The 133,710-nt window shown below is 36.6% G+C and overlaps 8 protein-coding genes and 1 long non-coding RNA gene across 16 annotated transcripts in view; 4 read left to right on the forward strand and 5 right to left on the reverse strand.

Annotated features, from left to right (window-relative positions):
• LOC133861473 (ankyrin repeat-containing protein BDA1-like) overlaps positions 1–533 on the reverse strand; it is a 6,562-nt gene extending 6,029 nt beyond the window's left edge. Inside the window, exon 1 of the mRNA XM_062297266.1 lies at positions 1–533. This exon is cut by the window's left edge and continues 99 nt beyond it. Coding sequence (XP_062153250.1) covers positions 1–531 — 531 coding nt within the window. The 5' untranslated portion in view covers positions 532–533.
• A 12,765-nt stretch (positions 534–13,298) lies between these two features.
• On the forward strand, positions 13,299–14,263 carry LOC133861562 (glycine-rich protein DC7.1-like). Its single transcript, XM_062297347.1, has 2 exons — positions 13,299–13,480; positions 13,813–14,263. Exons 1-2 carry the CDS (start codon positions 13,369–13,371, stop codon positions 14,037–14,039), a joined length of 339 nt encoding a protein of 112 aa, XP_062153331.1. The 5' UTR covers positions 13,299–13,368; the 3' UTR covers positions 14,040–14,263.
• An 8,112-nt stretch (positions 14,264–22,375) lies between these two features.
• LOC133859259 (glycine-rich protein DC7.1-like) lies at positions 22,376–23,176 on the forward strand. The gene is made up of 2 exons (XM_062294593.1): positions 22,376–22,535; positions 22,927–23,176. The coding sequence occupies exons 1-2, from the start codon at positions 22,424–22,426 to the stop codon at positions 23,151–23,153; spliced, it is 339 nt and encodes a 112-aa protein (XP_062150577.1). The 5' UTR covers positions 22,376–22,423; the 3' UTR covers positions 23,154–23,176.
• Positions 23,177–31,693: 8,517 nt separating this feature from the next.
• Positions 31,694–34,906, reverse strand: LOC133861600 (midasin-like). Of its 5 annotated transcripts, none has more exons than XR_009899038.1 (5): positions 34,541–34,898; positions 33,761–33,887; positions 33,333–33,487; positions 32,673–32,786; positions 31,694–31,898 (listed from the first exon to the last, which is right to left on the reverse strand). XR_009899038.1 is itself a non-coding variant. In XM_062297387.1 (4 exons), the coding sequence occupies exons 1-4, from the start codon at positions 34,631–34,633 to the stop codon at positions 31,884–31,886; spliced, it is 390 nt and encodes a 129-aa protein (XP_062153371.1). In that variant the 5' UTR covers positions 34,634–34,906; the 3' UTR covers positions 31,694–31,883. The 5 variants fall into 5 exon arrangements, 1 of the variants encoding a protein (XP_062153371.1); XR_009899039.1 differs by having other exon boundaries at positions 33,764–33,887; positions 34,541–34,895; XR_009899040.1 differs by having other exon boundaries at positions 33,764–33,893; positions 34,541–34,890.
• Positions 34,907–44,946: 10,040 nt separating this feature from the next.
• Positions 44,947–110,026, reverse strand: LOC133860758 (uncharacterized). 2 transcript variants are annotated; one of them, XM_062296367.1, is made up of 2 exons: positions 109,686–110,025; positions 44,947–45,447 (listed from the first exon to the last, which is right to left on the reverse strand). In XM_062296367.1, the coding sequence occupies exons 1-2, from the start codon at positions 109,966–109,968 to the stop codon at positions 45,071–45,073; spliced, it is 660 nt and encodes a 219-aa protein (XP_062152351.1). In that variant the 5' UTR covers positions 109,969–110,025; the 3' UTR covers positions 44,947–45,070. The 2 variants fall into 2 exon arrangements, with proteins under 2 accessions (XP_062152351.1, XP_062152350.1); XM_062296366.1 differs by lacking the exon at positions 44,947–45,447 and adding an exon at positions 93,222–93,652 and having other exon boundaries at positions 109,686–110,026.
• On the forward strand, positions 49,698–53,429 carry LOC133861507 (uncharacterized). Its single transcript, XR_009899027.1, has 3 exons — positions 49,698–50,222; positions 51,733–51,830; positions 53,128–53,429. It is a non-coding gene; the product is annotated as an uncharacterized LOC133861507 (long non-coding RNA).
• On the reverse strand, positions 56,842–78,015 carry LOC133861646 (ankyrin repeat-containing protein BDA1-like). The gene is made up of 2 exons (XM_062297434.1): positions 77,437–78,015; positions 56,842–57,603 (listed from the first exon to the last, which is right to left on the reverse strand). Exons 1-2 carry the CDS (start codon positions 78,013–78,015, stop codon positions 56,842–56,844), a joined length of 1,341 nt encoding a protein of 446 aa, XP_062153418.1.
• Positions 110,027–114,191: 4,165 nt separating the features above from the next.
• Positions 114,192–120,188, forward strand: LOC133861047 (dihydrolipoyllysine-residue succinyltransferase component of 2-oxoglutarate dehydrogenase complex 1, mitochondrial-like). 2 transcript variants are annotated; one of them, XM_062296742.1, is made up of 15 exons: positions 114,192–114,383; positions 114,750–114,815; positions 114,981–115,064; positions 115,673–115,733; positions 115,848–115,875; positions 116,347–116,417; positions 116,564–116,638; positions 116,798–116,853; positions 116,987–117,031; positions 117,170–117,457; positions 117,572–117,666; positions 117,987–118,077; positions 118,180–118,290; positions 119,083–119,277; positions 119,591–120,188. In XM_062296742.1, exons 2-15 carry the CDS (start codon positions 114,780–114,782, stop codon positions 119,780–119,782), a joined length of 1,428 nt encoding a protein of 475 aa, XP_062152726.1. In that variant the 5' UTR covers positions 114,192–114,383; positions 114,750–114,779; the 3' UTR covers positions 119,783–120,188. The 2 variants fall into 2 exon arrangements, with proteins under 2 accessions (XP_062152726.1, XP_062152727.1); XM_062296743.1 differs by having other exon boundaries at positions 114,757–114,815.
• Positions 120,189–121,493: 1,305 nt separating this feature from the next.
• On the reverse strand, positions 121,494–130,564 carry LOC133860686 (ATP-dependent helicase rhp16-like). 2 transcript variants are annotated; one of them, XM_062296263.1, is made up of 16 exons: positions 130,290–130,562; positions 129,685–129,783; positions 128,051–129,261; positions 126,757–126,879; positions 126,597–126,670; positions 126,160–126,223; positions 125,903–126,049; positions 125,718–125,803; positions 125,207–125,276; positions 124,668–124,793; positions 124,239–124,469; positions 123,094–123,198; positions 122,855–123,007; positions 122,259–122,347; positions 122,030–122,110; positions 121,494–121,936 (listed from the first exon to the last, which is right to left on the reverse strand). In XM_062296263.1, exons 1-16 carry the CDS (start codon positions 130,333–130,335, stop codon positions 121,864–121,866), a joined length of 2,778 nt encoding a protein of 925 aa, XP_062152247.1. In that variant the 5' UTR covers positions 130,336–130,562; the 3' UTR covers positions 121,494–121,863. The 2 variants fall into 2 exon arrangements, with proteins under 2 accessions (XP_062152247.1, XP_062152248.1); XM_062296264.1 differs by lacking the exons at positions 121,494–121,936; positions 122,030–122,110; positions 122,259–122,347 and having other exon boundaries at positions 122,865–123,003; positions 130,290–130,564.
• Positions 130,565–133,710: the final 3,146 nt, after the last annotated feature.

The following is a 133,710-nucleotide window of genomic DNA, read 5'->3' on the forward strand; positions in this document are numbered from 1 at the left end:
AACCATGGCTTTGAAGGCCTCAAATTGGTTATACTTCACGGCTAGGTGAAGCGCAGTCTCGCCTCTTTGAGTCACGTCTCCGACACAGTCGGGAAAAAAGCCAATCAATTCCTCAACGACTCGAACCCTCCCAGTTACAGCTGCACAATGAAGAGAAGTCTTTCCATCGCTGCTCTTGAGATGGGCAAGCTCACGGCTAAACTTCAATAACTCTCTCACTGTTTCCACAAAACCATTGGCGGAGGCTATGTGTATTGCGCTAAACCCGTCCTTGTTCAGTCTGGTGGCAAAATCTGGTTTATGCTTCAGTAGCTCCCTCACAAACTCTGTCCGCCCACCAATGGTTGCAATGTGAAGGGCAGTTTCAGGGTACAAGGCTAGTGAATCTCTCTCGAGTAAGAGGGAGTCCTCTTGAAGTAATTTCTGCAGTTCAATGGTGTTTCCCTTAAGTGCTGCCTCCACCAACCTGGGATCCATCTCTTTAATGGAATCAACAAGCGTCAAAAGAAGAAACAAAAAAATAAATAACATGAATGAGCTAGGAAGAGAAAAGATCTCCATATATATATATATTGTAGCGAAAACTGCTACAGGACCTTGACTTTGAAGTCAAGGGAACAGAACAATGTAGTATGCCATATTCGGATGGACACCATGTGGTCTATATACACTTGTTCTATATTGCTTGATCATGGCATGGTCTTATTTTTTTAATTTTTTTTTCCTAATTAAAAAGGCGGGAAGAGACGACCAGTATAATTACACCCCTTGAGAGTGATTATCAGGGTTCCCACCTGCTGTAGAATGTTCGGTTTGAGCCATAACTACTGCCTTAGAAGGTAAGTTTGTCACCACAACCCCATCAAAGTCAAGTTGGTAAAGAGCCTTTCTTAGTAGAAACCATCTGTACTTATTATTTTACGGACGGTTTTCACAATGAAATGCCACTTAAACAATACTGCACAAGAAATGTTAAATGCATCACAATATCCATGTAATGCATACAAGAATCCTAAAATTTTCTTTTATTTATATTTAAGCTTTTAGAATCCTAAGACTCTTTTATTAGACTTAGACTCTAACTCAACTTTAGGTTTCCGCTTTCCGCTTTCCGCCTTCCCTAACATACCCTAGAACTAACCGTTCTGATACCATTTGATGTGACGACCATTTTTTATTTTATTTTAATTTATTTTTATACAAAACGTAAAACGAGTCATCGCAGTGGCACGACTATGTGTCGCTCAGCCAATATAGGCATATGCCCCATAACATGCATCTGATATACAGAATTACATATACAGCGGAATAAATCGTGATACCATCAAACATAGCGAAAAAACATAACTATAAATAAACCTGTTATCTATACAAAAGTGAGTCATAACACAAGTCGATCTGTTTAAGGCATAACTACCTATAACTATTATAAAAGAATGGCTTATACAAAATAATAAGTGACACATACGTCACAAGCCATATACAAAAATGCTCAAAATAAGGACACCATAGTCCTATCCCACTACGACTATCACTGCGGGCTTCAATCGTAGTAACCCAAATAGTATGCTACCGGATCATCATCCGCCTCAAGAGTACTTGCAATCATAGGAATATCATCTACACTGTTGTGGTGGTATCCACATCAGCATAGGTAAAAGAATGAGTACACTGCCTCGGTATAAAACATACTAAGATCTCAGTGATATAAAACTAATTGAGTTTTTACAATGAACCAACCTTTATTTTATTTTTAGTCGTGCGAACACTATATCAGCCACAATTTACAATTAGCTAATACAGTAAACACCGACTATTCATGTGACGACCATTTTTTATTTATTTATTTTTTTTTATACAAACACAAACGAGTCCTTACAGTGACACGATGATGTGTCGTAAAGTCAACATATAGTACATACCCCATAATATGTACCTGGTAAATCAGAGCATAACATATATCTCACTATGCAACAGAAACATAAACCTGAATTGCGGAAATCACAACTTATACATCTGTCACAAGTTATTTACAATAAAGAGCCATTTAACATCTATCTGTTTAAGTCTTATCAACATAATATTTACACAACAGGAATGGCTTATACAATAACAAGTGACACGAGCGTCACCAGCTATAAACAAAACTTATAAAACAGTGGACACTCGTAGTCCTGCAATTACGACCGTCATGACGAGCTTCGGTCATAATATCCCAAGTACACATCTACAACACCATCAACTACGACCGGAGTACCTGCAGCCAAAGGAACATCATTTATATGGTTGTGGGGGTTTGCCACATCCGTATAGGTGGAATTATGGTCGGTTCAGTTTCATAAACAATATATATATATATATATATATATTTATCAATCTATTACATATAAAAATATATATTTTCTCAGTGAGTAGAATACTCACCTCAGATCGCTTGTACTCCCAATATCCAAACGACTCTAAGCTCAACCGTAAAGCGCCGCTAAAAATACAATACATTGTATTAATTAGCATTCTAACTAATGATCACACTAGATAGCATTTTGAATCGCTCAAAAAGCTACATTGCTAATTTACCCATAAAACTCTAAAATTCCTAAATATTTATCCATAATTCCTAATTACTTTAATAAACTCAATATTGCTAACCCATAAGCATTACTTAGGGTTAATCACAATAAAATAACATTTTAACAAAATACCCAAAACCAATGTCTATGGGAAACTAACCAAAAATTCGCTAAGTAAAGACAAAATGCTCGGGAAGCTCCTAGCAACTCCAAACCACACCAAACCTAGATAAAACGCCAAGTTAAACTCATTTCTACAAGATTTATTAAAAATCTCCAAAAATGCGAGTTTAGCGATTTACCTCAAAACGTAGATTGGGCTTCGAGGATTAAATTATCGAAGTCGGATCTAAGATTGAACGGTTGGATTTCAAGATATCACAGTTTTCAGGTGAAAAACCGTATAGAAATAGGGAAGAAAATCGAGCTGTTGAGAAGAAAATAGTGTCTTGCCCTCTTTAATTCGGACATCCTCCGGATAGGCATCACAAGCCGTCCGGACACGCACCATTTAAAAAAGGGCCTTCCGAACGGGCATTAACAACTGTCCGGACGCGCACCGTTTAAGAAGGCGTGTGCCACATAGCAGGCCGTCCGGACAAATCAAGGCAGGCGTCCGGACGTGCGACCATCAAATGCCATCTGAATGCACCAAATTCATATCCGGACGTGCCGAATTTAATCTTTCATTTTTCTCATTTATTCGATTTCCAATTCCTTTTCTCCTTTTTTTTTTTTTTTTTTTTATAAAGCTTATTTCTTTGGTCCATAAAATATTCTCTGCGCGTCTTATTATATTTTTCAGTCGTCAATTTAATTTTCGTCATTTATCCCATTAATTTATTCTTAAAATGACAAATAATATTTGAAACATCACAGTGCCAGCGAGAGACCTGGCTAAGACTTCCTCTGAACAGAGAAAAGGGATATTGGGATCACTCGTAACGTAATTTTGATATGGGGGATACCAAGGTGGACGATCTCAAGATCCTAGAATTCTTTCAGGTGAGCCTGGCGGCAAACATCACTGCCCTCTGGTTCATGCATGGCTATTTCGGTTGTGCCCGTCCTCGTGCAGAAACCCAAGCCAAGCCTCAAAATTAAAGCAACATAATTATCTAAATTATATATATGGTATTCAGTTCCGTTGGTCGTTATCAAATTAGTCCTTCGACTTTATGATAGTCGTTTAAAATTAATTCTTCCGTCTACTTAAGTTAGTGGGCTATTTGTCACATGTAAAAAGAAATAAAAATAAAAAGAATAAAAAAAAAATTGTATCATTGATCTCTATAGTTTGCCTAAATTACAATCACTCCCTCTTATTGATCACTTTTTTCCACAAAAAAAAAAAAAAAACTAGTCCATGTTAATATGTACGCATCCTATAAAATGTGTTCTTTTCTTTGACAATTTGAAGATATTTAAAAAACATGAACTAGTTTGAAAGTTCACACGCGTATTCCCAGCTAAAAGTACTCAAGAAACAATATTCCTTCATGTTCACGTTGCTAAGACGTAAATTATTTTTTGACGAAAAATAATTTCAAAAAATAAATGATTTATTTAAAAATTTTGATGTTTCACTCGTACGAAAAAAAATCACCGATAGCGAAAATGATCAGCGAAGAAATTCCAGCGGCACTGACCGGATTCCGGCAACAGTAACAAAAGTTTGGCGAATGCGGCCGCTGAATTCCAATTTGTCACCGAAATATGGCACAGTTTCCAAAATCTGGCCACCATGCTAGATTTCAGCGACACTAACCAAAATCCAACCAATGCCACTAGATTCCGACGACTAGATCTCGTAATTTGGGGATCTTTGACGACAGATTTTGGCTACCAACAAACTTCAATAGCTGGTGGTGATGAATTCCTACAAACGTCCGTGCAAGAATACAAAATTTAATGCTTCGTTTGTTTTGACGTAAAATGTTTCCATCGAAAAATATTTTCTATGAAATCATTTTTTAGAAAAAAAAAATAATAATTACAATTTTCCTGAAAATATTTTTCAGTGTTTGACTCTTACGAAAAAAAAATCATCACTCTTACGAAAAAAAATCATCAACGGCGAAAATCACCATCGATAAGATTCCAACGATGGTAGCCAGAATCTGGCCAGTTCCGTCGGATTACAATTAGTATCGCCGGAATTTGGCACACAGGCCGGATTCTGGCAAGCAAATCCCAAAAAAATTTAGAGAACTTCAACGACAGATTCGAGCTACCAACAAACTCTAATGGCTAGTGGTAGTGGATTCCCACAAACGTACTTTTAAGAATAAGAAGTTTAAATTCAAAAAACGATTTACGGTTTTAAAAACCGCAAACCACCTTCCAAAAATTAAAGAGGCTAAGCTTTTTCAGTTGCACCAACCATCAAAAAATACAAAATGTATTTTTCAAAAAATATTTTACTCAAAAAACAAAGAGAGCCTTAATTCATTCACGCTCATGGCTGTCCCTGATCATGTAATCACTGGGTTCACCCACCAGGGCCACCACCGTTTGCTGCTTAATTGACATCGGACACATCTAAAGCATTTACATTGACTGCTTCTTGTTGCCTATCAAGTACCAGTTCACAGTCCGTAATAGATAAGATAGCATTAAAGTATATAACAAGATCAAATTAAAATTTATGTCATATTAGAACAATTTATATTATTTTATAGAAAAAAATTTATAATACTAACAAAACACTTAAAATTATGAGAAGACATTACTTACCATCCCCATCTTTCATCACTTTTGTAATTATACCATCAAACTTAAAAAGTGTCAACTTATGGTCACCATCTTTCAATCTTTTGCAATATCAACCACGCATTCCATCCAAATTCACGTTTAAATTAAACAGTGGACGAGTAAAATGTAAATTTTACCTTGAAGATGTTTATAAAAGTACAAAAATACCTTGATTTAAAAATAATTAATTTTTTTTAAAAAAAAAAGTCTGATGACCCACGGCTGGTTAATGGGTCACATTGTTGCATAAAAAAATAGAAGGGAAGGGTATTTAGGGAATTTTACCTTTTCTATTAGGATTTAATGTTAAATTTGAACGAGAGGGTTGACATTGTAAAAAATGAAAGATTATAACCTTAAATTGACACTTTTTACGGTTTAAGAGGTAGTAAGTTAATTTTTACCTAAAATTATTTTTACCAATTTATATATGTCAATGTCACCTTACAATACTTTTTTAACTTGAAATTAAAAGGCACAACTCAAAAAACATTTTGAAACAACTTTTAAGATTTTTTTTTCTCTTTTTTTTTTTTTAACGACGTATGTGAAATTAATAATTGTCCTAAAAGTTTAAGTTGATAGGAAGACGTAAATTTAATCATTTAATCATTACCTTAACACTCTCTCTCTCCCTCACGTGTCGTGTGAGCTAAAACTCCAGTTTTAATAGGTGAATCCCAATACATGAAATATTTAATTGAAATTAGAAGTATGACGGAATCAAGGTTCGAACTGATGACCATTTGTTCCAAAAGGTTAAGCTGATAAGTAAAGATAAATTTAATCATTTAATCAATTATTTTAGCAACGTACATAACAATTTGAACCATTCATTTAAAAATAAACGGTCAAAATAGAATTATTGCACAGGCCATTATAAGCATTAGCGTGATCTCAATCCAATAAATTAGACAAATTTGAGGAAGTTAGGGAATGGAATATGGATGATAATGAGACTTTGAATTCTGCATGCATCACGTTTTCAACTTTGAGGGGTTGAAATTTCCGGAGTCATCATTCGTCAATTTTTTCTCTCTTTCTTTCCATCCAAGAGACTTGTGGAGCGGTGAGAGACCTCCAAGGAATGGAAGAAAATAAAAAAGTAGTTCATGATGAAATTTATTAGAGTGGGCTGGAAGACATTTCTACTGGTTTAGAAGAAATTTCTATCCGAAATAAATTAGAGAAAAGCAATTTTTTTTTATTAATTCATTATTTATTTATTTTTATTTAACAATAATGTGTTTGGTTACCGGAAATTATTGTGGCTCTAAATGCTACTAGGAATATCCTCCAAGTATACAAAGTCTATACTATGGGTGGCTGCCTCCTTTGAAAGGGTACAAGCAACTGAATTAGCTTCCCTATCTATGAACATGGACAACACATGAGGATCTAAAATAACCAAACTCTTGTTTGATGCACTCCACAAAATGGCTAATTTGGTTCATGTGTGGTGGTTCCGAGTTAACCTATATATTGAACAATCTTCAATGCATTCCCTTCATATATAACATCACAAAAACCAACATCTTTGCTAAAGAGTAATTATGTAGTATTTTAAGAATAAGTAATATTGGTAGAAACCATCTTCTTATTCTCTTTTTATACTCTCAAAGTTGACATGAGAATATTAAAATTTATGTCATTTTAGAACACTTTTTATTATTTATAGAAAAAAAAATATAATATTAACAAAACACTTAAAATTAGGTGAAAATTAACTTAATTTATCATCCTTGATCTTTCATCACTTTTGCAATCATATCATCAAACTTTAAAAAGTATTAATTTATGATCACCATCGTTCAATGTTTTGCAATAGCAATCATTCTGTCCAAATTCAAGGTTAAATCAAATAGTGGACAAGTAAAATGTCCTTTATACCCCTACGATGTTTATAAAATTACAAAAATCTCTTGATTTAATAATTAAAAGGAAAAACTACTCTTTACTCCCAAATGTTTCACTGCTTTTTCAATCTTGCCTCCAAAGTGAAAAAAATTTGCATTGGACTCCAACAAAGTTCCTAAACTTTGAAATGTAGCCTATCTGTTACATAAGTTCGTCTTTTTTGATTGAAATAGACCCACGTACGACGCACGTGGTTTGTTAATAGCAATTCTTCCCAAAATCTCCCTTGAAAAACTCCTTTTTTTTTACTAAAAAAAAAAAAAAAGCAAAGAAGAAACAAACAAAGAAAATTCCAAGCCCTTAGGGTGTGGCTTCAGCCACCTCCATTTGTCCATGGGGTGGCAAACCACCCTCATGGCCCATGGGGGTCGTTCGGCCACCACCAGGTGCCCAAATGGGGAGGACCGAAGCCACCCCAAATCCTTTGAAGGTGGCCAAAACCACCCCAAATCCTTTGGGAGTGGCTTTGACAACCCCATTTGGCCATGGGGGTAGCTTAGCCACTCCCATTCCGTTAGCGTAGGGGTGGCAAATTAAACCACTCTCATGGCCCGTGGGGATTGTTTGGCTACCCCATGTGCCCAAATTGAGAGGGCCAGAGCCACCCAAAATCCTTTCGGGGTGGCTTTGACCACCTCTATTTGGCCACATGGGGGTGGCTTCCGCAATGCTCCAATTCTTATTTTTGTTTTTTAAGTCGTTTGTTTTAAGGGATATTTGGGGAAGAACTGCTCTAAAAAACCCATGTACGTCGCACGTGGGTTATTTTCGTAAAAAATGACGGACTTAAGTAATGGATAGGCTACATTGCAAATTTTTAAAACTTGGTTAATGTGCATTGCAAATTTTTTTCTCTTTGGAGGCAAGATTGAAAAAGCGGTAAAACATTTGGTGGTTAAAGTGTAGTTTTTCCATATCAAAAATTATTTTAAAAAAACCAAGAAAGGCGGACATGTGACCTATGGCAGGTTCATGGGTCACATTGTTCCTTAAAAAATTAGAAGGGAAGGGTATTTTGGAAATTTTAATTTTTCAATAAGAATTTAATGTTGAATTTGGATGGGAGGGTTGATATTGTAAAAAAAAAAAAAAAATGAATGATTGTGACATTAAATTGACACTTTTAACAGTTTAAGGGGTAGTAAGTTAATTTTTTCCTAAAATTATTTTTACCAATTTATATTTGTCATTTTACAATACTTTTTTAACTTGAAATTAAAAAGCACCACTCAAAAAACATTATGAAACAAGTTTTATATATATATATATTATCCTCCGTTTGTTTCGACGTAAAATAATTTATGTTGTAAAATATTTCCGGCGAAATCATTTTAAAAAAAAGAAGATTTTATCGAAAATATTTTTCGGCGTTTGACTCGAACGAAAAAATTACGAAATGCGAAAATCAAAGTCTGGCGAATGTTGCACAAATCCGGCAACGTCAGGTCGCCATTGCCGGATTCCGGCGAGTAGGTTTGGTCGGATCTGGCCAAAATGGCCAGGATCCGGAAAATGGCCGGATTCTGGCTCGACTCCTCCGGATCCTAGCCATTTTGGCCAGATCCGGCCGGATTCCGTCGAGATTCCGGCTGGAATCTGGTCCGTCGGCTTCAATGACGGTGACAGGATGTCGCCGGATTTCGGCGCTAGGAGGTTTCCGGTGGCTGGATGTTGCCGAATTCAGTCGCAGGCTAGATTCTGACGACCAAGTATTGCCGGATTCCATAAATCGGATATCAAACGTGCGTGCAAAGACAAAGAGTTTAATTCAAAGCCGTAAATCGTTTTTCAAAAATTAAAGAAACTTTTATGGTGAAATTGAAAATAATTTCCGTTGACCATTATTTTCGCCTCTACCAAATACTATAAAATGACGAAATCATTTTCAAGAAATCATTTTACGGCGAAACAAACAGAGCATTAATGACGTATGTTAAATCAATAATTGTCCTAAATGTTTATGGTGATAGAAAGAGGTAAATTTAATCATTTAATCATTACTTTAACACTCCACCTATCCTTCACGTGCCGTGTGCGCTCAAACTCCCCTTTTAATGGATGAAGCCTAATACGCGGAATATTTAATTGAAATTGGGGGTATGACGGAATCAAGGTTCGAACTCATGACCATTTGTCCCAAAAGGTTAAGCTGATAAGTAGAGATAAATTTAATTATTTAATCATTATTTTAACAACGTACATGACATAGTTTGAACCATTCATTTAAAAATAATCAGTCAAAATAGAATTAATGCACATGCCATTATAAGCATTGGCCTGGTCTCAATCCAAAAAATTAGACAAATTTGAGGAAGTTAGGGAATGGAATATGGATGATCATGAGACTTTGAATTGTGCATGCATCACATTTTCCACTTTGAGGGGTTGAATTTCAGAGTCATCATTCGTCAATTTTGTCTCTCTCTCCATCCAAGAGACTTGTGGAACGGTGAGAGACCTACATGGAATGGAAGAAAATAAAAAAGTTCATGATGAAATTTGAAAGAAATGGATAGAATTTTCCTCCAACCCACTCAGAATAAATGCCAAGAAAATCTAAACATGAAGCTTTTAGAAGCAGAAAATCTAAACCAGAAAGGTTTGTTGCTGCCGCGACTCTTGGGCTTCTTCACGTCTGGATACGTTTCTCAAAATTTCTTCAGACATTGGGCGAGAAAACGTTAGAGTTGTTAGTGGGTGAAGGAGTTAAAATAACCCAATTCATGTTTGATGCTCTCTAGCTACAAAATGGCTAATTCGGTTCATGTGTGGTAATTCCTAGTTAACCACTTGAACAATATGCAACGCATCCCCTTCAAATATAAGATCAAAAAAACGAACATCGTTGCTAAAGAGTAATGATGTATAGTATTTTAAGAAGTAATATTGGTAGAGACCAATTTCTGTCATATTAGAACACTTTATATTATATTATAGAAAAAAAAATTATAATACTAACAAAACACTTAAAATTATGAGAGAACTTCACTTAACACCCCTGATCTTTCATCACTTTTGCAATCATATTCTCAAACTTTCAACTTATGGTCACCATTTTTTAATCTTTTGCAATATCAACCATGCATTTCGTCCAAATTCAAGGTTAAATTAAACAGTGGATGAGTAAAATGTCTCTTATACCTTTAAGATGTTTATAAAAGTACAAAAATACCTTGATTTAACAATAACTAATTTTTATTTTTATTTTTTTAAAAAAAAGTCTGACCCTTGACCCACGGCGGGTTAATAGGTCAGATTGTTGCATAAAAAATTAGAAGAGAATGGTATTTTGGAAATTTTAATGTTAAATTTGGATGAGAGGGTTGACATTGTAAAAAGTGAAAGATTGTGACCTTAAATTGAAACTTTTTACAGTTTAAGGGGTGGTAACTTAATTTTTCCTAAAATTATTTTTACCAATTTATGTATGTCACCTTACAATACTTTTTTAACTTGAAATAAAAAGGCACAACTCAAAAAACATTATGAAACAAGTTTTAAGATTTTTTTTTGTTTTTAATAACATATGTTAAATCAATAATTGTCCTAAAAATTTAAGCTGATAGAAAGAGATAAATTTAATCATTACTTTAACGCTCTCCCTCTCCCTCACGTGCTGTGTGGGCTCAAATTCTCCTTTTAATAAGTAAAGCCCAATACGTGAAATATTTAATTGAAATTGGGGGTATGACGGGGTCAAAATTTGAACTTATGACTATTTATTTCAAAAGATTGAACTGATAAATAAAGATAAATTTAATTATTTAATTATTTTTTTAACAACGTACATGGCATAGTCTGAACGATTCATTTAAAAATAAATGGTTAAAATAGAAATATTGCACAGGCCATTATAAGTGTCAATTTATGGAATGTAATGTGGATGATCATGAGACTTTGAATTCTGCATACATCACGTTTTCCACTTTGAGGGGTTGAAATTTCCAGAGTCATCATTCGTCAATTTTGTCTCTCTTTCCATCCAAGAGACTTGTGGAACGATGAGAGACCTGCAAGGAATGGAAGAAAATGAAAAAGTTCATGATGAAATTAGAAAGAAATGGAAAGAATTTTTCTCCGACCCACTCAAAAGAAATGCCAAGAAAATCTAAACATGAAGCTTTTAGCAGCAGAAAATCCAAACCCGAAAGATTTGTTGCTGTCGTGACGTACTCTTGGGCTTCTTCATGTTTGGATACATTTCTCAAAATTTCATCAGACATTGGGTGAGAAAACGTTAGAGTTGTTAATGGATGAAGGAGTTAGCGGTGTTAAAGTATATAACAAGATAAAATTAAAATTTATGTCAGATTAGAACAATTTATATTATTTTATAATACTAACAAAACACTTAAAATTATGAGAAGACTTTATTTATCGCTCCTGATCTTTCATTGCTTTTGCAATTATACCCTCAAACTTAAAAAGTGTCAACTTATGGTCACCATCTTTCAATCTTTTGCAGCATCAACCATGCATTCCATTCAAATACAAGGTTAAATTCAAAACTGGACGAGTAAAATCTATCTTACACCTCTAACATGTATATAAAAGTTCAAAAATACCCTGATTTAATAATAATTAATTTTTTATTTTTTTTAAAAAATGTATGACCGGTGACCCACGGCTAGTTAATAGGTCACATTGTTGCATAAAAAATTAGAAGGGAATTAAGGGAAGAAAATAAAAAAGTTCATGATGAAATTATAAAGAAATGGACAGAATTTTCCTCCGACCCACTCAGAATAAATGCCAAGAAAATCTAAACATGAAGCTTTTAGAAGCAGAAAACCTAAACCAGAAAGGTTTGTTGAGATGGGCAAGCTCACGGCTAAACTTCAATAACTCTCTCACTGTTTCCACAAAACCATGGGCGGAGGCTATGCGTATTGCGCTAAACCCGTCCTTGTTGATTTGTTTTGGTGAGATTCCAGTTTTAACTGGAGAGATTTGTTACTTGCAGTGTTTGGTTTATAAAGCGTTAGTTCAGCCAACAAAAAAAAAAATGGTATTTCCATTGAGCGCTGCCTCCATCAATCTGGGATCCATGCCCGTAATGGAGTCGACATAAAGGACATGAAATTGAATGAGGAAGAGAAAAGATCTTCATGATATATATTAATCGAGAAATACTAGAACTCCTTTTAACGTTCTTTTAGTGTTCTTTTGGAAAACGTGAATTTATTTTTTTTCTTAAGAAATTACATTTCGTATGTCTTCTTTTGAGATAAATTTTTTTATTTTATTAAGTCCATGTCATCCAGAAGGATGCTAGAAAGAGCTCTAACATTTAACATATTAATTATCGCGAAAACTCCTACAAGACTTTGACTTTAAATTCATTAACAACTTTTTGATAATTTGGAGAACGTCTCAATTGAAAGTTTTAAGGAAATATTGTCAATTGTGTGGTAATTTGAAATGAGTATATGGACTTGTCTTTGAATTAAACGATTAAATTCACCTCATTCTTACGAGCCTTTTGGGATAAGTAGTGATTTAACAAGCCTACATGTAAGCTAACACACCCCTATTAGCATTTAATTTACAAAAATAAATAAAATTAATTAATTGGCAACAAATTTTTCCCTATTTTTTCCTTTAATTTCTCTTTAAAAAAAAAAATCAAATTCTTTTACTCCCATTAACAAAATACAATTTTCAATTCTCTCTCACAAATAACTTTAAATTCATTTTCACATTTATATCAAATCAATCCAAAATTCTTACACACGGCCAAAACTAGGCCATTCACGCGCGAGTAATGTACACAAATCGGGCGTGGCAAATAGTTTTCATTTTTTTAAAAAAAAAAAAAAAAAAAACAAAAACAAAAAAGAAAATCTGTTGGACACAGATTTGTGTACAACGTGTGTATATTTTGTGTGCAAAAAATATTACTCCATATAAGATATTTTGTGTGCAGCTACCTAAAAGTGATAAGATAGTGATAAGATGGAAGGACATAACTCAACAACCCACGACAATATTGTAGGGCCTTCCAAATTGACTTTTTTCACTCGCTCTCTTTAATATTGGCCTACAAATAAAGTAAGGAATTGAAAGACTGATCTTATCATCGCTCTCCAATAATTTCTTTGATTAACAGTTCTGTTTGCTAAGAAAAATGGGTTCCAAGGCCTTTCTTTTGCTAGGTCTTTTGTTGGCTATTGTTCTTCTCATCTCTTCGGAGGTGTCAGCGAGAGACCTGGCTAAGACTTCCTCTCACCAGCGAAAAGGTATGTCGGGATAACTCATGCATAACGTAGTTTTGCTGTGTCACAATGATCAGGTGTTGTCATCACCAGCTTAAAATATCTGCGTTTGCTTACAAATATAGAATAAGTAAATTTATTTTTTTCTTTTTTGGTAGGACTTCTGAAAATTGGTTTAAGCATGATCTAAATTTCGAGCAATATTTGGTGTTTGTTTTTCTGTGGCAGCATTTATACATATAAGTTTGATACAATTTGATCACTAATAACTTGTGTTTTTCATTATGTGTATACATGTCTCACAATATATAAGATAATTACATCATACTACGTACGATGTTTCTTTGCACGTGCAGTGGATGCCACCAAAGAGGCCAATGGAGCAGATGATGCCAAATACGGTGAATTTGGAGGAAAACCTGGTGGTGGCGGATATGGGGGATACCAAGGTGGACGATCTCGAGATCCTAGAATTCTTTCAGGTGGGCTCGGCGGCAGACATCCCTGCCCTCCGCAACGTAGTCTGGGGCATTGTTCCCCTGCTGATCAAGATGCAGAAACCGAAGCCAAGCCTCAAAATTAAAGCAACATAATTATGTTTCAAGAGGTAACTCAATCGGCTGAGGATCACACCTCATGAAACGAAGGTCACTAGTTTGAATCCCCCCTCCCCTCTTGTGTGGACAGGTAAAAAAAAAAAAAAAAGCAACATAATTATCTAAATTATATATATGGTGTTCAATTCCCTTGTAATGTTATAATTAAGGGTTAAATATAAAATTGGTAGTGCTTTTGGTCTTTATCAAATTAGTCCTTTGACTTTATGATACTACAAACTTAATCCTTCCATCTAGTTATGTTAATATTGGGCCGTTTATCACGTGTAAAAATAAAAAAAATAAAATAAAATAAAATAAAAAAGAAAAATTGCATCATTGATTCTTGTGGTTGGCCTAAATTATAAATCGTTCTATCTGATATCAAAATTAATTCAAAAATTCCTGTGGTTAACTTAATTTACAAATCGCTCATTGGAGTCAAATTCTGTTAAAAATTTTGATGGATTCCGTTAGGCGCCACGTCAGCATAACTTTTTTTTTTTTTTTTTAAGTTTTATTTATTTATATTTTTAATATGTTTATGTTTTTTTTATTTTGATCGACACGTGTCGCCATCTTATTGGTGCTGACGTGGTGCCTAATGAAATTTGACTTCAATGAGCGATTTGTCAATTAAACCAACCACAAGGATTTCTAAATTAATTTTAATACCAAAGAAAGTGATTTGTAATTTTAGTCAACTACACGTATAAACCAATGATACAATTTTTTTTTAAAAAAAATGAGTTAGTCCAATCATGTGTTATAAGAATAGGAGTCTTAAATTAGTAATAGTATATTATAGTTATTTCTAGACTATTAGAGTTTAGTTTGTATTTCAATAAGGAAAATATATTCCAAACTGTTAGGCAAGTAGGAGATTTTCTTGTATTTTCCTAATTTAGGTAATATCAGTATTAATGGTCTTTTATTTTCCTAGTTAGGTAATATTAGTAATTATGGGTCCTTTGGAGATTTGATCTGATTTGATTTTGTAATCCTATTTAAACCAGTGTTTGGTTGAAGAAAGGATATTCAGAAAATTAATCTGAAGTCTAGTGTTTGAAAAGGCTTAGGTTCCATTTAACAAATTTAAAGGATTTAAATTCTTCAAAACTTGACAAATTATCTCGTTACGTGTTTGCTAAAGCATTCTCCTAACAATTGGTATCAGAGCTCACGCATCCATGGGCTTCGAGGATTAAATTATCGAAGTCGGATATAAGATTGGACGGTTGGATTTCAAGATATCACAGTTTTCAGGTGAAAAACCGTATAGAAATAGGGAAGAAAATCGAGCTGTTGAGAAGAAAATGGTGTTTTGCCCTCTTTAATTCGGACATCTTCCGGACAGGCATCACAAGCCGTCCATCACAAGCTGCCCGGACGCGCACCATTTAAAAAAGGGCCTTCCGAACAGGCATTAACAACTGTCCGGACGCACGCCGTTTAAGAAGGCGTGTGCCACATAGCAGGCCGTCCGGACACATCAAGGCAAGCGTTCGGACGCGCGACCACCAAATGCCGTCCGAATGCACCAAATTCATGTCCGGACGTGCCGAATTTAATCTTTCATTTTTCTCATTTATTCGATTTCCAATTCCTTTTCTCTTATTATTTTTTTTTTTTATAAAGCTTATTTCTTTGGTCCATAAAATATTCTCTGCGCGTCTTATTGTATTTTCCAGTCGTCAATTTAATTTTCGTCATTTATCCCATTAATTTATTCTTAAAATGACAAATAATATTTGAAACATCACATTGCCAGCGAAAGACCTGGCTAAGACTTCCTCTTACCAGAGAAAAGGAATATTGGGATCACTGATAACGTAATTTTGATATGGGGGATACCAAGGTGGACGATCTCAAGATCCTAGAATTCTTTCAGGTGGGCTTGGCGGCAAACATCACTGCCCTCTGGTTCATGCATGGCTATTTCGGTTGTGCCCCTTCTCGTGCAGAAACCCAAGCCAAGCCTCAAAATTAAAGCAACATAATTATCTAAATTATATATATGGTTTTCAGTTCCGTTGTAATGTTATGAATAAGAGTTACATATAAATAAAATTGGTCTTTATCAAATTAGTCCTTCAACTTTATGATAGTGTAAAATTAATCCTTCCGTCTACTTAAGTTAGTGGACCATTTGTCACATGTAGGAAAAAAAAATAAAAATAAAAAAATAAAAAGAAAATTTACATTATTGGTCTCTGTGGTTTGCCTAAATTACAAATCGCTCCCTCTTATTGATCACTTTTTTCCACAAAAAAAAAAAAACTAGTCCATGTTAATATGTACGTGTCCTAAAAAATGTGTTCTTTTCTTCAACAATTTGAAGATATTTAAAAAACATGAACTAGTTTGAAAGCTCACGCGTATTCCCAGCTAAAAGTACTCGATCAAGAAACAATATTTCTTCATGTTCACATTGCTAAGATGTAAAATAGTTTTTTGACGAAAAATAATTTCAAAAAATAAATGATTTCTTTAAAAATTTCGATGTTTCACTCGTATGAAAAAAATTACCGACAGCGAAAATGATTGGCAAAGAGATTCTGGCAACACTGACCTACTTCAGGCAATAGCGACAGAAATTTTGGAGTGCAGCCGCTGAATTCTAGTTTGTACCCGAAATATGGCACAGTTGCCAAAATCCAGCTACTATGCCAGATTTCGGCGACACTAACCGGAATCCGACCAGTGCTACCAGATTTCGATGATCAGATCTCGTAATTTGGGGATTTTCGACGACATATTCTGGTTACCAACAAACTTCAATAGCTGGTGGTGGTGAATTCATACAAACATGCGTGCAAGAATGAAAAATTTAATGCTCCGTTTGTTTCGATGTAAAATATTTTCATCAAAAAATATTTTCCACGAAATCTGTTTTGAGAAAATAATAATAATAATAATAATTTTCCTGAAAATATTTTTCGATGTTTGACTCGTACAAAAAAATAATCAACGGTGAAAATCACGATCGATGAGATTCCGGCGATGGTGGCCAGAATCTGGCTAGGTCTGTCGGATTCCAATTAGTATCATCGGAATCTAGCACATTGGCCAGATTCTGGCAACCGGATCCCAAAAAAATTTAGAGACCTTCAACGACAAATTCGAGCTACCAACAAACTCCAATGGCCAGTGGTAGCGAATTCTCACCAACGTAAGTTTAAGAATAAAAAGTTTAAATTCAAAAAACGATTTACGGTTTAAAAAATCACAAAATTTAAAAAACAATTTACGGTTTTAAAAACATTAAACTACCTTCCAAAAATTAAAGAGGCCAGGCTTTTTCGATTCAAACTGATAACCATTTGTTCCAAAAGGTTAAGTTGATAAGTAAAGATAAATTTAACCATTTAATCATTATTTTAGCAACGTACATGACATAGTTTGAACCACTCACTTAAAAATAAACGGTCAAAATAGAATTATTGTACAGGCCATTATAAGCATTAGCGTGATCTCAATCCAACAAATTAGGCAAATTTGAGGAAGTTAGGGAATGGAATATGGATGATAATGAGACTTTGAATTCTGCATGCATCACGTTTTCAACTTTGAGGGGTTGAAATTTCTGGAGTCATCATTCGTCAATTTTGTCTCTCTTTCTTTCCATCCAAAAGACTTGTGATATGGTGAGAGACCCGCAAGGAATGGAAGAAAATAAAAAAATAGTTCATGGTAAAATTTGAAAGAAATGGACAAATTTTCCTCCGACCCACTCAGAATAAATGCCAAGAAAATCTAAACATGAAGCTTTTAGAAGCAGAAAATCTAAACCAGAAAGGTTAATTTGTTGCTGTCGCTACTCTTGGGCTTCTTCAAATGACAGACTTAAGTAACGGATAAGCTCCGTTACAAATTTTTAAAATTTGGTTGGGCTGCATTGCAATTTTTTTTTTCTTTGGGGGCAAGATTGAAAAAGCAGGGAAGCATTTGGTGGTTAAAGTGTAATTTTTCCATATCAAAAATTATTTTAAAAAATTAAAAAAGGCTGACTTGTGACCTACGGCAGGTTCGTGGGTCACATTGTTCCATAATCAATTAGAAGGAAAGGGTACTTTAGGAATTTTAATTTTTCTTTTAAAATTTAATGTTGAATTTGAACAGGGGGGTTGATATTGTTAAAAAAAAAAAAAAAAAAAAAAAAAAAAAAAAAAAAAAAAAAAAAAAAAAAAGATTATGACCTTAAATTGACACTTCTTACAATTTAAAGGGTGGTAAGTCAGTTTTTTCCTGAAATTATTTTTACCTACTTGTCACCTTACAATACTATTTTAACTTGAAATTGAAAAGCAGAACTCAAAAGACATTACGAAACAAGTTTTAAGATATATATATATATATATATATATATATATATATATATATATATATATATATATATATATATATATATATATATATATATATTATGCTCAGTTTGTTTCGATGTAAAATAATTTTTGCCATAAAATATTTTGGCGAAATCATTTTTTTAAAAAAAATGATTTTCTCGAACAAATTTTTCGGCGTTTGGCTTGCACAAAAAAATGACTGGATTCCGACCATTTTTGCCAAATTCGGCCAGCTTCTGACCTTGGCCGGATTCTGTCCAGATTCCGGCCAGAATCTAGCCCGCCAACTCCGGCGACAATGACCAGATGTCATCAGATTTCTGGGCCGGCAGGTTCCCAATGGCCGGATGTTGGCGGATTCCGGCGCCGGCTAGATTCCGACGACAGACAATTGCCAGATTCTGGCAATCAGATATCAAATGTACGTGCAAGGACGAAGAGTTTAATTTCGGAAAATCATAAATCGTTTTCCAAAAATTAAAGAAGCTTTTATGGCCAAATTGAAAATGATTTTTGTCGACTATTATTTTCGCCTCTACTAAACACCGTAAAATGCCGATATCATTTTACGCCGAAACAAATGGAGCATTAATGACATATGCTAAATCAATAATTGTCTTGAAAGTTTAAGCTGATAGGAAGAGATAAATTTAATCATTTAATCATTACTTTAACACTACACCTATCCCTCACGTACCGTGTGGGCTCAAACTCTCATTTTAATAGGTGAAACCTAATACGTAGAATATTTAATTGAATTAGGAGTATAATGGAGTCAAGGTTCGAACTTATGATCATTTATCCCAACAGGTTAAACTGAGAAGTAAAGATAAATTTAATCTTTTAATCATTATTTTAACAACGTACATGACATAGTCTGAACCATTCATTTAAAAATAAACGGTCAAAATAAAATTATTGCACAGGCCATTATAAGCGTTGGCCTGATCTCAATCCAATAAAATAGACAAATTTGAGAAAGTTAGGGAATGGAATATGGATGATCATGAGACTTTGAATTCTGCATGCATCACGTTTTCCACTTTGAGGGGTTGAAATTTCCCAAGTCATCATTAGTCAATTTTGTCTCTCTTTCCATCCAAGAGACTTGTGGAACGGTGAGAGATCAACCTTCAATGAATGGAAGAAAATAAAAAAGTTCATGATGAAATTTGAAAGAAATGGACAGAATTTTCCTCCGACCCACTCAGAATAAATGCCAAAAAAATCTAAACATGAAGCTTTTAGAAGCAAAAAATCTAAACCAGAAAGGTTTGTTGAGATGGGCAAGCTCACGGCTAAACTTCAATAACTCTCTCACTGTTTCCACAAAACCATTGGCGGAGGCTATGTGTATCGCACTAAACCCGTCCTTGTTGATTTGTTTTGGCGAGATTCCAATTTTAACTGGAGAGATTGGTTACTTGCAGTGTTTGGTTTATAAAGTGTTAGTTCATCAAAAAAAAAAAAAAAAAAAAGGTGTTTCCATTGCGCGCTGCCTCCACCAATCTGGGATCCATGCCTGTAATGGAGTCGACAAGCTTCAAAAGAATGAAACAGAAAGTAATATAAAGGACATGAAATTGAATGAGGAAGAGAAAAGATCTTCATGATATATATTGATCGAGAAATGTTAGAACTCCTTCTAACATCCTTTTAGTGTCCTTTTGGGAGATGTGAACTTATTTTTTTGAGATAAATTTTTTTATTTTATTAAATCCATGTCATCCAGAAGGATACTAGAATGACGCTAGAAAGAGCTCTAACATTTAGCATATTAATTATTGCGAAAACTCCTACAAGACTTTGACTTTAAATTCATTAACAACTTTTTGATAATTTAGAAAACGTCTCAATTGAAAGTTTGAGGAAATATTGTTAATTGTGTAGTAGTTTGAAAGGAGTATGTGAACTTGTCCTTGAATTAAATGATTAAATTCTCTTCATTCTTACGAGCTTAACCTTTTGAGATAAGTAATGATTTAACAAGCCTACATATAAGCTAACACACCCCTTTTTAGCATTTTTACAAAAATAAATAAAATTTATTAATTGGCAACAAATTTTTCCCTATTTTTTTTTTTCCTTTAATTTCTCTTTAAAAAAAAAAAATCAAAGTCTTTTACTCCCATTAACAAAATACTTTTTTCAGTTTTTTCTTACAAAAAAAATTAAAATCATTTTCACCTTTATATCAAATCAATCCAAAATTCTTACTTTTTGGTGTAGCAAATCAATACACTCTTACTTTTTCGGAAATAAGAAAAAAATTTCTACACGGCCAAAACTAGGCCATTCACGCGCGAGTAATGTACACAAAGTGCACACACTTTGTACACAAATCAGACGTGGCAAATAGTTCATTTTTTTAAAAAAAAAAAAAAAGAAATTAAAAAAAAAAAAAAAAAAAGAACTCTGTTGGACACAGATTTGTGTCCAAAGCGTGTATATTTTGTCTGCAAAAAAATATTACTCCATATAAGATATTTTGATCCAATAATAAATTTAAATGTCACGTGATTTTTAAGAGCACAAAGAAAACATGCTTCATTACTCCCTCAATTTAGGGTGTCTTCCTCTGCCGTGCGCAGTGACCTCACCACGGATGACTACCAAGACTGCGCGGCAACCGCAACCAAAGAGATTGTTCAGCAGTACTGCCACTATGAAAAAGCGGCCGTGATATGGTACGATAAATGCTACTCAAAGGGGCCCTCGTTCTTCTTGACCATGGACGAAGCGCATAGATTTTCTCTGACGAACGAGATAAATGCAACAGACCCATACCGCTTCCTGCAGCTAGCTAGTAACCACAACGAATGAGCTGGTGGCTCGGGCCGCAAATGCGTCGTCTGGTGCTAAGAAGTTTGCTACGAACGAAGCCATTCTCAATGAATCCCAAACGATATACACGTGCCCTTGTCCAGTGCATCCCTGACCTGTCCAGGTCCGATTGCCATGGGGTGTCTTCAGGGAGCTGTAGCAAACTTGCTAGCCACCCTGTTCTTCCGGGAACTGTAGCAAATTTTTTCTTTTTTGTTTTCAACTTTTCTAAGAAAAAAGGAGGGGCTTTTTTTGGGAATTGTGTCACCCTTCTATTAAGATTTAACAAAAAAATCTTAACGGATAAATAAAATTGAAAAAAAAAAATTGAAAGACACTAAATTGAGAGTTTTTTAAGTTTATGAGAGCAATTGTAAATGTGATGTAATTGACTAAGGAAAATGCTAGAAAACATCCCTTCATCCCCCTTTATTCCGACATCAGAGACTACTTTTTCATTAAAATCAATTTGTTTAATGAAAATGGAGGATGAGAGGGGGATGAGGGGTGCATAACCTCACGCATATGTTGTTTGCACTTATCCGCTATCCGCATATGCAGATGTTGATGCGAATAGCAAAAATATTATCTGCATATGCGGATAGCGATTTTAGGTTATGCAGATGCGTTTTATAACCGCATCCACATTCCCTTTATATAATATATCTAATCAAATTCACTAAAACGACGTCGTTTTGAATTTGGTAAGTTTATGACCTTTAGGTTATGTTAGGTTTTTTTCGTTATCATTTCAAAGTCATATCTCACTACATTTACTTTTTTATTTTTCTTTGGGTAATTCAAATCCCGATTACTCTATGAGACAATGATCATTTACGGCTAATAATTGTAAATTATGTAATAAGTGAAATATTAATTTATTTAAGCTTGCATATATATAGTAATAACTACATTATTTAATATTGTATATATATTTATATAGAATACAAAATGCACATTATCTCATATACGAATAGTAAATAATAACTACAATAACATCACGGATTGCGGATACTTAAAAATGATAAAATGGAAGGACGTCACAACACAAGAACCTACGACAATATTGTAGGGCCTTCCAAATTGACTTTTTTCAGGCACTCTCTTTAATCTTGGCCTACAAATAAAGAAAGGAAGGACTGATCTTATCATCACTCTCCAATAATTTCTTTGATTAACAGTTCTGTTTGCTAAGAAAAATGGGTTCCAAGGCCTTTCTTTTGCTAGGTCTTTTGTTGGCTATTGTTCTTCTCATCTCTTCGGAGGTGTCAGCGAGAGACCTGGCTAAGACCTCCTCTCACCAGAGAAAAGGTATGTTGGGACAACTCATGCATAACGTAGTTTTGCTATGTTACAATGATCAGGTGTTGTCATCACCAGCTTAAAATATCTTCGTTTGCTTACAAATAGAATAAGTTAATTTTTTATTTTTTTTTGTTAAGACTTCTGAAACATGTAAAATATTGAAGCACAGAATTGTATTAATATTATTGTAAATTGGTTTAAGCATGATCTAATTAAAGATCGAGCAGTATTTGATGTTTGTTTTCTGTGGCAGCATATATACATATAAGTTAGATACAATTTGATCACTAATAACTTGTGTTTTTCAATTCATTATGTGCATATATGTCTTAATTAATGTCCATATTGTCATAATAAGACAATTACATCATACTACCATGTTTCTTCGCAAGTTCAGTGGAGGCCACCAAAGAGGCCAATGGAGTAGATGATGCCAAATACGGAGAATTTGGAGGAAAACCTGGTGGCGGATATGGGGGATACACAGGTGGTGGATCTCGAGATCGTAGAATTCTTTCAGGTGTGTGCGGCGGCCGGAATCCCTGCCAGAACCGTCAGAACGAAGGTGAGGGGGGTTGTCCCCGATCTACTGATGCTGAAACCGAAGCCAAGCCTCAAAACTAAAGCAACATATATATATATATATATGGTGTCCAATTCTGTTGTAATGCTGTAATTCTAAAAGTTCTTTTGTGTCACTTTTGTGTCTCTTTAAAAATGATGTGACTTTTAAAATCACAATTTAATCAAAAAAATGATTTTAAAGAGTGACACAAGAGCCACCTCTAACAATATTATTCATTACAAGTAAGGGTTAAATATAAAATTGTTCCTAGTGCTTTTGGTCTTTATCAAATTAGTCCTTCGACTTTATAATAGTGTAAAATTAATCCTTCCGTCTACGGTCTACTTATGTTAGTGGGCTGTTTGCCATGTGTAAAAAAAAAAAAAAAGGAAAAATTGCACCATTAATTGATTTCTGTGATTAGTCTAAATTACAAATCGCTCCCTAAAATCAAATTCTATTAAAAAATTTGACTGATTTCATTAGGCATCATGTCATCACCAATAAAATGGCGGCACGTGACGATTAGAATAAAAAAATATAAATATATTATAAATATAAATAAATTAAAATTAGAAGTTTACATCACTTGCTCAATTTTTTAAGGTATGTGATGTGGACTTCCGTCAATTTTGGACGAAAGTTAGACAAATCTACTATCTTAATTTGTCTTTAACTATAAACAAGATATTATTTACGATACCAAATGCACCATACGGGACAAAAAAAATAAAATCATTAAACTAAATGAGGTTAGACGAATTTAACCCTTCACTTTTTTCTACCAAAAACAAAACTAGTCCATGTTAATATGAACGCGACCTAACAAATGTGTTTTTTTCTTCGACGATTTGAAGATATTTAAAAAACGTGAACTAGTTTGAAAATTCTGCATTACATTCAAGCATACCATATGCCACAAAAGTCAAGGACCATTAATATTTGTTCAAAGTTCACGTATTCCCAGCTAAAAGTACTCAAGAAATTAACATTTCTTCAAGTTCACGCTGCTATGACGTAAAATATTTTCAAAGAATAAAGAATTCTTTAAAAATTTCCATCTTTTGCTCTTACGGAAAAAATTACCAACAGCAAAAATGACTGACAACAAGATTTCGACGGTATTGGTCGAATTCCGACGACAATAGTAGCCAAAATTTGGTGAGTGCCACCAAATTCTAGTTTGTGTCATTGGAATATAGCACAGTTGCCAAAATCCGGCCACTATTATAGAATTTGACAACACTGACCGGAATCCGACCAGTGCCACCAAATTTCGACGACCAGATTCTGAAATCCGAGAATCTTCAAAGACAGATTTTAACTACCAACAAACTCTAATTGTCGGCAATGGTGAATTCCCACAAATATGCGTGCAAAAATGAGAAATTTCATGCTTCGTTTGTTTCGACACAAAATGTTTCCGTCGAAAAATATTTTTAAAGAAATCAATTTTTAGAAAAAAAAAATAATAATAATTTTCCTGAAAATATTTTTGGTATTTGGCTCGTACCAAAAAATCATAGACGGCGTTTTCACCGTTGATGAAATTTTGGTGATGGAGGTTGGAATTCGGTGGCACTAGCCAGATTTCGTGCAAAAAAATGATTTCTCTGAACATGATTTTTGGTGTTTAGCTCGTACCAAAAAATCATTGACAGTGTTTTCGTTGTCAATGAGATTTCGGTGATGATGGCCAGAATCCAACAGCAATGGCCTAATTTCAGCACGAGTGGCCAGATTCCGGCAACGTTGGCCGAAATCTGGCTAGTTCCATCGGGTCCTAGTTAGTGTCGCCGAAATCTAGCACACTGGCCGGATTATGGCGACTAGATTCCAAAATTTAGGGACCTTCAGCGACAGATTCAGGCTACTAACAAACTCTAATGGCTGGTGGTAATAGATTTCCACAAACGTACTTGCAAAAATAAGAAGTTTAAATTCAAAAAATGATTTATGGTTTTAAAAACTGTAAACCATTTTCAAAAAATTAAAGAGGCTTCTTCTGCTAAACTGAAAATGATTTCTGTTGACTACCATTTTTAATTGCACCAAAAACCAAAAAATACAAAAATACTTTTCAAAAAATATTTTACGCCAAACATACAAGTTGGGCATCCCGCTTTTCTATGTTATATAGACTTGTATGTAACTTCACAAAAGAGTATCAAACTATAGCGCTTTTTCAATTAAGGGTACCGATGTAGCAAAACGTTCAATTGAGTGTATGCATTTATCAAAACCTTTTAATGTCAGGTATTCTGTCAGCCTCCATTGTAAATCGATGACGTACGGAACCCAAAACACATGTGTTGCATGTGATTTACTTAAGCATTTTTTCCCTTTATGCCCCTCAGAGCTCTCAAAAAAACTAAAAGCAAAAACCATGCCACCTTCAAAACGCCTCGTTTGAATAAAAAATCACACTCTACGTTGTCATCGTCTTCTTCTCGAATTTTCTCTCTCCTCTTTTGTTTATGTACCTGACTCACAACAAAACCAGACCACAGCATATATGAAAACTATCTTGTTTCTTGATTGGAAACTCAAAGTGCTCCATCAGACACAACCAACAGCATGATCCATGGTCTTCCCTCTCATAAGCTCTTCCACAAGCCTTCGGTCTTCACATTGAAGCAAAATACGCATGCAAGCCTAACTTTTTGTTCCTCTCTTCAGTCTTCACGTGCCATGGTACTATATACATACATAAGTAAATTTCTAATATTAGCAGTGTTCATCATGGCTTTCCCAATTTGGTTCTAAAACACGGACGTGAAGGAAAAGGCCTTCAAGGAGAAGCTCCTCTGTTCACCTTTGTTTTCATGTTATAAAATAGAGGTGAACAGAGCCATAAGGATTTCTTAACAAAACATGATTTCAACACAAGCTAAAAATCATCATCTTCTACACGTTATTAAATATTAATACAAAGCTGCTGCTCTCTGGACTGTAAGCAACGACATAAAACAATATTTTAGAAAAATCAATGGACCACAACAAATCCGCATCCTCAACTTCTCCACCCCCTGCACCTTCGCCCTCGCCCTCTACTGATCCCCCACCGCCCGATTCTTCTCTCATGATCGCCAAAGAATACGATCACGCCCTCCGCAATGGGGACTACAACAAAGCCGTGGAACTAGTAAAGGCTGCCTTTTCCCAATGCGACGCCGACGACGTTCCATCACGCTACGAGGCAGTAATCCAACAATGCAAGCGCGCATGGGCGTTGCTGATCCGGAATCCTGCGGACCGGGCGACCTCTTCCGTCCAAAAAGAGAAAGCGAGAACGCAATTGTCGGAGATTATAATGGGTTGTAAACAAAGTCAACAGAGGAGTGAGTATGGGGAGCTGCAAAGATTGTTCGAGTTGCGAAAGGAAAAAGGGAATGAGGGTGAGGCTATACGAAAGCATCTTTTTGATTTGGCTGTAGAAAAGTACCGTTTGGTTTTGGCTTTAAAAATGGCGTTTATGATTTGGATATAGAAGATTACCGTTTGGCTGTAGAAGACCTTTTCCGCAATTATTTCCCACCAAAAGCTGATAAGCAAAACGAGAATACTAACATAGCGTAAGTCCTTCATACTTACTATTTGAAACTTTTTCTAGATGTGTGTGTAAACTTTCTGTTCCTTTCTGAGTGAAGTGAAACTGGCGTTCCTCTAAGAGAACTGAGCCAATGAATAGTAATAGCCGAATCTAGGCGGCTTGGCTATGACGAGGTTGAAAGACAGATTGCAGAAACTTTTGAGAATTGGAGGCAAAACAAGGAGAATGTGGCTAGAGAAAAGCACCTGAAGTTGAGTAGCGTAAATGTTGAGCAAAATAAGAATGCCGGCGCCGGCCAAACTGGTGCAGAGAATTTGACTGAGGAAGCTGACTAGCTAGCCTCTTTTATTTGTCATTTATTCTTTTATACTACTTAAAAAGTTTTTGCAGTGATGTAAGACTATCTTCTTATTAGTTTCTTAGTGATTGTTTAACAAGAAAAAGCATTTCAGTAGATATATATATGTCACTGGGAATCAAGGGAATGATTTCCATGCATCAACTTCCACTACTGCTTTTAACTCAAAGTAGTCGACCGTGTAAAGAAGGAGAAACTAGAGTTGGTGTATACAGTGTAGCCCAAAACAAGACATATAAGTTGAAATCATTCGTACCCAGGTGATTTGGTTCTTCACATGGATGGTTGATTAGTGTAGATGATGAGAATGGTGCCATTACCCTATCAAATCCATTTTGCTCCAAGGTCAAACGACGTTGTGATCATGGAATTATTCGCCTGGCCTCCCACCGGTTTCACGTAATTGTAATATTGTTAAGGTTATATTGTCAGTTGACCCTATATATAGTGGCTCCAGATGATTACACGGTCATGGTCATCTCCTTTTAGTCAATTGGGTTTCATTAGGCCAAGTTATAAAGGATGGAGAACTTGCAGAGTGGGGATCTATCATCTATGACATTATTGCCGATGCTATTTATTCTAAAGGTCTATTTTATGTCTTCGATAAACGGGGTCAAAGCATGTGATGGCTTCACCTACCATTGTGACCAATGCAAGTTTGATGCAGATATTCAATGTAGTTTGATCTCAGACGTCGTTTCCCATGAAGGTCACGAGCACCACCAAATTAACACTAGTCTATTTTACAAAACTAAACAGAATTTGTTAAATATTCTAACTATTTAATGGCTCATACAACTGTTTACAGCTCATCATAACAGATGTAACTAAAGAGTTCTTCACTACTTCAGTTGATAACATCTGTCTTCTGCAATCTAAATGCTCTAATGACGTGTCCATCTGCTGATGTGTTCAATAACTTGCAGCAGTGGAAGCAGTGGGTACAGGAATTGTTTGGGAGGCTGCCGCTTGCTTTTTGGCATCGCTCTGACTGTGCATGTGTTGCATGCAATACTTCTTATCAAGAACATCCCTGCTACACTGCCACTTCTCGTCCTCTTGTATGCGCCCCAAGAAACTGAGAACCGGCACCACCTAGGCCGCTTCTTCTCCGGAAAGTTCCAGTAGAGAACGCCTTCCGATTCCCCAAAATGCCCCTCTTCTTCCTCCTCTTCACGTACGGGCCACCAAGCAGTGCAAAAAATCCAATAGAGTTGGGAACCATGAATGGAATAAATTCCTAGGTGATAAACCTGGGATAACGTGGTTTGCTGCCCTCATTGCAATGGCTGGGTATCTTAACAAATATGGTCTCTGTTCTTTTTTTTTTTTTTTTTTTTTTCAAGAGGAAATATTGTCTCTATTAGTGAATCTCCACCGACCAATAACTCCACATCATCACCAGATGTTACATATGTCAAAACCTCCAGCTCCATGTGCAACTCATCCTCAAGTGGGACTCTACATGGCCAACAACTCACAACAGAAGAACAACAACTCACACCAGAAGACACGATCACCAACAACAGGTTCAGAATCAAAACCCAACTTCAAACCCAACTTCAACAACCCTCCAGCGCCTGCGTACACCAACGACCTCGAGATCGGACTGAGTGAGTGATACCAATTTGTCTTTGTTCAACTCTATTTTTATGTTCTAAAACAGAGGATTTAGCTCTTGTCGTGAAGTTTCCAAATATGGGTTTCAAAGCCAAAGAAAGGGTCCTCTAATAGTCCAATATCAAGCCTGTTGACAAAAGTTCTTCCATCCACACTTCCACAAAACAAGAGTTGCTCCCCTGGGTCAAGAACAATTGCAGGTCAGGTTGCTGTTTCTTGACCCCCGAGTCGTCGGCGTTCCGAACCATCAAGCCGGGGAACTCTGTGTCCATTGAGATGCACGGGTGCGAATCTATCACGGATCGATTCGAAGAAGAAGAGTCTTCTTGGATTAATTGTAGTTCGCACGAAAGCTGCATCTGGTGGCCATCGTCCATCCCGTGGAAGAAGAAGTCGTTTCTTCAACGGAATAAATATATATTTTTAATAGATTTAAATTAATATATTTCTTTTAATAGAGGGGCATAAAGGAAATAAATGCTTAAAAAATCACGTGAAACGCACGTGTTGCGGGTTCCGTCATCGATTTAGAACGGAGGTCGACAGAATACCCTACATTGAACAGTTTTGATAAATGTATACACTCAATTAAACGTTTTGCTACATCGATACCTTTAATTAAAAAAAAGCACAATAATTTGATACTATTTTATAAAGTTACCCAAAAAGTTTTCTTTTACTCCAAAATGATCGATATGTACAATCATTCATGCTCACGGCTGTCCCTGATCATGTAATCACTGGCCGGGTTTACCCACCAGGGCCACCATCGTTTGCTACTTATGCTCCGTTTGTTTCGGTGTAAAATGATTTCTGGAAAATGATTTCAGCATTTTCCGGTGTTTGGTAGGGGCGAAAATAATGGTCAACGAAAATCATTTTCGGTTTGACCGTAAAAGCTTCTTTAATTTTCGGAAAACGATTTACGATTTTTAAAACCGTAAATCGTTTTCCAAAATTAAGCTCTTCTTCCTTATACACATGTTTGATATCCGATCGTCAGAATTTAATAATTGTCGGTCGTCGGGATCCAGTTGGTGCCGGAGTCCGACAACATCCGGTCGCCGGAATTCTGCCGGCACCGGATTCCGTCACCGGCAGACCAAATTCCGGCCGGAATATTGCCGGATCTGGACGGATCCGGCTATTGATCCAGCCGGATCTGGCCATTGATCCGGCCGGATCCGTCCAGATCCGGCCTGAATCCGGCCATTTTGCCAGATCCGGTCAAACTTTCTCGCCGGATTCCGGCAACGGCGACCGGACATTGCCGGATTCCGGCAACAATTACCAAACTCTTATTTTTGCATTTCGAAATTTTTTCGTGCGAACCAAACACCGAAAAATATTTTCGAAAAAATCATTTTTTCTGAAAATGATTTCGTCGAAATCATTTTACGACGGAAATCATTTTACGTCGAAACAAACGGAGCATTAATTGACATCGGACACATCTAAAGCATTATATTGACAGCTTCTTGTTGCCTACCAAGTAGCAGTTTCAAAGTCCGTAATAGATAAGATAGCATTAAAGTATATAACAAGATAACATAAAAATTTATGTCATGTTAGAAGACTATATTATTTTATAGAAAAAAAAAATTATAATACCAACAAAACCCTTAAAATTATGTGAGAACTTCATTTACCACCTTTATCTTTCTTCACTTTTACAATCATACTCTTAAACTTTGAAAGTGTCAACTTATGGTCACAATCTTTCAATCTTTTGCAATATCAAGCATGCATTCCGTTCTAATTCAAGGTTAAATTAAATAGTGGACGAGTAAATTATCTCTTATGCCTCTAAACACTACAAAAAATTTACTCATTAGCGGCCAACAAATTTGGCCGCTAATAATGTCATTTTGGCTGCTATTAATCAATAGCAGCCAAATTTGGCCGCTAAAGAGTGGCCGCTAATAGTCCGACGCTAAAGACTATTAGCGGCCACATTTTTGACTGGCCGCTAATAATTGTTTTATAGCGGCGAACTTTGTGGCCGCTAAAAATAATTATACCCGCCGCTATTTTTTCTTAACTGACTCCAAGGTGGCCGCTAATACTAGACTATTAGCGGCCACATATGTGTGGCCGCTAATAATACTAGACTATTTTAACTATTAGCGGCCACACATATGTGGCCGCTAATAGTCTAGTATTAGCGGCCACATTTGTGGCCGCTAATAGTTAAAAAATACTTTTAGTATTATTAGCGGCCACACATATGTGGCCGCTAATACTAGACTATTAGCGGCCACATATGTGGCCGCTAATAATACCTGAGTATTTTAACTATTAGCGGCCACATATGTGGCCGCTAATACTATTAAAAAATGGAAAAAAAAAAAAAATTTAAAAAGATTCAAATCCATCCATCCTCAATGCATTAATTAAATATCTATATGCAACTAATACTATTAAAAAATGAACCGCTATAAAGTCGCATCTAATAATGTTTTATTTTTTAAAAAACAAAATATATATATATATAATACCAAAAATTAGTTTTCAATAATTCATTTATCATTAAGACTAATAACCTAGAAGTCAAGTAGGTTAAAAAATTGAAAATTGATATAAAACTGTCACTATATTGAGGATACCAAGCACATGGCTTCTTTGTTAGATAAATAGAAAAAATATGGAAGTTACTTACGAAAATATATAGATCACTTTCTTGCACTAAAATAATCCGTTCCAGGAATATGAATTTGGGTCAGAAAACTCTAATCTGCATGTCAGGAAATATGTATAAACCAAATTATCAAAAGCTACAATATACGCTGCTAATCTAAGTACTCAACTAATAGTAATGACTACGAGGTTAACTAGCACAATCAAGACGAATCTTAGTGGAACAAACAAAGAAATGAAACCTTTTTTTTTTCATTAATGCTAGAACCAGAAAACAGAGGACTAAGCAAAGGATTAAAAACAGTCATTGTTGGCTAAAGCTGAAAAACAGCTCAATGGCATAAGATGGAGTAAAGGAAAAGCAATTCCCAAAAAGAGGTAATAAACAAGAGCAGTTCAGAGATATAAGACAAAAACATCAAACAAAATATACCAAAATAAGAAAATTGTCATTGAGTTGACAACCTACACAGTCATCATATATTCATATCACAAGTAATAATATAATTGTGAATGCAACAAACCAAAAGTGAGATAGAAGAATAGGTCTCACATTTTCCTCTCCTTCAACCAGACCCCTTTCCAGTCGATTCTCTGTCTTATGAGCATGAAGTTGCTTTAGCATCGCTGACCCTGCACAGTTAAAGGCAGTTTTGATGTAATCACCAATCCCGAATAACCAAGAATCAGATAGTAAGCAATAGCAACTGTCCAACAGAATCTATCAAAAAATAAACTACAAATTGCAGATTGTAAAATTCTGTAATTCAAGCAAGTTATAAGGGAAAATATCACTAATCAGCAAAAGAACTGTCAGCGAAAATAGTGGTAGAAAATTGTAATTAAGAATGTCCAAAGAGTGTCTAACAGGACAGCAACCTATGCAAGGTTGACACGAATGTTCATTACCCAAATGTAGTGCCCTGGGGACCCTATATAAATTAAAAACATTCGGAAGAACTTGTTCTTCTATTTGAGAAGGATATAAGGTTTTTTTTAAATGTCATAATTTATAATAATTTATCATATCCCAGAGCAGTTTGTAAATGTCAGGATCCAAAGCAGTGGATATGTTCATCCATAGAAAGAGAGATGGTGAGCAATCACAGAACCTATGCATCTGAAATCACACCCAAAAGCAAGAACTTCATAAGATAAAATTCAAGTGGAGTTACATTGATATGATACAAGCCAAGAATAATGCAAAAATATTGCTAGAGAGAGAGAGAGAGAGGAAAAAAGAGCATTAGATAAAGATTAATGTCCATATCAATTTTTTCTTTTTCTTTTTTTCTTTTTTTTCTTTTTTTTGCTTCTCCATTTGAGCAAAAGTCCACTTTACAGGTTGTAACTTTATGATTGATCAAAAGTCCAATGACAGAAGTAAAACTCTTTAAATGTTTAGACCTTTCTTTGTGCCGTTCTAAGCTCTACTTGAAGATTTTCTAATGCATGTGCTCTTCTATCATCAGCTTCTCTTGTAGAAAACCATCATGCTAGATAGTTGCATTCTTGTCGTACCTACAAGAAGCAATATAGTAATAGCTTTAAGTTCATCATCTTGCAAAGACTAATCTCATCGCTGCAAAGAAAAAGGTTAACTACCCATGTGCGCCTACACATGATCATGCACATTCAGTCACATAATGTAAAAGCTTTATGTATATGATTTTACAAATAGAAATTACATGTGCTTATGTTAAAGTTAAAATGTTAATGCAAGCTTAGAATAAAACTCAAGATTGTCAAACTGACTTCATAATTTACTCAGTCAACATGTGGTTCAAGTTCAAATAGTTCACAATTAATTGAGGCATTCATAAAAGAAACAAATATGTGAACTCAGCGAGCAGTGATGGGTTAGAAGAAATAAATTTGATGAGAGGTGGCTTGATGTGCTTTAGATGTCAACAGACGAGTTCAATGATGCTGTCTTTACCATTGCATTAGTGGTTAATAAAATATACAGTAAAGCAATACATGAACAAAATCCTAAGGGACAAAACACCATAACAAAGACATTTGAAGCATTGCTGAATAATCGAACAATATATAATAGCAAGATACCTGCATCTCAAGCTTAAGCGATGTTATCTTTTCTACTGACTGTGAAGACTTCCAATAGAATTTCATGGCAGGATCCAAATCATCACAGCTAAGCAAGAGATGAAAGCCTAATCCCCCAATCCGTAACCACGCACAACCAAGAACATAGTCGAAGTCTAAGCAAAAGAAAAAAAAAATGCATAATTATGACAACATACAAAATTGAAAAGGAAATGAAATTTATTTCGCTAGACCCCGAACGGAATAGAGACCATTGCTAGGAACCAAAATAAATACTATTAATATTAATAGCCCTTTATTTTTTTTAAAAAAAAAAAAATCAGATACTAATATATAATCATGTATTTCTAAACACAAAATTACTGGCAGACAATAATTTGGATCAACTCCTATAGTTTGTAAGCAGAAAATGATCAATAGTATATAACCACCGGTAGAAGTGCGATGAAGATAGAGGTCTCTAAGCAGCGGCTCAATGAACTTGTACACCAACTCTTTCAATCTGCAATGGCTTGATGAGAGAAGAAGGGAGCTCATTTGCTGGATGTTTTCTTGCTGTTACTAAAGAGAGAAAAATAAATAAAATGATGAACTATGATATTGGACAACAGGATGCCTCAATTGTTAAGGTGTTCCAAAACTAAGCATGATGTACTAATCTTTTAAAAAGGCCACATTATTAATTTCCATATGTTCACCTCAATTCTCATGTAAATTATGAACTTAACAGAGACCAACTATGTTTAAGATGTCGTACATTTCCTTTCTCTTCAAAATATAATGCATTGAAAACCAAAAAGCTTAAACATCAATCCCTAACCATGCGTGAAATTGGGTATATATATATTTTTTTTTAAAAAAAATTAGATCCATTTATCTTTCACTGCATTAATTAAATCTCAATAAGAGAATCAAAGATATACCAAGAAAGACTACCTTGATTCTGTAGTAAATAGCAAAAACTATATTACGATTAAATAGTTAGGACAAACAATTGATAGATTAAGAGAATCAACTTCTTGCAACAAAAACTTAGAAAATCAGAGAAACTTCAAAATAATCTTAATTCTTTTAACCAGCTTTCCTTTCTTGGCCTCGAATAGATTTAGCAAGAGCACAAGTCAAGGCTTCCAGAGTCGGTAAAGAGAACAATTTTTCGTTTCCTTGGATAAACAAGTACAAAAAAAAGTTTGTGATTGACCACTTACAAAATCTGAGAAGCTATTTGCCCAAAAATCCGAAACCCACTGTTTGGGTTCCGGGAAAACGCCGAAAAAACCCCTCTCTGGCGTCGCCGGCATCAACCGTGACTCGCCGGCGTCGGCGTCCTCTGCAGCGGCGGCCGACCCACCAGAAAATTCTCCCTCTCCCTCGATCTCCCTCGACCTCTCTGATCTCCCGCTCCCGATCTCTCAATCTCCCTCTCCCGATCTCTCAATCCGAAAAAAAAATAAATAAATAAAGAAAAGGAACGAACAAAAGAGGGAAGCAGTAAGAAGAAAAAGAAAAGGAGGAAGAAAGAAAAAGAAAGAGAGAAAAGAGGCAGGAGAAAAAACTTTGAAAAATTTTGCCGAAAAAACAGAGGGGGTTGCGCGGGACACGAAAATTTCGTGTCCCGCGCACCCCCCAAAACGGAGTCGTTTTGGGAGAAAAGACTCCAGTTGAGTCGTTTTTGCACAAAAAAAACTCCAATTGAATATAAAAATTAAAAAAACTAAAAAAAAAAATTAAAAAACTATATTTTTTTTACACCCCACCTATAAAAAGCACAAACACCTCCCCTTTATCTCTCTTTCTAAATTTTCTCACAAAGAGAGAAGACTTTTCTCTCCTAATCTCTCTCTGTAGATTAGGAGAGAAAATAATTAATTCTAATTTTTTAAAATGATTAAATCTTTTTTTAAAAAAAAAAAATTGAGTTCATATTTTTATTCCAAGAAAAGATTAAAATAAAAGTAAAATAAAATTTTAATCAACTAAGATTCTTCTCAATTTAAAAAAATATAATATAAGTTCTTTTTTTTTTTAATTCTTCTTTGGTTTTTTTGTTATTTTTCAATTTTTTTGTTTTTTTTTTTTGTTTTTAATTATGAGAACAGGTTTATGTGATTTTTCTTTAATTTTTCACGATCGATAGATCATCCGATCCATCATGATAGATCAATATGATCGATAAATCATTCGATTAATCATGGCAGATCATCTGATCGATCACAACAAATCATCTGATCAATCTGGATAGATCAATAAGATCAATCATGGTAGATCATATGATCAGTCATTATAGATCATTCGATCGATCATGATAAATGATCCGATCAATCATGGTAAATCAAATCATATGATCAATCCGGATAGATCAATAAGATCAATCATGGTAGATCATATGATCAGTCATTATAAATCATCCGATCAATCAATAGGATCGATAGATCATCTGATCGATCATGATAGAACATCCGATCAATCATGATAGATCATTCGATCATCAAATTGATCGATAAGACTGATAGATCATCCAATTGATCATAATCAATCAATAGGATCAATAGATCATAAGACCGATAGATCATCCAATCGATCGTGATCGATCAATAGGATCGATGGATCATCCGATCGATCGTGATCGATCAATAGGATTGATAGATCATTCGATTGATCTTGATAGACCAATACGATCGATAGATCATCCAATCGATCGATAAGACCAATAGATCATCCGATCGATCGTGATCGATTAATAGGACCGATAGATCATCCGATTGATCGTGACTGATCAATAGGACCGATAGATCATCCGATCGATCGTGATCGATCAATAGGATCGATAGATCATTCGATCGATCGTGACCGATCAAAAGGATCGATAAATTATCCGATCAATCGTGACCGATCAATAGGACCGATAGATCGTGACCGATCAATAGGATCGATAGATGATCGATCGTGATCAATCAATAGGATTGATAGATCATTTGATTGATATTGACAGACCAATAGGATCGATAGATCATCAAATCAATCGATAAGACTGATAGATCATCCGATCGATCATAATCAATCAATAGGATCAATAGATCATAGGACCGATAGATTATCCGATCGATCGTGATCAATCAATAGGATCGATGGATCATCCGATCGATCGTGATCGATCAATAGGATTGATAGATCATTCGATTGATCTTGATAGACCAATAGGATCGATAGATCATCCAATCGATCGATAAGACCGATAGATCATCCGATCGATCGTGATTGATCAATAGGACCGATAGATCATCCGATCGATCGTGATCGATCAATAGGATCGATAGATCATCCGATCGATCGTAACCGATAGATCATCCGATTGATCCTAATTAATCAATAGGATCAATAGATCATTCGATTGATCTTGATAAACCAATAGGATCGATAGATCATTTGATCGATCGTGATAGAGTTCGACTGATCAGACTTCACACAATAAAGGTTTGATCGATTAATATGATTGATAAATCATCTGATCGACCATAGTGCATTAATTATGAAAACAATTTTTTTTTCTTAAAAAAAAAAAAAAAAAAAAAACTAAAAAGAAAAAAGAAAAACTCGTTTTCTATTATTTTTTTTTTGTTTGTTGAAAGAAAAACCAAAAATTAACTTAAAAAAAAAAAAAAAAAAAAAAAAAAAAAAAAAAACCAAATTTTCGAAAAAAAAAAAAAAAACAAAAGATTTTTTTTAAAAAAAAAATGAAAATTTTGAAAATATTAAAAAAAAAAAAATTATTATTATTTTTTTTTTTTGAAAAAAGTAAAAATATTATTAGCGGCCACATAAGTGGCCGCTAATAATCAACTATTAGCGGCCATAAAAGTGGCCGCTAATAATTTTATTAGTAGCTAAAGCTTCTCCCGCCAAGTTATTAGCGGCCACAAATAAAGTGGCCGCTAATAATCAACTATTAGCGGCCACAAATAAAGTGGCCGCTAATAATCAATTATTAGCGGCCACATAAGTGGCCGCTAATAATTATGGAAAATAATTTTTTTTTTTTTTAAAAAAAACCAAACGAAAAAATAAAAAGAAAAACTAGCTTTCTATTAATCTTTTTTTTTTTAAAAAAAAAAAAAGGAAAAAGAACGATTTTTTTTTTTTGCTGATAGAAAAACCAAAAATTAACTTTTTTTTTTTATTATTTTAAAAAAACCAATTTTTTTAAAAAAATATTTTTTACAAACTAATTAAAAAAATTAAAGAAAAAAAATTAAGAATGAAAAATATATATTTAAAATAAAAACAAACAAAAAAAATGAAAATTTTGAAAACATTAAAAAAAAAAAAAAGGAAAAAAGTTAGCACATATTATTTTGAAAACATAAGAAAAGGGTAAATATTATTAGCGGCCAAAAAAGTGGCTGCTAATAGTTCTGGAAAACAATTTTTTTTTTTTTTTTTTAAAAAAACAAACGAAAAAATAAAAAGAAAACCTAGCTTTCTATTAATCTTTTTTTTTTTTTTTTAAAAAAAAAAGGAAAAAGAACAATTTTTTTTTTGTTGATAGAAAAACCAAAAATTAACTTTTCTTTTTATTATTTTAAAAAAAACCAATTTTTTTTAAAAAAATATTTTACAAACAAATTAAAAAAATTAAAGAAAAAAAATTAAGAATGAAAAATATATATTTAAAATAAAAACAAACAAAAAAAAATGAAAATTTTGAAAACATTAAAAAAAAAAAAAAAAAAAAAAGTTAGCACATATTATTTTGAAAACATAAAAAAGGGTAAATATTATTAGCGGCCACTTAATAATTGATTATTAGCGGCCAAAAAAGTGGCCGCTAATAGTTCTGGAAAACAATTTTTTTTTTTTTAAAAAAAAAAACAAACGAAAAAAGAAAAAGAAAAACTAGCTTTCTATTAATCTTTTTTTTTTTTTAAAAAAAAAAAAAGGAAAAAGAACGATTTTTTTTTTGTTGATAGAAAAACCAAAAATTAACTTTTATTTTTATTATTTTAAAAAAAACTAATTTTTTTTTAAAAACATATTTTTTACAAACAAATTAAAAAAAATTAAAGAAAAACAAAAAAAATTAAGAATGAAAAATATATATTTAAAATAAAAACAAAAAAAAATGAAAATTTTGAAAACATTAAAAAAAAAAAAAAGGAAAAAAGTTTGCACATATTATTTTGAAAACATAAAAAAAAGGCTAAATATTATTAGTAGCTAAAGCTTCTCCCGCCAAGTTATTAGCGGCCACAAATAGAGTGGCCGCAAATAATCAACTATTAGCGGCCACAAATAAAGTGGCCGCTAATAATCAATTATTAGCGGCCACATAAGTGGCCGCTAATAGTTATGGAAAACAATTTTTTTTTTTTTTTAAAAAAAAACAAACGAAAAAATAAAAAGAAAAACTAGCTTTCTATTAATCTTTTTTTTTTTTTTAAAAAAAAAAAAAAAAAAAAGGAAAAAGAACGATTTTTTTTTTGTTGATAGAAAAACAAAAAATTAACTTTTCTTTTTATTATTTAAAAAAAAACCAATTTTTTTAAAAAAATATTTTTTACAAACAAATTAAAAAAATTAAGAATGAAAAATATATATTTAAAATAAAAACAAACAAAAAAAATGAAAATTTTGAAAACATTAAAAAAAAAAAAAGGAAAAAAGTTAGCACATATTATTTTGAAAACATAAAAAAAGGGTAAATATTATTAGCGGCCAAAAAAGTGGCTGCTAATAACTTGGCGGGGAATGGATTATTAGCGGCCAAAAAAGTGGCCGCTAATAATTGATTATTAGCGGCCACTTTTTTATATGGCCGCTAATAATCAATTATTAGCGGCCACTCTTTTGGCCGCTAATAGTTTCGCCGCTAATAGTTTTCCGAAATTTTCCGCACCTCTCCCGCCAAGTTATTAGCGACCATTTTTAGCGGCCACAATTAGGTGGCCGCTAATAGTTTACAAATAACGGCGACTATTAGCGGCCAATTGTGTTTGGCCGCTAATAGTGTATTATTAGCGGCCACTTTTAAAAGTGGCCGCTAATAATATGATCATTAGCGGCCACTGTGCATTGGCCGCTAATAATGTGGCCGCTAATGATCAAATTTCTTGTAGTGAAAATGTTTATAAAAGTGCAAAAATACCATGATTTAATAATAATTAATTTTTTTTTTTTAAAAAAAAGTTTGACACGTGACCCATTGCGGGTTAACGTCACATTATTGCATAAAAAAATTAGAAGGGAAGGTTATTTTGGAAATTTTACCTTTTCTATTAGGAGTTAATGTTGAATTTGAACGGGAGGGTTACCATTGTAAAAAATGAAAGATTGTGACCTTAAATTAACACTTTTTACAATTTAAGGGGCGGTAAGTTAATTTTTTCCTAAAATTATTTTTACCAATTTATATGTCACCTTACAATACTTTTTTAACTTGAAATTAAAAAGCACCACTCAAAAAACATTATGAAACAAGTTTTAAGATTGTTTTTTTTTTTAATGACGTATGTTAAATCAATAATTGTCCTAAAAGTTTAAGTTGATAGGAATACATAAATTTAATCATTTAATTATTACTTTAACACTCTCCCTTTCCCTCATATGTCGTGTGGGCTCAAACTCCAATTTTAATAGGTGAAGCTCAATATATGAAATATTTAATTGAAATTAGGAGTATGACGAAGCCAAGGTTCGAATTCCATCCAAGAGACTTGTGGAACGGTGAGAGACCTCCAAGGAATGGAAGAAAATAAAAAAGTTCATGATGAAATTTGAAAGAAATGGATAGAATTTTCCTCCAACCCACTCAGAATAAATGCCAAGAAAATCTAAACATGAAGCTTTTAGAAGCAGAAAATCTTAACCATAGAGGTTTGTTGCTGTCGCTACTCTTGGGCTTCTTCATGTCTGGATACGTTTCTCATAATTTCTTCAGACATTGGGTGAGAAAACGTTAGAGTTGTTGGTGGGTGAAGGAGTTAACGGTGTTAAAGAAGGTTAAAGAAAATATGTGCTTCCCATAAACTTGGCATTTATTAGATTGGGCCGGAAGAAATTTCTATCCGAAATAAATTAGTAAAAAGCAATGTTTTTTTTTTTTTTTTTTTTTTGACAATAATGTGTTTGGTTACCAGAAATTATTGTGGCTCTAGATGCTACAAGAAATATCCTCCAAGTATATAGAGTTTATACTATGGGTGGCTGCCTCCTTTGAAAGGGTACAAGCAGCTGAATTAGCTTCCCTATATGTGAACGTGGGCAACACATGAGGATCTAAAATAACCAAACTCTTGTTTGATGCATTCCACAAAATGGCTAATTTGGTTCATGTGTGATGGTTCCGAGTTAACCTATTGAACAATCTGTAATGTATTCCCTTCATATATAACATCACAAAAACCAACATCTTTGCTAAAGAGTAATGATAAAGAGTAATGATGTAGTATTTTAAGAAGTAATATTGGTAGAAACCATCTTCTTATTCTCTTTTTATTTTCTCAAAGTTGACATGAGAATATTAAAATTTAAGTCATTTTAGAACACTTTATATTATTTATAGAAAAAAAATATATTATAATATTAATAAAACACTTAAAATTATGTGAAAATTAACTCAACTTACCATTCATGATCTATCATCACTTTTGCAATCAAATCCTCAAACTTTAGAAAGTATCAATTTATTATCACCATCGTTCAATCTTTTGCAATATCAATCATTCCGTCCAAATCCAAGGTTAAATCAAACAGTGGACAAGTAAAATGTCCTTTATACCCCTACGATGTTTATAAAATTACAAAAATCTCTTGATTTAATAATTAAAAGGGAAAACTACACTTTACTCCCAAATGTTTCACCGCTTTTTTAGTCTTGCCTCCAAAGTGAAAAAGTTTGCATTAGACTCCAACAAAGTTCCTAAATTTTGAAATGTAGCCTATCCATTACATAAGTTCGTCCTTTTTTACTAAAATAGACCCTCATGCAACGCACGTGGGTTGTTAATAACAATTCTTCCCGAAATCACCATTGAAAAAATCTTTTTTTTTCTTTTCTAATAATAATAAAAAAAAAAACAACCAAAGAAGAAACAAAGAAAAACAAATGACTAAAAAAACAAAATTTTGTTGGGTGGCTCCAAACCCTTAGGGCGTGGCTTTGGCCACCTCTAATTGGCCATGAGCCACCCCCATTCCGACAGCATAGGGGTGGCAAATCACCCTCATGGTCTATGGGGGTCGTTCGGCCACCACCATGTGCCCAAATGGGGAGGACTAAAGCCACTCTAAATCCTTTGTTAAAAAAAAAAATAAAAAAAAAAAATGAAAGATTGTGATCTTAAATTGACACTTTTAATAGTTTAAGGGGTGGTAAGTTAATTTTTTCTTAAAATTATTTTTTCCAATTTATATTTGTCACCTTACAATACTTTTTTAACTTGAAATTAAAAAGCACCACTCAAAAAACATTATGAAACAAGTTAAAAAAACATTATGAAACAAGTTTTAAGATATAAGTTAGTTTTTTAGTGTTTGACAAATTAAGTATTAAAATATATTTGGTTGTAAGTTATAAGTCTAGACTTAAGTCAGTGTAAAAGTTTATCAAAGACATGAGTATTCATGCTTTCCAACATTGACTTAGGGTCTGTTTGGATTTGTGATTTCAAAAAGTGCAATTTTAAAATGTGCAATTTAAAAAAGTGATTTTTTAAGCACTTTGCATAATTATAGTTTGGTTTTTAAAATCGCAGATTACCTTTTAAAATTTTACATTTTCAAAAAAATACCTTATGCTTGCAATTTGAAAAAACAATTTTTTTTCGCAATTTTTTAAAAATGCAATTCTCAAACGGTTCATTTTCTACGATTGAGTTTAAAATTATATTTTTTATCTACGAAATCGCAATCCTAAACACATCCTTAGCCCAATTAAAATAGTCAACTTTTGCTAAAAAGAAATTAATTTTTTTTTTTTTTCTCAAAGGTGGGTTGGGAGGGGCTGGTCCGTCCCTAGCCACGGCCCACGATTTTCAATAAGTCATGAGTTGCATATTACAACTTCTATCATGTGGCAGATCTACACCGAGATCAAAGGGCCTTGCCTCTTATAAAAGTTGTTGTTGTTTTTTTTTTTTTTTTTTTTTTTTTTTTTTTTTTTTTTTTTTTTTCTCCTCTTCTGAAAGAAACAAATTTGGCCCTTAACCAAACGAGCAAGTTTGACAACAAGTAAATTTATTATAATACTGAGGCAATTTTAAAGAAACTCAACTGAATTTAGTGAGACCTTTATTTTGACAAGCTTGCTGCAAATGCTCTTAGCTCTGTTTATTTTTATTTTTTTCTTAGCAAAGTCGGTTTATTCATATACTACTCACATTTCTTATATGCACCGAAACCACAAAATTGAAAGTTTGAAATTCCAAATCACTCCAATCTCCAATATGACAATTCATCTCTACACTTCCGGAAACTAGTAATGATATAAACTTTCAATTTTTTATTTTTATTATTATTATTATTATTAGTGTCTCTCTCTACAAAATCTTTTTACTGTTTGTTTCTAAGGCCGTTTGACTTTCTACACAGACTGCCCTTCAATTTATCTCTTTCTTGTTCTTGAATTGTGGAGTTTGAACGAATACATAAGGCGTTTTCACTGATATTTTATATTTTTAGTTATGGTACAATTCTGTCTTAATTATTGTAGATTATTCTTTTATATTTTATTAGTCTCATTCAACTATAAATAAATTTTATTTTGTACAGTTTCATATCTATATATTTTTAAGGGATTTTTAAAATTTTTAGGAAATAGAATACCCGGCCCCTTCCCGTGGGTATACTATCACAATAATTTTAACTAAGGGTTCGTTTGAGTTTGCGATTTCAAAAAGCGTGATTTTAAATAACGATTTTAAAATATGCGATTTGAAAAAAGTGATTTTTAAAAACGCAGTTAAACGTTTGACAAAATCGCAAATTAGCCTATAAAATTCTGTGTTTTCAAAAAAACATCATCTTACTTGGGATTTGAAGAAGCAGATTTTCTGCGTTTTCAAATCGTAATTTTTAAAAACGCAATTCCCAAACGATTTAAAAAAGTTTTGCGATTTTATTTAAAATCATCACCTTATTTATAATTCTCCTATTAATATAAAATTTTAAATTGACCTGACTTAGTCCTAATTTAAAAGATTTATTGACATATCCTCTCCATTTAAATCAGACAATAAATTGAACGGGAATCATATCCCCTCAAAAATGTTTTGTTTCAAGGTTTCAATCTATTTTATTTTGATTATAGTTTCTCCATGAAATGCTAGGACCTTCTTCTTCTTTTTTCCCCCAAAATTATAGGCTTCTAAAAATTAGATTCCTTTTTTTTTTTTTTTTTTTTTTTAAAAAAAGAAGCTTCATGTCTAAATTTTGTGACTTTTGTATATGAATTTTTTGCAACTTTCTACGTAGTTTTTTTTTTTTTTTTTGAAATATATATATATATATATATATATATATATATATATTATCTAACGAGATATACACACTACAAAAAAATGGGCATTTCTAGACGGTCCAGAAATGGTAAAAACACCATCTAGAAAAAAGTCCAGATGGTTTTTTCTGGACAGTTTTAAACTGTCCAGAATATTGCGTCTGAAATTTGAATTGTGAACGGTTTGGGCAAAACTGTCCGTAATTCTAGACGGTTTGGAAAAACCGTCTAGAATATATATATATATATATATATATAAGGGAATTTTCGTCCTAGGTCCATGAGATCGGCTTTCTCATCCTCCCCACCGCTGATCGACAGAGACTCAACCGACGATCCCGCTGCCCCTCACTCCCTAGCCCACCCGAACGGGAGACCAAGACCCAATCGACACCCACCACCACAAATCGGGCTACTCAAATCCGATCAAAACCAGATCAACACCCAAATCAAATCCAAACCATAAAAGGAAACGAAAGCGAACTAGAGATATGGGCCATATGGCTAACCCTAGATCTAGCCAGAAACCAGTAATGCAGTCTGAGGAACCGAACTAGAGAAACTGAAGGAGCTCTCTTCCGTTGCCGTCATTCTCGAAAAAGCAGGCAGCAATCGTCGATGACTCCGCCACCAGAGATCTGAGGCGAGTTCTTCGAGCAGCTCGATTTAGAGAAGGGAAGCGATCGAGGGTTAGGTCTTTAGATGTGTTTGAGGGAAGAGATTGTGATTTTTTTGTTTCACGAACAATTGTGATTTTGGCTGGGAAAAAAATCGAATGGATGTGGTGAAATCTAGGGCACCACGCGAATTGATGACATAACGTGGGAAAAAGTATTTCCAAACGGTTTCAAAAGTAATTGTTTGGAACTTAACTTTTATGGACGATTTTGTAGACCATTTGACTATAAATTATAGATGGTTTAGTTAAACCGTCCATAATAAACTTCTTACAGACAATTCTGAACTGTCTGCATATTATTTTTTTTAGACGGTTTCTTAAAATACCGTCCAAAAATGCCCCTTTTTTTTTTTTTGTATTGACATAAAGGGAAAATGCAGCATTTACTCTATCTGTGTGAGAGAGAGAGAGGGTGAGAGAGAGTTTACTTTACTTTGTACATAAAACATAATAGACATAATTGGAACTGCACCCAAACATTTTCTTTCCTCTACTAAATGCAAGTTTAAAGTAGTCATACATATAGATATAGACTGAGAAAATTGTTCATTATTAGTATCTGTTCGCTCACATGTTCTTTATGTTATCAGGCTGTGACGAGCCTTGGTCAATTGACTTTAACTGGTTGCGAAGGTTTTGATTGTCCTCCAGCAAACGATCATATTCCAGCAGGAATCCTTCAGATTGCTTTCTTACAGCCTCTGCTTCACCTTCAGCGGCCTTTGCCTCCTTTGCTTTTGTCTCACATTCAGATTCCAGCTTCTTCATCTTTGCCCTCAATGTGGCAATCTCTTCCCCCAAGGCCTTAAGCTCCTCTCCACTGCCATTTTTACCATCATCAAAACTTGGTTTTTTTGCAGCCTCCATTGTCGTCCTTAGTAAACGAAGTTCTCTTATATAATAATGTAATCTATCTATCATCAGTGAGAGGAAGAGCAAGAATCCTGCATGTAATTGATTACATGGATATCAGATTTGACAACTAACAATAGTACTCAAAAAAGAAAAATCAAACCAAACAGAGAAGCAAGCAAATCAGAAGGTTAAGTATTCCATGTCAAAGCAACTTAGCACAAAATTAATCAAATATGCATCAATTTACCAGCATAATAGTAACAAAAATATTAATACAAGTCTTTATCTTATCACCCAAAACTACTGCCACCAGCTGCTGTAGCCAAGTGGCATAATCTTCCTTTTTAATATAGGGAAGGTCTACTTTTCAACTCATGAGGGGAATGGGGATCTTTTGATGGCAAGGAGCTACTTGCTCATGACGTATCATTACCCTGTTTCCAATAGGGATGATTACCATCCCAATCTTCACCGTTCCAATTACCAACCCAACAGTGCTTGGAAAGGGATGTTTTGATATTAACCCTGACCGATGCATTTTCAGTGTCGGGTCAGTGGTTGGTAGCAGCTGGGTGACAATGGAGGTGCAAGATCTTGCATCCCACAGCCAGATCGCCGCCAGATCTGGTATTGAGAGACAGGAGAAGAGAAACTGATGGAGAGGACCTAGTGTGAAGTTGGACCCGCACATCAGTTCAATGCCAATATGAAAACTACTGCCACCAGCTGCTGTAGACAAGTGGCATAATCTTCCTTTTTAATATAGGGAAGGTCTACTGTTCAACTCATGCAGGAAACGGGGATCTTCTGATGGCAAGGAGCTACTTGCTATCCTATGACTTAGCCTGTTTCAAATAGGGATGAGTACCATCCTAATCTTCACCCTTTCCAATTACCAACCCAAAGGGGCTCAGAAGGGATGTTTTGATAATAACCCTGACTGATGCATTTAGTGTGCCGAGCTAACACCAGCAACTGTTGGTTCAGTGTCAAACAACAAATCCTCCATCTGTGGCGTAACACCATAAGCATTTCCCTAAGACAGCTCGGCTAAACAAAAAGCAGATTTCTAATCCCCAAACTGCCTGAAGAAAACGGAATACTCATCTTTGCCAACTGACTAAATGAAATTTAAACTCATCACCAACTCTGCCCCACAAGAAGTCCCGTTGAAGTTTCTCAATACGATTAGCAACTCCAACAGGGGTGGGGAAAAGGGACAAAAAGTAATTACGCAAATTGGAAAGTGTGCTTTTATTCAAAGTGATCCTACCATCCTTCGACAAACAAAGTCGCTTCCAATCTGCTAAATGACGTTTCATCTTTCTAATAATACCATTCCAGATAGAGTTTACCATAAACGAAGCCCCCAACAACAAACCCAAGTACTTCATAGGCAAAGAGGACACCCTACAATCGAGAATACTAGCCAAGCTTCCAACATTTTCCACGACACCAACATGAACTAATTCTAATTTAGCCAGATTAATTTTCAACAACGAGACAGCTTCAAAGCATAAGAAAAGGCAACGCAAATGCCAAAGATGATCAGGATTTGCCTAACAAAAAATTAAGGTGTCATTCACAATTAATAGGTGAGACACGAGGAGCTCATTGTTATTCCTAGACACCATCAAAAAACGTGATAAGAGCCCTCTATCTACAGTGGCAAACAACATTCTACTCAAGGCCTCCATGATAACGACAAATAGTAGAGGGGATAAGGGATCTCCCTATCTTAAACCATGAGAGCTATTAAAGAACCCTGAGAGAGTTTTGTTAATCAGGACAGAGAAATGCATTGTAGAAATACAATGAGCAATCCATTCACGTCATTTCTCCCCGAACCCACATCTCCTCAGCAGATACAATAGGAAGTCCCAATCAATATGATCATAAGCCTTCTCTAGATCCAATTTGTATAGCACACATGGAACCCTTGATTTAATTCTACCATCAAGGCATTAAGTGGTAATGCAGACTGAGTCTAAAATATGTCTCACTCTAATAAAAGCATTCTAAGACTTGGAAATAATCTTTACCAACAGCGGTTTAAGCCTATTAGCTAAAAATTTAGTTATAATTTTGTAGACACCGCCCATAAGACTGATAGGGAGAAAATCCTTAATATCCACCGCCCTAACCTTTTTGGGGATAAGGGCAATAAAAGTGGTATTGAGGCTCTTTTCAAACTTTCCTCGAGCATGAAACTTATGAAAAACATTCATGGCATATTTAAGAACCTCTCAACATTACTGATAGAAGGCCAAAGAAAAACCATCAGGGCTCGAGGCCTTATCTCCTTCAGAGCTTTCACCACCTCAAAGACCTCACTTTCTTCAAAAGCTCTTTCCAACCACAATCTCCTCAGCATCAAAAGAATTAAAAGAAAGACCATCCAATTTAGGCCACCCACTAAATTGTTCTAAATACAGACAAATGTAGAATTGTAGGATATGCTCACTTATTTCTGTAGAATTTGAAGAAACAGAGTCATCAACCACTAAGGAAAAACTATTGTTATTTCTTTCTAATCTCTCTCTTTCTCTCAGCCAAAGGGCCTTAGATTTCTGTCTCCAACTAATTTCTTCCAATAGAATAATCCTCTCAAAGTTACTAGTAATCTCAGTCTTTTTAGCCTTTTCCTCATCAGATAAGGATCTACTTCTGCATTAACATCATGATCACAGAGTTCATCCAAAAAAACCTTTTTCTACTTCTCGATATTGCCAGATACCTCTGTTGTGTGTTTTAAATGTACTCGCAAGTGTACGAATCGTTTGCAATATAGCTTTTTGCAAGTGCGAGGTCGATCCCACAGGGAATTGCGTTGCGAAAATTAATCTCTATTTAAACTAATCCTATTTTAATCTAGTTCCAAATTTAGGGGTTTTTGCTAAAAGGAAACATAAACAAAACAAATGAAAATAAAGGGATCTAAGGTTTTGGAATCCACACCCACCAAATCATAGCAATCTAATCTCATGCTCATCTACACCATTTGAAGTTCTCATCATACAAATCTTATGTTTGTTCTACTTTGCTTCAAAAATTGTTTAAATCATTCAATGAATCAATTCTTGCACAAATCACAAAAGTTATCCAGTTTTAACTAAATCATCAAATGTATCCGTAGAATGAAACACACCGAATATCCAACATTTTGATAAATGAAAACCCAAGCCATCAATTTAATGAAACCATCTAAAATCATCACATGTATCCGAAAATCACAAGAGATATCTAAGAATAATCTCAAAAATCGAAGTAAAACAATGAGAAATCAAAACCTATAAACTAATTAAAATAGCATAAACAAGCATGGAAACTCAGTTTCTATTCAAAGGTGAGGTTTCATCCTCAACCCTAGACAAAATTTCAACTACACATAACTAAAGAAAGCATGAATAAATGACAAGAATACATTAAAATCAAAGAAACTTACAAAGGATTGAAGTTCTAGGTCAAAATCAACTCAAAAACCTTAAACTACAGTGAGAACGATGCCTAGGGCACTCCCAAGCGGCCTCCCCTTTCAAAAAATGAGAAAAGAATGGTATTTATAGAGTTAGCTAGGGTTTCTGAAATTTCAGCTCCGCATAAATCCGATCGATCGATCGACATCGGGCAATTTTCGATCGATCGACTTCGAGAAAAAGTCGCTCGATCGACTTGAGATGCGATGTAAAGACCAAGAAAATAAATAGGGATTTAGCAATTAATAAATTTTGTTTGTTAAATAGATGGGACAAATAATTACATTCTAGGTGGTAATATTTATATTATGGAGATATAATATAATAGAGCAAAAATAGAATAATAATAATAATGGGTTTATTTTGATTAAATAAAAATAAGCTCATTGAGTGTGGTGAAATCACACTTGATGATTTAATTAAGAAAGTGAAGAGACAGGTAAAATATTATTAATGGGTTGATTGCAATTAAATAATAATAGGTGGAATTAGGGTGATAAATAATTTAAGATAGTTTCATTTTATTTTGTGGGCTTGTATGTTTTAGAAATAGTAGCCCATGGGTAAAAAGGGGGATTAAAATACCATCTTAGCCCATGTGAAAATTGACAAGTTTTAGCCCCACTTTATTCTCATTTCTATTTAAGCTTGAGGGGTATCTTGGTAATCACATTGGCTCCTCCTTTCCTTAGTTCACGCATCTCTCTCCCATTTTTCCCCACTTGTTGACTTTTCTCACTTAAGGATAGGGCCCACACGTGTTTCCTTTCTTTTTGGTTTCACATGGCTCACTCTTCTTACACGTGATTCCCATCAATAAACAAAGACAAACAAAAACAAGCAGCACACTTCTCTCATTCACATTTTTCTTTTCTTTCTTTCTCTCCCTCTCTCCTCACATGCACGCACTTCTCTCCCTCCCACTTCTTCTCTCTCTTCCTTTTCTCCTCCTTTTTCTCTTTTCCCCTTTTCTCTCCCTCTGTTTCACGGCAGCAGCAGCAGCCCTCTTCCCCTTTTATTTTATTTCTTCTTCTTTCCTCTTTTTCCCCTCTCTTCATACCCGATCTCTCCCCCTCACCCACACGATCTTCTTCTCTTCTCCTCCCTTCTTTCTCTCCTTCGATCACGCCCAACCAGCAGCAAGCAGCCGACTCCTTCTCTTTCCCTTTCCTCTCCTTCTTTTGCTTCTCGTCTCTCCCTTCGTCTCCGATCACACATGGCCGTGAGAGCTCGAGACATCAAGGGACCGTGAGAGCTGAGTTGTGAGAACCCAAACGTGCGGAAGTCGGATTCTTGGCAGTTGGAGGTGCGATTTTGGACTAGCGGTGGTTGGGCCACCATCGTGGTGTGCGGACAGCTGCTGGACCGTGTATTCCAGCCAAGTTCCGGTAAGCTCTAGTGGTTTTTCGGTATAATCTTGCTTGTATGAACGAGTATTTTTGTTTAAGATGATTTTTGTTTAGTTGGTTGCTGGAAATTCTGGATGGGTTTCCTTTTGGGTTGATTTAGGTTGAAATCTTAGAGTTTTATGTGTTGATTAAAGAGTGGGTTAGTTTTTATGGTTTTTAGATGTGCCCCTAGCTTGTAGTGTTTTGATTGTTAGGCTAGGTGATGGAATGTTTTGGAGAAGTATGGGCTGAATATAGGTTTGCGATTCTTGATAATTTTGGGTGGAACCCGTGAGGTGTAGGGCTCAAAAGTATCCTATTTTAGGGGTTTATTAAGGTTAGTTTGTGATTTTAGTTATGGATGGCTATGATTATTCGATTGGCCGTTTGATATTGTATAGGATTGTTAGTGATTTTTATTGAATGTTATGTTGACGGCTGAATAGGTGTGATTATTGTTGGTTGATGTGTTGGTTGATTTGATGATATTCCTTGAGCTTTGTTGATGGAACTTGGTGGTGAAAGGGGCTGATTTAAAGTGATTATGGATTGGTGTTCTTGAGGTTGGATTTTTGATGGGTGTTTTAAGTGGAACCCAAATCTGGTTTTGGGTTAGTAATTTGAGGATGTTGGTTAGTTATGTGGTGGTTTTAGGAGGAAAAATATATCATTGCTATTATGTAAATAAATTGAGTTCAATGGTATATGGGGTTTTATTTTTATAAGATATATTTAGTGATTCCTCGTTGTGGTTGATTATAGGTAGTTTTAGTTGAGAGGATTTTAATTAGGTGTGTTTAATAAAAGAATGGATGTTATAAAATGCGATTATAAGTTAGTTCAATAAGAGTTATTAAATTAATAAGTTATATAAGATTAAGGTCCTATAGTTTAAACTACCTATATGATTAGTAGTTAATAAAGATTAAATACTTAGTATGTTAGTAATTGTAAGTCTAAAGCCTAAGGATAATATAAAAGGGGACACCAATTTTAATAAGAATGTCAATGAGTTATAGATTGCTCAAATAACCTTATGTTTGTAAATATAAACTAGTAAGCCTATAGAAGCACATAAATACACTATGGACCCATTATGTGACTATTTAGTAGCTAACTCACCTATCCCGGTACCCAGAATATTTAAGTGTATCATCGATTAAGTTTAAGAGTTGTATATGTATATGTATATAGGTACATAAATACATATACATGAATACATGTTAAATATATATATTGTTAACTTAGTAAATAAGCAACAAACCATTAATGGATTCACAATGGTAATGTGATGTAATAAATAATATGTAGGCAAATAAAATAGTAAATACATCTCCTAATTAATAAGCAAGATATAATAAGAACCTATAACCAATGATTAGCCTAATAGTAGTTTAGGATACCTAGCTAGCTTTAGAAGCGAGTGATGTGACGTGTGAGCACGCGGGTAGTTAGGGTGTCATAGAGTATGTGATTCAATAGTGTAGTCTAACGATACCAATGTTTGCAGGATCATATTCGGATTGGAGACTTTAATTGGTTCTCCAATGTAGAGTCCAAATGACTAGAGTCCAAGGAGTGTTCGAGTTGGAGTCCAATGCAGCCAAGGTGGGTATTCCACTCACTGAGAAAATATATATTTTTATATGTATTGGATTGATAAAAATATATATATATTGTTTATGAAACCGAACCAACCATATGATGAAATGTATATGCTTTGAGATGATTTGTTTAGTTTCGATTATGTTCAAATATTATCAATGATGTTTAAGAATTGATGCATGAGGGAAAGGTGTTAATTGATTTAAAGTGTTTTGAGTATGTTTTGCGGTTGAGATCTAAATTATGCAAATTGTTTGAGAACATGTAATGTTGAAACTGCGTAGATTTGATAAAGAAACTAAGTTTTGAATGATTTCAAAGTGTTGGGTAAAATGCTGGATTTGTTTTGTTTTGAGAGGACGTGATTTAACAACTGCATAATTTCAGCGTGACACAGTAGGAAATATATACTGGTCAAGCACGGAACATTGAGCATGTAGTATAGAGCATACATACCAGCAGTATCAGTATATCAGCAGCAGAACAGTATCAGTATCAGCAGTATCAGTATCAGCAGCACAACAGTATCAGCCCCAGTTCATGCATAGCATTATAGCATTGTTTTGGGAGAGAGGTTTTTATGTTATGAGTAGTTTTGCTAGACGTATTAGTATGCATAAGAGTCTTCATGAAAAGATCTTATGTATATTTCTATCGGATGGTCCATGTGTTAATAGCATACATTGAACTTGAAAGTACATGGATACATGACTACCCAGGTGCGAGTAATGGCATGTCTATGAGTAGGAAGGTTGACTGTTCTTGTTCTTCAGGAAAGACGTGTTAGCATGATTGAGTTTAACTCTAGTGCTCTCATGATCTACTGACGTCAAAGCACGAAGCTGGAATACGATTAGAGATGGTGTTGCGAGTGTTTTGTTGAAGGATGTTATCCTAGTACGGAAAAGTAAGATGCCATGTTCTTTGCTGAAGACTTATGTGTATACGTGATATCTGTGATGGAGTGATCGTGTGCACATATGTCCAAGCGACCGGTGAAAAGTATTATTATAGAGGGGTCTATATGTAGAAACTTCCAAGGAGGGATGTGTGGAACTTCTACATATGTTCACAGCTATATAGTATGTTTTAAATGTTTTCTAAATAGTCGGTGTTTGCTGCATTAGCTATTGGTAAATCGTGGCTAATATAGTGCTCGCACGACTAAAAATAAATAGATGTTGGTTCTTTGTGAAAACTCAGTTAGTCTTATACCACTGAGGTCTTAGTATGAGGTATACTAAGGCGGTGAACTCATTATTTCACCTATGCGGATGTGGATACCACCACAACCGTGTAGATGATGTTTCTTTGGCTGCAGGTACTTCGGTATAGTCGATGGGTCGATAGCAGTGTGCTTGGGATATTATGACTGAAGCTCGCCGCGACAGTTGTAATGGTCGGACCACGGGTTGTCCACTATTTTATAGGTTTGGTATGGCTTGTGACGTTTGTGTCACTTATTCTTTGTTAAGCCATTATTGTTGTAGTCTTAATAAGACTCAAACAGATAGATATTAAATGGCTCTTTGTTGTAATTAACTTGTGATAGATGTATAAGTTGTAATTTCCGCTATTCAGATTTATGTTTTCCGCTGCATAGATAGATGTATGTTATACTCTGACTATCAGGTACATGTTATGGGGCATGTGCCATATGTTGGCTGAGCGACACGTAGTCGTGCCACTGCGATGACTCGCTTTATGTTTGTATAAAAAAAAAAAAAAAAAAACGGGTCGTCACATGCGATCGATCGAAGCCCCAGTAATTCTGGATCTCCCAGCTTTCTATGTATTTTGATTTGAAAAATGCCATTTTTCTCTTATTGTCCTGCAAAAACGCAAAAACACTAAAAATTAGCCAAAATATCAGAAAATAACAAAGCTAAAGGTCTAACTAATATAAATTAAGGGGTCCAAATATATACTTTTTGGCACTCATCAACCTCCTCATTCCATTTTTTTGAAGTTGAGTTTCAAGGCTTTTAGTTTGTGAGCCAAGACAAAACTAGAGGAGCCTTTAAAGCTATTAGAAGACCACCATTGATTCCCCTCTCCTACAAAACCTTAGATTTTAACCACATATTTTCAAATTTGAAATATCCTCTACTCCTAACAACAACACCACAATCAAGTAATAGAGGGAAGTGATATGATTAAACTCTAGGGAGCCTCCTCTAAGAAAGATCAAGAAACTGACCTTCCCAATCAGGAAAAAGAATGAACCTCTCAATTTTGGACCACGACTACCATCTAAGACTTTGTTTACTTAATTTCAACCGTTAGATCTCACTTGATGTAATTTTACAATTGATATTATTAACGGTTAAGTAAATCCAATCTACGATCTAAATGAAACCACTAGATTGCATGATCACAACCGTCCAAAATTTAATAGCCATGATCATACACTTGTTGCTCTGGTGCTTCGAGCCAAGTGCTAAGTACACCATCGAGGCGCCACAAAAGTGCCACTAGCCCTACAGCCCACAACCACGGACGCGAGGGCGTGCATGTGTGTATGGTGTGAAGTACCATACTATCGCATACATCAAGCATTATATTGCTTTAAAACAATAGCTTGATGTGAGTTTGCATTAATAAATGCCTTTATTTTCTTCTACTTTTCTGTGTGCTCTCCTTTCAAGCCTTTTTAATACCTTCCATAAAAGAACAATTCCCAAAATAAAAACTATATGTATATTATATATTCAATTTCAGAAAACTTTCTAACATAACATTCTATAATTTCATGTAAAAAGTCTAAAAAATGTTAAAGATGACTTTGGTCTAAAAAATAGTAAACCTGAAAAAATTTAAATGTGTATTGCAAGAGTTTATCTTAGAGAATCACCTTAAATGTTAATACTTATGTATCAAACATCCTCTATATGGTAGGCTGCCCTGCATAAGCATCGTTTCTTAAACTCTGTCATTGTAACCAATATTTTCTGCATCTCCAAAATTGAAGTGGTCTTAGATGACCAAAAACTTTTCTTCTTCCTCATGCACGTTTTTTCACCCTGCGTTATCTCTTAGAGGTGAGTAGGATTTAGATTTTCAATTCCCGAAGACTGTACAAGGTATAATTAAGCGCAAATCATAGGGGCATACAGCTATATATACTCCAAATCTGGATAGGGAGACCAGAACAGATTGCAGAATAGCTATCACAAATAAACCAAAAGCACAAAATATAAACTCTAATGTGTGTGTGCATAAAAGTGCTTTAACTAACCAAGTTAAATACAAAAGGGCATCAAAAGGACGCAACCTCATATGCTTGCTACAAACTCTCCCTTCAATCAGTCCAGTCCCATCCAATTCCTCAATACATGCAGAACCAAATTATATCAAGCCATTATTGTGTCACACTTCCAAAATAGAGCACCGCATGCCTAAGGATTAAGCTTCCAATTTTAATTCCTTACGTCTCCAGACCATGTTGGCCACTCTCAGCACTTCTATTTTGACTTAAATGCACCTAAGGGCCTTATAATTCACAAAGTGCTTTGATAGCAGGAACAATATGTGACACCAAATGAATTAGTTGCAATATGTAGCAAAATTGTACTGATTAAAGACAGAGCTCATAGAAATCAGGAAAGGAATTCTTATTTGTATCGCCCAACAAAGTATAGAGGAAATATATCGACTAAATTAACAAATCACACCTTGTTTCCATGATAATATTCATGAACAAGAGTTCATGACATCAAACAACTGATTTCAAGACATAGATTTCATAACAATTCTAAGATTCCACGATGCTACAATTGTTGTTGACAATTCAAGGACAATAACTACAAATTTAACATGGTGATTTTGTACGATTGATGGGAAAGAATATGTCACATCAACACGGTTGCACCAAATTGCATGTCGGGTGAGAGGGGGGATGGATATCCTGTGGCTGAAATAGACCATAAAAATTGTTACGTTAATGCTTGGTTTGTTTTTGATGTAAAATGATTTCTGTCGTAAAATATTTTTGACGAAATTATTTTCAGAAAAAATAATTTTTTCGAAAATAATTTTCGGTGTGTGGTATGTATGAAAAAATTATGAAATGCAAAAATGCAACTGTAGCCGGAATTTGGCAACGTCCGGTCGTCGTTGTCGGATTTGAAGAGCATGTTTGGCCGGATTCCGGCCGGACTCCTCGGGATCCGGTCAAATCTGGCCGGATCAGTGGCTAGATCCGTCCAGATCCTGTTGGATCCCGGCCATTTTGGCCAGATCCAGCCGGATCCGATCAAATCTGACCGGCTTCTGACCATGGCTGGATTTCGGCCAGTTTCAGCCGGAATATGGTCCGCCGGCATCTAGCGACGATGGCCGGATGTCGCCGAATTCCGACGCTATCAGTATTCCGGTGGCTGGATGTTGCCGGATTCCGGCAATTGAATATTAAACATGCGTGTAAGGACCAAGAGTTTAATTTCAAAAAACGATTTACGGTTTTTAAAACCGTAAATTGTTTTTCAAAAATTAAATAAGCTTTTACGGTCAAACCGAAAATAATTTTCGTTGACTATTATTTTCGCTCCTACCAAACACGGTAAAATGTCAAAATCATTCTTTAGAAATCATTTTACGCCGAAACAAACGGAGCATTAGGGAGAAATCATTGACAGTGGTAAATGCTAAAATTCATTTTGCAATATTCACCATCCCTGAAAGTAAGCCAAATCCTTGAATCATACGACGAAGTTGGATAGCATAAAACTAAAAATCAATTAAGCACCATTTTCTTCAAGTTCACATACTCGCAACTTATGAACTGAATTCACGCTCCAAATATTAAATTATGCACATTTCAACGTAATTCTATTGTCGTTCTGTTCCAAATACGTTAGATGTGGGCATCCGAAGCCAGATTATTAGTCACCAAGCAACAAAGTTTTACCATTTCGACGACAACTTTCCGATGTAGGCTTAGCTCCCGATCGACCAGTAGCCGCAACACTATTGGCAAGTGAAAGCACACAGAAAGTTAAATTCTCTGCCAATATTAGATTCTTCGGCGGTTTCTAATTTCTTTGCACCATCTCTTGAATAACCAGTAGCTGAAGCGAAGGAAGTCTATGGAGACGATTGTTCCTATTGTTATCAGCCCCGACTGTGAATCATGTACACTAGTAGGTCCAATCAACAAAAGCCCACAAATATAACTTGCAGCCAAGCAACGCACAGCGATCCCCAGCAATGCTCTGAGTGGAAAGTCATCCATTACCAAAATAATCACCGCAAGCGATACGAAAAACCCAATGGAATTGGGAATCATGAATGGAAGGAATTCTCGTAAGTTGAACGACAAATTAGCTTGACTATAATCGTCGCCGTTATAAACGCCAAGTGGAGGACTTAGTATGGCTTGGTAGGTCATACTTGCGATAAGTACAGCCACAACAAGCAATGCATTTTGAGTTTGTGATGATGACTTTTTCACTTCCTTCGCTAACATTTTCCAAACCCTCCAAGGGTTTAGAAGTGAAATCTCGTGTAATAAGAACTGGCAGGGAGTCTTATTGGGAGGCAATGTCGTCATCGAGATCTGCACATGATGAACTTGAACGTCTTCAAGTTCTGACGCTCTGAAGGCTCCTGTGCGCAGAAGCAAATCCCTAAGCATGAAATTAGTGGGTTCACCCATCATTTGCTGTACGACATCGGACACATCCAAAGCCGTGAGGCCACTCTTGTTGGTCACATTCACACTGACTGCTTCTTGTTGGCTACCAATACCATCACCACCAAGTAGCAATTTCACAGTCTGTAACACGTATTGTACGTAGATAGTGAAGGCATTAAATAATATAATGAAGCATGAATTAATTAATTTTTTTTTTTTTGAATTGACTAAAAATTAATTTATAGACACAAACAAAACAACAGACAAGCAACAACCCAACCTCTCACAGCTAGTTTAGGGGAAAACACAAAAAAAAAAAAAAAAAAAAAAAAAAAACTAAAGCCCGCAAAAAGCAACGACCTCACTAGATCCAACCCAAACAAATGTATGGCCAGGCAAACCATTTGACTAGGAAAACATTTTCGGAGATATCCTACGAACTAACCAATTAATCTTCTATTGGCACAATTAGACTCAAAGAAGAAGGACAAAGCAAGGTAATGAATCTTGTAGGTACGTACTTTGGACTTTGGAGACGAATCTCTTGAGGGGTGGCAATGGAAAAAAGGTATTATTAGGTGACTTGGCCGGTGGATGACTGGTATATAAACGAGGTTGTAGAAGCATCTAGGCATACCGGCCAATTGAAGACCTTAGAATATAAATTGTGGAACAAAAAGGTGATCTACAATAGAGAATATAGATAAGATCATAGGATGTCATTAGTCACAAGAAAAATAAAGATAGCGTGATATACCACATGCTAGGTAGGAGGAGACTGGTTTGACTTGAGGAACTTGGTAGATTGAATTGAAATTGAAAGAAATATAGAATGAGACAGGTGATCCTTCTAATTAAGGTCATATGTGGTATGGTGATTTATTGATAGATGTGACTGGGAACTGTGGACAATAAAGTAATCTATGAATCATTATGTGTCGGGATGGTATGCTTCTAATGTAAGATTTATTGTGATGCTTCTAATTCAACGTGATATATATATTGTAAAAGCGAGTGCCACTGAGTCAAGTGTTAGGACTTAAATGTGACTGTAGTGATAGTAATGATATGATCGATTTACACTGATTATCTTTGAGGTCTATAGAAGTAGTTTAATAACTTTACTGGGAGCCTAGTAAATTAATAGAGTTTATGTGTAAAATTCGATGATGAAATTTATATAAGGAAGAGAGGATGTAGCGCCCCGAATTTAATCTATGGATAAAGGTATTTTGATTTTGAGATATAAAATCATATTATAAATTTTATGGGTAAATAGTAATCTCGTAGGTATTTAGGGAAATATGAGATATTTATGAAAATAAATATTAGTTGGTGGAATTTAATTGATAGTCTTGATTTTATTTATAAGGAACTTATATTAGGTTTAATATTATTCCGAGGTGATTTAAGTGGTAAGGGAATGTGATAAATTGGATCACCTGAAGTTGGATTTACTCAGACTATATGTTAATGGTGGCTAGCTATGTACCTCTCCTAGGACACCCGAATTCTACTTGAACCATGAAGGGGGAAAGACAGAAGATCAAGTATATAAATATTGTATATTTGTGCATCAACATGATTTTTTACCTTTACCATGTTGAGAGACAATGTTGCATGTGTGATTTCATTTTCATGTCTCAAGTTATTGGGTTCACTCTTCATAGGGCTCATATCACAATGGAAGGCAGTGATAAAATAAGAATTCTTTCCCTCTAAAATGGTTAGGCCTAGCACAGAGTCTTACTTGAAAAGAAAGCGATACAGAAAAGAGGAAAGGAAAAGTAATTTCTAGTACCCTTTTCTTTCACTGCCGATGTATAAGTAAGGGTGAAAATGTGAGCAATAATAATCATTCGCATTCGGTATTCACTATTTGCACTTATCTACTATCTGCATATGCAGATGTGGTTAACAAAACCACTATTCACTAAAACAACATTGGTTTGATGTTACCTTATATGCAGATAGCGGTTTTTTAATATTTTTTCTCTTTGACCAACTATAAATAGATGATGCAGGAAATTAAATAATGTATGAGATTGATATTTCATAACAAAATGATTAGCAAGTGTGATCTAAATAATAGTATTCAACTATTGATAAACTTTTTTGTATTTATTAGAATGAGAAATCACAATTTCAAGGCTCAAAAGCTCACTATCACATATGCAGATAGTGAATAATTAATAACCACAATAACTGCATGAATTTGGATAACAATTGCATGATGCAGGTGTAAATGTGAATGCAAATACCTAAATGTGATAATCGTATTATTCGAATAACTGCATCCACGTTCGTGTTTTCAACCTCAGTGCAAGAACTAGCTTATTAACACATATCCGGTCACTAAGGATAAATCTTAGCTTCTAGACTTATTGTACATTTCAAACACTTGTATTTCAAACTCTATGGATAACTGAACCTAGAGATAACTCTTTAGCTCTAAAGACTTGTAATAGGACTAGTCTTCTTGTTTGTAACCGCATGCTGAGATGATAATATCCAGCATGCATATTGTTTAGTTTTATCTTAGTTTAAACCTAGAGATAGAGTTGTATTTAAACTACACTTCTTCTGCTATATATATGGACGCATACTCAGTTGAAGAGTACGTCAGAATTTACAACAATCCTTAGTATTATTTCTCTGTTCTAATATGGTATTGTTAGAAATAATTTAGACATGAAATTATTTTAACCTAACATGCGCAGCGGAAATAATAAAAACATAGAAGAGTTTTTAGGCATACCTCCGGCCATTGTTGCTTAAGCACTTCTTCAGAACTTCTAGGAACAAAATATGAGGGAGCTTCTAACCTATGCCTATTGCTTGATGGCTGTACTGATGGTGTACACAGGCACTCTATTTATAGGCTAGGTCAGGGACCCTCAAAATGGTAAACACCGTATTTGTCTCCTTCCATCAAGGAAACAATATCGTTAATTGATTTTACAATCAATTAACCGATTCCATATTTACGGTAATCTAAATAAATAGAATTAACCATAATACCGATTCTATATTTACGGTAATCTAAATTAATAGAAATATCTTTAATACCGTATATGTTTATTATTAAAAATAATAAACATAATAGACACCGTAAATGTGATATAAAGGCCACAACCAAAAAGGAATAATATATACTACATAAATATAATATATATTACATTCTCCCACTTGGACTTTATAACACATGACCATATGGTATTAGGTTCTTTAGTTTTGGCCAATCTTTTATGGAATCCTCCAACTCAGTTAAGAAGTGTTTCACACGAATCATGGCGGTAAAACCATTATAAAAGTAGGTTGTCCCTTCCATGTATCACAATGTAAACCACTCCTTACATGAGTACCTTATGGATAATCAAGCTTTATGAATGAACTTCCTATAAGTCATTCGGGTCCAACTTTATTTATCCTCATGGATAAAAAATAACAAATGTGCACAATAAACTTTATTTCATTAACTTTATGTCTATAGATCAAAAAAGAGTACAAAGTGAATCAACAAGTCCCATATGGTCCACATGACCTTTAAACTGTTTTACCGGTAAACCTTTTGTCATGAGGTCCGCAACCATTGATTCTGTACTAATATGCTCAATAGAAACTTCACGTCTCTTAATGTTATCCCTAACACTAAGATAATTGATGTCGATGTGCTTACTTCTGCTTCCACTTTTGTTATTCTTAGAGAAGAAAACTGCAGCAGAATTATCGCAAAAGATCTTAATGGGTCTTGCTATTGAATCGACAACCTTTAGTCCACCAATGAAGTTTCTTAACCATAATGCCTGTGTAGTGGCTTCATAGCATGCAATGAACTCTGCCTCCATGGTAGATGTAGCAACTATAGTTTGCTTGCTGCTTTTCCAAGATATAGCTCCTCCAGCTAGAAGAAAGATATATCCTGAAGTAGACTTTCTGCTATCTACACATCCAGCAAAGTCTGAATCTGTATATCCAAAGACCTCCAAACTATCAGCTTGTTTGAAAGTCAAACTGTAACCCTTGGTTCCTTGCAAGTATCTCATGACCCTCTTGGCAGCTTTCCAATGCTCTAATCCCGGATTACTTTGGTACCGTCCCAGTATTCCAACCGCTAATGCAATATCAGGTCTGGTGCAGACTTGAGCATACATCAGGCTTCCCACTGCAGATGCATATGGGATACTTTTCATCTGCTGTTGTTCCAACTCATTTTTGGGACACTGGTCTTTACTGAATCTTTCTCCTTTAGAAATAGGTGCCACACTAGACTTACAGTCACTCATCTTGAATCTCTCTAAAACCTTTTCAATGTAGGCCCTCTGAGACAGTCTTAAAACTTTCTGTTGTCTGTCTCTGTGAATCTCTATGCCAATGACATAAGAGGCTTCACCCAAATCCTTCATTTCAAAGCTTTGAGAGAGTAACTGCTTAGTTTCATGTAGCAAACCTAAATCATTGCTTGCAAGTAGAATATCATCTACATACAAGACTAGAAATATCACTTTACTCCCACTAACCTTAAGGTATATACATTGATCAACAAGGTTCTCAGTAAATCCAAATGAGGTAATAACCTTGTGAAACTTAATATACCATTGACGGGAGGCCTGTTTTAGTCCATATATAGACTTCTTTAACTTGCAAGCTTTCTTGCTATCATCATCGAAGCCTTCAGGTTGTTTCATATAAACCTCTTCATCAAGATCCCCATTCAGGAATGCTGTTTTCACATCCATCTGGTGTAACTCTAAGTCAAAATGAGCTACTAATGCCATGATTATTCTAAATGAATCCTTCTTAGATACTGGAGAGAAGGTTTCATGGTAATCAATGCCTTCCTTTTGAGTGAAACCCTTGGCCACAAGTCTAGCCTTATATCGTTCAACATTACCAGAAGCATCCCTTTTGGTTTTATAAACCCATTTGCAGCCTATGGCTTTAGCTCCTTTTGGTAAGTCAACGAGATCCCAGACTTGGTTTTTAGCCATGGATTCCATCTCTTCCTTCATGGCATCGTACCATAGTGTGGAGTTATCCCCACTCATGGCTTGTGAAAACATACTTGGATCATCCTTAGGTCCAACATCAAAGTCAGACTCTTGGAGGTATACAACATAATCTGTAGAGATTGCTGGTCTCCTTATTCTAGAGGACTTTCTTAATTCTACTTCCTCTGCATTTTGCAATGGGAGAGTAGATTCATTCTGAACCTGTTCTGTATGAGTTGGTTGTTCTAGAACTGGTTGCGGCTCAGGAGGATCAAATTGATCTCCTTGTTCTTCATGAGCCGGTTGTTCTAGAACTGATTGTAGCTCAGGATAATCAATCTGATTTTCCCTGAATACAATCAATCTTCCTCTGTGAGGAGGAGATTTGGCCAACTCTCGTGCTTCCACTAATTCTATCCTTTGTGGATGAGCACTCCCACTAGGTTCAGCATCCTCTAGAAACTTTGCATTTATAGACTCAACAATCCTAGTACTGTGAGAAGGACAGTAAAACCTGAATCCTTTTGAGTTTTCTGCATAGCCAATAAAATAACCGCTGGTTGTCCTTGGGTCAAGTTTCTTCATGTTCGGATTGTAAATCCTCACTTCAGCAGGACAACCCCATATGTGTACGTGATTTAAACTTGGTTTCCATCCAGTCCATAATTCAAAAGGTGTCTTGGGGACAGCCTTGGATGGAACTCGATTTAATACATACACGGCAGTCTTTAAAGCTTCACTCCACAAAAACAAAGGTAATTCAGAATTACTAAGCATGCTTCTGACCATGTCCATAAGTGTGCGATTCCTTCTTTCTGCTACACCATTTTGTTGTGGTGTGCCAGGCATTGTGTATTGGGCAACAATACCTTCTTCTTGAAGGAATCGCGCAAATGGACCGATCATTTGTCCCTTTTCTGTGTACCTACCGTAGTACTCTCCGCCTCTATCAGATCTTACGATCTTGATTTTCTTTTCCCTTTGTTTCTCCACTTCCACCTTATAGGTTTTGAAGGCATTGAGCGCTTCAGCCTTGTCATTTAGGAAGTAGAGATACATATATCTCGTATGGTCATCAATAAAAGATATGAAATATCTTTGACCATTGAGGCAAGGAGTAGAAAAAGGTCCACAGATGTCTGTGTGTATGATTTCTAGAATCTCAGAACTCCTTCTGGCACCTTTAGTGGTCTTGTTGGTTTGCTTTCCCTTTATGCAATCCACACAAGTACCAAAATTAGTAAAGTCAAGAGTTTGTAAAACTCCATCGCTTACTAATCTTTTGATTCTCTCTATGGAGATATGTCCCAATCTCCTGTGCCATAGCCAAGCGGAGTTCTCATCTACAAGGTTTCTCTTTATGCCAATATCAGTATGCAACGATAAATAATTGTTCTCAAAGTTGGGATCTAAAGAAAGTTTGTATAGACCATCAATTTTTATTCCACCACCAACAAAATTATTATTTCTAAAAATACTGAAAATTGAGTTAATAAACCAAAAACCGTATCCAAATACATCAAGTTTTGAAATAGAAATTAAATTTCTAGAAAATGATGGAATATAAAAAACATTCTCAAGGTCTAGTACATATCCAGTTTTCAAAATAAGTCTGTAAGTCCCAACTGCTACGACCGGTGAGAACAATTTATTTCCTGAGTAAACACGTTGCTCACTTCTTATCGGCTTCCTTGTTTTGAGAAATCCCTGCAATGTATTTACAATGTGGATTGTAGAACCAGAATCAATCCACCATGTATTGCAAGGAGCCTCAACAAAAAAGGATTCATGACATACAAAAGAGATGAGATTACCTTTCTTTTCCAGCCATTTAATGTATTTCTGGCATTCTTTCTTCATGTGCCCCTCCTTCTTGCAAAAGAAACAAGCATCCTTATTGCCTTTGACTGACAACTTGTTTCCTTTCTTGGAGTGGTGGGCAGCCTTGCCTTTCTTAGTCTTTGCTTTAGTACGAGCAACCAAGTGAACACTTTCCGGTTTCTCGTGTTTCAATCTCTCTTCCTCTTGAACACACATGGTCAAGAGTTCATTAATTGACCAGTTATCCTTATGTGTGTTGTATGAAATCTTAAAGGGACCATACTGAGGAGGAAGAGAGTTGAGAACCAAATGGACCAAGAAGGATTCGGAAATCTCAACCTCAAGGGACTTTAATTGAGCTGCTATATCCCTCATTTCCATGATGTGCTCACGCACACCTTTGGAACTGTCGAAGGCTTGACTTGATAGTCTCTTCATTAGAGTGCTGGCCATGGCTTTAGTTGAACTCACAAACTGTGCTTCAACGGCTTTCAAAAAATCCTTAGCCTTAGAACATTCGGGGATAGAACCCCTAATGCCTTTGGCAATGTGAGATTGCATAAACATTAAGCTGAGGCGATTGGATCTCTCCCACCTTTCATGTTTAGCCATCTCTAATGCTGTACTGGTAGCCGTTAAAGCGGGTGGTTCATCCGTCCGGAATGCCAAGTCCAATTCCAAACACCCTAATGTAAAGAGTAAGTTCTCTTTCCATTCAGCAAAATTATTGCCATTGAGTTTCGGAACATGAAAAGTACCGTCAAATAATCCAGCAGGTATAGCTGCAAGAACCAAGGAAAAACAAAACTACTTAAGTGCTATGAAGTGACTTTAATTTAAATCAGCCAATGCTAATTTAAATAGTAAATTTCAACCTACCTTTGGGAAAAGGTTGCATCACGCATGAAATTTACTCCTTATTAATAAGACCAATAAATTTAAAAATATTAATAAATAAAAATTCCCCGTACCTTTGGGCAACCGAGATAATTTTTATTTTTAATACTAAATTTATTATCTTATTCTAATTAAGTCATAAAAATAAAAACCATCCCTTTGGGGATAGGTAATTAAATTTATGAGTTAATTACAATACGATGTTAATTTTTCCATATGAAGTTCATATAATTAAACTTGATGCAATTATTATTCAAAATTGAGATGCTTTGGCTCTCTCAAATTATCATAATAATTGCGACTTCATTAACATCTAATAACTTTATAGATGCCCACAAATGACCCTAGGAACAAAACAAACCAACACGTAAATGAGGTAAACAACATTCTCCAAGGTGCAAGCAGATGAGCTCCCAGGAAAGTGAGGGGGGTCACACCGGACACACTTAAATCCCAAGACTTTCCTTGCCAGAACTTTCCCCGACATTGCATTCTCAGATAGCGTCATAAACCCACACTAACATATTAGGTTTTGTTAATTATCCCTTAGGTCTAGGCATCAAACAATTTATAAATATACAATTATGTATTAAACAAATTATTTCAATACATAATAATTTAAACCTCAACCGTAATAAAAGATATTAAGAGAACACACTAAGCTTATAGCCTAGCCTAATGGTTTAGAATGTGGCTTTAGGCCCTTTTACACTAAGTGAACCCAAGTTCTAAACCCCATAAACCCTTTTTTTTTTTCTTTTTTTTTTCTTTTTTTTCTTTTTTTTGAACAGGCCCAATTCGTGGGTCAGCCCACTTAATGTCAGGTTGGGTTCTGGATTGGGCTGACCCGTATGGGTCAGCCCACTTGATGTGGGATTGGGTTTTAAACCCTACCCAACTAACAACCCGACCCGACCCGTCCTTTTCTAGATGGGTTGGCAAAAACCCTAAAGGCTAGCCGCCACCCTACCGCCGCCCTTCACCCCTGATGCGGCGGCCAAGATAGGCTGCTGCTGTGACGAGCCCGGCGACCCATAAGGGTCGCCGGGTGCTGGAGAAGCAGCGGCCAAAAGGCCGCTGCTTGCAGCACTGTCGGCGACCCAAAGGGTCGCCGATTGCTGGAGTAGCAGCGGCCAAAAGGCCGCTGCTTGCAGCACTGTCGGCGACCTTTGGGTCGCCGATTGCTGGAGTAGCAGCGGCCAAAAGGCCGCTGCCCGTAGTGCTGTCGGCGACCCAAGGGTCGCCGATTACTGGAGGAGCAGCGGCCTTTCGGCCGCTGCCCATAGTGCTGTCGGCGACCCAAAGGGTCGCCGGTTAACTGGAGGGGCAGTGCTCTCTGCAATACACGGCAACAGTGGGCGGCGACAGTGGGTGAGAATTTTCAGGGTTTCCAAACAAGGGCAAAAGGGTAATTTTCTTTTACAGTAAATACCACAGCCTAGAATCATGCGTTTCTATCACAGTATATTCGTAAAAGCAACAATAATTTTCCACATAGTATTGACAAAACAATAATAAATGAAAATATACTGGATTAAAATTGATAACGCATAAAAATCAGGTGCTAAACAACACGGCATAGAGGCTGGCTCTGATACCACATGTTAGAAATAATTTAGACATGAAATTATTTTAACCTAACATGCGCAGCGGAAATAATAAAAACATAGAAGAGTTTTTAGGCATACCTCCGGCCATTGTTGCTCAAGCACTTCTTCAGAACTTCTAGGAACAAAATATGAGGGAGCTTCTAACCTATGCCTATTGCTTGATGGCTGTACTGATGGTGTACACAAGCACTCTATTTATAGGCTAGGTCAGGGACCCTCAAAATGGTAAACACCGTATTTGTCTCCTTCCATCAAGGAAACAATATCGTTAATTGATTTTACAATCAATTAACCGATTCCATATTTACGGTAATCTAAATAAATAGAATTAACCATAATACCGATTCTATATTTACGGTAATCTAAATTAATAGAAATATCTTTAATACCGTATATGTTTATTATTAAAAATAATAAACATAATAGACACCGTAAATGTGATATAAAGGCCACAACCAAAAAGGAATAATATATACTACATAAATATAATATATATTACAGGTATCAGAGCCACATATAGACTAACGTCTCATATGGTTTCTGCTCCCTCCACTCCCACCGCTACCATAATCTCTCCCACAACCTCTCCTCCTTCTACACCTATCTCTAAAATGGCGTCAACACCTCCTCCAACACCCTCTTCCCAACATATGTTTCCAAATATGTCTCACTCATTTCACATCAAGCTGGCCAAAGGAAATTTTATGGCCTGGAATACACAGATCCTTGCCTACATTAAAGGGCAATGTCACGCCCCCGTTTTGGGATATTACAATCTTCCCCCCTTAATAGAATTTCGTCCTCAAAATTTAAAAACTATAAAGTTATCCCTTAACGAAGAAAAATAAAGCATACTTTATATCATCTTGCCATAACTATGACTTTCAATATAACCATCACCATCCACATCGTTTCCATTTCTCTGCTTCAATGTAAAGGTATGCTCTTATTGTAAAGCTCGTCTATTTCGTTCGCCTGTGTCTGCAGTACCTGATCAGATCTTTGTATTCAAAATACCTTAAGCAATATCTTGAAATTCCACCTTAACTCTATTGTTAAAATTCCATCTACTTCTTTTCAGAAATAAACTTATCATAGCCAAAAACCTCGACCATGATAAGTGGCTGCCCTTATCCCTTCGAAAAGGGTGTAAGAAAATAATATTTTATATGGTACCATGATCTATTCTATGAGTCGATCTACTGACTAAGGCGAGGGTACCAACCTTCATCCAATATGGACTGGCAAATATTCGTATACTTCTTCATAACCCTCGTCAAAAACAGAAAGTATACCCGTGCTCAAACGGTGTCACATACTTGTTAGGTACACTCAACCGATAAAGTCTCACCTAATTTAGATTAGGTCTTCTACATTAGAAAAACATAGCTCGGACCTTGCTATTCAATACCTCCCAAGAAAAGTCTCCCATCTTGTGTTATTGAAATTCCAACACCCAAATCTAAGGAAGAAACTTATTTAAAGTTCAACGTCTCGATAAAAAGACCATGCTTAAATAAATCCTTAAGGGTTGGAGTTTCTTTTCATTATAAAATCCTTAAACATTATTTCCGAGTCCATCCATTCCTGTCCTCAAGTAAGACAGTCTGTAATTCTTCTGCCCTCAAAACATAAATCATATCATAATAAATCACAAGCAGCAAGATTTAAAAAAAACAATATAGTGTCTATCTTAATTAACCTCAAATGGTTTTACGAAAGGCTAAGATGTTGACCTTAGGATCCTCCAACGATAACACCAAATAGTTTCGTTTACTCAAATTGACATGTATCCCAAAACTTTACCTTGATCATAAATTAGTAATATATCATAAACACGTAGATGACTATCTTTACTATCATGACAGAGGTATAAGGGCTTAAGATCATGTCTTATAAAATAATCGGTATTACCTTTATCGTCAAAAGAATGTAAGACAACAATATATTCACATCTTGCCTTCCAATCATAAGTAAACCTCAAATTATAAATCAGGTAATATCCTTGCATCCCATGGCAAGATTTAACCTCAAAGTATAGATCAATTAATCATCAACGGTATACTTACTATCTAATAAAGATGCAGAAATTCTAAGATCATCGAGTATGAACATCAAGTCTGTAAATCAGCAAATTTCAAAATCCAAGGCTTAAACCTCAAATAACATAATCAGTAATGCATCGAAACCTAGTCTCCACATTTTGTCATTACCATTCATCATGATTCTAGTCAAAAAGAATATTAACAGTATTATCCCATAAAAATTATTCTAATCCCAAATGAACCACAAAATGGGATTTAATCATAACATATTGTTTTCCAACAGTAATTATGCAAATCATATTTCTATAATACCAAAAATTCTTCCAATAACAAAATCATATATTTCCAGCTCCGTGATTCAGAATTGTCTTAAAATATAAACTTATCATCAAAATTCATAATCATTGGCTACTATCATAAAATTGATATTAAACTTTTAAACCTCAAACTCAGCCAACATAAATCAAGTTAAAAAAAAAAATCTTTCCTTAGAATCCCGACAGTTCATCATAATTGATTATCTAGATATCATTTAAGAAATCCTCATATAATAGAATATCAAAATTCTCAATTCATGGCTAAGATTGATAATCACCACAGTCTTACCTAATAACCCGAGCAACTTAAATCCATTCCTAAGACTTAGCATCAGTTTAATCCACTAACCATCCAAGCAAACGTTATCTCCTCTTCAAATATTATAACTAAAACTAAGAAAAACTAGATTACTAAATAGGGAAATAACAAGCTTCTGAAAATAACACCATTTTATTCTAAGAGTCTCATTGTATCCTATCTCCACATGAACACAATTATTATGCTAACAATGATCTTCTCAAACGTAGAAATTCTTAATCTGAACCATTAAGTACTAATTTTACTCAAATGATCGATTCCTTGATTGTTCAGAGTTCCTATCTCCAAATTCTTAATTAACAAATCCACTGCTTGCATAACCTCAAAATTCTCAGACCAAAATATCAGATTTTATCAGGTCCTACAAATTAAAATACCTAAAGAATTAATAATCCATACCTCAAAGCATTGCAGTCCTCTTTATGAATCCATAATAATCCTCAATCACAACTGATCAATCTTCTCAAAGAGGTTAAAAGAAAATCAAAGATCTTCTAAGACTGTCATATTCCTTGAACTTTTGTTCCTTTGATTCTCTACATAGGTACTATGATCTTTTTCTTATCCTTCATAAATACTATTGTCCTCATAGGTCAATGGATACAACCTTAACCTCAATCCAATTCAATTATGCCATTGATCAATCCTCAAATATGATAATTAGAGCATTTCTCAAACTTAAGATCTTCCAAAAGATTCATCTTATCATATGGATTATCTTATCTTCTAGAAAACTCCAATAATTTCTCAATATATTCTAACTTCACTAAAGTTATCCGATCATAGTAATATAATTGCTCCAAAAGTCATCAATTTACTTGATCAACTTATTTCCTTATATGTCCTTAAAACACATGAATCAGCATCTATAGATTAAGTATCCATCTTCAAAAGGATACCAGATTCAAGATCATAGATATCTTTGTTTACATCCTCGAGTAAATCAAGTAATCTCAAAACTTCAATATTTATCTCTAAGCACATGAAATATCTATATGATGCTTAATACATTTATTGACTTAATATCCATAAATCTGCCAAGATATTAAGCATCCAAAATTTCTATAATCTATATCTCTAAAAGCATTTCATAAATCATGACTATACCTCAAAATATGGTGGTCATCAATACCTAACCATCCAAAACAAGTTGGTCTATAATTGATGCAATTTGCTATTCCTCAAGAAAGATTGTACAACTTAACACTTAGGTAAACAGGTCTTGAAAACCTATCATAATTTGATACTGATCATAACTTACTCCTTAGTATTGATTCCAACTTAGAGACTTCAACCTTAATAAGATCAATCCTATGATTCACAAAATCAATCTGCTATGATGCAAAATCCTATCCGCTCCCTAGATCTTATAGAAGTTAGACTCTAAAAAGATCTACTCCTACAGTCCATAGAGCAAAATGCTCTGATACCATGTTGTCACGCCCCCGTTTTGGGATATTACAGGCAAGATGCATTCGGTTTTCTCGACGGGTCTTCTCAGCCCCCTGCTCAGTACATACTGAATCCCAACTCCATCGAGGGTGCTCCGGCTACAATCATCAACCCCGATTATCTCTCATGGTGTCAACGGGATCAGATGATTCTAAGTGTTCTTCTCTCCACTCTTACTGAACCCTATGTGGTTCATGTTGTTGGATGTGTAACAGCCAGCCAGTTATGGAGTACTCTCCTCTCCATGTCTGCCTCCCAAGCCAAGGCCCGTGTTATGCAAATTTACTTTCAATTGGCCACTGTCCAGAAGGGAAATCACTCCATCACGGAGTATTTCCAAACAATCAAGACCCTCTGAGACACATTGGCTGCTGCTGGCCAGCCCATCAATGAATTTGAAGCCGTCTCTTTTCTCCTAAAAGGCCTTGGTACTGAGTTTGCCTCCTTTGTTACATCTGTAACAACTCGGGTAGATCCTCTTTCTTTTGATGAGCTTTATGGCCATCTCTTAGCTCACGAGATGCGGATTGAGCAACAATTTCCAACCTTGGAGCTCTCCCAGCCGTCTGCACATTACACAAATCGTGCCGCCATGCTTCGGGGAAGAGGCCATCGTGGTGGCAGAGGATCTCCTTCCGGTGGCAGAGCACCTTTCCGTGGCAGAGGCAACTCCTCTTCCAACCGTGGTCGTGGTTCTTACTTCAACACTGATGCTCCTTCTTCCAACCGGCCTGTTTGTCAATATTGTGGTCGGATTGGCCACACCACTGCCCGATGCTACCAAAGGTTGGAAACTGTCCAATCTTCCGACTCATATCAGCAATCACAAACAGTTTTCACGTGATAATGATGTCTTTTTTGAATTTCACCCTTCTTTTTTTGTGATTAAGGACTGCAAATCTAGGATCACTCTTCATCAAGGCCCTCTTAAGGATGGACTTTACCAACTTCATCCTTCCTCATCATCTTCCATCAATAAACAAGCTCTTGTCGGTGAACGGACCTCCACTGATCACTGGCACAAGCGCTTAGGTCATCCCGCCCTTCGCACAGTCCACAAAGTCCTCTCTATGTTTCAGCTTCCAGTCATCAACAATAAGGCTTCCTCTCCTTGTACTGCCTGTCCTCAGGCAAAAGGCCATCAATTGCCATTTCCAGTTTCAATTCCTACTATTTGTCAACCCTTAGATTTAGTTTATTCTGATGTATGGGGTCCTTCCCCAACACTTTCTATTAATGGTAATCGATATTATGTTTCTTTTGTTGATGCCTTTAGTCATTATACTTGGGTGTTTCCAATTCAATCCAAATCTGATGTTAAACCCACATTTCTAAAATTTCAAGTTATGATCGAACGCTTTCTAAACACAAAAATCAAGAGTGTTCAAACTGATTGGGATGGTGAATATCGTAGTCTAAACACATATATTTTCAATCCATTGGCATCATTCATCGTCTGTCTTGCCCTCACACACATCAACAACAAGGATGTGTTGAACGCAAACAGACATCTTATAGACACCACACTTGCTCTTCTAGCTGACAACCAACTTCCCAAAACCTTTTGGGATGAGGCCTGTCTCACTTCGTGTTTTCTAATCAATAGACGTCCCACTTCTTTGTTGCAAAATCAATCTCCTTATCAAAAACTTTTCAATCGCCCACCTGACTACACTTTTCTCAAAGTTTTTGGTTGTGCATGTTTTCCTAATCTCTGTCCATATAACACTCACAAATTCTCTCTTCGCTCAAAAGAATGCATCTTTATTGGGTATAGTCCAAATCATAAAGGCTATAAGTGCTATCATATCGAGTCCGGCCGCATCTACATTTCTAGAGATGTGCTTTTTCATGAAGATAGTTTTCCTTTTAAATCAGCACCTCCTACACTCGAGCCCCCTGATTCTACACCTGTTTATCCTCCTTTTCTCCCATCTCTCCCCCCCACTCAATCGGTCTTACCCTCTTCCTCTTCTCCAAACACACTTCCCGAGTCCATTCCTCAAGTTTCTGCATCCCCACTTCCTGCATCTGCTCCTCTCTCACCACATACTTCTGCAGAATCGGTTGTACCAATTTCAGGTTCCATTCCTGAACCACCGCCTACCAGGATTCATCCTATGCGCACAAGGTCTATCAACAACATTGTCCAGCCGAGACAACTCACAGATGGCCGCATCCGGTACCCTCTACCTAGGGCCCTCATGGTCGAGACTCACTCAGCTCTCATCGAGCCTACATGCTTCTCAAATGCAGTTATCATTCCCGAATGGCATACCGCCATGCAAGCAGAATTTAATGCTCTTCTCCACAACAAGACCTGGTCTCTTGTTCCTCCTCATGCTGCTTCTAACCTTGTAGGTTGCAAATGGGTTTTTAAGCTCAAAAGGAAGGTCGATGGGTCAATTGAACGTCACAAGGCACGATTAGTTGCCAAAGGTTTTCATCAACAGGCTGGTATCGACTATGGTGAAACTTTTAGTCCGGTTGTTAAACCTACAACAATCCGGACTGTTCTATCTCTTGCTTACTCTGCAGGTTGGCCACTCAAGCAAATAGATATCCAGAATGCTTTTCTCCATGGTTTTCTCTCTGAAGATGTTTATATGGTGCAACCACCCGGCTTCACCAATCCCAACTATCCCCAGCATGTGTGCAAGCTTCACAAGGCCCTCTATGGTTTAAAACAGTCTCCACGGGCCTGGTTTTCTCGCCTCAGTGAAAAGCTCATCCAACTTGGTTTCATGGGATCCAAAGCAGATTCATCATTGTTTATTTATCAAAAGAATTCTGTCACACTGTATCTTCTCATTTATGTGGACGACATAATCATCACTGGATCTGCCCCTGCTGCAATTACCGAATTACTTCAACTCCTCAGGGTTGAGTTTGCTGTTAAAGACTTGGGGGACCTTCATTATTTCCTTGGAGTTGAAGTTATCAAACTCAAGTTCGGTCTTCTCCTCTCTCAACGAAGGTATATCATGGATTTACTTAAGAAAACAAATATGTTGGAGGCTAAACCGATCACATCTCCTATGTCCTCCTCCACTGTTCTCTCAGCTTTTACAGGTGATCCCAGGGAAGATCCTTCACTCTATAGAAGCACTGTTGGCTCTCTCCAATACCTCTCTCTCACAAGGCCGGATTTGGGGTTCGCAGTTAATCGTGTCTGCCAATTCATGCATCGTCCAACTACTTTACATTGGCAGGCGGTTAAACGTATACTCGGATACCTCAAACACACAGTCTCTCATGGTCTTCTTCTTCATCACACAAAATCCACTAGTCTTCAAGCCTATTCTGATGCTGATTGGGCAGGTTGCCCTGATGACCGTCGCTCAACTGGAGCCTATTGCATTTTTCTTGGCTCAAATCTGATCTCTTGGAGTTCCCGCAAGCAACCAACGGTCTCTTGATCTTCCACAGAGGCAGAATACAAATCAGTTGCCAATACCACTACAGAACTTCTATGGATTACAGCTCTTCTTCGTGAACTTGGTGTCTCTCTCACGTCAACACCAAAATTATGGTGTGACAACATTGGTTCTACATACTTGTCCGTAAATCCAGTTTTTCATGCCCGTACAAAACATGTGGAAATCGATTTTCACTTTGTGAGAGATCGAGTTGCGGATAAATCCTTAGAGATCTTATTCATTCCAAGCTCCGACCAACTTGCTGATGTCTTAACCAAACCACTTGTTTCCACTCGGTTTCAACATCTATGTTCCAAGCTCAACGTGTGTGCTCCCCCGTTGATCTTGCGGGAGGGTATTAACACATATCCGGTCACTAAGGATAAATCTTAGCTTCTAGACTTATTGTACATTTCAAACACTTGTATTTCAAACTCTATGGATAACTGAACCTAGAGATAACTCTTTAGCTCTAAAGACTTGTAATAGGATTAGTCTTCTTGTTTGTAACCGCATGCTGAGATGATAATATCCAGCATGCATATTGTTTAGTTTTATCTTAGTTTAAACCTAGAGATAGAGTTGTATTTAAACTACACTTCTTCTGCTATATATATGGACGCATACTCAGTTGAAGAGTATGTCAGAATTTACAACAATCCTTAGTATTATTTCTCGAGAAATGATCCCTACACTCATTTCTCACAACAACCTCACAACAAGCTGATGTGGCTGGTAATATTTTATTCTTTTTTTATAAAAACAAAACAAAACAAAACAAAAAAAATGATAAAATATTACAAGCCACATCAGCTTGTTGTGGGGCTGTTGTGAGAAATGAGTGTATGGATCATTTCTCTTATTTCTCTGTTCTAATAAAGCTTAATAGGTTTTTTTTTATTTTTTTGTAAGTAAGCTTAATAGTCATTTTGGTATAAAGCATCGACTACCATTTGCGGAGAAAAGGCAGATTGACATGACCATGCAATGTTTGTGCTTTAATTGTTGGTGTGCTTTAGTCTTGATGGCCCAATCTCAGCACTATCATTTGCCGAGCATATCCATACTGAAATGTGATCTTTCTGGCGTCAGAGTTACTCAGTGGCCTATTTTTGGTCAAAAGAAAGCATCGACTTTGCTCGTTGAATTTGTGCAAAGAAGAAAGAAAGTAGAGGGGTCTCTTTTTTAGAAAGAATGCACATTATTTAAGTCTATGAACTACAAATATTTTTAAGTAGGATACATTAAATTAAAAGTTTATGAATTAAAAAAATGATAAAAATTGAAGAAATCAAATTAAAATGTTTTCAATTAAGTTCAACCAATATTAAGTGGACCAGAAAACCAACACGTGATCCAAGATGTGTGCTTTTAATAGCCATCACGTGACTTGAGCCATTATTCTAGAGGCAGCCATTTGGCATTGGAAAAGAAGTTAAGAAAAATGGATAACTTCACTTAATGGTATCGAATTACCGGTTTGGCCTATTTAACTTAAGGGTACTAAACTTTAAAACGTCTCAAATTAAGGTATTTAATTTTCAAAATATCTCAATAGCAAGTACTTTGTTAGAGTTTGCTGTTAAATCCGACCAAAATTGTCAAAATACCCGTGTTTATTTTTAAAAAAAATATATATATAAAAATATTTCATAGATTGAGGCATGAATATTTTTGTAAATTCTGTTAAATTCTGACCAACACCTAAATCCTAGCAATTTTTTTTTCTTTTTTCTTTTCCTAAAAAACAATAGGGGTATTTTGAGAATTTTGGCAAGATTTAACAGCAAATCGAGTACCGGTTATTGAGACGTTTTGAAAATTGGATATCCTAGTTTGAGACGTTTTTAAGTTTAAGTAAAATAGGCCGATAGTTCGATCGGTACCCTTAAGTGAAGTTCTTCCTAAAAAAAAATGCACGTTGTAGAATGACATATTTCTGAGAACCAACCTAATCCAATAGCTTCTAATTAATCTTTTATCTTTTTAAATAAACGTTACTCTTCATACTCATTTATCACATAATTTATTTTTTATTGATTAGATGTGATCACATATTTTAAGTTGTTTTTCATGTCAGTTACTTGAAAAATAAAACTATGTAAAACACCTCATGTTAGACAATATAAAATGAATGTGATAAATTAGTATGAAGAGAAGTATTACTCATCTTTTTATATATTGATGAAGTATGAAATACCTAGTAATATATTTGCCTTAAATTAATTTCCATATATATATATATATATATATATATATTTTATAGATATATACTACTATATTTTTATTCATGCAATTTTTTTCCCAACCCCTACCCTTACTCATAGGGATGGAATCAGAATTTTCTATTTGGAGGGGCCAAAGTATGAATGAATGGTCAATTTCATTTTTAGTAGGAGCCAAGCCTTGTTTTTAAGCCTAAAATTAATACATATATTTTGAACTTAAGGAAAAAAAAATTAAAAGAAAATGTAAAAACCAAGGGGGGCCATATATGGCCAAATCTATCATTTTTTAGTTTAAGATTAGGTTTATCTCTTTTTAAGAATCTTGTTGACACATTCTTTGTTAAGTTCTTATCCCACATTTAGTATGCACGTAACATTTAATTAGTGTAATTAATATATATACACTTTGATCCTTGTAGTTTCAAAACCACCTTAGTTTCCTTCTCGATATATCGAGTTTCTATGCTTTAATTTCGACACTAATATCCCTTCGTTAACCAGTTATCAGCCAAGTACTATTACTGAGCCTTAATTAGTTGATATAAAAATGAAGGTCAAAAAGTAATTTCTATTAATAAATTACTAAGACCAACCTTCTATACCGTGCATTATAGATAAAGCAGGAAGGTTTGAGAAGAGTAGAAAAGCAGGAAGGAAACTATGAAACTTGAGAAATGATTTGCATGATTATTAATTTTATAAAATCTTGGTTGTCTCTTCCCTTCGTGATTGACCTTTATAGCCTCTAATCTTTATTTTTTTTGTTTACTGTTAGCCGCGCGTTAGGCATCAGTTGCTATTAGAGAAGCCTTTACGTCTGCCTAAAAAGATGCCAAGCATGAAGCACTCAAACAATTAAAGATGGAATTATTTACCTGACTCTGCTTCCTTGCAATTGCAAGGTGTAAGACAGTGTTGCCATCTTCATCCCCAGCATTCAGAATGTCCTTTACGTTAAGCTGCTTCGATAGATCAACCATGGCTTTGAAGGCCTCAATTTGGTTATACTTCACGGCTAGGTGAAGCGCAGTCTCGCCTCTTTGAGTCACGTCTTCGATACAGTCGGGAAAAAAGCCAACCAATTCCTTAATAACTCGAACCCTCCCAGTTACAGCTGCACAATGAAGAGAAGTCTTTCCATCTCTGCTCTTGAGATGGGCAAGCTCACGGCTAAAGTTCAATAACTCTCTCACTGTTTCCACAAAACCATTGGCGGAGGCTATGTGTATTGCGCTAAACCCGTCCTTGTTCAGTCTGGTGGCAAAATCTGGTTTACTAAGCTTCAGTAGCTCCCTCACAAACTCTGTTTGCCCACCCATGGCTGCAATGTGAAGGGCAGTTTCAGGGTACACGGCTAGTGAATCTCTCTCCAGTAAGAGGGAGTCCTCTTGAAGTAATTTCTGCAGTTCAATGATGTTTCCATTAAGCGCTGCCTCCACCAATCTGGGATCCATGCCTGTAATGGAATCGACAAGCTTCAAAAGAAGAAACAAAAAATAAAGGACATGAAATTGAATGAGGAAGAGAAAAGATCTTCATGTTATCGAAGAATCCAACAAGACCTTGACTTTAAAGTCAAACGAACAAGACAATTTTTCGGAAGTTTTGATAACTTATGAAATATTGTTAATGTGGTAGTTTGAAATTAATATGTAAACTTATCTTTAAATTAAATGATTAAATTTTCTTCCTTCTCATGAACTTAACCTTTTAAAATAAATGGTGATTTAATTGGCCTGTAAGCTAACACACCTTTTAGCATTTTTTTTTTAAAAAAAAAATATGGCAACAAGTTTTTCCCTATTTTTTCCTGTAATTTCTCTTAGAAAAAAAAAAAAAATCAAACTCTTTTACTCACATTAAAAAAATACGTTTTTCAATTTTTTCAAAAAAAAATAAAATAAAATTCTTTTCACATTTAAATCAAATCAATCGAATTCTTACTTTTTTGTGTATCAAATCAACCCACTCCAACTTTTTTGGGAATAAGAAAAAGTTTTCTACACAGCCAAAACTAGGCCATGTGAATATTTGTTGGCGTCCTAAAAACTAAAAAGTTTGTTTGTCTTCGACAACATGGCCGAAATTTCTACATCCCATTCAAGCATACTATACAAAAAGTAAAGGACCACTTTCTTCAAGTTCACATCCTCCCAACTAAAAGTCAAGGAACGTATTGGCAAGTGAAACCATACAAATGGTTCTCTGCCATTAGATTCTTCTGTTTCTGAGGTTGGGTTAGTGCATAATAGTTGTGTAATTATTGTGTACCTTTGTAGAGTCTCATTACATGGGTCCCACCTCATGTCTTTACAAACGTGCAACACTGTTGTGCAGGAGTTTTTTTCTTCTGTTTCTAATTTTTTTGTGTAATAACCCTGATCCTCTATCGAGGATAAAATGGTAATTTATTCTTAATTAAGAAACTAGGTAATAGTAGGTTTGGCTTAGTAATGAAAATGGATTAAAAAAAAAAGATTATATTTTATATTTTATCAAATAACCGCTTTTATATTTTATTAAATACCCGCTTTTATATTTTATTAAATACCTGACTTTACATTTAATAATTTTAGATTAATATTGAATGCCTTTGAGACTTAATATTTTTTATATTAATATTTATACCCAATTATTAGTGTTAGATGTAAAAGTCTTAATTGTTAAAACCCTAGTCTTATAAATATAACCCTTAACCGTCGGCCCCACTTCTCAATGTTCTCATATCAGAAAAATTTTAGAAGCCGTTTCTCCCTCTCACTGTGCGTGCAAGGAGCCAAGGAGGTATGCCAGATTTTCTTCCTTGTCTACATGTCTCCATGATTTGCTTTTACCTTGCTTTTCCTTTTCTTGTCTTTTCCCCTTTTCTTGATACAGCCGAGTGTGGTTTTCCTCGTTTTTATTTTTTTCTCTTCTTTCTTTTACCGTACTGACATAGATGGCCCTTGGTTATTTTTCCTTCTTTCTCGTTTCATGTGCTGACCGTATTTGATGGCTTCAGGCTTGTCCCTTTATTTTAGAAATGATATTCTTGAAATCAACGGTTTTGAAAAAAGTTTTAGTTATAAATTTTTTTTTTAATTATAATAAATTTCTTAATTGGTTCTCGAGATGGAAAGTCACTACTTTCTGATAGTAATGAAAAGAGAAATATAAAAACCCTTCCACACATTACCTCAAGAGTTACCCAACATAGTGAAAGGAACAAGAATAATTTATGGAGGAGAAATTTTTTTATAAATGAGGCACGTGTGTAGAGGAGACTATTATTTTGGCCCCAGAGATATTCACAGAGATTCACAGAGGATTAAGCTCGGTACTGTTGCTTGGATAGAAGCACAACCACTGAAGGACTTTGAGAAGGCGGTAATTCATTCCTATGTCATGCTAAGTGTACTTTGATTAATTTGCTGATGGAGCAGGCTTGTGGTCACAGTTTACCTGTCTGGGTCGCATTGACCGCGCAACCCTAGTACACAGGGCGTAATAGTGTGCATGAGCCTTAAATATGAGAAGTTTTATTTATCAACCACTAATTTTATGCTTTAAGCCAAATGACGAACTTATGTTTTATATCCTAGAAATTTAGATTTCAAGTGTGCTTTAATAATCGTTTTGAAGAAAATGAATTTAACTCAACCGTTTTATGGTTGAGAGTTACATTACTGAGCATTTCTCGCTCACCCTTATTTTGTTCTTATTTTCAGGTTATGAACAGAAAGACCTAGGCGGCCAGAATGGGATCTACACTAGCATTAGGACATTGCATTTCATTTACTTTAATAATTGCACCATATAATAAATTTAGTTCTACTTTAGATTTTTATTTATTTTATTGAACATAATTATTTTTTTCGAAATACTCGTTTCTGCATTTATTGAAACTCTAAATTTAAAAAATTATTTTTTTGGCAATTTATTTAATTCAGCATATTAGTTAAGTTATCTGGCAGATTTTATGAATCTTTGCGGCTTTGTGTAAGAAAATGAACGAACCTAACCCTAGCGGTTCGGAGGCGTTACACTTTGGGCCGGCCATCTCTTGACTAACCAGTACCCGAAGCAAGCTAAGTCCAAGAAGACCATTATTCCTATTATTGTTAACGCCCTGTGTGAAGCATTTATAGTAGTTGGTCCAATTAATCATGAAAAGCCCCCAAATATAACTTGCATACAAGCAACGCACAGTGATCGATCTCCACCGATGCTTTGAGTGGAAAGTCATCCATAAACCAATATAATCATTGCAAGCGATGCAAAAAATCCAATAGAGTTGGAACCATGAATGGAATGAATTCTTGTAAACGACAAATTAGCTTGACTAATATAATAGTCACCGTTATAAACGCCATATATCGGGAGGACTTAGTAATATGGCTTGGTAGGTCATAGTTGCGATAAGTACAGCAACAACAAGCAATATATGCATTTTGAGTTTGTGGCGGTGGCTTATTTACTTCCTTCGCTAACATTAATTTTCCAAACCCTCCTCCAAGAGTTCAAAAGTGAAATCTCATTTAATAAGAAGCGCCATAGAGTCTGGGGAGGTAGTGCCGTCACTAAGATCTGCCTATGATGAACTTGAGCAGTGTCGACGTCTTCAAGTTCTGACGCTCTTAAGGCTCATGCGTGCGGAAGCAAATCCCTCAGCATGAAATCAGTGGGTTCGATCACACACCATTTGTTGTACGACATCATACACATCCAAAGCAGTGAAGCCACTCTTGTTGGTCACGTTCACACCGACTGCTTCTTGTTGGCTACCAATACTATCACCACCAAGTAACAATTTCACCGTTTGTAACACGTATTGTAGATAGTGAAATCATTAATTATATAATATAATGCAAAAGAAAAATATTAGAGAATTCTTTTTATATGATATGGACCTGTCATTATATCTTTCGGACCTTATTTTGCTTCTGTATGTATATATAATGCAAGCTGATTGAACACAAATATTCTAGCAACCCACAAAAAAAAAAAAAAACCCATGGGACCTCCATCTCTCCTCCAAGACCTCAAGGTCACCGTCTGTTAAAAAAGTTTCTAGTACGCTGATGTACGTCCTTGTTGGTGCTTGCTTCATTTGTTGCAAAACAATAAATGTAAGCAAATGAGCTTGCCAGGGGTGCCGGCTGGATCCCACTCTGATAATTAAGTCAGCATGTATTTTGAGAATTGAAATATAGTAATGACCTAGGGTTCTTGAGAGAAATTTTCACCCCCTTTTACCTGATACCTTGTCCCCCTTTTATAAGGTTATTTTGTGGGTAAGTCATTGTCGTTGTGTTCCACGTTCATGTGACGGTTGAGAGATAATCTTAACCGCATTGTTCCACCTTCATGTTATGGCTGAGTGGGATCCTTAGTGGAATGAGATAGAGGTTGAGTGGTTGAGTGGGAGATTGGGAGACTGGGACCCATAGTGGGATTTTATCCCCAACAGTTACCCCCCAATTCCTGTGGCGAACTTGTCCAACTAGTCGGGCATCGAGAATCTTCTTTGTACTTGCGACTGGAGTTACTTTTGTCCATCAATACTGAAGGTGCTATGTTGGTTATTAGGTACTTGTTGAGACCATGATTGTCAGAATGCCAAGCAAGCGGCATAGGTTTTTGGCACTATCTCAGCTTGCCGAAGAGTCAGAAGCCAAAGATAACTTGGTTGTAGAGCTCACGAAGAGCCGGAAACAGCGTGATGCATTTGAGGCTCGGGCATGCGAATCAAAGGTAACAGTAGATCGGTTTTGAATGACTTAACTGAGGCTAATGAAGATAAAGACCATCTGGCCGCTGGGCTTGATGCCTCTCGGATTGAAGAAAGAAGTTGTTCAGTTTTCCGAGCTAACCCCTATAACTTGAACACACCAATTGGGTTTGTGTACGTTATGACCAATGGAAGTAGCTGGTTAGTTTTCTTGAAGCTATAGTCTGGGTTCGGGCTATCACCTGTAGCATTTCTTTAGATGCTCGGCATTACATGCTCTCGGTAATGGCTTGCCATTGACTGATATCAATCAGTCCCGGAGAGTGGTCAGTCCCTTCTGCTTCAACGCTTAGCTTTGGCAGCACAATCTCTTGATGAATTTTTCTTTTCCCGCATTTTCTTTGAATTTGAATTTTTTGGAATCCGCTCCAGACATTTGCCGTCTTTTTCGAAGTAATTACAGTGAGTAGTGCCTGTTACTTCTGAGGTTCCGAGAGTAACTCCAGAAGTCTTACAGACCCCAGTTATAGAGGAGCTAAGGATGTCTACCCCAACTTTTGTGATTCTGCGAAACCTGTCTACGAAAGAGCCGGAGATGTCTCCTACGATTTTTGAGTCGGGTCAACCGAAGGATTAGGCATCAAATTTGTAGGCGGGAGAATAAAGAACATTGAATCCGGGGATAAGGGGAGAAAGTTTGCCTATAGGGAGTATAAGCATTATAAGTCGAGGGCTGCTCGGCTCCTCAAGCAGCTTTCTTTCTTCCTGTGGCTTCGGGATCAGAGTTGGGCCCGAGGCTTTATCTAGGGGTAGCGAACCAGTCATCCCGAAGATTCGAACTTGCCCCCGGTGGTTTATGATGTATCCGGGGCCTCTTCTAGCAGCAAGGCTTCTAACGCCTCGGTCGGATCTCTTAGTTTATAGGTTTCCTTTTTGTAATTTTTCAGATCTTTCCCCATAGTACCCCCCATTACTGAACTTGAAGAAGGACAATTTGGAAGAGGAAAAACAAAAATGCTACCAATTTAGAGGAGTATCTAAAATGATATATCTTGGTGGATTTTCTTTTCTACTTTGGGTCTTTTAAAATGTGAACAAATATAATTAAAGAATGATTAAGAGAGATAAGTCAAGCTTAAAATAAACAACATACAAAGAAGGAAACCATTAGCAAGGACCACCAAGGAACAAACACCCAAAAAAAAAAACAACAAAGCAATACAAACAACCTAGCTGATTGGTCACTCAGGTTCAAGAAGGAGAAGATTGCAAACAAAGAAAAAAAGAATAAAGAAGTTGCCAACTTCATCAGAAGACAAAAGACAATCGGGGAAGTAAGGTCCACCTGAGACCAGGTCCAAATTCAATCACTTAGTTTCCACAAACAATCACAGAAGTAAGGTCTAGGAGGGTGGACACTGAATTTGCATTGAGTTCATTCTAGGACCACGTCATCTAAATCATCTCCACTGGCATGACATTCGAGGAGTCTTTGTAATAACTCCAACTCCCTTTTGAGGGTAAAATGGTCTTTTACTACCAATGAGAATGGATGATTAGACAAAATATTAAAAACATCATATTATATATAAAACTTTATGTTTTATTAAATACCCGCTTCTATAATTTTTAAATACCTGCTTTTAAATTTAATAAATTTTTTTATATATTAATTTAAATTTCACTTTTACAGTTAATATTTTATTTTATTTTTTAACAAAATAGCATATGCCAACATATATTAATAAATAAAGTCCCAGGGCAAGGACAAAAACAAGAGGTACAAGACCCCAGTACCCTAAGCCAGATAAATTTGACTTGAAACAGCAACCTGAACAATACAAATCGTTACAGGGACAACAATGAGCCACTTTTTACATTTACAGCGCAACTCACAAATAGAAGAGGGCAGATCTAGCACATAAGCCAACAAATAGTTCAATAACAAATAAACATCACAAAGGCAAACTGTGAGAAAACACTAAAAGAACGAAATAGAACACCCTAAAACAAGAAGCACAAAATCGGGACCGGCTTCGGAGGCGCGGTCACCGGCGACGGTGCGTGTACCACATGCACCGCCACCGGAGACCCCACAACAGCAGAGAACCGCCAGGAGACCCCGGAACCACCGAAAACCCCCCAACCCCGCCATGGAAGACAAGCTGTAACACACACGTGTCGGTCCAGGGAGAGACTTCCCTGGTGCGTGTAGGCCACGCGCCGAGCGTGAAGGATCGACACTGCCGTGGCTGGAGGGGCTGCAGGACCGGAAGAAGCCGGCGACCACTGTGGTGAGGCGCGTGTCCTGGAAGAAATCGCCGAAGAGAACAGATCTGACACCAAAGAATGAAACCCAAACAAAGAAAAAACAGGTCAGAACTCCGCCGGAAAGAACACACCAGAGAGCCGCTTCCAACCCAAAACCCGATTTAGTCTTCTATCGGAGAACGACAACCACTACCGGATCTAACCCGGGGGAAACAAAAACTCCAAAACCTAATGGCCGGAGGAAAAAAAAAAAAAAAAAAAACACTCCACTATCATTATTTCAGAGGAACCAAACACAACCGGGGGAGGGAGGCGTGAAACCCCCCCCCCCCCCCCCCCCCCCCCCGGAACAAAACTCTCAAGAAAAAAACTCTCTCTAGGGTTACAGTTAATATTTTATGTTATATTTAAAAACCTTAATAGTCAAAACCCTACCTCTATAAGTAACTCTCTTTAGCCGTCACTCTCATTATTCCCCTCAAAATATTTCCAAGCCGTCTCTCTCCCGCAATTGCGTCCAAGGTATGGAAGAGTGACTCTTTCCTGTGAAGTATCTCCCTTTCCTAAGGCGTCTTTTGAGGGTGAGTAAGGCCCATAAACTTTTACATGGTATCAGAGCCACAGGTTTCTTGCGATGGTGGGTCTTTCCCTCCCGTTATTGTCCACGTGTTTGGCCATTAGTTGCCACATGTGAGGAGGCATGTTAAAGTGTCCCACGTCGCTAAGATTTTCTTCGCCTGGACACTTTATAAAGCCATGGTGTCTCCTCCTCTCTTAAGGCGTCTTAGAGAGAGGATTGGGTCTTCCCTCCCACTGCCACTCTGATGCAATACACGTGATTGGACAATAGTGCCACACGTGAGGGGACGTGTTAAGTATCCCCTTTCCTAAGGTGTCTTTTGAAGGTGAGTAAGGCCCATAAACTTTTACATTTTCCTTCTCCATCTTTTTACCTTTGGACTTGTTACAATCATGAACTTGACTATCTGTTTTTTTATCTTTTCTTTTGCTTGTTTTTGGGCTACAGACGTGTGGAAGTGGGATGCTTAATTGCATGTTGTCCTTCTTTTTGTTTTGCTTTGTGTCTTTCTCTCTCCCTTGTCCTCTCCAAACGTCACATGTCCCTTACGTTATTATTATTATTTTTTTCTTCCTTTTGTTGTGTTTCTCTCTATTTCCTTTTCTTTTGTTGTCTGACACATAGGTTATACGCCTAACCTCCCACATTTTCATTTACTCTAATTCTTTTAGACTACAGCTCCTTGTCTGAAGTATTCATTGTTTATTTATTTTCTTTTCTCTATATCGGTCGTGCAGTAGCCGAATGCCATTCTCGAAAAATATCATTTATTTGTTTGGTGTCTCCTCTATTCTTTTATTTTTTTTTACCAGTCCTAAACTACTTTTGTTCTTTTATTTTCCCTCACCTCCTCTTGTCTTAACAGCCCCATAACAAATCTTTCCCGGGCATAATTGTATTAAATTTTAGTTATTTTAATTCTGTAAGTTGCTTAAAAATCACGGAGCCTTTTTAATAAATTATTTTGAATAGATGTATAGTTTTGTGATACCTGAATTTATCAAATTCTATGACTTTAGTAGAAAATATTTCTTATGACAATTTCCTTTATTGAGTCATATTCCTAATATCAATAAAAGAAAATGTGTTATTGCTTATTTAATTATTTAAATATTATTAGAGTAATTAATGTCGTTAAAGGTACCTAGGGAATCCATTTTTAGTAGGCTAGCAAGACGAACCTTAGTTATGTTAGTGTGTCGTCTAGTGACTAGCATATGGTATTAAAGGTAACTAGCTAGCTGTCGAGATATTCATTAGCAGCAAGTAGAGAGGTAAGGGATCCTTTACCCTTTCTAGAATTGTTTTATGTATTATTATTTTATCCATTTATTCTAGCATATTTGTGAATAATTATTCTCGCCATGTATTTAAAATTATATTGCTGCATAAAAGATTGTTTTAAAATAGTGTTGATGTGAAAGTTATTGGTGGAAATGATATTCTTGAAATCAGCGATTTTGAAAAAAACCTTAGTTCTAAAAGACTTTCAAATTATAGAAAATTGTTTATATTATTCCCAAGATGGGAAGTCACAACTTTCTAAAAGTAATGAAGAGAGAAGTGTAAAAAAAAAACCCTCCCACACTTTGTATCAAGAGTACCAAGCATAGTGAAAAGAATAAGAATAGTTATGAAAAGGAGAAAGATTTTTATAAATGAGACACGTGTGTGGAGAAAACTATTATTTTGGCCCTATAGATATTCACAGAGATTCACAGAAGCTTAAGCTCGGTACTGTTGCTTGGATGGAAGCGCAACCGCCCTATAGATATTCACAGAGATTCAAATTAGCTATAGATTTTGTAAAAATAGGTATTTATGGGTTAGGTTCTAGTGTTAGTAAAAATAAATAATTATGGGTATTTAGTTTAAATTGTATTTGTGAAGTTAACCCTAAGATTTTCTTATGGGTTAAGGTTATTTTAAATGTGTTAATGATTTAAGTTAATAAGTTAGTAATTATTGTAAAAAAGAGTAGTGAATGTAATTTTAGAATAAATGTTAGTATAAAAGTGTTAGTGAAATTAATTGCGGGTTAATAATTAATATTATGAGTAAATAGTTAAATATTGATTTTAATATCTAAACCTTAGTAAACACTTCGGGTTAGTATTGTTTGAGTTTAATTAGTGTCTAGATTTATGGGTGTGTAATTAGGACCCTTAAAATATTAGAGGTTTTCCAATTGTTAGCTCTTGAGCAATTTAAGAGCTAAATGTCGGTCTAATATTAGAAATGTTAAATAATGTGCAATGTGTATTTTCACAGTGACGCATTGCAATGTGGTATCTAGGAGACCTAGTACTTAAATCCGCGCAGCCAAAGTGAGTATTCTACTCACTGAGAAGTATTATTTTCTTAAATGATGAATTGCAAATTGCAAAATATAGATATTGTTTTACAAACATGAACCAACTGTATGTTGATTATGAACTGTTTTAGATGATTTGAGTACTTTTGAGTATATTGAAATTATGATGATGTTTTGAAGTATGAATATGATATGTGGAGTTTAAATGAATGGAGTCACTATATGTTATGGTTGGGAGTTTTGAAAACTGTAATTGCAATGGAACATGAATATGATTTTAGAGTGAGTTAAGTTATGCAAATTGTTTAAGAAATGACACATTGAATGGTTTATGTTTTTATAAAGAAAGCATGTGTTAAAGGCATGATTCATGAAATGAAATGTATATTGATTTAAGGCATGATGCATATGCATATGAACGCTAAACGTGCATCGAAGTGAGGTTCATAGCCCACGGGAAACAATGCTTGGATTAATTTCCATGATGCTTGGGGTAACCCATGATGCTTGGATTAATTTCCATGATGCTTGGGGTAACCCATGATGCTTGGATTAATTTCCATGATGTGCATTGCATAATCATTTATAGCATGGTTTTGATGAGTGATGTTTTTATACTATGGGTAGTTTTGCTATACGTATTGGTATACATAAAAGTTTTAATGAAAAAGAGCTTATGTATATTTCTATCGGATAGTTGCATGATTTTAATGCCATTGATTTCTAACGTAAGGATTATGTAAACCTAAGCAAATAAACCTTAAAGTATTATCGTAGATGAAATCGTACGTAGTTGTTTCTACAACAGAACTTCTACGTATAATCTTAGCTGCCAAGTATGTTCAAATGTTTTCTATTAGCCGGTGTGTGCTATATCAGCTACAAGGGTTTTCAAACAAAAGTTTATAAAATTGGTGGCTGTTATAGTGTACGATGACTAAAAAAAAGAAAAGAAAAGTTGGTTCTTTGCAAAAACTCAGTGAATAGTATACCTCTGAGGTCTTAGTGTATTTCTTTATGCTAAGACGATGGGCTCATAATTCCACCTGTACGGATGCGGCAACCCCCGCAACCGTGCAGACGTTTATGCTTTAGTTGCAGGTTTTGCGGATATAGTTATTGACTCGTCCATCTAGTGTATGGGATGCTATGATTGGAGCATATCGCGACAGTCATAAGTCACAGACTCATGGGTAGTCCGCATTTTGGGTATATTATTTATGGCTCGTGTTCTACATGACACATGTATTTGTTGAGCCTATATTTGGGATGTAATTAGTGTAATATGTTTTATAAGCCTTAAATAGATAGACTTGTAAATGGCTCTTGTTGTAATTAATTGTTATGTATTAGATGTATTTCCGCTTATGATATGTGTTCCGCTGCACATTGATTATTATATTCCGCTGTTAGATGTAACTCTGATTATCAGGTGCATGTTATGGGACATGTGTCATATGTTGGCTGAGCGACATGTAGTCGTGCCACTGTGAAGATCCATTTATATGTTTTTTTTTTTTTAAAAAAAAAAAAACGGGTCGTCACAGTAATTCATCCCTAGATCATGCTAAGTGCAATTTTATTAATTAGCTGACGGGGCAGGCCTGTGGCTACAGTTTACCTGCCTGGGTCGCATTAACCGTGCAACCCTAATACACATGACGTAATAGTGTAAATGGGCCCTAAATATGAGAAGTTTTAGTTATCAACCAGTAATTTTATGCTTTAAGCAAAATGCTGAACTTATATTTTGTATCCTGGAAATTTAGATTTCAAGTATATTTTAATAATCATTTTGAAGAAAATAAATTTAACTCAACTGTTTTATGGTTGGGGATTACCTTACAGGGCATTTCTCTCTTACCCTTATTTTGTTTTTGTTTTCAGGTTATGAGTAGAGAGACCTAGGCGGCCAGAATGTGATCTAGGCTAGCATTAGGACGTTGCATTTCATTTACCTTAATAAGTGTACCAACACAATAAATTTAGTTCTACTTTGAATTTTCATTTATTTTATAGAACATAATTATTCTTTTCAAAATACTCGTTTCCGCATTTATTGAAGCTCTGAGTTTAAAATTATTTTTCTGGTAATTTATTTAATTCGGCATATTAGCTAGGTTATCTGGCAAACCTTATGAATCTTTGCGGCTTTGTGCAAGAAAATGGACGAACCTAACCCTAGCGGTTTGGGGGCATTACAGCCTTAGTCTTCTTCTGGACAAATGTGAGAGGATGCGGGTGATATTCATTTGTGTAGGTACTTCCAATTGTCATGCATGTATGGATAATTCCCGAGAACGCATTCAAGGTGAGCAGGGAAGTCACATTCTTCACAGTAATAAAACCTACTTTTTTCTTCATTTCTCTTCAAGCCCATCCCATCAAATCTACTCATATCATCTACTACTCATATCAGAGTAGATCTACTCAGATTTGAATTTGCAAAACCCGCACCCACAGAAACAGTCCCCCCCCCCCCCCCTCTGGCGACCCTGCAGATATAGTGAACAAATTTGCAGTTGTGGGTGAGATTTTCTACACCCGCATGGTTGCAGGGTGGGAGCAAAAATGACGGAAATCCACCCTGCCCCGTGCACACCTCTACTCGCTATAGCACTAATTATTCTAATCAATTTAATGAAAAATCATCACGTGATCCTATACACTCACCCACCCAAATCTCTCTCTTTGTATATATATAATAAAAATGCCATAGTATTTACCAAAAAAAATTTCCAAATTCGCTTCTCAAATGATGTGTCACAATCTTATGAGATAGCTGGGTGACACATTTTTTAAAATAATAAATTATATAAAATTGTGACACATCATTTGGAGAGCAAATTTTTGTAAGATAAATTTTTTGAAAAGTGTAGCATTAATTTCTCTTCGTCAAAGAAGCTGGAGAAAATTCTTAGCTTGAGACAAGTTGCTAGGCCTTTTCTAAAGCATCTTGTTGGATAAGGAGGTGTTATACTCATTTGCCATGATAACTGACATCTGGTTTGTCCCATAAAAAGCAAAATCTTGCTGCAGTGGTTTTTGGTGAATAAATCAGCAACTTGATCAAATAGAAATATACCTATTCTTATTGTCCTTATTGACAACCTTCTCATCAATGAAATGATAGTCGACTTCCATTTACTTAGTACATTAATCCGCGGAACACTGGGTTAGATGACAATGCTATAAGTTAGGTTTTTAGTATCGGCAAACTTAGTATAAAAACATGTTTGACCGTAAGTTTTAAGTCTAAAGTTACGTCGGTGTAAAAATTTATCAAAGACATGAGTATTCATGCTGTCCAACAATTAACTTAGTCAGATTAAAATGGCCACCACTTTTGCTAAAAAGAAATTAATTTTCTTTTCTTTTTTTTCTTTTTTTCTCAGAAGTGGGTTGGGAGTGGGCTAGTACTTCCCTAGCCACGATTTTCAATGAGTCATGAGTTGCATATTACAACTTCTATCATGTGGCGGATCTAAATTGAGATCAAAGGGGGCCATGGCCCCCTACAAAAGTTTTTTTTAAAAAAATATAAATAAATAAAAAATTGAATTTTTAATGTGAACTCTTGAAAAGACGTTCGCGTCCGCTTTGTTCTAAGCTTTTTTTTTTTTTTTTGAGAGCTAGGATCTTTTAACTTTGGTGTAAAACAAAAGCAAAAAGATACAAGCTTGCTTTCAAGTCTTTTAACTTTTGTATATGAAGGTTATGGATGTAAACGAAGCAAAGTTACTTATGAGCTCGTTCGGGTTCGGCTCGTGCGCAATTCAATTATTAAATGAGCTATTCGTGAACATGAAACTATACTCGATTATTAAACGATACATGCCCGTATAAAGCTCGGCTCGCTTATTAGAGCGGCTCGTATATATTTATTAATAAATATGCATATATATTGATAAAAATAACTTATTTAGTATATCACTTATTAATTAACAATAATTAATTATTTCTATACATTATACAATATATAATTATTAATTATATCTACAAGTATCTATATAATATATAATTTAATGATAAAAGATAATTAAGATGGTTATATAATGTCACATAATTAAGATAATGATATAATCAAGTATATATGTGTGTGTGCGCGCGCTATTAACTATAAATTATAGTTATATAATGTCACATAATTCTTAAATTCTAACTCATAAATATACAATTCATAGTAATGTAAACTATAACGATTAGGAACTAGTGATAATGGATCACCTTACCACAAAAGATCGGTATTTCTTTTTTCGAGCCGAATTGAGCTTAATTTTTAAAACTCGCCATGAGCTCGAGCTCGGCTTGAACTCGTGATAAATGAGCTTGGCTCGGCTCAAGCTTGGCTTGAGCTCGTGATAAAAAAGTTCAAGCTCGTGATAGAAAAGCTCGGCTCGAGCTTGAACTTGTGATAAATTTAAATGAGCCAAGCTTGGACATGTACTACTCGCCCAAGCTTGGCTCATTTATATCCCTAATGAAAGGTGATTGTGTTAGCAATAGTAGAGTAATTCTACACGGCGATCAAAATTCCATCAATCGTCCATCAGTGCTGACGTGGCGTGGTGCCACATCAGCACTTACTTTTTTTAAAAAAAAAATAATAATAATAATTGAAAAATCTAAAACCTGCGTGTGTTGAAAACTTCAAAAGACCCAAACCAATTCCCCTGAATCATTCAAAATACTTGCAATGTTGGCCTTTATAGCAAATGATTATCAAAAAAAATATTACCACGTTAAAAAAAGACTTATTGTTAAAAAATATCTAAGAATTAAAATAAAAGATAAAAAAAAAGAATTTTTAAATAATATAGTGAAATAATAGATAATCAAATGTATAGTACATTTTAAAACCCATTAATTAAAATAAATAAAGTAGATTTCGATTAATTATTTTACATATAAAAATGAATAAACTATTGAAAGCACTCTTAGTACAACATATTGCAAGTAGTGTTTTTTTTTTTCTATGCAAATAGTGCAAGAAGGTTACTCGAGTCATTGCAAATTTGGTGGGTAGATGTGCCTTAAGAATATTATCCTAATATTTTATATTTTAGTTATGGTAGAATTCTGTCTTAATTATTGTAGATTATTCTTTTATATTTTATTAGTCTCATTCAACCATTAATAAATTTTATTTTGTACAGTTTCATATCTATATATTTTTAAGGGATTTTTAAAAATTTTAGGAAATAATATACCCCGCCCCTTCCCGTGGGTATACTATTACAATAATTTTGATTAAATTATACTTTTCCCTTTCAAACCATCACCTTATTTATAATTCTCCTATTAATATTAAATTTTAAATTGACCTGACTTAGTCCTAATTTAAAAGATTTATCGCCATATCCTCTCCATTTAAATCAGACAATAAATTGAACGGGAATCATAGCCCCTAAAAAATGTTTTGTTTCAATCTATTTTATTTTGAATAGTTTCTCCATGAAATGCTAGGACCTTTTTTTTTTCCAAAATTATAGGCTTCTAAAAATTGGATTCCCTTCTTTTTTCTTTTTTTTTTAGATGCTTCATATCTAAATTTTGTGACTTTTTGTATATGAATTTTTGCAACTTTCTGATTTTATTTTTTTATCTAACGAGATATACATAAAGGGAAAATGCAACATTTACTCTATATGGGAGAGAGAGAGAGAGAGAGAGAGAGTTTACTCATGGCATCATTTTACTTTGTACATAAACATAATAGACATAATTGGAACTGCACCCAAACATTTTCTTTCCTCTCCTAAATATCAAGTTTAAAGAAGTCATACATAAAGATATAGGCTGAGAAAATTGTTCATTATTAGTATCTGTTCACTCACATGTTCTTTGTGTTATCAGGCTGTGACGAGCTTTGGTCAATTGACTCTAACTGGTTGCGAAGGTTTTGATTGTCCTCCAGCAAACGGTCATATTCCAGTAGGAATCCTTCTGATTGCTTTCTTACAGCCTCTGCTTCACCTTCAGCGGCCTTTGCCTCCTTTGCTTTTGTCTCACATTCAGATTCCATCTTCTTCATCTTTGCCTTCAGTGTGGCAATCTCTTCCCCCAAGGCCTTAAGCTCCTCTCCACTGCCATTTTTGCCATCATCAAAACTTCGCTTTTGTTTTTTTGCAGCCTCCATTGTCGTCCTTAGTAAACGAAGTTCTCTTATATAATAATGTAATCTATCTATCATCAGTGCGAGGAAGAGCAAGAATCCTGCATGTAATTGATTACGTGGATATCAGATTCGACAACTAACAATAGTACTCAAAAAAAAAAAAATCAAACCAAATAGAGAAGCAAGCAAATAGGAAGGTTTAGTACTCCACGTCAAAGCAACTTAGCACAAAATTAATCCAATATGCATCAATTTACCAGCATAATAGTAACAAAAATATTAATACAAGTCTTTATCTTATCACCCAAAACTACTGCCACCAGCTGCTGTAGCCAAGTGGCATAATCTTCCTTTTTAATATAGGGAAGGTCTACTGCTCAACTCATGAAGAGAATGGGGTTCTTTTGATGGCAAGGAGCTACTTGCTCATGACGTATCATTACCCTGTTTCCAATAGAGATGAGTACCATCCCAATCTTCACCCTTCCAATTACCAACCCAGCAGTGCTTGGAAGGGATGTTTTGATATTAACCCTGACTGATGCATTTAGCGTGCCAAATTGAGCTGACACTGACAACTGTTGGTTCAGTGTCGGATCAGTGGTTGGTAGCAGCTGGGTGCCGATGGAGGTGCAAGATCTTGCATCCCACAGCCAGATCACCGCCAGATCTGGTATTGAGAGACATGAGAAGAGAAACAGATGGAGAGGACCTAGTGTGAAGTTGGACCCGCACATCAGTTCAATGCCAATCTGAAAACTACTGCCACCAGCTGCTGTAGACAAGTGGCATAATCTTCCTTTTTAATATAGGGAAGGTCTACTGTTCAACTCATGAAGGAAACGGGGATCTTCTGATGGCAAGGAGCTACTTGCTATCCTATGACTTACCCTGTTTCAACGGCTGTTGGTTCAGTGTCGAACAACAAATCCTCCATCTGTGGCGTAACACCATAAGCATTTCCTTAAGAGAGCTCGGCTAAACAAAAAGCAGATTTCTAATCCCCAAACCGCCTGAAGAAAACGGAGTACTCATCTTTGCCAACTGACTAAATGAAATTTAAACACATCACCAACTCCGCCTCACAAGAAGTCCCATTGAAGTTTCTCAATACGGTTAGCAACTCCAACAGGGGTGGGGAAAAGGGACAAAAAGTAAGTACGCAAATTGGAAAGTGTGCTTTTAATCAAAGTGATCCTACCATCCTGTGACAAACAAAGTCACTTCCAAACTGCCAAACGACGTTTCATCTTTTTAATAATACCATTCCAGATAGAGTTTACCATAAACGAAGCCCCCAACAACAAACCCAAGTACTTCATAGGCAAAGAGGACCCTACAATCAAGAATACTAGCCAAGCTTCCAACATCTTCCACGACACCAACATGAACTACTTCTAATTTAGCCAGATTAATTTTCAACAACGAGACAGCTTCAAAGCATAAGAAAAGGCAACGCAAATGACAGAGATGATCAGGATTTGCCTAACAAAAAATAAAGATGTCATCCACAAATAACAGGTGAGACACGAGGAGTTCATTGTTATTCCTATACACCATCGAAAAACGTGAGCCAACAACATTCTACTCAAGGCCTCCATGATAACGACAAAACAGCAGAGGGGATAAGGGATCTCCCTATCTTAGGCCATGAGAGCTATTAAAGAACCCTGAGAGAGTTTTGTTAATCAAGATAGAGAAATGCACTGTAGAGATACAATGAGAAATCCAATCACGTCATTTTTCCCCGAACCCACATCTTCTCAGCAGATACAATAGGAAGTCCCAATCAACATGATCGTAAGCCTTCTCTAGATCCAATTTACATAGCACACATGGAACCCTTGATTTAATTCGACTATCAAGGCATTCAGTGGTAATGCGGACTGAGTCTAAAATATGTCTCCCCCTAATAAAAGCATTCTGAGACATGGAAATAATCTTTACCAACACCGATTTAAGCATATTAACTAGAAATTTAGTGATAATTTTGTAGACACCGCCCATAAGACTAATAGGGAGAAAATCCTTAATATCCACCACCCTAGCCTTCTTGGGGATAAGGGCAATAAAAGTAGGCATTGAGGCTCTTTTCAAACTTTCCTCGAGCTTGAAACTTATGAAAAACATTCATGGCATATTTAAGAACCTCCCAACATTGCTGAAAGAAGGCCAAAGAAAAACCATCAGGGCTCGAGGCCTTATCTCCCTTCAGAGCTTTCACCTTCTCAAAGACCTCACTTTCTTCAAAAGCTCTTTCCAACCGCATAGTCTCCTCAGCATCAAAAGAATTAAAAAAAAGACCATCCAGTTTAGGCCGCCAACTAAATTGATCTAAATACAGACAAATGTAGAATTGTAGGATATGCTACTTATTTCTGTAGAATCTGAAGAAACAGAGTCATCAACCACTAAGGAAAAACCGTTATTATTTCCTAATCTCTCTTTTTCTCTCAGCCAAAGGGCCCTAGATTCCTATCTCCAACTAATTTCTTCCAATAGAATAATCCTCTCGAAGTTAATCTCAGTCTTTTTAGCCTTTTCCTCATTAGATAAGGATCTACTTCTGCATTAACATCATGATCACAAAGTTCATCCAAAAAAACCTTTTTCTGCTTCTCGACATTGCCATATACCTCCTAATTCCATTTTTTTCAAGTTGAGTTTCAAGGCTTTTAGTTTGCGAGCCAAGACAAAACTAGAGGAGCCTTGAAAGCTATTAGAAGACCACCATTGATTCACCTATTCTACAAAACCTCAGATTTTAACCGCATATTTTCAAATTTGAAATATCCTCTACTCCTAACAACACCACCACAATCAAGTAATAGAGGGAAGTGATATGATTAAACTCTAGAGAGCCTCCTCTAAGAGAGATCAAGAAACTGTGCTTCCCAATCAGGAAAAAGAATGAACCTCTCAATTTTGGACCACGAGTACCACCTACTAGAGGAATGTCCATAAGACCTTGTTCACTTAATTTCAACCGTTAGATCTCACTTGATGTAATCTTACAATTGTATTAACGGTTAAGTAAATCCAATCTACGATCTAAATCAAACCACTAGATTGCATGATCACAACCGTCCAAAATTTAATACTCATGATCATACACTTGTTGCTCTGGTGCTTTGAGCCAAGTGCCAAGTGCACCATCGAGCGCCACAAAAGTGCCACTAGCCCTACAGCCCACAAACATGGACGCAGGGGCGTGCATGTGTGTGTATGGTGTGAAGTACCATACTAACGCATACATCAAGTATTGCTTTAAAACAATAGCTTGATGTGAGTTTGCATTAATAAATGCCTTTATTTTCTTTTACTTTTCTGTGCTCTTCTTTCAAGCCTTTTTAATACCTTTCATAAAAGAACAATTCCCAAAATAAAAACTATATGTATATTATGTATTCAATTTTGGAAAACTTTCTAACACAACATTCTATAATTTCATGTAAAAAGGCTAGAAAATATTAAAGATGACTTTGGTCTAGAAAATAGTAAACCAGAAAAAATTTAAATCCGTATTGCAAGAGTTTGTCTTAGAGAATCACCTTAAATGTTAATACTTTCATATCAAACATCCTCTATATGGTAGGCTACCCTGCATAAGCATCGTTTCTTAAACTCTGTCATTGTAACCAATATTTTCTACATCTCCAAAAATGAAGTGGTCTTAGATGACCAAAAACTTTTCATCTTCCTCATGAACTTTTTTTCACCCTTCATTATCTCTTAGAGGTGAGTAGGATTTAGATTTTCAATTCCCGAAGACTGTACAAGATATAATTAAGCGGAAACCATAGGGGCATAGAGCTATATATGCTCCATATCTGGATAGGGAGACCAGAACAGATTGCAGAATAGCTATCACAAATAAACCAAAAGCACAAAATATAAACTCTAATGTGTGTGTGCATAAAGCTGCTTTAACTAACCAAATTAAATACAAAAGGGCATCAAAAGGACGCAACCTATATGCTTGCTACAAACTCTCCCTTCAATCAGTCCAGTCCCATCCAATTCCTCAATACATGTAGAACCAATTTATATCAAGCCATTATTGAGTCACACTTCCAAAATAGAGCACCGCATGCCTAAGGATTAAGCTTCAAATTTTAATTCCTTACGTCTCCAGACCATGTTGGCCACTCTCAACACTTCTATTTTGACCTAAATGCACCTCAGGGCCTTATAATTCACTAAGTGCTTTGGTAGCAGGAACAATATGTGACACCAAACGAATTAGTTGCAATATGTAGCAAAACTGTACTGATTAAAGACACAGCTCATAGCAATCACGCAAGGAATTCTTATCTGTAATGGCCCAACAAAGTATAGAGGAAACATATCGACTAAATTAATAAATCACACCTTGTTTCCATGATAATATTCATGAACAAGAGTTCATGACATCAAACAACTGATTTCAAGACATAGATTTCATAACAATTCTAAGATTCCACGATGCCACAATTATTGTTGACAAGTCAAGGACAATAACTACAAATTTAACAAAGTGATTTTGTATGATTGATGGGAAAGACCCTCAATATGTCACATCAACACGGTTGCACCATGACTGAAACAAAGTGTATGTTGCCACGTGGGTTGCATAGCGAAAATTTGAATAGAGAATTCCATAGCATATAGCTACACCAATTAAAAATAATAATAAATTAAATTTTCTCAATTTCTTTAATTGATTTAAGGGAAAAGTACCAGACAATTTGCAATGTCCCTCCCAAACTTTCAATTGAAACAATCCCCCCTTAGCAAATTTTGTTTTATAAAAATAAAAATAAAAAAATAAAAAATAAAAAAAAAACTACCAGAAAAATTGCATTGCACCCCCTTTGTAACAAAAATGATAAAAAAAAATTCCCTTATAAAATTTAGAAAAAATAAAATAAAAACAATACAAACAAAATCAGAAAATCATTAAAAAAAAAAAAAAAAAAAAAAAGCAAATTACCTGGTAGTTGGAAGGTGTGTACTTTCCCCTAGATTTAATCAATTCCAATCATACCCAAGTGTGTAGTCAACAGCCTTAAGACTCACAAAACTGAATAACTGATATACTTCTTATGTGTATTTCTTGTATATTTCTTATGTACCACGGTTGCCCCTTGTTGGGACAAATATTGATCTTCTCGACAGTTGGGCCCAATCCGGGAAGTGGGCCCTCTCTGATCCACCCGACCAGGCCCAAATATCAAAAAGAGCATAATCTAACCGGGCCCATTGAGGCCACTTGGGCCCAAGTCTGTTGCAACTGGCCTGAGTTGGCGATCCAAATGCTAGTTGGCATCCGCATCTGCAAGCGTCTCGGCAGTACCCGGAATCTAAGGGACACGATGCACGTCATGGAAGTCATGCGTCTCGGCAGTACCCGGAATCTAAGGTACACGATGCACGTCATGGAATACATGCGTCTCGGCGGTACCCGGAACCTAAGGGACACGATGCATGTCGGGGAACCCCATGATGCCACCGAGATCTACGGAACCCGGAACATTCGTTTACATGGAGCCACGTCTCCTCCAACCGCCTCGTGCACGAATTGTGAAGCTAATGGAACTGCTCCACAACCTCTATAAATACAAGAACTACTTCAGATGCTAAGGTACATGCTAATCAGTCTCTTTGGCATTATTCTGCGCATTTATTCTCAGAACCATACACTTACTTAAGCATCGGAGCGGAGTTGTCGGATCCCCCCGACGCAGCTTTACTTTTCAGGTGAACCAGATACAACCGGGAGCAACTTAGACCAACATCTGACCGACACGTCACCTACCGGAAACTGTCTCAACAGTTTGGCGCCGTCTGTGGGAACGACTTATATCGTTTTCCTAAAAAAAAAAAAATCCGTTATGGTGAATACTCGATCAGAAACCAACCGAGTGCCTCGGGATGACCGAAATGCCCGAGACGAAGGAAACTCCAACGATCCCCAATTCACTCTCCTGAATGAAAGAATGGAGCAGATGGCCAAGAGCATTGAGGATTTGGCCACTATGAATGCTGTCCTCCAGGCCCGGGTTCCAGAACTTCACCGAACTGTCACTGACCCAGGAAACCGAGAGGAAGGCAGCCGGGTCGAAGGCTCTGAGGAGCCGAACAAAGAAGAAGAAGTCCCAGGAAATCCTCCCCCTGCTCAACCCGAGGCAGTAAGGGCGGTACAAGGCATGATTGCCCGGTTGGAGCAAAGTTGCAATGTTCTGACCGCAGCTATTCAACAGAACGATAAGGGAAAAGCTTCCCTGGTGGAAAACCTTTTGCAGAAGACCACCTCCCCATTCACCGAGGAGGTGGCAAATATTTGCCTTCCTGAGAAGTTCAAAGTCCCAGAGATCCCATTTTATACGGGACTTGAAGATCCCGTGGAGCACCTAGATAATTTCAGAGCCCACATGGATCTCCATCGAACACCCGAGATGGTGGCCTGCCGAGCCTTCCCTTTGACCCTCTCGGGCAATGCCCGTGACTGGTTCAGGAGCCTCCCGCCAAATTCCATTCGTCATTTCGAGGACCTCGGCAGGATGTTCCTGACGCAGTTCATGGCCGGCAGGGTCAGAAGAAAGCCGTCGGGATCCTTAATGTCCACCAAGGACCCGAGGAATCCCTCAGAGATTTCTTTATGAGGTTCAACCAGGCTAGACTTGAAGCCGAAGCAGCAACAGATGATTTCATCTACGGAGCTCTCTTTCAGGGAATCCGAAAAGATGGAGCACTAATGGCTGATATAGCCAGGAAGCCCCCTCAGAATTTAGATGGCTTTATGAGTAAAGTCGAGAAGTACATTAACCAGGAGGAGACACTCCGAGCTCTGTTGGGACCCGAGACTACACGCCCATCCACTTCCGGGAACCCAAAAAAGAAGAATCCTCGGAAGGAAGAACGGAAGCGGGTTCCAGAAGAAGAGGCCAGGCCGAAGCGGGATCAGGAGTCCCTAAGGGGTAACAACTGGACACCCCTCAATGCACCCATTATGGATGTTCTCCTGGAAATAAAGCGAGACTCGACGTACCGGAAGCCCAGACCGGTGCTCGCAAATCCGCATTCACGATACGCCGACCAGTATTGTGCGTTTCATGACACCACCGGGCATCGTATAGAAGCCTGCATATCCTTGAGACTTCTGATTGAACGTTTCATAGAAAACGGAAAACTTGTCAGTTTCCTCGCAGATCAGAGAATTCAGCAAAATCCGGAGCACGGCAACCGCCACCATCAGAATCGGTTCCATCAGGATCAAAACAATCCCCGAGATGATCGGGGAAGAAATCAAGAAAGAGGAAGGGAACCAGAACGCAGGCCAGATCCTCGGGCTGCACGAGAAAGAAGTAGGAGCCGAGCCAGACCAGAACGGCAGGAGAACCTTCTGGAAATACAGACGATTTCGGGGGGTTTCGGAGGAGGCGGAGAATCTAGCTCGGCGCGAAAGGCATACGCAAGGCAATTACGGGATTTCGAGGTATACTCGGTGCAGAAACCTCCAAAGTCCCAAAAACGAGACGCACAAGTGATCGGGTTCTCGGATGATGATTACGCAGGGGTATCACTCCCGCATACCGACGCTCTGGTACTGAGTCTGGCCATAGCCAACCACAAAATACAAAGCATCTTGGTTGACACAAGCAGCTCGGCTGACATCCTCTACAGGTCAGCCTTCGAGCAAATGAAGATTGATCGAAGTAAGGTGATCCCGGCGAGACATTCGCTTGTGGGATTCACAGGAGAGCAAGTACTCCCACACGGGTCCATCGAGCTTCCAGTCACAGCAGGAATGTACCCGAGGCAAAGGACGTTAATGGTTCGGTTCTTGATAATCGACCGACCATCGGCTTACAACGCCATCCTTGGGAGAACAGCCCTCAATGAATTTAGGGTTGTGACCTCGACCCCTCACCTGAGCATGAAATTCCCCACCGAAGAGGGAGTCGGTGTTGAAAAAGGAGACCAGAGGATGGCCCGAGAGTGTTATAATACAAGTTTGAAGAAGCTCCCGGAAGCCGCAAGACTCGGGGAGAAGAGGAAGGACGAAGAAAAATAGCAATCACCGATGGGGGAGCCGGTCGAAGAATTGGAAGATTTCGAGCTCGGTGACTCGAAGAAGAAGGTTCGTGTAGCGCACAGCTCCCCTCCGAAATGAAGGAAGCTCTGGTAGCATTCCTCAGGAAAAACAAAGACGTGTTTGCATGGAGCCACCAGGACATGCCCGGAATACCCCCATCCGTAATAGCCCATAAGCTAATGGTTGATCCAAGCAAAACCGGTTAAACAAAGAAGAAGGACTTTCGCACCGGAACGGAACCAGGCCATTGCCGAGGAAGTACACAAACTCCTGCGGGCCGGGTTTATCCGAGAAGTAAACTACCCATAGTGGTTGGCCAACGTGGTTTTAGTCAAGAAAGCCACCGGGAAGTGGAGAATGTGTGTTGACTTCACCGATCTCAACAAAGCATGTCCCAAAGATAGTTTCCCATTACCTCGGATCGATCTGCTTGTAGACTCTACATCCGGTCATGAACTTTTAACATTCATGGACGCCTTCTCAGGGTACAACAAAATTCACATGGATGAAGCCGACCAAGAAAAAACGTCGTTCATTACCGATCGAGGTCTCTACTGTTACAAAATGATGCCGTTCGGTCTAAAGAACGCCGGGGCTACATACCAAAGGCTCGTCAACAAAATGTTCCGAAATCAAATCGGACGAAACGTGGAAGTCTATGTTGACGACATGCTTGTCAAGAGCACACGAGCCGCCGGCCATATAGCCGACCTGGGGGAAACTTTCGAAACACTAAGGAGTCATAAGATGAAGCTCAACCCGGCCAAATGTGCTTTCAGCGTTTCCTCAGGAAAATTATTGGGATTCATGGTTTCACAAAGAGGAATCGAGGCAAATCCCGAGAAGGTGAGTGTTGTCCTCAGCATGCAACCTCCCCGGACCACCAAGCAACTGCAACAGCTGACCGGGAGAATAGCAGCCCTTAATCGGTTCATCTCCCGATCCACCGACAAATGTCTCCCATTCTTCAAGATTTTGAGAAAAGCCTTCGTGTGGAGCAGTGAGTGCGAGGAAGCCTTCAAGAAGTTAAAAGAATATCTGACCAACCCGCCGCTGTTGAGCAGCCCCGAGGAAGGAGAAATCTTGTATCTTTATCTCGCAGTATCACCCTCGGCAGTCAGTTCAGCTTTGGTCCGAGAAGACTAAGGCATTCAAAAACCGGTTTATTTCACCAGTAAAGCACTCCATGGAGCCGAGGAGAGGTACCCTCGGATTGAAAAATTGGCCTTCGCCTTAATAATCTCGGCCCGGAGATTAAGGTCATATTTCCAGGCACACACTATACGAGTGTTAACCGAGCATCCACTGAAGAAGATATTACAAAAACCGGATCTTTCCGGGAGGTTGGTAAATTGGTCGGTAGAACTGGGGCAGTTTGACATAGAGTTCCACCCTCGTACTTCTGTCAAGGGTCAGGCGCTAGCCGATTTTCTACTAGAATTTAGCAATACGCCCGAAAGCGAAGAGCTGCCCGAGAAGGTAACATGGGTAGCATATGTAGATGGTTCTTCGGCCAACCAGAAGAGCGGAGTCGGTGTCACTTTAGCAAGCCCGGATGGAGAAACTTTTCAATATGCGATCAAACTGGATTTTGTGACCACCAATAATGAAGCCGAGTATGAAGCACTTTTGTCCTGGCTTTCAATAGCTCGGGAAATGGGAGCAAGGAATGTAGAGATCAGAAGCGACTCTCAGGTGGTAGTCAGCCATGTGCAGGGATCGGCCGAGGCACAAGGTGAAAAGATGATTCAATATCTCGATAAGGTACGCAAATGCCAATCTAACTTTCACAGAACCGCCGTAACCAAAGTTCCTCGGGAAGAGAATGCCCGAGCCGATGCTCTTTCCAAAATGGGTTCCGGTACTGGGCCTGTTGTCAAAACATCCACAAGGGGGGTGGTGATACGGACCGAGCCTTCAATCCTTCCACAACGCGACATAATGGAAATTGAAGAAGGATCAGACGAACCCGAGTGGGCTACTGACGTCATTCAGTACCTCCGCAACGGTTCTTTACCCGAGGAAAAGCTGCGAGCTCGGAAGGTAAAAATGCATTCAGCCCGGTACGTGCTTATCGGAGGGTCACTCTATCGAAGAGGATATACCGAGCCACTTCTGAAGTGTCTTAAAAGTTCTGAGGCGGAATACATACTAAAGGAAATACACGAAGGGGTCTGCGAGAACCACTCGGGCTCTCGGATGTTGGCACACAAAGCGATGAGAGCCGGATACTACTGGCCAACAATGAATAAGGATTCAGTCAAAATCGTCCGAAAGTGCGACAAATGTCAGAGGTTTGCCCGGGTGATGAAGCGACCCCCTGAAAAACTAAGCCCTATCACTTCGCTGTGGCCATTCGCAAAATGGGGGGTCGACATAGTCAGGCCTATGCCGCCGGGAAAAGGTGGGCGGAAATTTCTGCTTGTCGCGGTAGACTACTTCACCAAGTGGGCTGAAGCCGAGGCACTCGCCACTATCACTACCGCCAACGTAGTAAAATTTCTCTAGAGTTCAATCATATGTCGATTCGGCATCCCACACGCTTTTGTCACAGACAACGGAAAACAGTTTGACTGTGGACCGTTTCAAAAATGGTGCGCCGAACTCCGTATCAGAAATTATTACTCAACCCCGATATATCCACTGGCGAACGGACAAGTGGAAGCTACGAACAAGACTCTTCTCAGAACACTAAAGAAGAAGCTCGGCAAAAAGAAAGGAGCTTGGGCAGAATATGTACCCGAGGTACTTTGGGCCTACCGCACCACGACACGCACTCCCACCGGGGCTACTCCTTTCTCTTTAACTTACGGCTCGAAGGCAATCATCCTCGCCGAAGTCGGATAACCCAGCTTCCAAGTATCACACTACAATCCGGGACTCAACGACGAGGGAATCAAGCTCAATCTGGATTTACTACAAGAAAGAAGAGATGAAGCGCAGGTAACATGGGCTGCGAACCAAGACCGAGCTGCCCGTTACTTCAACAAAAAAGTAAGCCCACGAAAGTTCCAACTCGGAGATTGGGTTCTGAGAAAGGTAAGCCCCATCACCAAAGATCCAATCGAGGGAAAGCTCGGAGCAAAATGGGAAGGCCCATACAGAGTTATACGATGCCACGACAAAGGGGCATACCATTTGATTGATACGACCGGCAAAGAATTACCAAGAGCCTGGAACGCCGAGCATCTGAAGAAATATTTTATGTGAATTGCTTATATTGTGCTTACTATTGTTATCAAGTTGGCACCGACAATGTATGTTTATTCTCAATTCAATTCGAAGCATGGAATCTCGGTTCAAATCAAACCAGACCAGATCAAATCAAAGCGTCGCTCTCTCGGTTCGAAATACAACCGACCCGGAGCACGCACCGGTCATTCCTCAATATTGACTGAAGTCATTAAGGAATGTCTCGGTTCAAATCAAACCAGACCAGATCAAATCAAAGCGTCGCTCTCTCGGTTCGAAATACAACCGACCCGGAGCACGCACCGGTCATTCCTCAATATTGACTGAAGTCATTAAGGAATGTCTCAGTTCAAATCAAACCAGACCAGATCAAATCAAAGCGTCGCTCCCTCGGTTCGAAATACAACCGACCCGGAGCACGCACCGGTCATTCTTCAATATTGACTGAAGTCATTAAGGAATGTCTCGGTTCAAATCAAACCAGACCAGATCAAATCAAAGCGTCGCTCCCTCGGTTCGAAATACAACCGACCCGGAGCACGCACCGGTCATTCTTCAATATTGACTGAAGTCATTAAGGAATGTCTCGGTTCAAATCAAACCAGACCAGATCAAATCAAAGCGTCGCTCCCTCGGTTCGAAATACAACCGACCCGGAGCACGCACTGGTCATTCCTCAATATTGACTGAAGTCATTAAGGAATGTCTCGGTTCGAATCAAACCAGACCAGATCAAATACAACTCGATAGCATAAGCGAAACAAAAGTTTATGTGAACACATCAAAATACCAAAGTATAAAAATTAATTCTATATCATAAGCCAACCGGGTTACATTAGTTTTCATTCCAAAGTACAACCGGCCCAAAAGAAGAATAAATATATTACAGAAGTGGGCTCCCTGTCGAGTCCCCAGTGTCGCCAGCCCCAGGTTCCTCGGTTTCTTCCCTACCGGGAGTGCATTCCGAGACAGAGGGTCCCGAGGTTAAGTCATCTCGATAAGGATTGGGAGCATCCTCGGTCCAGTCCTCCACGTCCGGAAAAAATTCCACTCCCAGACTCTGCAGCTCCTTGGTTGCAGTCTCGGGCAACTCAAGAAGTTCAAGAGTCACAGTCTCGGGATCGACCTTGAAAACTTCCGGGTGAAGGAGCATGGTCCTCAATCTCTCGAAACCCCAGTTGGATCCTCGACCCCAACTAAGGCCTCGAAGCCAAGGAACCAGAGCAAGTTGTTTCTTGAAACGCCGGGACTTGGACTTATAGTGATGACCCTTCCTCCGAAGCCTCTTACACCGAGCCTGAATTTCTTTCCTTTTCTCGGACAGAGATTGCTTTCGGGTCCAGAGGACTCCGCAACTTCGACTCGATCCGAACCTTCTCCATCCGGAATGGACGAGTCTATTTCCACGGTCTCCAGATGACCCTCCGATTCCTTCACCACATGATCCCCAGATTCCGGTTCATCTTGGGGTTCTAAAAGTGTTTCATGCTCCGATGGAATGTGATTCTCGGAGGCCAAGCCGGCATCAGACTCCAAGCGAGCCTCCATCTTCTTAGCCGGAGACCGATCCGGAGTCTCGAATTCTTCAACCGGTTCCTCCCGTGTAACCGGCAAAGTGGGCAATACAAAGCGCGGCCGACCAAAAAGAAGCTCGGCTTCAGTAGCCCGTGTAAGCGCATATTCCAAAGGATCTGGGGCAAACCGGGTCCTCTTCAGCGACTCGGACGCCACTTCTTTCCATTTGCGTTTGGTCGCACTCCGAACACCGAAAGCCTCTTGCTCTAACTCAGGTTCGTCTCCGATTTCTATTACATCGGACGCCTGAACGACCCCAATCAAAAGATCATTGGGCTGAACAACCATGGTCTCTCCACCAGATGCTTCCATTGGATTTCCAACCTCAACGGGATTAATAACGGCCGACAAAGAGGTAGTCGGAACCGTATTCTCGGGAGCTCTAGTCAAATCACTGCCAAGATCGGTCGCCGGGGTAGAAAATCTTAGGGTAAGGCTATTCTGAGGTACAATCATCGTCCTCGGAACTTGGGTCGCCTTACCTACCGTTCTCGGAGGATGGGTCACCTTACCGGTCTTCTTTGGTTTTATGACCTTCTTAGACCCGGAAGCCACCTTCGACGCCTTCGGTTGTGGAGGGCCGGCCGCTTCACCCTCAGATTTCTTCGGTTTTTGTTTCCCTTTCCGATCATACCAAACCTTCTCGGTAGGAATCTGATACCCGAAAACCTTCCGCATATTCTCATCGGTGACTATGTTGTCATAATCTATCTTCGTATCGTTCCCTGGAGTCTAAGAGAACAGCAACATTGCGGCCACCCTTCTCTTGCCGGTCGCATTCAAGGCCGGAGCTTCTCGCAGGTCAACCCGGATAGGACTCCAGACTCTTGATATTCTTTGGTCGGACGATAAGGGCGCTACCGACTCCCAATCTCCCGAGACCCGAAAAAAATCTGACCTCCAACCCCGGTTGTTGGAGTAGCTTTGAGAAAGGTATATGAAGATGGGGTTGTTCCTAACAGTGAACTCAACAACCCCCTCTCTTTTATATGCCGCCCGATAGATGTTGAAGAACTCCGGAATTGTCATCCGAGCCCCCAACACTGTTCGCCACAGAATGAAAGAGGCGAGGAGGTATCTCCACGCGTTCGGTGTAAGCTGGCTTGGGGACACCCCAAGAAATAGTACAAGTTCCCGGGCAATGTCTGGCAAAGGAAATCGCAGCCCGGCTAAAAGCATTTTCTCATAAAAAATGAGATCGCCCCCACGAATCTCTCGGGTAACAGGATTTTGAAAATGTAACAAAACTGTGGGGGGTATATCATAATTGTTCCGGAGCCGAAATTCATCCCCGGTACCGACCTTTGAAACTCCTCGGTGGTCGAGAAGCACAAGAGGCATTTGACGTTCAACTTGCTCGGGTACCACCTCGTCTTCGGATAATAATTCCTCTTCCTCAGACTCCGTAACGACAACCGTTGGGAGCTCCCTTGTGTCGGACATGGTGCGGAGAGACAAGGTTTGTATGAGCGTCCAAAAGAGGAAAAATACGAGTTCTAAGAAAAAGATAAGAAAGCTCAAGACAAGAATGCGAAATGCAGATGGGAGAGGGAATTTATACTCCAATGCAACAGGGGAAAGCCGGTCATGAACAACCGGGAGACAGGGAGACGTAAACAAATCTCGTCCCCCCAAACCGGCAGTTGAACCGTCGCCGGTTACACATCTGACACCACAGCGCTCCTCAAAAGGTGAACCAACGTCAAATCAATTTTAATGTGCTGCTGACGCACGTCGACAGATCAAAAGGACCACGGGGTTGACCGGTTGCAGTCCACCGGAAGATGAACGGTCACGTTCGAATTTACTCTCCCAAAACCGGCAGCCAGAAAGCCCCGGTGGTCTGCCAAGTGAGACAAGACACGCCTTGGAAAACGAACCAGCGTCCAGATCGTACTTGACACGCGGCTCACGGATTTCAAGGAAATTCGAAAGTTTGAAAATTTGGATTTGCGAGATGAAAGGAAAAAGCGGAAATTCCGTGAAAAGAAAATGGCGTGCGAAGGTTCTCGGGTGGATAAGGTATGGACAAGTCAAAGCAACCGACAAAACAATACTTCCGAGATGGATACGGAGAAGGGTCATTGATCGCTCTTGGTATTATACGCCCGACCCAAAACTCAAGATACATCAAAGTAAAGATCAATCAATTATTCCTCAATTCTTTCAAGTATAAAATTTACCTAAGAGAATTGGGGGGTAACTGTTGGGACAAATATTGATCTTCTCGACAGTTGGGCCCAATCCGGGAAGTGGGCCCTCTCTGATCCACCCGACCAGGCCCAAATATCAAAAAGAGTATAATCTAACCGGGCCCATTGAGGCCACTTGGGCCCAAGTCTGTTGCAACTGGCCTGAGTTGGCGATCCAAATGCTAGTTGGTATCCGCATCTGCAAGCGTCTCGGCAGTACCCGGAATCTAAAGGACACGATGCACATCATGGAATACATGCGTCTCGGCGGTACCCGGAACCTAAGGGACACGATGCATGTCGTGGAACCCCATGATGCCACCGAGATCTACGGAACCCGGAACATTCGTTTACATGGAGCCACGTCTCCTCCAACTGCCTCGTGCACGAATTGTGAAGCTAATGGAACTGCTCCACAACCTCTATAAATACAAGAACTACTTCAGATGCTAAGGTACATGCTAATCAGTCTCTTTGGCATTATTCTGCGCATTTATTCTCAAAACCATACACTTACTTAAGCATCGGAGCAGGGTTGTCGGATCCCCCCGACGCAGCTTTACTTTTCAGGTGAACCAGATACAACCGGGAGCAACTTAGACCAACATCTGACCGACACGTCACCTACCGGAAACTGTCTCAACACCCCTAGTTAGGTATATTTCTTGTATACTTCTTATGTACCACGGTTGCGCCTATTCGCTTTTTTAATAATATTTGATTACTCTTAAAAAAAATAATAATAATAATCATTTAATTGATATTCTAACACTTTCTTTTCACATTTAATCAAACTTCCTCTTCCAACAAGTGAGGCCTAACATTGTAAACTATAGAATCAGGTTAACATGTTTAATTACCACTTATTCAAGAACTTGTCAATAAGAAAGGTGAATTTAATAATTTAATTAATATTCCACCAGTAAATAATTCACGAAAACGAGTTCATGACATCAAACAGAGAAAAAAAAATGTGATAAAAGTAGCACCAAATTCTCATTGCGAAATTGAGACACGCACACACTGAACACACACGTTGAATTTCCTCTGGACATAAGAATAAAGAATCAAACAAATCAACGGGTGAGAAATTACCCATAAGAGAGGCTTCGAGCATGAGCTTGGACATGAGGACCTGATCCGTGGGATTTGCCGCGCCGGCCTCTTTCGTTCGACTCTGGATCTTGACCATGCTGTAGATGTTGGACAGGAGCACCACGACGATGGTCCCGGCCACAGTCGAGAGCATGATTGGGCCCCGCCCGCGCTTGACCCGATCCAACGTTATGATCACCAGCTTCCGTAGAGGGGTGTTGAAGAGGAGGGTCAGGATCAGAACCATTTCGGCCGAGATCATGGAATAGAGCAGCTGTATCATTTTCAATGGCGATGAACCCTCCTAGAGCGCTTAAGCTACCAGCCTACCACACTACAGAGAAGCAGATACTGAGAGAGAGAGAGAGAAAGTGAGAAAAAGAGAGACCGGTGGATTTGAATTTTATGTCGGTCGGTATGCCCTTCTAGCTCGTGTTCGGGTGTGGCTCTGCTACAGGTTAATTGTCTGAGATGTCCAATCATAGTTGAACACGTCAGTAAGAAAAATGATGATCAGATGTAATGATCGTTGTCGTCGGTCCGAACCGTTTTCGTCTTGATATTTTTGAAGTTACGATGAACCGTCAAAATTAAAGTCTCAACTCTCAACTGCTCCTCCGGTCCCACTATAAGGGTTTTCATCATTGCACAACCTACTTCACATATATGGATTCTACTCATTCAGATGGTATTACGCATATGAGTGGTTGTGCACAAATTATACATTAAACTTTTTCTTACTATTTATAAGTATCTTTCTAAGGACAAGTGAAAATAATAAGAAGATAATGTTATAAATTATATTTTAATTTTATTGTTATCTCTTGATGAGGTAGTTGATTCTAATTAATAAAAAATTACATATATTTTTTTTTAAACTATCATTTCATTACAATACTTTAAAGGTATGCTTTAGTTTCCAAATGAGTATTCCATTAAAAAAATAATAGTTATTATTGAGAATAAAAGAGAATTTAATAAAATAGTTATTCTTACTTTTTAGTTTGGTGACAATGTACTTTAATTAGAATCGAATCAAAATTATTAAAAAAATTCAACACTATTTCTTTTATTATTTTTTAAAAGAGAAAGTCAAATTAATAATTAAAAAAAAAAAAGTGAAACTGGTGAGTGGCCGCAACCACCCTGTCATGGTCTTCGAGAGTGGTTACGGCCACCCCCAAATTCTTTGAGGGTGACGACAATTCCACCACGAGGAGTTCCGGAAGTAGTGGGACCACCTCAGCTTCATTTGTGGTTGGCCAACTACTCCAACCACAGTATTGACGTAGATTTCTACTTTTTAAAAAAAAAACAAAAAAACAAAAAACAAATAAAAATGAGAGAAAATAGAAAATAAGATGAATTTTTTTTTTAAAAAAAAAAAAATGTAATCTATTCTTTTATAAATAGTTATTCCTCTCATTTATTTTTAGGAATATATATATTCATCTTCGTAAGTAAATAGTTATTTCAATGCGAATAAATATTCCAAAGAATATAGCATTACGAAATAAAAAATATGATTACTAATAGGAGCTATGGAATAGTCATAGCAATTCTATAGGGTTATGTTTGGTACACTGAAATAGCAATTCTTTGAAAATAGGAATGGGATATTGATTCTATTACTAGGCATACAACAAGTTGGAATTGAATGTTCATTCTTATTATTTCGTTTTGGTAACAACACAAAAATAACCAATTTTTTCATGCAGTTGAATCAAAATTTTTAGGATTAAGCACCTTATTAGTATCTGTGGTTTGAAAACTTTATTTTTTGCCCTTATGCTTTCATTTATATCATAGATTGTACCTATAGGTTGGGAAAAGACAAAATCTGTACCTCCGTTAGTTTTTAATATATTTTTTTTAAAAAAAAAAATTATTATTTTCAATTTTTATTAATTTTTAAAGTTTTTTAATTTCTGTTTTTTAATTTTTTTTACATTATGACACGTGTCTACTCTCAAGAGTTGACACATGTCTAACCGTAAGTTTTTGGACGGAAAAACTAATGAATGTACCAATTCCGTATTTTCTTAAACCACAACTACCATATGTGATACGAATGAAAGTACAGGGGTCAAAAAATAAAGTTTTCAAACCACAGGTACTAATAAGATGTTTAACCCAAATTTTTAAAATAATCCCAACTATAAAAACCTTTTTTTTTTTTTTAAGTAAAGACATTTTCTAGGAAGCCTTTATAAAATAGAGGGCTAAAGCCGAGGCCCAAGTTGCCTATATATATATATACAAAGAACCATTTTTATGACTCAAAGGTCAGAAAATTATATAGGGGCACAAAAACTCCATAAAAAGTGTTAGAGACTGGAGGTGGAGTTTCCTTCAACCATGTTGATTAATTGACTAAGAACATAGCTGTCTTTGCTAAAACATGGACAACAAAAATTGCTTCTCTCTTCACATGAACTAGAAGAAATGATCTAAACAAGTGCAATCATGATCCAATATAATTTGTGAAGTGTCCAGTTTTGATCTAATATATGACGGGTTAGATTTCAAAGAAGTTGAGAGACGAAAACCCAAACCACAAAATAAAAACAGCAAAAGCACAAAAATAAATGAACAACACACTGGCATCTAGAGGATTGGTGGTCGCTCAAGAGGGGGGGGCAATGATAGCTGTGGAAGGCGAAAGAAGCCGTCACGTGCGGCTCTGCGATGTCTATGCGTCGGTGCGTGGTGGCAAGATGGGGAATTGGTTGGCAGCAAAGCGGAGTGGACAAAGTTTAGATTACGGTGGCGAGGCGCGTGTGGTGGTGAAGTTTCCTAAAGTGGGTAGATTTGATTTTGAAAAAATCAAATCCAAAAACTCCGAGAAGGTGGTGGATCCAGGGCTGAGAGCGGCGTGTGAAGGTTGAAAAATCAAACCTTCCACATAGGGGAGAAGCTAGAGAAGGTGTCGATCTAGGATAATTCATCATGAACAATGGATAAGACTTCCAAAGAGTTTGGTCGTTTTCGGAGAAGAGAAAGCACAGTGTTTTTCCTTACTTGTATAGATGGGTTCCAAGCCAATGCATGTGTAATTTTATTTTATTTTTTCTAAAGTAGTCAATGTGTAATTTAAGAATAATTCTATCATAAAATCAAGATTCAAGTCGAAACATAAGAAGTATTAAGAACGTTCATAAAGATTAGGAGTAGAATTATTTATCTTTAAATAATTATTGTCTCCACATAAGAACGTCACCAGGCATGGTTAGCTCAATTGCACCGTAAAGAGGAAAAGTCCGACACGCCTTCTTCAGGTCAAACACTCACGTGGACGGTTCTGGAAAAATGCCACGCCGACGTGGGAACCTGCGAGACCCACGGAACATTCTACTTCTTTCCCAACTTTCTAAATTCTAAAATTTAGTTATAATATTTTAATTGAAAAATAAAAATATTTAATTTTTATCATCTTGATACTTATTAATTCTAATGTTAAAAACTGAAAATTAAAGCATCTGCGTTTATTAACATCTTTATTCTTTATTTTCTCTTGTTTACGAGTCAAAATTTTTGTAGAAGAAAAATAAATGTAGGTTTACGTTGATGCATCGAGGAAAAAAGAAAAAAATGAAAAAAGAAAGTAGAGGAGTCGTGTTTTTCATTGGGTAGCTGAGACCTTAATTTCTAGGTATTACCGTGTTGAAAGTCATAAAACACTAAAAAAAAGAAATTCAGAGAAACAAATAATTGCGATGAAAAGGGGTTAAACGAGATTTTTTTTTTTTTTTTTTTTTTAAAAAATAAAATTATCATACCTCTTTAATTTAAGGGTGCGTTTGGAATTGCGATTTCGTAGTGAAAAAGTGCGATTTTAAATCAAATCGCAGAAAATGAACCGTTTGGAAATTGCGTTTTTAAAAAATTACGATTTGAAAAAATAGAAAAGTGCTTATTCAAATCTCAGGCAATGTGGTGTTTTTTTGAAAACGCAGTATTTTAAAATGTTAACCTGCGATTTTAAAGGCCAAACTGCGTTTTTAAAAATCACTTTTTTAAATCGCACATTTTAAAATCACTATTTTAAAATCGCAAACCTAAACGGACCCTAAGTTATATGCGGACAAATCCATACAATTATTATCTACTAAAGCATTTTTCAAATCACAATTTATTTTTTAAAATGAAATAATTCAAAATATTTTACGTAAATCAAATAAATTAATAAAAAATCTAAATATTTTAAAATGAACAAAATTTTCTTTTAAATTGAGTTGGCAAAAATTCTTCCAACCTCGATCTATTAATCCTTAAAGAATGCATCAACTTAATAAATTGAATTGAAAAAATTTACATCAAATAAGTAAAAATACTTATTCTTCTAAATTGTTTAAGAATTTCATTATAGAATTGTTTTATATATAAGATTTAGAAGATCCTGCTGACATATTAGATACGATAATCTCCTTTTTTTCTCATGACGTGGGCCGCTCTTATTGGCCAGCGCCCTATAACCCTCCAAAAAACCAGAAAGTAAATCCAAAATTTGAAACGCACATTTGATGGTCTCGGTCTCGTAGAGAAAGTTGGCACTAAAAGCTCTCGTTCGCCGCTTCGAATATATACTTTCCTTCATCATCTTCTTCTTGGTCATCGTCGGCGTTAAGCGCGCCGTTTTGGTCCATTCTCTGATCAGAGTCTCTGATCCTACTCTTACTCTTCGCAATCTGCTACCAGGTACCAATTTCTCATCTAATTCTTATTTTGTTCAATCAAATCTGTGAATTTGGATTATATGTTTTGTTTAATTGTTTTATATTAAGTTGAAGATTTTTTCGATTCGGTGTCGCATTTATTTTTCTTTTCTCCGTTTGGTTACCGAGAAAATGAAAAGAAAAGGAAAAGTAGATGTCGTGAAATTCAGCTGAACTGAGGTTTTTTGTGCTGATTAAAGTGATTACAGCTTCAGAGTCGATTTTTCTTTTGCTTTGATTTTTTTTTCTTCTCAAATTTTCCTGGCAACCAAACAGTGACCGTGAGATGGTGTTGTAGTTTTTTTGAGTTATTATCTATGGCTAATTTGGACCGGATTTGATATCGTAGTGATCAGGTCAGCTCGCAAGCGTCGAAGATATGATTTGGGGGATAATTCGCCGCAAAGTTGCTTCGGTACCGATTAGAATTTTGCTAGTAGATTTTTCTTTTTGTTAATTATCGATGGCGTAACTTAGTTGCTGCGTCTGATTCTAATGTAATGGTTGTGGTATTGTTTCGATTTATTGGTGTGGTTATGTTTTCAATGGATGGTTTTGTTGTGTATGTGTCAATCGGTAGCCGAAGACGTTAGGAGAGGCAGGGCAGAGGATTAGGCCTGCAGTGTTTTCAGGGGCAAGATGTTACAGAACAACTCGGAAAGAGGTACCGATGATGATTGTTGTTAGTTGCTCTTGTATGTTTTTGGGTGGATTTTCCATGTTAAATAATTGGAGATCTCATTGTAATTTTGGTGAAATTGTTTCAATCTCTTTTCCTGAACAGCATCATATGATCATTTATATAAGAAATGTGGATGTTGCAAGAGAATATATGTGAGTTTCACAAAACTTTTTTGGTCAGTGGAATGTGGATTGAGTATGTCAAACAATGTGAAAAATTGCTCCATAAGAGTCATTGGTTTGACTGTGAATTGATGGTTATAATCACAGAACTTGGTAAAGCTTTTCTTTATTTTATTTTATTTTTCTGTTATATTCATTTGACTGAAATTGATAAGAAAAAAAAAAAAAAAAAAAAAGAGGGAAAAAAAATGTCTGAGCAATATCTAGGCTTAAATTCTGATAGAATGTAGCTTTACAAGGCAGGTTGTGTTCATCAGAGTTAAAAAGTAAAAGAAAAGAGAAAGAAAAAAACTTCCTTTCGACTTATTTTCTTGTGTTTGAAATTGAGAAAGATTTCTCCCTTGTATATCTCGTCCTTGCCAAAATATCATAGAAAGCTTCCAATATTATGGATGTTGATCTTTGCAGGCTTTGCTCACTGGGAAAGGATTTGAGCATGTCCAGAGCTCTAGTTACAGCACTTTTTTAGGTGATCTTTTGGAAAAAATTATTGAACGAATGTGCTACTTGCTGGGAACTTATTTACATGTGCGGTTCTGTTTTCCTTTCCTGTGATTGATTTATTCAAATTCCTTTGTTATAGGAGGAGGTCATGCCCATTCAAAGCTGAGGTCAGTGAGCTCTCATCTTTTGTCCCCCCCCTCCAAAAAAATAAAAAAAGCATAAGCACCATAATTGGAAATATATGAGATATCAGATGAATCCGACTTAAGAGATAGTAAACTGATAGTCTTGACTCTTGGACCACTTGATTTGAAAAGCCCCTTTTGGAATTTCTCACCATTTTAATCATGTCCTATAACATGAGAAAACAGGTGGTCCAAGACATCTGATTGTACTATGCTACACCTTCTACTTCTATAAAACTTAGGATGCTTCTTGATGTTTGCAAACTTGCTCTCTTCTTCTAGAATGGAAACCCTTTTTCTGTTTTCCACCTCTGACATCCTTAATCTGGGAAGAGAATCTGAGTCTTACAAGCTAGGAGTGATTGAAACATAAAAAAGGTTTCTACTCCTTGTGAATCTTTCTCCTCCTATGGTTTCTTGTTCATTTTGCGCTGGTTTTCTTTTTGTTTTCAGGGAAGTTACAACACTATTTCAAGCAGAGCCCTTTGTAACATTGAGGAATAGATCATTTTCTTCAGACAATGGTAATTTATAGTTGTATGCACTTGTGCAGATCCCTTATCTTAGTTTGATTTTTTCAGATGCTTTTGTGTGTGTTTATGTTTTTTATGCGCACGTGTTTGTATATATTGGAGTTGCCTAGTTTTAACTGTTCCATCATGCATTGTAGGAGACCTGGTTGAAGCTGTTGTTCCTTTCATGGGTGAATCTATAACTGATGGCACTTTGGCAAATTTCCTAAAGAGTATGTTACTCTCACAGCTGCCTTGTGAATTGTGATGCTTTTCATTCCTTAAGAATTGTATTGTGTAATTGTATATGCTTGAACTTATGTACATTCTGACATACATATGCATGAATTGAATTCCTTCTGGGACTCATGTTTATTATACGCAATGAGCAGAACCTGGGGACAGAGTTAAAGTCGATGAACCTATTGCTCAAATTGAAACTGATAAGGTAACTGCAGAGAGTTTTTTTTTTTTTTTTTTTTTGGAATAATTGATAGATCTTGTAATTCTGAAGTATCAAGAAGAGTCATTGCTGAAATTATTAGCATTGATATGATTGATTTTGTTTTTTTCCCAACTAGGTGACAATCGATGTAGTTAGTCCTGAATCTGGCACCATTCAAGAGGTAATATTTCAGAAATATGGCAATATGAAATAGTTGAATGTTCATTCAGCACCACTTTTTCCTCCGTAAAGTGGATTGAGTTATATTGTTGTGCTGATCCCTTTCTTTTTCCTGTCTTGCAAATGCATTTGGTTCTAGTTTGTGGCCAAGGAAGGTGATACTGTGGAACCAGGTACCAAGATTGCTGTCATCTCAAAATCAGGTGAAGGTGTAACAGAAGCTCCATCAGAAAAGGCTGCTGCTCATCCACCACCTCCTGAAGAGAAGGAAAGTGCAGAGAAGCAAATCCCCAAAGCAGAGACAGCCCCTGTCAAGGAGAAGATTAAAGAACCATCTCCATCACAACCCAAGGCAAAAGGACCTTCTCCACCTCCAAAACACACAGCTTCAGAACCCCAGCTTCCTCCTAAGGACAGGGAAAGACGAGTAAGTTTCAGAGTTTCTTCTTCATGGAAGAAAATACGTCTTTGTATCTTTATTATGTATTTTCCTCCAATGGTAAGTAAATACTAAAGTATTATCTTGTCTTATCCTGTCTAGGTTCCTATGACAAGACTCAGGAAACGGGTTGCAACACGCTTGAAAGATTCTCAAAATACGTTTGCTTTGCTGACCACATTTAATGAGGTTGATATGTAAGTATGAATCATCTTTCCTTTCCACCTTTAAGGATTAACCTTGTCTAATTTCATAAAATTTTCTCTTTCTTGTAAAAGTTCTTCATAATCTGATTATCAGCCTTTACCTATTTTCAATACACTGAATTCAACAACTGTCCTGTTTTTACTGAATGTAATGCCATGCCTCAAGGAGAAAGGAAAAGGAGATAAACAAATGAATATCATAATTATGGATTTTGAAGTGCTACTTCACTATGTCATTTTGTCATTTTTGTTCATCAAATTACACTTAAACGGCTCTCTTTTTCCCTTGGTTAATTTTCTGCATAATGCAGGACCAACTTGATGAAGCTCCGTTCAGATTATAAAGATGCCTTTCTTGAAAAACATGGAGTTAAATTAGGACTTATGTCAGGCTTCGTGAAAGTATGTACAATGTCATATGTTTAAAGTGCCTCACATATTTGATGATCTTGGAAAATGTGTACTCTTTGTGCATGTTCTTAATCTCATTTTAATTTGGTTCAGGCTGCTGTTAGTGCGCTTCAGAGTCAGCCAGTTGTCAATGCTGTCATTGATGGTGATGATATCATATATCGAGATTACATTGATATCAGCATTGCTGTCGGCACTCCTAAGGTACGGCCGAATTCAATCGATTCATTTTTGTATTTTTTCCAGACTTTCTGAAAAATGAGTTCCATTTTAGTAGGCAAATCCTGAGGTTAATAACTTCTGTTTTTAGAATAAAAAAAAAAGAAAAAAAGAAAAATCTGAACAAGTAGAAGTTTTCATTGTTTAAGATACTGAAGACAGATTGATTTAATTGAATTGGCAGTTTAAGGCAATTCCGTTTGTATAGACTGTCATGTTCAATGTTATTGTATTATTTGTTGCTATTTTTTAAGAACTAGTCCTGGACAGTCCAAATATATGGGAGGGTAAAGGAAATGATTCTTTGATATCTATTACCAAATATGCATCCGCAGATTTAATTGACAAACCTGATTCTTAGCTTTGAACTAGTTCAAGATACTAAGTTATAACTACATTATATAGATAATCAAAATTTTCCCGTGCTACTGAAGAATGATAATTGAACGTTTTGGCAATTTTGCCATGCCCCTGTCCTAAGATGTGATCATGGTTTGGCATGTATAAACACGCCCTGAGATCTGCAGGGGTATAGGTAATGTACAGGGTGGATTGTAACCGGCATTGGGCATCTTCCCTTTTCACTGGTTAGACATGCATTAAGAGCCCTTGACAACGTAGGCAGCTATTGCTAATATTCAGTGTTCAACTTACTTGAGCTGTTCTTCAACCACATGACATCAGCTTTTAGTTAGATGAACTGCAGCTTCACATCAAATTAATTATCTATCTATCTGTTGTTCAACTAACAACCATCAAATTCCTTTCTTATTCAAGGGCCTAGTTGTTCCAGTTATCCGCAATGCTGAGAAGATGAACTTTGCCGATATAGAGAAGGAAATAAATACTCTAGCTAAGAAGGCAACTGATGGTTCTATATCAATTGATGAGATGGCTGGAGGTACATTCACAATATCAAACGGTGGTGTCTATGGAAGTCTTATAAGTACACCAATCATCAACCCACCACAGGTACTGCTCTATGCAATTGTCTTGGTTGATGATTTTTTACATTATTCTTCCAGTAATGCTAGAAAGTAAAAACTACATCTTTATCTCACAATTCTGACGTGTCAATCTCAACCAACGTTGCTTAGGATCAATCTTTGTTTAAAATAATAAAAATAATAATACAAAGGTTGGTTGAAACTAACACGTTAGGATTATAGGATAAAAATGTTGTTTCTAGCATTATTCGTGTTCCTGTTGTCACAGTGTTTTAATAGTATTCTTGTTATTTGCCGGCATTCCTCCCCACCAATTCACCCCTTGCTTCTTTTGGCAGTCGGCTATATTAGGTATGCACTCAATAGTGAACCGTCCGATGGTCGTTGGGGGCAATATTGTTCCTAGGCCAATGATGTATATTGCAATGACATATGATCATCGGCTGATTGACGGGAGGGAGGCTGTGTTTTTCTTACGCCGCATCAAAGATGTTGTAGAGGACCCTCGCAGGCTTCTACTTGACGTATGAAGTTTCTGGCAAATTCCCAATTTGCTGGTAATGCATCATCCACTTCCATGTTAGCCAGAATAACATCTCAGCTCTAAAATTTTGTAGAGACGTCTTTTTTGATCTGCGATGCCATAAAGTCCTCAAACTACTTTAGTTCACGTGTGTTTACAAGAAACAACCTTATCAAGTTTTCAAGTTATGGATTCTGGATTTGCATACCAAACTACTTTCACGTGTTCAAATTGTAGACGTCTTTTTGAGTGGACAATCAATTCTTTTCAGGATCATGTATACGCCTTGAGTCTGTATAATTCAAGATCCTTCAATGAAGGATTGACACAGTATATGTATAACAATGTTATTTACCTGTTGGGTGGATGATAGAAAACCCTAATTCTCAAATCAAAACAGTAATTACAAATAACCTTCGAGTAAGAGAAATAAGAGGATTGATGGAAGGAGCACTAGTAACGATGACAAGTGAAAATGTGAGAAGCTTGGCTCTAGTGCTGGGAAAGAGTCTTATATTAAAGGAGAAATAGAAACATACTCCGCCCCCGCCTTTGACCTCCGTAAGAAAGGTAAATGGACCTCTGCCCCCCCCCTACTGGTCGTCGGAAGCCAACCCAGGCAGGTCAGAAATGGGTCGGCTGTCGATATTTTCCACCTACAGCCCTATTAGGTAGACTTTCTAAAATTATTGTGCTGAGAAGCTAGTAGGCGGTAAAACTGCCTTAATTGCGCTCTCTCTCTCTCTCTCTCTCTCTGATTTATTAGAGTAAAGATGATCTAGGATTCTCTATCCCAATATTGCATGTGGGCAAAGAAATTCGTTTGACCAACAAGTTCTCGATTAACCTATCCTCTCTATTTCTCAGTATCTGGTTCTTTTAGTAGAGTCTGAAGCCATGGTATTACAGTTCTGATATGCTAAATCTGAGAATCTTTGATATTTTATGTCGGTGACAGCATAGCAGAGACACGCAGAACATTACCATTTTGTGGTAACCACATTTAGGGTGTACAACTATTAGCAGTTATTGCCTCTATCACATCTGCATCCAACTACAACTGCCTTATGCAGTTATCGAATTTTCGTAACAGCAACCGTTCTGCCTTAGACGGTTAGCGATTATTGAAACTTATAACAACACCGCATAACCGCTTTTTAAAAATTAGCCTATTTTGATATTTTGGGCCTTCCTTGAACCTCTTTTTAGGGCTTATTTTAGATGGTTTTAGGCCTTTTTTAAATATAAAAAAGTTTAAGAATATTATTATTATTATGAATAAAGATTAATTTCATTAAACTCAAAACGAAAACCCTATATCAAACGCACCAAAACGATGTTTTGTATATTATTAATATATAAAATATATATAAGGGTAGGCGGTTATTAACCGTCTCCACCTACTCCTAAAATCACTAACTGCTATGCCTAGGCAGTTATCAATTTTTTCCAACCACCTACAAAAGTGGTTATGTGGTAATAGTTATTTGTCATTAATAACTGCCCGCTTATACACACCTAACCGCATTGAACCCTCAGTAGAGGCTATTTCAATTTTCATCCATTTATTCACCTTTCGATCTGGGGATATCCATTCTAATCTCTTCAGCTATGGCAAATACAGTGGAACTGTGGCTAGTATCAGTGCCAGAAGGTTAGAGTTTAAAAACTCCAAAACCATGACATTATATTATCAATATATCTTTTTGGAGACATACTTCAATTTCTAGGTCATCTCCAGATCCAGTCATTCAGATAACCCAAATTTCATCTTTTACAACAAAAAACTACTACTAAACTACGTCCAGTATAACTAGAGTTGATGCCCAGGTTAAACTTCGTTTGATTGGAAAAATCGGAATTAGCAAAAATATCACTAAATATTACCCAAAATCAATCCATAACTGGATTGCTAACCTTTGGATGCCGGCTCATCTCCTAAAAGTAGAAACATACACCAGGTAGTAATACACTTGGTTGGAAGATGATGATTTAATGTTCGGCTAAAAGCACGCACCCATAACCAGGAGGGAACCAGTTGAGGCTTAGAACTGGAACTTGCTTCATCTTGTGGATAATCCTTCCTGCTCAGGTAACAAACAGAAATCTCAAGTCTTCCTCAGATAATTTTCCGAGGGCTTCTGAACAGCCACCTATAGTCCTGCAAAACACAATATCGGTAAGGTCAGAATTGCAACAAGAGGGGGAAACGGCTTGAATAATACATCCCGACTGCCAGACAAATGACACTTGCCCTTCAAACACTAATTCCTTCTTTTCTTGCAGCTTCAGAATCCTCTCCTCAATTGTATTCTCAATAACAAATCTCACGATTCTGTAAATGTAGAGAGAGAGAGAGAGAGAGAGAGAGAGAGAGAGAGAGAGAGAGAGAGAGAGAGAGAGAGAGTCAGAATCCTCGTAGAAAAGGCTATAACAATTATATAAGAACTCAGTATACTGGAGTTGTGAGCAAAAAGAAGCACCTGATTGGTTTATACTGCCCTATTCGGTGGATTCTATCTTGTGCTTGCCGCTCCACAGCTGGGTTCCACCAAGGATCCATCAAGAAGACCTAGACACAGGTACAACACAAGAAGCATATCCAGACACATTAAATGAAGAAGTTATAGGGTGTGTCTACATCTTTTAGAGGCATAGGCCACGTAAAAAGAGGCTTGGGGAAACAAAGAGGTAAAAGAAAAAAAACAGATTAACAACTAAAACCCAAGAACAAGAAAACACGATCTACAAATATAATTTGAAAGTAATGGCCTGGTTCATTTTTTGCAAATGCAGGCAGAAGGACACGAGTGGTAAAATCTTTAAATAACTTCTCAAATGCCACGAGATCTATTTTCCCGATACACAAATCAATCAAGAGTCTGAAACATGTCTTAACAGAAGAAGACTCCCCATTATATGGAGTCGTAAGGAAAATTATCGACTTTTACTTTATGAAAAACCAGCTCAAGAAATGAAAAACTTAATTAATTTAAGAAAAACATGTAAAAACGCATCCAATGAAACCTGAAGAAAATTAGATATTAAATTTAACAAGACTAAGAATGGAATTGCTCACGTGTGATGCAATTGTAAGATTCAGAGCAACACCACCAGCTTTCAAGCTCATAAGGAAAATCTTGCAATCTGGGTCTTCAGTAAACCTCTTGATAGCAGCATCTCTTGCAGATATGGACATGCTTCCAACTAATTGAACACATTTTATGCCTGACTGCAACAGGTTAAATGCATTACTTTCTCTACTTCCATAAATTGAAATAAAGAAACAGAGAGATCAAAATGCAGATTTTAAATTACCTTGTGAAGGGAATAATTTATAAGATCCAAGAACGATGTGAACTGGCTGAAAACAATTCCTTTTGCAGAACCATCCCTTTCAACCATGGACCTAATTTCTTCCCTCTAGAACCATATAAACTGAGTCAATAGCATGTACAAAAATACAACAATTGCAATAGATATGGACACACAAGAAAACACATAGGCATATCAACAAAAAAAAATAAAAATAAATAAATAACATTAATTTGCCATGGCCAAAAAAGACGAGATCAGATTTTTTTCTTTCTTTCTTTTCTTTCAAAACCAATTTCTTAAAATCCTTCGAAAAGAATTTTGCCAGAGAGGGAAGATAATATTCTTATTGCCATATGATGCAGGAAACATAATTTTTATCAAATGGTCACAAGATTATTTTCACATCATCCAATTGATGGTTTAGCAGCAAGTGGAAAAATATAAAACCCATACAATAAATAAGGTCCCACCCAAAAATGAAGAAGCAAATCAACAGAAAAAATATTACTTTTTTTACTTTGCCCAAAAAATAATATCAATTTTGTCCTTAAACGCCTTATCTTTTTAAATTTTTGAACGGGCTATTTGCTAGGAAGAAGATAGTTTTTTACCATATTGAAGCAAGAAAGAAACAGATTTTCTAGATGATCAAGACTATCCTGGCTCCATCAATTAATGGTTTAGCAGTCTCTGGAGTTTGATTAGGCAACCTCCTAGATCAAAAAGCTTGGTATTTCAGGCCTGAGAAACTTGCAACTTCCAGCTCACCATTTTGCCTTTTTTCATGGACATAATGAATAACGACTTGCTCCTAGGACTCATCCATTCATCACATTTGCTTTGCTATTTGAAATGTAATTTGACCACTGCTGTGGCATTTGAAGTGGTTTCTTGCAAGACCATATTTAAAAGGTTTTCTTAATTTAGAAGAATAAGCATAAAAGAAAATGACTTTCACAATTGCCTTCAAAGGTCTCTATTTGTTCTCTATCATATCTATATAAAAAGAAAGACATTACAAGGTAGCAAAATCATGTTAAGAAATATATGCTATTCAGTAGAGATTTTATAGAATTATCAAGGTTGCAATCTGAAGGGGGCAAAAAAAGGAGCACTCAATATTTAAAAATTTTGCATACACATACCAAAGCCTCTATTTTTGTACTTGTCTGAAAATCGTCAAGTTGAATTCTGTTCAGAATACTTGAGGATCTGAACCCCTTGATGGTAGTTTTAGAAGCCTGATCTCCATCATCCACATTTCTAGTCAAATCAACAGTAAGTAATTTTGAACATGAAGGGCATGAGGCTTGTCCCAAGGAAGCACAGAAATCAATCAAACAAGTCTTACAGAAAACATGCTCACAAGCAGAGACCTGTCACAATAAATAAGAGTTTAATTTATTATTAGTATTCAACTTAACCAGATTTTATTTTAATCACTGTATCATCCATCAAGAATTATATTGAAAAGCTTTACACGCAAAAAAAAAAAAATGGTGATTACCAATGTTTGTGCCAAAATTCCATACTCTCGAAAAGAATAATTGCAAAAACTAAAAAGATGAACTTACCCTAGGATCTTCAGCTGGATGGTGACAAATACCACAAACCTGTTCGCTATTGTCATTATTAACCATGTTTCCACTTCTTAGTGCAGCAGTTCTAGAATATACTATGAGGTAAGGATGATCCACTGCCTGTAGTTTTACACAAAATAGAAATTAGCGGCCTTGGCAAATGAGATTTGTCTACAGCACTAGCAGATCGTTAACAGTTTTTACTTTTGTAAATTTCAATCTTCTGCTGCTGAGTTGATACATGCAAACTACTCTCTAAGAGAAGACCCATATAGATGAGCGGACCTCCAAACTTGGTTGGTCAAGCCTAACCTATTGAAGAATTCTGGAAAACTTCCATAATCAAGGGCTAAATTTTTCTTCTGAATAAAAAAGCTTGAACCTCACAAATAAGGAGGGGCCAGATTTTCCAATCAAAAGGGCGCACATGATTAACGCAAGGCCCTCTCTTAGTATATTTTTGTCCACAGAAGATATACTTTTAAAAGGTTAACAAAGAGTTACTTTAGTTTTGCTGAACAATTATCATTCACCTGCCGCAACCGTGTGAGAAGGTCAAATATGTGAGCGTAGTTATTCATTATCGTTCCCGCCTTAACATATCTGTAAAGTATAAAAGCAAATTTATACAAACACGCTGAATTAATCTCATAAGACAGATGAAATAAGTATTTGTACGGTTTATGCGCGCATGCATTTACAAGTATGAACACAGAAATGAAAAGTACCTTTTGCCATGTAAAATTGTACATGGACGAAAAAAAAAAAAAAAAAAAAACTCATTAGAATCACAGTTTTTCTCTTGCATAATTGATTAAAAATTTTTTTTTTTTTTTCTTTTTTTAGGAGGGAAGGGGAGGGGGGGCAAAAAATAGAAGGAAATGTGAGGAACATATCGCGCCCCTAAAATCTTGAACTTTGAGAAAAATGATCTTGAAGCTTTAGCATCTAATGATATTTGTGGTAACGTAACATGTGCATGTACATCAATATATGGAATTTCAAAACTGAAGCACCAAGCAAAAGAGACTATGGGTGACATACGTATTGAACTGTGACTGACTGTCATTGTACAGAGATTCATAATAATCTTGTTCTTTGATATCCAAGGTATCCCGCCTCAATGAAACCTGCACAAAGATTTAGGGATGAATTGAAAAGACAAAGAAAAGAAGGGGGGGGGGGGGGGGGGGGGGGGGGGCGCTTAGCCATAAAGCACTAAAACTTACAATTCTAGGGGGAAGTGCCAGATCAGCAGCCCTGCCTTTTTTCGTTCGTCTTAGCACTATGTTCTTTAAAATTCTCTGTTTGAGCAAAATCATGGCTCTTTGCCCCCCATTACTATTTCCATATAGTTGTATTGGTGTAGCCACATACTTAAAAGGATCAGGATTGAATTATATGTCAGCAAAGCATATCTCTGAGAAATAAAGATGCCTCATAAACAAGAAAAAGAAACATGAGAGCAATAACTTTCAGGACTCACTTTATTCCACCAACAAAAATGTCTCACAGAACTATGAGAACAGTTTGAACATTCTTTTGAGGAACTGCAGGTAGCCATCAGAGTCACAAAAATTGAAGAAAAATTAATCCAAATTCCGATTCCATAATTATGAAGAATGGATAACAAAACAACATGAGAAGAATTAAGAAGTTTTCGGTACAAGAAACATAAAGACATTCAATATATTCTATCTCTGTGAAAATAAAAAGAGGCTTTGCTCATGGTTATAACATACCAAATAAAACAACGATTATCCAATTCTTCAATTTGCATACAAGAAAAAAGCATACCAGTTCAGGTTTCTCAATTGAGCCACTACCAATTGTATGTAGTCAATCAACTATACACCATAGCCAATGTACACTATAACTTCTTATTTATTGCAGTCATAAAGAATGTTGAATCTCAAAACATACCTATGATCAAGTGTTCTGCAATCACAGTCCTTACACAAGTAATAAGAATACGGAATTATTCGCAGGAAACGAACCTGTGCAAACAGCATATCAACCATATAAGTTTGCCATACGGTTGCCTGATTATAAGCAAATTTTTTCGCACATGCATTAAACTTACCAAAGAGTAAAGTTCTCCAACACGGTTCTGAAGGGGAGTACCACTTAAAGCCCATTTGTATGAAGACTCTAAAGCAAGAACAGCTTTCGCTGTATTACAATGTCTAGCTTTTATATAATGTGCCTATTTTCAAAAAGAAAAAAGGATAGTGAAACTACTTCTCAAAAGCATAAACCTAATAGAAATTGACATTTAATCCATCATTTAACAACAAAAGGGAAACCAACACTCTCATGGAGACAAGTGGATGGAAATAACGTTGCAACAGAAAAACAAGAAAATAAACAAGACACAGATATTGGTTTTGCCATATGGGCAGTACAGAACAAAAGCAACTTCATCTTGTTATTAACAATGTCATTACATTTTTTTTAATGTTTGTTTGCCAATGAACATGGTCAAAGAGCAAAAACAGCTTCTAGTTATGACTAAGGATCTGGTCATGCCTCTTTTTTTGGTTCATTATTTGATTCAGAAGAAACATGGAAGCCCACATTTTCCACCACAGTGGAATTAGAGGAAATAATTAAAAAATTTGCCAGCAATAAGAAAAACAATATCGATCACAAACATTAATCTTTATAAGAGCAAGACATTAGCAGAAATGAACTTCAAGAAGTTACTTCAACCATTAAGAACTTCAAATTGCTTTTAATATCCTAGCTCTGCACAGAATTTTCTATTAAAAGAGTATGTGTTCCCATGTGCATATTCATGTTCAGGTCATATTCCCTCACATGAAAAACAAATAAGCCCGGTATAGAAACGCTCTAATAATTGCATCCTCTATTTTATAATACTCCCTAAAGAGTAAATTGTTCAATTGCAATGCCAAGTGGTCAAGGATTTGCCATGACTTTGTGGGTTTAGCATGTTACAAAAGAGTGTCATCTGATTGAAAATTTCAGAAACAAAATAGTGACCACACTTTAAAAAGTTAGGTACGATGGTTTAATCCAAGTTTATACTTACCTCCTGGATCATGAAAATGGGTCAGAGATACATAAGGTTACATGAATGCCTTTCAACAATTGACAAGAACATGTATATAGAATGTACAACCATCAATTCCTAGGCAATCTAACTCTGTAAATGTTTTCCTCATCACTAGAACAAAGGGAGGAAAAAAAACCTGATCCATGTTGAACAACACTTATTGTGAGTGCGTGTGCAGATGCTTGCTCACATGGAGAGAGAAAGAGAGCAAGAGAGCAAGAGACCATAAAATGGTAAATTCAAAGACAAGCAAGAAGAATGATAATTCCCTTATTGCAAATAATTTGTGCCTACTTACCTCGTCCAGAATTACACGTTCCCACTTCACATCATGCAAAAACGATTTCCCTCTGGAAGAACCTTCAACACCATCTGAATTTTCATTTCTAAATCTAATTCCCATATCCTTCTCTTTGCTTTGCAGGTATGATGTCTTCTTAAAAGCTCCCTTCCTTTTCTTGCCATCACATTCATTAATCTTGTCTTCAGCAGACTCCATTTTCTGATTTGACGTTACAGTTTTCCCTTTTTTCCTGGCTTGTTTAGACTGCTTCTCTGTTCTAACAGCATCAGGCCCACAAAAATATTTCAAGTGAACTGACAGCTTCCTATCATAAAATGACCTGCCACAGTAAGGGCACTCCGTCTTGGGAGGCATCATGTGCTTTCTGTACTCGGCCTCAACAATAGAGTATGTAGTTATGACAAAATCATAATCTCTAAACTGTTTAGAATTCTTCCCTCTCTTGGCCCCGTGATAAACAAGCACCTTGGTGCTTCCCTCTGAAGTAAACCGATCAATCTCACTCACCCATTGGCTCACAGCAACCACAGGACAAATAACAAGGGTGGCTTTAATTCCAGGCAAACCATCGGATGGACCTGGTAATACAGAGGGTTTATTAGATTCACACATCCTGTGGATTTCCCGTCTGGCAAGGACAAGCGCAATTGCTTGAATGGTCTTCCCCATCCCCATCTCGTCCGCAAGAATTCCCCCTCCTGTTGTAGAATTTTCCTGTTTCAAAGCCCAGGCCAACCATTCCTTTTGGTATCTTAGTAAGGGCATGATCAATTCAGTCGGTGCCTCAGCAGTTTCAATTATCACTTCATTCTGATGACCCAAATCAAAATCTTTTGTCAAATTCCCATCAATCCATCTCTCGTGCTCTTCTTCCCATTGATTCCACATAAGGATTGGCTTTGAACCATTTTTTGTCCTCCTTCTGTATGTTCTCTTCTTGCTCAGTCCAAGAAAGTCAATTTCAACACCTCCACAATGCACTGCATTATCTTCCTGTACCTGTTCTCCATACTCCACCAAGTTCTCTTCCCAACTCAGTCCTCCATGCTTCACTGTTTTCTTCTCTCGCCATGTCTTCCTCCTTTTTCTTGAAGACTCAGCATAATTCTCAAATTCATAACCATTCTCTTCCCCATCATGAACTTCAGTTGTAGGTTTCGGTTTCTGGTTCAAGTCCAAATCCACTCTCCCGCCATATTCCTCATCTATATTTACATATCAACGCATGTCACTTACATATGAAGCAAAGGTAAAATAGCTAAAATACACTACAAGAATCCATCTGGCAGACTTCGTTTGTTTCATGTAAAAATATCTCCTTAAAGATCACTTTCCCATCATTTTTCTTTTCTTTCTTTCTTTCTTTCTTTCTTTCTTTTCTTTCTTTTCTTTTTTCTTTTTTTTTTTTTTTTCTATTTTTTTTCAAAATTCAACTTACATCTATCTAGTTACCTACTTCAAACACCTAAATCTTTCAGCTGAAACTTCTTAGACTCCACCAGCATACATTGTGGCAAGATTTTTTCTAGAACAAAATTGGTAGTTGGATAATTCAAAATCCACAAATTTTTATAACTGAAAATTTAACTAAAATCACAAATAATCCCATAAAGAAAAAACAAAAGTACCTTCATCACTGGTATCGGACGGCACATAAATTCCCAAATCAGAGCCCGCTTCGTTAGAGCTATCATCACTAAGCTGTGGTATTTCCACATCGTTTGCTTCTAGTTTAGATTAAAAAATAAAATAAAAATTAATAAAGAAAACAAACAGATCAAAATGATCATTTTAGTATGAGTTTTCAAGTAATAATGATTCAAAGTTTTGAACCTTATATCTAGTTCAAGTCCCATAACAATCCAAAACCTAATGTTCCAAGCTTTAATTCCTTTTCTTTTCCTTCTTCACAGTAAGCACACAGAGCTCCTTTTCAGAACAATGTGCATAAATAAATATTCTAACGTCCAAAATTTAGGTTTCCTTACGATATTTCAAACTTTCTCAGTAACCAAACAGGCTTAACTCGAATGAAAACGAAAAACAAAACCAAAAAAAAAAAAAATGAGAGAGAGAGAGAGAGAGAGAGAGAGAGATTCATACTAATCTAAAACTTTACCAACTTTTTCCCACACTTTCTCAGTAACCACAGGGATAAAAATTCTCAACAACATAAATCAATAAAAAAAAGAAAAAAAAAATAATAATAATAAAATTGAGTCTCAGACTTTACCATCGATAGGAGGGTTAGAGATTCGACTACGAGAACGAAGCTCCATTGCTTATTCAACCAATTATTTATTTTTTTTGAAAAAAAATGAAAAAAGTTTAGGGTTTTCTTCGATTCTCGTAGACGCTTTCCAATGCCTCCGAGGCTCGGTTGAAGAAGGAGAAGACCGTTCGAATTCCGAGGTGAGAGTCAGAGTGTGTGAAGGAAACGACGACGGTGAAGCCGCTTTATATAGTGCCAAGCGGCGGGAACCACGTCAGCTTCTCGATGGGATTGTATATCATATAGTTTGTTTAGGAGTTGTGCATAAATGAAACATATCACCGCCGTTAATAAGTTTGGCTTTAGTGGGTCCCACTACAAAATCAGGTTTATAACGGTGTGGATTTTATTAAGTTTGTGGAGCGCTGTGTGGGCCGGTGTGGATTTAATGAATTTTTTATTTTTTATTTTAATTAAAATGGAGATAATATAACGTCTAACAGGAAAAAAAAATAAAAAATAAGAACAATATAAGAAAATACTAAAGAGCATATCTCTTTGCTTCTTTTATTAGGGCGACAATTTAGATCTATGAGTCAAGTTTGTGAGGTATCGAGTTTAAATAAAAGTACTTACAAAAAAAAAAAAAAAAAATTATGATATATATCTAATTATATGAATGATATGAATACGCTTTAATTAACTATGTTAAACTCCTCGATTGTTTTTTTGATTTGATATATTTAAGTTTTATAATTATCTTTTTTTTTTTAATTGAAAATAGTTAGGTATTATAATTCTTTGAAGAAGAAGAAGAAGAAGCAGCTATTTTTATCTTTATTCTGCCAATTTATACTTTCCTCTTCCTTTTCAATGTGAAAGTATGAAATTTCGCCGATGTAAATGTGATTTTTTTATTTTTTTATTTTTTTTTTTATTTTATAAAAATAGGTTTTAAAGGATAAGATTGTAAGTTTAAAACTCATTAGATATGTTTTTGATTATTTTATTTTATTTTATTTTTGAGTGGAAATATGTTTTTGAATTGAAATTTATTTAGGGCCACTTTTTCACGAGTCCTAATATGGTTGGCCCACATTAAATACCAAGCTAAAGAAAAGCCCAACATAAGAAATGCAACAGGCTCGCCCTCAGAATCGACAGAGAGGGCCCAAGAGCCTGTCACACCTATTTCCCATCAGATACGATCAACACGTGTCACCGCTACATAGCCACAAGACTGTTGACCCACTTTTAGTGAAAAGCATTGAGGATCGACGATGCATCATCAAAGGGCCACTGAACGACCATGATCTCACCGAGCAATCTGTTATGGGTCTTGATAACGGAAGGCCCACAATACAATCCAATTACAAAGAATTCAATGAAAGCCCACAAGGCATGTAATTTGTTATAATTAAGGAAAAATGATCAAAACATTCTCAATGTACAATAATGGTACAACAACAAAACACAGATTCCATCCCAATGTGTCTTGTTGTTGTACCCCAAGAGTGCAAGTATCATTTTCCATAATTAAGAGATATGCAATATTGCTTGCTAAACAGTAAACACGATCGCCAACAATCCATGGCTTATGTTATGGTTTTTTTTTTTTTGAAGTCATGGCTTATGTTATGTTGGGCAATAGGTCAAGCATAAGGTCGTGTACCCCAAAGTAAATTATCTAGGGCAATTGATGAATACACGATCATGTATCGCCTAACATATTGTATTGAAAAATTGATTAGTATATGATCATAAACCCTAGAATACATTATACAATTGGCCAAGCACATGACCATATACCACGCGATTTGATTGGACAATTGACAAGCATGCGATCATATACCCCAAATCAAACCTTGAGTAATTGGTTATAAACTTCAAAATAGATTGGGCAATTGGTTATGTACCCAAAATCAAATTATATTGGGCAATTGCTCAATATACAAATCATTAACTTCAGACTAAATAATATTGGGTAATTGGCCATTGAACGGTCATGTACTTTAAAATGAGTCAATTAGGGGAATTGATGGACAGACAACCATGAACCCATATGAGGACTTATCGAGCAACTATTAGCATATAACCATACACCAACAATCAACAATAAAGGACAGACAACTAGAATAAGGCCGCAAGTCCCATAATAAGCTAAGGAGTAAGCAGCCACCCCAATGAAAGACGAAGAAGAATCCCCAAATTTATTGACAAGTTCGACAACTCAATTTAGGACATTTTTAAGTTAGCTACACTGTCACAACTTACCATACAAAAATGGGAGGACAAAGCACCATATCCAAGCCCAATGGAGAGGGAACCACATACACTCCCTCCCCATTGATCAAGAAGAAGCCCAATAGTAAGAGCAAAATCTGACCTACTTGAACCCAACACAAAGCCTAATCCAATGCATAAAGAGAAGAACCTAGTGGGTGAAAAGATGAGAAAATGCGCATTAAATGCCACATAAAGAAGAAAAGCTAGAGGCAACGAAAGCCCTCTCAACATTTAATGTGGACGCGTGATCACCCTCCCCAAGGGACCAAAGACGTCCCAATAGGAGAAAGTAATAAGGACTGCGACCCTACACTCAAGTAAGCATCTAAAGTAGGAAAAACTGCACGTTGGCACAACAAACGATGACCAAATCCACTATTATCTATGACGCAGCAACCATGAACCAAACTCATGAGTTGCTTCAGGGGGGAAGAAGGGATATTATGGCTTGGTAGGTAAGAATGTAATTGTACCTTGATTGATAAAAACCCCATAGAGAGCACGTGTTGCGTGGCTTGACACAATGACGGTTCTCACTAAGGGACGATGGCAAAAGTACTGGTTTCGACAAGGAATCCAGCTAATCCATAAGATAAAACATGCCTAATCCCCACTCATAAGTATTATCAGCATTTTAACGCCCAGATTGGGTTTAGATTCCCGTCTATGACAGTGCATATTTTAGGGGGAGAACTTAACCCACAAATATTACCATTTTGGGAAACACCATCTTTTCTCACCTATTTATCACATGGACCACTGCACAATGTGGGTAAGTAATATCACTTGGCCGACCACGCCCAATGTAGGTAGGTGATGTCACTTAGCTCCTGGCAGCGTTGTAGAGCGGGAGAATCACTCACCCATATAAGGCAATACAACCTCAATAGCAGGGGACTCTCTCTCTCTCTCTCTCTCTCTCTCTCTCTCTCTATGAATTGAGAAGTAATCACGACAACCTAAAAAATAAGTCAGGTGTTCAAAAACACGTGAGCCAATAAAATCCCTCAAACAATACCACCAAAATATGTTAGTACCGAAAGGTGAAGGAATTAGTCATCTATTGTTAAACTTGGAGGAGCAAGTCCTGTTCTGCGCCACGTGGTCACACTTTCTCTCTCTTTTCCACTTATTTTTTTATTTCCTCATTTCATGT

The sequence above is a fragment of the Alnus glutinosa genome, chromosome 2 (assembly GCF_958979055.1).
Source record: "Alnus glutinosa chromosome 2, dhAlnGlut1.1, whole genome shotgun sequence".
NCBI lineage: Eukaryota > Viridiplantae > Streptophyta > Magnoliopsida > Fagales > Betulaceae > Alnus > Alnus glutinosa.

Bases quoted from the DNA above. Each gene is read 5' to 3' on its own strand.
- LOC133861646 (XM_062297434.1), bottom strand. From the start codon at position 78,015: ATGGATCCCAGATTGGTGGAGGCAGCGCTTAATGGAAACATCATTGAA. The intron at 57,604-77,436 runs GTAAATAATTCC...TACGTGTTACAG, and splicing joins TTGCAAGGAAGCAGAGTCAG to ACTGTGAAATTGCTACTTGG.
- LOC133861600 (XM_062297387.1), bottom strand. From the start codon at position 34,633: ATGCCGGCGACGCCAGAGAGGGGTTTTTTCGGCGTTTTCCCGGAACCC. The intron at 33,888-34,540 runs GTAAGTGGTCAA...CTTTAGTAACAG, and splicing joins CAAATAGCTTCTCAGATTTT to CAAGAAAACATCCAGCAAAT. The intron at 33,488-33,760 runs GTTATATACTAT...TCTTTTGCTTAG, and splicing joins TCATCGCACTTCTACCGGTG to ACTTCGACTATGTTCTTGGT.
- LOC133860686 (XM_062296263.1), bottom strand. From the start codon at position 130,335: ATGGAGCTTCGTTCTCGTAGTCGAATCTCTAACCCTCCTATCGATG. The intron at 126,880-128,050 runs GTAAGTAGGCAC...TTTTGAAAATAG, and splicing joins AACGTGTAATTCTGGACGAG to GCACATTATATAAAAGCTAG. The intron at 124,794-125,206 runs GTGAATGATAAT...GTAAAACTACAG, and splicing joins TTCTCACACGGTTGCGGCAG to GCAGTGGATCATCCTTACCT.
- LOC133861562 (XM_062297347.1), top strand. From the start codon at position 13,369: ATGGGTTCCAAGGCCTTTCTTTTGCTAGGTCTTTTGTTGGCTATTGTT. The intron at 13,481-13,812 runs GTATGTCGGGAT...TTGCACGTGCAG, and splicing joins TTCCTCTCACCAGCGAAAAG to TGGATGCCACCAAAGAGGCC.
- LOC133861047 (XM_062296742.1), top strand. From the start codon at position 114,780: ATGATTTGGGGGATAATTCGCCGCAAAGTTGCTTCG. The intron at 116,418-116,563 runs GTAATTTATAGT...CATGCATTGTAG, and splicing joins ATCATTTTCTTCAGACAATG to GAGACCTGGTTGAAGCTGTT. The intron at 117,667-117,986 runs GTAAGTATGAAT...TGCATAATGCAG, and splicing joins ACATTTAATGAGGTTGATAT to GACCAACTTGATGAAGCTCC.
- LOC133860758 (XM_062296366.1), bottom strand. From the start codon at position 109,968: ATGATACAGCTGCTCTATTCCATGATCTCGGCCGAAATGGTTCTGATC. The intron at 93,653-109,685 runs GTAATTTCTCAC...AATTACATGCAG, and splicing joins GCTCGAAGCCTCTCTTATGG to GATTCTTGCTCTTCCTCGCA.
- LOC133859259 (XM_062294593.1), top strand. From the start codon at position 22,424: ATGGGTTCCAAGGCCTTTCTTTTGCTAGGTCTTTTGTTGGCTATTGTT. The intron at 22,536-22,926 runs GTATGTTGGGAC...TCGCAAGTTCAG, and splicing joins CTCCTCTCACCAGAGAAAAG to TGGAGGCCACCAAAGAGGCC.